Source organism: Maniola hyperantus, chromosome 16 (genome assembly GCF_902806685.2).
Source record: "Maniola hyperantus chromosome 16, iAphHyp1.2, whole genome shotgun sequence".
Taxonomy (NCBI): Eukaryota; Metazoa; Arthropoda; class Insecta; order Lepidoptera; family Nymphalidae; genus Maniola; species Maniola hyperantus.
Window position 1 is genome coordinate 7,065,607 of NC_048551.1, and position 134,040 is coordinate 7,199,646.

Consider the following 134,040-nt stretch of genomic DNA (forward strand, 5'->3'; position numbering starts at 1 on the left):
TGGTTAAATATGTACCACCCACTTGGTAAGTATATTCTTCCTTAATTACACAAATGGTGTACCTACCTAAAGTATTTAGACTATTGGAACGGAAGTCGGGGACAAGAAAATGGAATAAAATTAATGTGGAAATAATATGGTAAGTGTTGAACATTAGTAGGTATACTTAGTACGCGACAGGTTGAAATGGTAATCGGGGAGGGAACGCCCCGCAGACCCGCACAGCCCCCGCACTAAACCGGTGCGGGCGAGCGCGGGTGACGTGCGGGTGTGCGGGGCGTTCCCCCGCCTCATACCCTGATTGTCATCTTAACCTGTCGCGGATTATATGTGTGTAGTTGGCAAACATCCTTTCAAAACTCTGATTGATATGAGGAATGAAACAGCAGCACCTCAAGCACTATCTGTGAACTGGCAACGTGTCCTATCGCAAATTTTTGACGATTTCACTGTACGCTATTTCGTACTCCACAGTGTTACAGTCCGAGACAGGTATCTAGTTTAGAACAAAAATATGAAAAGCACGTAAATAATACGCTAAGTAGTGAACGTGAAGTTCAGACAGACAGTTCATGACAGAGGGAACTTGTAATTCAAAACGTCGAGTCGAACTGTTCTATCTAAAATGATGATGCAATCATATGAAAGAGCGCCATAGCCGCTAATCGAAATGGCTCTTAGGTAGGTAGGTACTTCACTGCTACAAGATAAACTTTTTCACCCTTGAGCAATTAAAACATTACTCCATAAGTCCATAGTTACCTAGTAGCCTACAAAGCCGTGCGGGAATATTTTTATTCACACTAGGTGCGCCGTGCGGCATTGTTGAAGACCATAGTCTTCGAACAGTGCGTGTTGCCAGTGTCGGTCGCTAACTATGGGCCTCATAAGAAAGCTCAGAGTCACTCAGCGGGCGATGGAGAGAGCTATGCTTGGACTTTCTCTACTTGATCAAATCAGAATTATGAGGAGATCCGTAGGAGAACTAGAGTAACCGACATAGCTCAACGGGTTGCGAAGCTGAAGTGGCAATGGGCAGGGCACATAGTTCGTAAAACCGATAAGTGTTGGAGTCCCAAGGTGCTGGAATGGCGTCCTCGCACCGGAAGACAGTGTTGGAAAACCCCCACTAGATAGACGGACTACACCAGACGAGTCGCAGGGAGCCGCTGGATTCAGGCGGCGCAAGACCGTGGCGTGTGGAAGTCCCTACAAGAGACCTATGTCCAGCAGTGGACGTCTATCGCTTGATGATGATGATGATGATGAGTGCGGCAATATAATCGTTGCCACATCAAACAGTTGTGCAATGTGAGGTTCTATACACCATCTACGCCTCTACGCTGCAGTAGACTCTACTGTCTACATTATTCATCCCAAGCTGATGTCGGTACGTACGCGTACGTAGGTAAAGGTATACATTTTCGCGAGTTATGTATGAGTCACCACATTGCCATTGTGACAGAAATCCGACCTCAGTTCTCAGCTCAAACTTACTCATTATCTCACTACACGGAAAAATTAAATCTTCTCGGGTGAAAAAGTTTAAATTTTAATGGTAGTTATCTAGTTGGATGTTATTCACCAGCACTCACTCGATAAATTATGACTCATAGTCAGATCGCAGCTGCAATAATCATACGTAATATACATATTACATATACATATATATTTTATAGTTAATCGATTTATCATACCATAAATAAGTATCTATAGTATATTTATTATTTATCGCATGTGGATATGATGGTTCACGGCCGATGAAGTATCTCATTCGTTACAAATCTATGTACAGAATTATTTTAATTATAGTTAGGTAAGTAAATAATATTATTATAAACTTTTCACTATATATAATATAGTTATGAATTTCCTTATTTTTCATACAGTGTTTACTAAATAATTAGGTAAGTATTAATGATTAGGTGATACTATGAAAAGTTGTTGACTGATAAGTGATAGCAGGCGAAAAATTGTTATATAGCACATCGCCTGATTACGGGCTCGTAATCATACCAGTAGATATATTATGAGCATCATTAATAGAAAAGATCGGATTCATTTAAAATTACAACTTTGACTAAATATTATGGGTTTACAAAAGCAAAAAACCGAAAACCATGGGTAATAAAAAAACCTTTCCTAGGATGTAGCTAAACAAGATAAAAGTTCCTTTTTTCCACGCACATGCAAACTGTGGAATCAACTCTCTTCGGCGGTGTTCCCATTAGATTACAACATGGGGTTATTCAAGGCGCGGACCAACAAATTCCTGAAAGGCCGGCAACGCATTGGCGGTTCCTCTGATGCTGCAAATGTTCATGAGCGGCGGAAATCACTTAACATCAGGTGACCCGTATATGTCACCCGTAATAATAACGAATCGATTGACACCTCATTTATCAAAGAGCTCAGTAGATTTAGGCACTACGGTAGAACCTATATAAATACAAACATACATACATACCTATACATACGTACATACATACATTTTTTATTTTTTTTAAATTTATTATCAAATAAAAATACATACAAATAAAAGCTTAAACTAAAAACACCGAAAAAACCACAGAGGTTTGTCCTCGGTGCCTATCTGCAACGAAGATACCTATTAACTCATTACTTAAAAGAAATAATCTACAGTAGGTATATAACGCGAAGAATCACGATAGAATCACATAAATAGGTATTATAATTATATAGACTGCTAAAATTATAATCATTCCTTTTATCTTTGCCATGTTCGGGTAAAAAACTAAAACAAAATATCTACTTGTAGGTACCTCCAGCAAATCTCCAAACCAACAGTATTTTGATATGTACCTACCTAGGTCCCAAAAATATTATGTTGCACCTATATAGGTAGGTATGTACCCTTTGCACCTTCGTCTAGATTCTAGACAATAGCCAGTATTCAGTAAGTACCGTTGGCCTCACGCTTTGGGAGTTTAGGATCAAAGTGCACTAGTGCAAAGGGAAGTAATTTTGCGCATGTCATTATAGAGACTATACATATTATATTTGCAAATTTATAGTCCTAGATAGGTACATATTAGAGCCAGAAGACTTTCTGGACTCTAGATTAGAATATCTTATTGCCGTCAACAATACCGTCAAAATATTTTTACAAAACCTCATCATGATCATCATCATCAACCGATAGACGTCCACTACTGGACATAGGTCCCTTGTAGGGATTTCCACACGCCACGGTCTTGCGCCGCCTGAATCCAGCGGCTCCCTGCGACCAAGACCTATAAATACTAAAATAATATAAGTATTAGGATCAAAAATAATCAGGTTAGGTATAATCATAATTTGTATGATCAACCCATCGCGCGCCGGCCCACTACTGAGCACAGGTCTTCTCACTGAATGAGAAGGATTTAGGCCATTGTCCACCACATTGGATCAGTGCGGTTTAGCAGACCTCATGCACCTTTGAGAACATTACGAAGAACTCTCAGGTATGCAGGTTTCCTCACGATGTTTGCTTGAAATGCACATAGCTCCAGAAAAGTTAGAGGTGCGTCCCCGGGATCCTATGCGAACCCCTGACCTCACGAATAGGAGGTGGACGTCTTGACCATCAGGTTATCACGGCTTTGTGACTAGACTCGTCCTATGTTGTTACCGTGACCAAAATCGTCAGAATATTATCAATACCCACATAATCAATACCCATCAATACCGATATTATCAATACCCATCAGTACCCACATTATCAATACCCATCAATACCGATATTATCAATACCCATCAATACCAATATTATAAATGCGAAAGTGTGTTTGTTTGTTGGTTTGTCAATTGGCCTTCAATTCAATCACGTCGCAACGGAGCAACAGATCGACGCGATTTTTTGCATATTTAAAGAACTGGTGGCACAGGCTACTTTTTTCAGGATTTTTTAAAATCTAATCCACGCGTACGAAGTCGCCGGCATCGGCTAGTTACCTATAACTTGTAAATAACATTAGTATTAGGATCGAAAATAATCTTAATGTGTCATAGAAAATTGCTATCACAACAGCTTATTAGGTATAGGTTCAAAGACACTCAGACCGATAACCCAAAAAGACAATATTTTAGTTTAAGTGCGATATTAAGATAGTGAAATATTCGCGTACAGTAGGTAGGCACCTACTTAAAAAGTTAATATCTACTTTAAGACATTATATTTATCATTATTTAAATTTACCTACGTAGGCACGTAGTTATATAATTCTCTTTAGGTAGGTACATTTTAGAGTTCCGTACCTCAATAGGAAAAAGAAATTCTTTTGTACAGGCTGTAGGAAGAGGTGTGCTACACACTACTTTCTAAACCAGCGATTTGAGCTGTACTACTTCATTCTTGCTCCGTTGATAATATGTCAGTTAGTTTTTTAATTTATATTATGAACCTAGAGTAGGTACGCCATACGCGACAGATTGAAATGGCAATCGGGGAGGGAACGCCCCGCACACCCGCACTGCCCCTGCGCTAACCAGGTGCGGGCGAGCGCGGGTGACGTGCGGGTGGGCGTCCCCCCGCTTCATACCTCGATTGCCATCTCAACCTGTCTGTCGCGGACAAACCTACTAGCTTTTTAGCTTTTTCCCGCGACATCTTCCGTGTGGATTTAGGTTTTTTCATAGTGGGGGTTTATGTTACAAATAGGTACAAACCAACATGTGAAATCTCAAGTTTCTATACCTACTCAGTTGAGCTGTACTTACATTGACATGTCAGTTATATTATAGACTAGATGATTCCCGCGGCTCTGCCCGCGTGGATTTAGGTTTTCCAAAAATCTCGTGGGAACTCTTACATTTTCCAGATTAAAAATAGCCTATCCGCTCTCGAGATGCAATCTATTTTTTTAAAAATCGTCAAAACTGGTTGAACGAATGGGTTGTGAAAAGCTAGCAGACAGACAGACAGAAACACTTTGGCATTTATGATATTAAAATATTTAATATAAAAGTATATTTTAATATTATAATGAAATATATAATAATATATTAAAATATATAATGGTATGGAAGTATGGATTGTTATTACGAGTAAGTTTCATATTCAGCAGACTGCAGCGGAATCCGATATCGGCTTATGTGGGTTAAACTTGATAACGAACCAGACTCGCTAATAAAATTAAATTCATTTACGCACGTCCAAACTATAATGTTACATTAAGCTTACCGCACAATGGCCTGGATTCCTGGTACGCTGAAGTCGGTTATATTTAATTTTTGTATTGCCTGATGCCTCATGCCTGTCAGGTATTAAGTATTCTGTTGTACTTTCAAGCTGTCAGCGTTGTCAGCGTCAAAGTGTTATATACTTATAGAGAGAGAGAGAGCCAGCGCGTGCCAGACCTTCCTTATTGTATAAAAACTGAAAGTTCCTCTGCGTATTGTCCCCAACACTGGGAGGAACGCTTGTTTGGATCATGGTGGCTTTGGAAGATGACAGATCATAAAGGTGTAATAAATCAGAAATGAGGAGCTCCGTAGGAAAACCGGAGTAACTGACGTAGCTCAGCGGGTTGCGAAGCAGAAGTGGCAATGGACAGAGCACATTAGCTCGAAAAACAGATAAGCGTTGGGGTCCCAAGGTGCGCTAGAATGACGATTGACGACCTCGCACCGGAAAGCGCAGCATTTGAAGACTCTCTCAAGGTGGACAGACGACATCAATTGAGTCGCAGGGAGCCAGGCAAGCAGCGCCAAACCGTGGCCTTTGGAAGTCCCTACAAGAGACCTATCCAGCAGTGGATGTCTATCGGCTGATAATGATGATGACAAATAATATCTATCCCGGCTGTACTCACGTGTCTAGTCGACGTTAGCTTAGATTTATAATGGAACCGCACATACAACCGCCGATTTATAACGGAACTAAACGCTAAATTGATAATGATTCAAAATCAAAGCTATTACCTACATCAACTTTGGTTCAGCAGTCGACTGCTTAGTTTTGGAAAGGTAACAATCGAGAAACAGTTATTGCTATGCCATCTATGCACTATGATGCGGTTTGCGCTTACCTTTACAATGCATCAGACTCTTTGATAAGCAATAAGAAATGCTATCTCGAAGATGCAGCAGTGAAATTTGTAGTAAATACTAAATATACTTGCTAATTTATGCATTATTTTCATTTTAGTAAGTAGGTACAATTTTAGAATCAAGACCGTTCTTGAAACAAGTGAAGGTCGTTCAAAGTCAATAATAGGTATTTCGCGATTAACCTCAAATAACCTTTGCTTTTTCGAATAGTAATTGGGAGTGATTCATTTTCGAATTACGCGGAAAATAAGTCACGGTTTGTCTTGTGAATAATTGCCTTTATTTATGATGTTATTTTTTCGAATTAATAAAAAGAAGAAACTTGACTACAGGCACTACAGTCTAGGACGTAGGTACTCCAGTAAGTTGTTTGATGGCCTCCCTAGTGCAGTGGTGAGCGTTGAGGTCTTATAAATGGGAGGCCCGTGGTTTGATTCCCGGCAGGGGGAATTTGGGAATTCATAATTTCTAAATTGTCTCTGGTCTGGTCTAAGGCTGTTGCTATAGTTACCGCCCTACTGGCAAAGTCGTGCCGCCAAGCGATTTAGCGTTCCGGTACGATGCCGTGTAGAAACAGGGTGTAATAAAAACCGCCACATCCCTACCAAGTTAGCCTGCTACCAATTCTGCATCAACTTCACTTACCATCAGGATCGTAGTCAAGGGCTAAATAGTAATGGAATAAATAAATAAAAATAGTTAATCTACGTAGGTATACACTAATTAGGGAGGCAATTTTGCCAAATATCACATAGATATCTAATAATATGCCAAACTCAACCGTATCAAAGATAATATATTCTTTGACCGTATAGAACGCGACAAGTCGAGATGGCAATCGGGGTGGGGATGCCCCGCACACCCGCACAGCCCTAGTGCTAACCCGGTGCGAGATAGAGCAAGAGACATGCGTGTGTGCGGGGCGTCTCCCCGTCTCATACCCCGATTGTCATCTCGACTTGTCGCGTACGAGATATTGTTCATCCATTTTATACCTACATGTTTTTTATTTTTCTTTCAAAACCAAACTAGATTTTCGCTAGACTTTTCTCTACAATTCTGCATTTGTAAATGTCAAGATAACAAAACAGTTAATCAGGAATATCATTAAACTAGCTTATGCTCGCGACTTCGTCCGCGTGGACTACATAAATTTCAAAGCCCTATTTCACCCCCTTAGGGGTTGAATTTTCAATAATCCTTTCTTAGCGGATGCCTACGTCATGATAGCTATCTGCATGCCAAATTTCAGCCCGATCCGCCCAGTAGTTCGGGCTGTGCGTTGATAGATCAGTCAGTCAGTCAGTCAGTCAGTCAGTCAGTCAGTCAGTCAGTCAGTCAGTCAGTCAGTCACCTTTTCTTTTTATATATTTAGATTAATTGGCAATATTCGTTTTTAATTTCGATGACTATAAAAATAAATGATTTAGGTGCCTTTATTAAGGTCAATCAACTTTCAAGTTATTTCTTGTGCAGAGCAATACCTATCCAAGAAGTTGAGTCAGTGTATGATTAAACTTTGCAATGTGACAAGTGTTGCCAACAGTATGTGCTTAACTTATTATTATTTATTACTAGAACTACCGATAAGTCGAGAGAGGTTTTATTTTCTAAAATAAGTATGTAAAGATAAAAATAAGTAACTTAGTAAAAAGTAACTCTATTATATCTCTAAACAAAAAATATAGGTACTTAGATAAAATATTAAGTAGGTATGATAATAAAAATTAATGGCCGTTGGAAAAACGGACTTTTAAATATGTTCGCAATCAATTAATATAAGTAAATGCCAACTTTTTACGTGGTCAAAGCAATAAAGTGCAATTCAAGCTTTGCTGATTTTAATGACATAATCAGTAAAGTATAGCAACACCGAATAGGTACCTTGCCGGTGCTCAGCGAACGAGAACTGAACTGGATCCATTAACTTTTATTTGGTTTTGCTTTTTTTATTCCACGTAAGTCGATGTGCCATCGCTGATCTTGGAAACTATACGATTTTATGGCACGCGTGGTTTGCAATCAAAGATGATTCGGAATCGGGCCCTGTATTTAATAAAACTTTATGATAAACTAGCTTATGCTCACGATTTCGTCTGCGTGGACTACAACAATTTTAAACCCCTATTTTTGGGATTGAATGTTCAAAAATCCTTTCTTAGCGGATGCCTATACGTCATAATAGCTATCTGCACGCCCGATCCGTCCAGTAGTTTGAGCTGTGCGTTGATAGATCAGTCAGTCACCTTTTCCTTTTATACATTTAGACAATATACTTACTTACATGTACCTTATTTATTTATATCTATTTATTATACCAGATGATACCCGCGACTTCGTGGTGGTAAATTGTTTTAACAAATTACCTATTCAAAAACACTTGTAAAAGTTTATTTGAATAACCAATCTTTCCATTATATTCCATTCGTCCCCGTGGATTTAGGTTTTTAAAATCCCTATGGAACTCATTGATTTTCCAAGATAAAAGGTACCTATACCAAAGATACCTTTTTCCGTCTCCGTCTATAGAAAAGTAATCCTACTAATACCTATTATAAATGTGAAAGTGTGGATGTTTGAATGTTTGTTACTCAATCACGCAAAAACGGCTGAACGGATTTGGATGAAATTTGGAATGGAGATAGATTATACCCTGGAGAGTGACAAAGGCAACTTTTTGTCCCGGAAAATCAAAGAGTGCCGGGATTTTTAAAAACCTAATTTCACGCGGACGAAGTCGCGGGCATCAGCTAGTAAAAATATAAATGTGGAACGCAACGTGCGTAGACACATTGTCCCCGTGTCATATCAGGGAGACAGCATCAAGACTGCTGCGGCTCCCGCGCAGTAGAAATGGCTGAAAACGGCAAGCGGCGCCAGTATGTCTCTCTTAATCGAGAGTTACATTTTTGTTCCGTTTGCCGTGACCGTGTTACCTGACGTGACCTGACATTCACCTCGATGAATAGCCTCATCTGGTGACAGAAGAGCTGGGTCATTGTTTGTGCAACGGATCAGCCTGGCTGTCCAGTGCGGAAATGCAGCCAGTATTCTTGGCACCATTCCAAGCGGGCATGATTTGTATAGTAATCAGGTAAGGCTAGCTTTAAGTTTTATTTTAATACTTATTTTCAATTTTAAAAAAACAATAAAATAATCTCAAAAATAATAGAAAATAATATTGATGATAATGAATGAACATTTATCAAAATCATTTTAGATTTATGTATTTTTATTAGGTACGCAATCTTTATTCCATAAATAACAGTAGGTACTTTATGATAGTTAATTACCAATTATCATATAACACGAGTATTATGTATATTTATAAAAATGTCTTAGTAATAGCTGAGATTATTTTATTCTAGAATGAGCAACACGCAAAATTAAATAAATAAGGATAAAGTCTGTTTACGTATGCTAATAATAGACTGATTAAAATAAGTTAGTAACTAACTAACTACTTACTATTAGGTTTAACATAATACAATGTTCGGTTTTAGTCTGTCCTTGATATTTCTACATTTGTCTTTGACTTCGTACGCGTGGATTTAGATTGTTAAAAACCCCGTGGGAACTCCTTCATTTTCCGGGATAAAAAGTAGCTTATGTCACTCTTCAGGTGCTAACTATGCCCATGCAAAAAATTACGTCAATCTGTTGCTCTGTTACGACGTGATTGAAGGACAAACCAACAAACCAATAAACCAACAAACAAAATATACACTTTCACATTTATAATATGGGTACTGGGTAGTGATGCGATGAAATACGTGACGGTTGTGTGTCGTGTAGCTTTGTTAAAACAGCGAGCGCAGAGGATCAGCCCAATACTCCAGTTAAGCCACGTTGACCCAAGTCAGTAACTTGGTAAGGGTGGTTGGACAGTCGTGGACGGAATCAGCGACTTCATCGGTCATCCGCGGTACATATTATGTCATTTATAGCCTATGTTAATTGTTACTTCTGGCACAGAATATATAATAGCTTCTGGATAAAGTAGCTTTCTAATGGTGAAAGACCTATTTAAATCGTTTTAGTAGTTTCAGACTTTATCGAACAAACAAAAAAAAAATCTTCCCTCCTTTTAATATTAGTATAGATTTACAACATCTTTTGTGGTGAACCTACGTTTTTGGTACAACCAAACTCTGGCGGCCAAATCGACGATTTAATAATATGGCCAGTAGGACTGCCATATTATGGAATAGCCAGACGCTTCACAATGAAACAAATTCCTGAAAGGCCGGCAACGCATTGGCGGTTCCTCTGGTGCTGCAAATGTTCATGGGCGGCGGTAATCACTTAACAACAGGTGACCCGCCTGCTCTTTTGCTCGCTATTTTTATTTTAAAAATGTGGCTAATTCTAAAATTTAGTGGAGACATAGCTAGAATATTTAATGACTATAAGTAATAAGTAATAAGTAGGTATAGTATGTATGTACAAACTTCTTAGTTAATTGTAGAATGTAGAGTTAGGAAAGATTAACATCTTTTAAGATTTTGATCTAGACTGTGCACAATATGGTTTCCTGCTCAGTTCAGGAAATCATTATTCAATTATTTTATGCAACCGTTACATACGGCGGGTTTTACGTAAATAAAATCACTTCCACTTCTCGCTATGTTGTTACTTGTTAATGCCAGCGATAGTAAATAAGCGATAGGGCTGTGACTTTATGTAAAGTAATGAACATATTCATTACTTTATGTAAAACCGTACTTTATATTTAAAACAGGGTACTTAATAGCTAAAACAGGGTTTAGAAATTTCCTTGAAGTGTAGGTAAAACACTATAAAATTATTAAAATAGGGTATAGAAACTAGAGATTTTGTATGATTTTGCAAATAGTAGGTATTTCTCCATGTAATGTATGAACTATTACACTGTCGTCTTGCTCCTATACGCCACACACTATAGAGTGATCATGGGTCAGAGTAAGTAACCCCTTCCAGAGTTCCAGCCACTTGGCATGTGACTGGGAAGTGAGACAGACGTGCGTGCCGATATTACAGGTGTAAAGGCGTTAAAAAACAGATACTCATACTTACTTAGGTTCCCACTAAGAAAAGTATTTTTAAGAAATTCCATCCAAGTAAGAGCGATTGGTTTTACTAGGTACCTACCTAGAATCATAGACCTTTTCTAGAATCTACCTAATAGAAAACACGTTCACGTTGGTGTCAGAGCATCATAAAGGTCTCAGCTCCCTTTGTGTGTGGGTACTGTCGATTCTATGACGGTAAGAAGAGTTCTTTCAAATTCAAAAACACTTACTTTATGTACCTAGGCCAACTTATTGTGGCTCTCATGACATGTCACGAAGACATTTTATTTACACATTTTATTTATTTTGTACAGTCTTGAATGGAAATCACTCACGGTCGTTTAAACGCTAAGATTTTTATTTATTTTTATGCATAATAGTATTTGATTTGTCGGCAAAATGTCGAAAAAATACGACTGTAATATGGAACCCTCAGTGCGCGAGTCTGACTCTCATTTAGCCGGTTTTTTTCGAACTACATAATTATGTGCCCTGTCCATTGCTACAAAACATACAGTACGTGGTTGCTAAATATAGCCTCACAAAACCTCACAGTCACTCAGCAGGTGATGTAAAGAGCTATGCATGGAGTTTCTCTACGTGGTCAAATCAGAAATGATGAACAGTTTGCAAAGATGAAGTGACAATAAGCAGGGCATACAGTGGAGATAGTAAGTTCATTGAAAAACTAAACAAATAAAATTATTATATAAAAGGTAAATTACGGGATGCCTATTGTTAAGTTTAGAGTTAGAATAGAGTAAAGTTTCCATAATAAGGCTTCCCTTGATACATTGCAATTGAGGTGACAGTTTAATTACATACAACAGTGAATTACAACGAGCATCAAGTTGAATATTTTTTTGAAATCTTTTCTACATTTAGGTAATATCTTGAGCCTCGATATTATAATCAAACGAACTTACCTATAAATTAAGTTATATCCAAATTATGCGAGCAAGCTTCATTCGACGCGATTTGGAGTTTAGTTATATCATCTTAATATTATGTCGAACAAATTGACTTATTTATGAGACTTTCATATAGACAGAACTTAGAAGTTTTACTGAGTTTTCAAAATGATCATTGCAATAATTTTTGATAAGCGGCGATAAATAAATAAAAAAAATTTATTCTGTTACAAGTTAGCCCTTGACTGCGATCTCACCTGATGGTAAGTGATTAAGCAGTCTAAGATGGAAGCAGGCTAACTCAGAAGAGGGTATGGCGGTTTCATTAAACCCCTGATCGGTTTCTACGCGGCATCGTATCGGAACGCTAAATCGATTGGCAGCACGGCTTTGGTGGTAAATAGCCTTCCACCAGACAGACATTAGGTATTGTATACGTAATACGTTTAAACACAGAATATGATGTAAGTAAAGGAAATCTAAAATTGACTGCGAATTTGTGTTAAAGAAACAACACAATCCAATATAGCCTCAATAGCTCAACCGGTATATGAGTGGACTGAAAACCGAAAGGTCGACGGTTCAAATCCCGCCCGTTGCACTATTGTCGCACCTACTCCTAGCACAAGCTTGACGCTTAATTGGAGAGGAAAGGGGAATATTAGTCATTTAATATGGCTAATATTCTTATTAAAAAAAAAAAATTGAAGTAAATTCTTGTTGCTAATACAACAACGCAGGGCGATGTTTGGTAAATTACGTTCGTGTGTGTTTTCAATGAGTGTTTTTGTTACGTAAAGCCTACGATACGCTGCGTATCTTTACGAGCCTTTGTCTCGATTGCTGCCAAGCGTATTGGTCGAGTACAATCGCATATAAAATAACAACACCTGGATAATTGAAAAGAGCCGTGATAGCCTAGTGGTTAACGTCCGCCTCCTATTCAGGAGGTCGGGGGCCATCCAGGGCACATCAAACCTCTAGGCTTTTACTTTTCGGAGCTATGTGCGTTTTAAGCAAGTAAATATCACTTGATTTAACAGTGAATGAAAAAACGTAAGGTAAACCTGCTCGCCTGAGACTACTCCACAATGTTCACAAAGATATGTGAAGTCTGCCAATACGCATTTGGCCAGCATGGTAGACTATGGCCAAACCCTTTTCATTCTGAGAAGAGACCCGTGCTCAGTAGTGAGCCGGTGATGATGATGATGATAGTTGAAACTGACAGCCACTATGAGGCTTCTGAGTCTCGATGGTTATAAATTATGTTTCAATATGGTCCATGTTGCTTGAAGCAGTTCTGGTTTGCATTTGTTCTCCAACAGCGCCCTCCTGTCAATGTCATTCAAGTGCCAAGAGAGCCTTGTCGCACTGTAGTCTCCTATTTATTTTGGTAAGTTTTGTTTTCGTTCACGACAGTACATGCGTTGGCAGTAAAAATTATATCGCCGTCAGCCGGTAGCGGGTCACTCGCCGGAGCGATACGCTCAATACATGTATTGCTTATATGAATTTTATACTGTGTCAACTATTATGATGTTTATGGAATTTTTGCAAATCACTGTGAGGAGAGAAATACTTGAGGAGATAATACATATACATAAATATATTAATAGTTGATCGCTGACAATGCGCACTGCCGGATAACTCTCTTTTCAGTTTGTCGCAATGACAAGAGATATTAAAGAAAAACTCGCTCAGCGACGTTCTCTTGGCAGTCAAAATACTCGCGCAGTTTGGATCGACCGTCGCGTCGCACTCGCACACTCGCTCATAGGCCAGCGACAAAACTATCTCAACTACACACTCGCTTCTCATCGCTCATCAACTCGTTTCTACATAGTATGTAGCTCAACTCGTTCCTTGCTAATCGTCGGCGGTCGGACAACTGCCTTACTTGTTTAACTATATATTTAAAAAGGAAAAAGTGATTGACTAACTGATTTATCAACGCACAGCTCAAACTACTGGACGGATCGGGCTGAGATTTGGCATGCAAATAGCTATTATGACGTAGACATCCGCTAAGAATGGATTTTTGAAAATTCAACCCCTAAGGGAGTAAATTAGAGGTTTGAAATTGGTGTAGTCCACGCGAACGAAGTCGCGGGAATAAGCTAATGGTATATTAAGTGCCTTATATCTACTGAACTTTTTGTGGCGTAGAATTCAACTAGTGTTCTACAAAAAAACAAACTTCGTAAATCGTAAAAAGTTATCATTTCCATATGCCCTTCAACTAATCCCATAAATAAATACGGAACAACCGGTTTTTGCTTCGAAGCGTATGCAAATTGTGGGATTTCCTTTTTTACATGTACCCTTGAAAACGTGACTTTCTAATTATTGCGAAGTATCAACAATGTAAAAGGCTCGCCTGGATTGGAGGTCGCACTTTTTAGCGCCCAATAAATCCTGAGCCCTAGTGTAATTACTATTCCAGTTAAGGTTTCTTCATCCGTGCTTTTCCATACAAACGTATTACGTCGGTTATTCTATTATTGTTTTTTTTTATGTTTATTTGAATCATGGTAGCGTTGGGAGATACAAGTAAATAAAGGTGTAAAAAATCTTATGTCAAAGTATAAAGTCTATTTTTTATATTTTCTTCAGAATAGTATTACAAATCACGTCATCCATTGCAAGACACTTAAGTATCATGGCAACTCCCTGCCAGACACCCTTAGATTTTAAAAGTTTAAGTACTTAGTACTCAGTCTATAAGCCAGTTATCGATTTAACTTCATCATTTACGCTCAAGCATAAGCAATAGCATACTTAACAAAATTATATTTATTTTGACTTTTGAAATATCTCTCATTGAGAGTATTCTTAAAAGTTAACTCAGTCTGAAGGGCCAAAAATCAAAATTATCAGTAAGTAGATATAGCTAAGCTTGTTTTTAGTGTCTAAGCTATTACCAAGTCAAGGTCAAAGATTTGACATAGGTAACCTATTGTCGCGAGACCCGCATAATGTACGGATCTGTACGGATGCACTGCATGTACCCCTTTGTTTCTTTTGTACTGACCCCTTTTATAATCCTTCCCCTAGATATCTTCGTATACTTTATACTCGTATTCCAAGAATCTGATCGACTATAACTACTCTGTAAAGATACTCTGTACATCTACTGATGTGAATATACCTAGCATAGTTCTTAGTATGCTAGATTTATTCACATTAGATGTACCTAACACCAGTGGCGTGCAGGTGATAAAGGCATAAATGCACTGCTTACCCCAGTTGTAATAGCTCAATGCATATTTTTCATTATGACCTGCCAGTAAACAGGTTCCTACCTAACTAATGCCTACCCTGGCTTCAAACACTGTGCACGCCACTGCCTAACACATATTGTTACGCCAACAAGTATATACCTTCCTAGTAGTTTCGGTTTTTTAAAATCCCGAGGATAGATAGTCTTCGATTCTCCGAAAAGTAGTCGAAATTCTTCTCCGGGTAGCAAGCTATCTTTATGTACTGCTAAAGAATTCACGACTTCTTCGCTGTGGATTCAGGTTTGTTAAAAATCCCGTGGCTACTTTTTGACTTAGCGGTGATGTTAACTTTTTACGAAACATCAAATACAATTAAACGGAGGCCGTAAAAAGTCAGCAAATAGACAGACAAACGCATTTTCGTATTGATAATAATATGTATTGGGGTATCACTTCCCATAATATAAATGTGAAAGTGTGATTGTTTGTTGGTTTGTCCTTCAATCACGACGCAACAGATCAATGGATCGACGTGATTTTTGCATGGTAGTTAAAGACCTGGAGAGTGACATAGGCTATTTTTATTCCGGAAAATCAAAGAGTTCCCGCAGGATTTTTAAATATCTAAATACAAGCAGAACGTAGTCGCGGGCATCAGCTAGTTTCTACATAAATAGTTCATCTATCACAGCTACACTAGTTTAGGAACTCTGGGTTGGATCTTACAAGTTATCTAATCGTTGTTAGCTGTACAAATATTAGATAATGACTGTTAAGTGTTATCACACCCAGCAGCAATTATTGTTATCACTGTACTAACACTGCGCCTCGTATTTGCTTTCTTGGCTTGATATGTGACAGATACGAGGATTGACATACCGACTAAAAGGGTATGGTTTTTAAGAGTTCATGTATCTACTTACTTTAAAAGTATGTTTTTGAGATCTGTGTTAATATCGTCTTCCCCTCAATCGATGCATTGGGCAATGCCAGATTTGGGTCTACTACCTTGACCAGCGGAGTGATTTGTGAAGAGTGTCCTACGCTGAATGACAGCCATGATAGAATAGATAGAAGAATAGATAGTCAAACCCAAAAAGTATCTAAGAGCTGGTGCTGATTTATTTGGTTTCTAAACCGTGAACAATTTGTTTAGGTTCTGCCAAGGCCGCCTTATCTCCGTGTCGGATTACTAGAGTGGCCGACGCAGCTCCAGGAATTGAAATCCGACGCCTAATAAAATGTATTAGTAAGCGGTTTGGTACAAACAACATTTACCAGGCTTGCGCAATATGATATGCATGTTTTTCGTTTAGGAAGGGTACCTACGTGTGGGGACCTACTTACTTTATATACCTAGTTGACTAGCTGAATGGACGCGACTTCCTTTGCTTTCTGTGGACTAGTGTTTTTCTGAGTTAGCTGCTAAGAGCCGGCAAGAAATATTGTAAATCGACCTTTAGAACTTTAGACAACGCTCTACAAAACCGCTATCTCTTTCTAAAAGTCGATGTACAATATTTTACTGTACAGTACTGTAGATACCCACGAGAGCTCACGAAATCACCTTGCACTCTATGCCGTACTACAGTCGTATTTTTCGACATTTTGAAAGAAACGACCGTTATTTTGGAGTACCATTTGACATTTATTTTTAATCCATTGAAGGTTTTCTACAAAACATATTTTAATATCACTCAGTAGTAAAGCAGCAATGCAGAACCAACCAATGTCAAATGAGTTCGGTGGCTATCATTCAGTGTTGAACACTGATTTAGCGAATCACCACACAGATCGCAACGCAGTTTGTTATTAGGCATTTCGGGTGGTGTATAATCCGCGACAGGTCGAGATAGCAATGCTCCCATTGCACCAATGCACCCATGCTCGCCCGCACCAGGTTACCGCGGAGGCTGTGCGGGTGTGCGGGGTCCCTACCCGATTGCTATTTCAATCTGTTGCGTACTATAGATCCTTATTAGGGCTAGGAATCTTTTAGTTTAGTAAATAGTAAAATACATACTTTCTAACTCACCTCGGCTTCGCACGTAGCTACATACAAGATGAAAAGGCTCATTTTTCATGGTTAGGAAAAAATTCCCTGAATTTTTTCTCGTATTTCGGCTCCACGGGAATTTGCACGGATATTACCAACTATTCAGATATAGTCGCCAACGCACTCCTTTCTCAACATATTTACGTAAGTGTCGAGTAAAAAATTCCATACTAAGCAAGTTGCGAAATAAGTATCCGGGTTCATGTTGCACGTAGGTAGTAAAAATGCAAAGTATTAAAAACTAGCCAATTCCCGCGACTTCGTCCGCGTGCACTACACAAATTTCAAACCCCTATTTTACTACCTTAAGAGTTGCATATTCAAAAATCCTTTCATAGCGAATGTCTATGTGTAGAGCAGAGCGAGACCAATAATTAATCTATGGTCCATGTCATAATAGCTTTGTGCGTTGTTAGATCAGTCAGTCAGCTTTTCCTTTTATATATTTAGACAAACTGCAAGCAACAAATGAGGGTCAGAGTGCACGACCTCTTTAGCTCCTATACCTTTCTTGCACTGCACTGTAGATATTTGGTCAAACAACTTATAATCTCTAGGTGGTTTACCTAATTAGTTTTTCGGTTCGGTTTATACCTTTCTAGTATTATTTCAGTGGTCCCAATTCTGTTGTACACGAATGATACGCTAAAATAATATATTCCTATCCCTTTCATAATGCTCCTTGCGGAAAAGGATGCCACAACGCTCTATCCTCGGAAAGAAGTCAGCATTAGCTACGTTAGTATTTTTGAGGTATTATTATAATATATTCTGTGGCATAGCGCTCTCTCTGTAACGTAATCCCATACAAATGATAGAGCCAAATATCTCAGTGGGCGGAAACCATTTTGAGACACTATCCAATCACAAACATGTTTTCCATAAACAATTTCAAAATTCAATTCGAAAATGTTTACAAAAAACATTCGAAATTTAATTTGAAAACATAGTTTCGTTTGTGATTGTTTGGTGCCTCAAAATGGTTAACGCACACTGAGATTTTTGGCTCTGTCATTTGTGTGATTACGTATCAGAGAGAGCTATACTAACTTCTACCCGTGGATTTAGGTATCTCAATTTAGTTTAGTTTAGAGAGTTGTGTACATCAGAATTAGGCTTTCTTTTTTAGATCAGCTGCATCTGTTTCAAATATTTGATTCCAATTTAATTCAAAATTAGGCTGAATGCAACTTAAATAACACAAGGTGGAGGAAAAAGGTAGGTTTGGGAAGCGAGGTCAAAAAACAAAAATAAAAAGAAATATTTAACATATTTTGGGTATAATTCAATAAAAAATGCTGATGGAAATAAGGAAAACTTACAAGAAAATGTCATAAACAAGCCTTAATTTTTTGTCCGTAAGAAAAAAAGAGAAGTCAATTTTTTTGGAAGATTAACTTACAAATGAAATTAAATAAAAAATTAAATACTTAATTACAACTGACATAGGTACTATAGTATTTAAACTAATGCTTGTTATATTAAATGACTCATGATAATATATTACTAACATTAAGTTACAAGTAATCGTTGTACTTGAAAACGAACATTTCGATCGTTTTAAATACAAAAGAAATTAAATAAATCAGCTTTAATGGTTTATAATTCGTAATGAACTGATAATAAATAATATTCGCGAACTTTATGAAAAAAACGCTTAAAACTAAACTTAACATTAGGTACAAAATTATTATCTGCGTAAACCATGCAACTTTCTTTGAGGTGGAGAAAACTGAAACTAAATAGAAAATACTTCAACAAAACAAAATACATAATACCACCATCTCGGTTTGGTCTGCTTATAAGTTAAGAAAGAAAAACCACTATGGTTTCGAATGTTTTATTAATTGTACAAAAGTCTTAGCTCTGACATGTAAAAAAATACTTTACTCGAGGTCAGGAGAACTACTTCTTCCTGGTAAGTCTCAAAAGCGTATCTGGCTGGTTCTATCAGAATTTCTCCTAATCAAATATTGGTCCCTTAAAACATTAAACTTTGTTATATAAATATTACAAAATATCACACTTTAAATTCAAAACTATTCTACGTCGAAGCAAATCACTTAGCTCTGTCAAAGTACAAAAAGTAATAACTGCGACAATTCGAATATTATATTATTAAAGAGACAATAAATAAAAATAATCAATATCTCGATTATTTGTCAAAGTACTAAAGTAGTAACTGCGCCAATTTGAATATTATATTCAAAAGAAACAATAAATAAAAATCATTCTATCTCGATCAACTAAAAATTAAATATTATAATCGATTTATTTGTTAAAATGTAAAAGGCACTCATTTGGAGGGCCCGCGCGGACGCGGCGTGGAAGCGCGGGGGGGAGGGCCGGCCGACGGGCCCCTGTCGATATGCTTCATATACTATTGTCGTCACTATATCTCTATACATACAGGTATATCGGTGTACGGAGTCTCGGGAGAACGACGGGCTTATTCGGATACCTGTCATTTTTTGCGTGCGTTGCGTTCGAGCGCGATCTCGTCAACCGCTGGAGCGAGAGAGAGCCGAGAGCGGTCGCGAGGACGAAAAAAACAATCACCAAAACTTCAAAACAGGTTTAAGAGCTCGCCGCGCTCGTTCGACGCAAAAAGGAAAAATCCTCGCAGACGTGCCGCTGGAGGCGGCGCGCCGCAGGATCTTTCCGATGCTTCTTAAATGAGCTTCGGATTGTTGATACTAGCGGTGATGTCGGCCTCAGATTGTCGGGATTGCACTGACAGTAGGACTAAGATTTGTTTAAGCTGATAGTTGATTAAAACAATGTAGTTCATAAGCCCGTCTGTCTCCTAAGCTCCATCGGCGTCGCTTCGGCTGATTCCTCGTGTAGGCATCGTCGAGAGGAATCAGTCGAGCCGAGGTCTGTAACGAGCACCGTCCCGTCGACGCGTGCCTCGTCCGTATGCGGTGTGGCATCGCAACTACAAAATAATAATTAAAGTTAAAGAGACTCGAAATAAATAATAAATTATTATCTTATATCCTTAAAAATAGATCACGAGCGCCTTCTCGCGGTACGGTACCGAGCGCGGATAGGCAGTATGAAATAAATAAAATGTTACTATAAGCTAACTTTACAGAGGCCACCGCTCGGCGGAGGATCGCATCGGGAAGACTTCCGCGAGCTACATAATAAATATCTAATAATATAAGGTGTCATTTACAAGTGCGTGCCGATAACTAAAAAGATGTATAACTACTATATATTCACACCGCAAACTTTCGAGACGCCAGTGTACACTTGTTTAACTTTACAATATTACAAGGCGTAGTAAGAGCATCGGTAAACTGGAGATCATTCGTTGAGCGGGTGTGGGCGCGAGGCGCGTCGAGCGGGACGCCGCTCGGGCGCGGCTGGAAGACGTCGAAGAGGCACGAAGGTGACGGACGATCCTTATACGCTACGCTCGGTTCTTTGACTTAGGACTAGGCGATCACTCGCGCTTAGGCGATCACGAGATCGCCGAACGCAGAAGAGAGGCGATTGAAGACGGGCAGCCGCTCCTCCTCTAGCTCGGGCGAGTGCGTGCGGCGGAACGCGAAGGAGGTTGCATGTGCGGGCGGCGACATCGCTGGCGGGGAATGCGGTGCTAGAGGGGATTGTGGAGTCAACGGCGAATGCGGCGACCTGGGCGAGCGGGAGCCGTCGCTCATGTAGGACGCGAGAGAGCCACCCGACGATAGAGATGCCAGAGATCCGCCCGGCGAGGATGGCTCGCGACGTCTTGCTTCTTCGGCGTTGTGAACGAAGTGGCAGCGTGGGCCGTACGGGCAGAACCCCACGGAGTGGAAAGTGCGGCAGAGCTCTGTCTTGTATTTTGGATGGCGCTGAAGGTTTCGGAGCTCGCGCACGCCATGAGCGAACTGACATTTGTCGCCGTATTTGCAAACACCGGCTTCTTCGAACGGTCGACAGAGTTCGGTCTTGTACCGGCTGGTGGCTGGTGGTGGAGGCGCGGGATCACTGGTGGTACGTTCGAGGCGCCGATGGCCAAGACTCGATAGTAGACCGGCGAGGGCTCGCTGTGCTGGCACGGACGCTGCTCGCGCTAGGACGGGATGCTGATCCCAACCGACGCTGGCAGAAACGTTGGTGGCGCCGACTGCACCGAGCGCGCTACTCAGTGTACCGTTCATCGTCTGCACTGGGCGAGTTTGGTTCTGAAATAGAAAGAAAAGAAAACTAAATTATGTGTTATTTAACAATTTTAAACTTATAAGTTAATTAAAAACGTTAGGTTTCCTTTTATTTTAAAATGTGAAAGTTTAACTTTTATTTCGACCTTTTTCTTTTACAATATTACCCACATATTACCCCACCCTGGTAAAAAAAGAAAGCAATCCCCTGGAACGGTCGGATACCTGCTCTAGCAACAAAAAAAAGGTTCCTATACATTGATTTGGTTTCTCGTCTACCTGCTTAGGCAGCTCTTGGTAATAAATAATAATGGTTTCAACGTTAAATGGTTAATATTTCCAATTAACTGAACCTAAACTGGCACTGTTAGAGCCCCAGGGTGGATCGAATTTTAATGGCTCTAACCAGATAGTGAGGTCGTCTATCGTGAATTATTTATATTTTCTAGTCCGTCGTCCGTATGCGTATGAGGTATCCCAATAATTCTTGTGTCGTTTAAAAATGCTAATGCTTTGGGGAACTTTTGTTTCTTGACGCGTCCGAGTTGAGTGCGAGACATCATCACCATAACAATAGTGGTGTTCACGCAAGAGGTAGTTGACACGAGCGCCGCGCGGCGGCTGCACAATCGCAGTGATTGTACACTATTGTTCGCCAGGCTTCGCGCGTCGCGGCGCAATGAAGAATAATTGTCGCCGAGCCAGCTTTGCGGCCGAGGGGCAACGGTCGACCTGTCGTGTTAAGTAACAGTACTCCCGTAGTGATCGATTCATGATCTATTAGTTACTTGACAACTTATTGAACGTCCTATATTGTTATTCAAATACATACTGGTTTTAACTTTTAAGATAGACAACGTTAAAGGGCATTCCAGATTTTGACAAAAATCCCTGTAATTTTTGGTCAATGCTTAGTTGTGTAAAATATGAAACGACGGTGAGAGTTTATGATAGCTTGATAATGTGCGATTGCTGACTGCGACTGACGACGTCTGAAAGGAATATATGACTTATCGATGAGCATTAAAATGTTTAACTTGATGTACACTAATGTTTCGAGATTTGCATAAAAAAGATTTATCTGGTTGATAGTCAGGTTGGATCAGTGCAAAAAATCTTTTGTTTCAAAACATGTAGAAGATAGTTGATGAGTGCAGAACAACACGAAGGTCGGCGTAGAACGCGACGCGGAACATGGTCACTATACATTATGTATGATAGATCGCATCTCGTATGCGGCGGCCTCAATCGATGTGAATGACATATCATTGTATATTCTATGCGCCTATGCCTCGACCAAAGATCGTAAACACGTAACACTTGTGTTTTAGATTTAGAATACCACGACAAATTACTATACCTCAATATTTGTGTTAGGCCGCTCATGTTTTTCTTGGCATTGTTTTTTTACACATTATTCCTTTGGGATTCTATTAAATCTAGTACAAAAACTTCTCCAAGTATTTCTAAACGGAGTGAAATATATACCTATGTGCTAACTGCTACGTCAATGATTCGTGGATGGTCATGATGATGTGGAAACGAGTTTAATCTGGACTGTTTTCCACATTAAACTCTCGATCGTCATGACCATCCATAACTTTAAAACAGATGTAATTATGAGACATGTTGAACAAGACAGAACATGCCGATTTGTAAGGAACGGAAACCAAAATACAATAATAATAATTTTGTATTGTATGAGTTCAAATTACATTGCCATTTATAAGTACAATTCCTCTTCATCGTTGCTTTCAATAACTTAAACAAATGAAAATTATCTTTAAATAACTAAAAAATTATAGACCTTACTAGGTAGGTCCACAAGTAAGCTGGAAGTTTTATCCGTCTACCTGCCACCCATAAGTTCTATAATATACCTAGTCGCAAGAGTAAGTTTTGCGGTTAGAAGCCAACGGTAGGCAAACAATTACGCACAAATGCTTTTAGCTGAGTATAAATGGCTATTGTTCAGCTGCATGGCAAGAAACCAGACACTTGGTTTGTTTTTTATTTTTCCAGTTTTCTGCAATATAAAAATGGCACTAGAATTATTGTTTTAACTTAAGGCAATCTTTGGATTTTCATATCGGTTTTTTCTTAATTTGCAAGTCAAAGTCAAAGTCAAATCATTTATTCAAAGTAGGTACTATTGTACTCTTTTTGATAGTCGTTGTTGGATTTGTAGTACGATATAGTAGAAAGAATTAATTTAATTTAATTATAAAGGCACACAAAACAGATAATTAATTACGTAAACTTAAAACTAAAGCTACACATTAGTTTAGTTAATTTACATAAGAAGTGTTAAAACTTATTTAGTAACAGAGTTCAAGTTATTTTTATATAGTCTACGTAAGTAGCAGCAAGCTTAAAAACTTTTAATTTTAAAATTAGAGAGTTATTAGAGCGGAACATTGGTTAAGCGCTTTCCATCGGACATTGCGCCGCAACCGAACTCCAGGGAAATTTGTAATCACTGTCGATTTCGAGCGGCCGCGGTCATTGCGTTCGAAACTAAGGGCAATCAGACTTGCGCGGCCACATTACACTGCACTTTGTTATAATAACATGTACCTATTAACTGGAATGTCAGCCACCAGTCATGACGAACCTACGGCCTCCACAGTCCACACGCATGCAGTACTACAAAGCGTTAAGAAAACTGCAATCGACATGAGAACAAATCTATCATCATCCAATTTATAGATTAGGTGAATTATCTTCTAGGCCAACGTGATGCATCTTAGGCCACATCATCACTTCCCATCAGGTGTGATTGGGGTCCAAATGTGTCTCTATAGTGAAGAAAGGTACCTAATAAAATATTTACTTATTAATAGAGAAAACCTACTAGCAAAATTTCAAATTACTAAACCAAGTGATTTGACCTGTGCGTTGATATTATGCCAAGTTATAAAACCTACAGAATTTAAGTTAAGTGTTCATCCTTAAGAAAAATATCTGCGCATATGCATCAATACTAAAACGGCTATAGGCGTATAAGTAGGGTCAGATGTCCAACAATGAAACAGTGGTACACAATAAAACACTGTGAAATCTCTAAAATGCGGCGTTGCCAGATTGTGCAATATATTGCGTTAGGGCACTCTCATGGACCCCCCGCCCTACCCCAGTTTGCATCGGTGTCGCGTGGGAGCAGACGTATTTGCCAGAGTATTTTTAATATTTTCGACAAAAAGTAAGTATTTTCTGCATTCTTTGTAGATTTTTCATTAAATAGTGATTGGAAATTTCATATTTTTCATGATTACCTAACAATAAAGATATTTCATAGATTGACGTGCAATAGATCATATGTTAAAGTGTTACAATTTAGTGAGAAAAAAATTGAGTTTAGTAAAAAAAACCTTGGTAGTCCACAGTGAAACAGTTGCACAATGGACACAATGAAACACTGTTTCAATGTGTACTATCTCGTTTCATTGTGTACCATAACACGTTATAACAATAGGTACAAACATCTTTATTGTAGGTTTATTTCTGTAGGTATGTAAATTTGGTTACAATAAAGAATATTTTACTTTTATTTTACTTAGGTAACATTAATCGATCTTTATTTATTTTTCGTTTAAGATGGCGCGTACTAAAGCCCAAGAAGGTGATAACGTGCTCGTTTTACTGGACGCCAAAAAACTGAAGGTCTACTATGTTAATGATAGACTGATAATGTAGACTGATTAAAGTGAAATTAAGAATAAAACCTTTTGGATTGAACTCAATCGTTTTTTGTCATTTACCCACATTAATCCAAAATGACACAAAATAAGATGAGGCAGACACTATGAATAATTATGTTTCATTGTTGAATTAGTGGTGTTTCATTGCGTACACTACTGTGGACACAATGAAACATTTCCCATTTTTTATTTTTTTATTTATTGCTGATTGATTGCACATTAATTAAAAAAACTATAAATGGCATCTGATAACCAATAAAATTGCCTATACATCTGTAAAAAATTGGACTTCTATCTGTAAAAGCAAAAGGTGTATGAGTCTTTGAATTTTTAGTGTTCCATTGTTGGACACATGACCCTATACATTAAGTATACGTTACTTAAGATTGGAAGTATTCTTCCAATGTTAAGATTGGAATTAGGTTGGCAAGGCCTAACTTTGGATTGAAAATGGATAGCGAAGAGTTAATGCAATGCAAAAATGAAAAAAAGATTCACATGTGTCGCGTAGACTATAGAGCATCGCAATCGCGCGTTTGAGTAAATATTTCGACAGCTTCTCTTGCAAATGCTGTATGGTGTTTTCGGAGAACCGTCCAACAGATCTGGCCTTTTTGGGTGAGAGCTCAGTTTATTAGCGCTCGAATGTGTCAACGCGGTGAACACGCGGCAGCAACCAGTTTGTTTAGTTCGTTAATTTTAACGGAAGATTGAAACAAACACAACGCGCGACGTCAAGAGCGTCATCACAACTGATGATTTGTCGATTCAAAAGCCGTAAGAGTCGTTATATTGCTTGGACTGCAAGACGTCTGATGAACGCATGTTAGAACTATTTGTAATAAAAGAATTAGGAAATTTGAAGAACAGTTTATGCCCCGACTTCGTCCGCGTTCACTACACATTAAACATATTTCAAACCTCTATTTTACCCCCTTACGGCGGTTACGCAATCATCCGATCCGAGTCCGTGAAAATACGTTCCTTTTTGTTTTGTATGGGAGTTTATGAGTATGACATATGTCGTAGATAATAATCGCTGGTATTCTCACGGATGACGTATACTCGGATGACGGAAGTGTAGTGCGTCGTCGAGACCTACTAATAAAAATTAATGCTCACGCGTCATGTTTGTTTCTGGCTTTACTTTCAACGAAAGGTTGCACAAAGCCTAAATGCCAAGTTTTCATCACACATTGCAAGCTTTTTCTACATCAAATTACAGCTATTGATTACCCAATACTATATTGCATGGTTGTATTTCTAGCATTAGACGTGTCTATTATGACTAGCTTATGCCTGCGTTTGTTTGCCTTTGTTCCGCGTGGATTTAGGTTTTTATAATACCTACCCATCATCATCATCTGAGGATGATGATGATGATCTATCGCCGGTTCACTACTGACCACCGGTTTCCTTTCAGAATGAGTCTCCTTTCATAATACCTATATTCGTTTATATTTTGCGGGACAAAAAACATCATAAGTAATAATAGTAAAATTATTTCCATCTCCAGGATAAAGATTTAGCAGTCGAGAATATATTTGCACTTGTTATATTAGTAGTATATTAATATCGCAATAGGATAGGAGGTAAGCAATAAGCATTTAAAAGAAAATAGTATAAGTGTCAAAACCGTTTATAACATCATTTATATCGATGTATTGGTTATAACGACCGAAATAAAAGTCCCACCTATTTGTAGCGTAAAGACTTAATACCGGATATTACAACTAGTGGATTTTGCGACCTAATAATTGTGGTCCCTTCAATGTTGTTATAACAGATTTCGACTGTAATGGCTCAATCAGAGATTTGTATGAACAAGCGGAGCAGAGGCCAACGACTCAAGCTGTGGCCGGATATTTACTGAGAGCTGGTTTTCGTTACTGGTTTTAAAGTATTCTTTTTAGCGCCTGAATTATGTAAGCTTTTGTACTGGACTGGAGATTAGATCGCTATGTTGAAACAGCCCGGCAGCTTGGTGGAATCGAATCTTGCATAAAGATGCTTTGTGTTGTTAATATGCGTCAGCCGACTCAGCTAAGCACGACGTAATCTCACATTCAAACTTATTTGGTTGTCTTGTTTACAATTATGTTTTAAGCGTAATGTGTCTATAAAGTAAACAATAATCATCATCATCATCAACTGACAAACGTCCACGGCTGGACATAGGTCTCTTTTAGGGGCTCCCCGGTCTTGAACCGCTTAAATCCAGCGGCTCCTTGCGACTCGTTTGATGTGGTCTGTCCACTTCCAACGCTGCACTTTCAAGGGCGAGGTCGTGATTCTAGCACCTTGGAACCCCAACTTCTACCGGTTTTTCGAACTATGTGGCCTGCTCATTACCACTTCAGTTTCGCAACCCGTCAAGTTAAAGCAAACAATATTTACGCATAAATTACGAAAAAGGGCATACTGTGATAATGCTAACAAAAATGAAATGAACAATTGCGGATGGTTTTTCTTTACACAGATAATTGGCGTCGAACTACGAAGGTGACGAAGATGTTATTGTTTCCAACGTTAGGAAAATCAAAACTATTTTCGACAGGTTATCGAACTCAGAAAACACTCCGATGACAGCGAGCGTATTTACGCTCGCAATCAGTAAAATTTACACCTCCACGATGTAGTCAGATGGAACACGTACGAGGTTCTGCTAAATATATTTCCTTCAGATAACATACGGGGTCAACGCCTCCGCCCAACAAAGAATGCGAAATGAGGTCTCTGGTTTTCAGTCAGTTTTCAAACGGAATAAGGAAGCCTCAACAAAGACGTTTGAATGGTCTAAATTTTTTAACCTCAATTGCTTGATATTTCAATATTTAAACGTATATCGGCTAAAGATTAACAAAATTGATAGAATTTAGAATTATTTTTCAGGTAGATAAGTATTTGTAGACGTTCCCGAAAGGAGACCACCTGGAAGATAGAGAAGAAAGCAGATGGTGGAAATAAAGGACCTGGGGTTCGATTCCGGGCACGCACTTTTAATTTTTGGTGAAGGAAAACATCGGGAGGAAACCTGCATGCTTCTGTTCCTCCACAGTGTCCATAAATGTATGTGAAACCTGCCTTACCGCATTGGCCAGCTCGGTAAACTATGGTCAAACCCTTCTCATTCTGAGAGGAGATCCGTGTTCAGTAGTGAGCCAGCGATGCGTTGATGATGACTTAAAAGCTTTGTCGGACAATTTCTCTTAAGTCGAGTTTAATTTGTTTTATTATGGCTAACGTCTTTTATTCATTATTTCCTGTAACACAATACGGGGAGCACGGACCGGGCATTACGAAGACTCTCGCGACAATTGATCCTGCGACAGAGTCAAACAAGAGAGTCGTAGCTTAATTGAAAGTTAATTGGGTCTAATCAAATGCGTTCTATATTTAAATGAACTTTTAACGACTTAAAACACTTGGTCATCGTCGCTGTATCAAATGGAGATATTTTCATTAAGATACACAAGATAATATTTAGATTAACGGTTAAATGTGATTTGTGGTTTGACGATTACATACTCGTATATCGTTATCATCTTTTGATGATGTAACTATTTTAAAATAAGTAAGTAGGTAATGTAAAACCTGTTTGATTTTGTACGTGCGGCGCCAATAGGTAAATGTCAGATACATAATATCTATAACTATTTATTTTGAAGTTGGCTAACTATGGAAATTAAACTATTTTTAAGTGTTGTTTAATTTATGCACATAATTTATGTACGTACCTATATGCCAAAAATGTAATGACAAAATATTGCCAATAGCCCATGGCTTAAAAGCTGTCTGTCCAAATTATTTCTGTCTGGATTGATCTAGTTAGGCCGATGACCGATTTGCGCCGTTTGACAACATTTAATGTTTTTTACAAGCGATATCGAAATATCTCTAATAATAAATTAATGAATAGATTTATATTGCATATATATTGCCCTGCTCATAATTGCTACGCTACGCCACTAGACGAGCTATGTAGTTTAATAGCGATTCTTCTACGGATTCCTGATTTGATCATGTTGAGATTCTCCAAACTTGCTTCTCCTCTATCGCAAGATGAGTAACTTTTGAGTTTTTAGTGAGCATATTAAAAAAAACCAATTAAATATCTTAGCTTTAACGGTGAAGGAAAACATAGTAAGGAAATCTGCATGCCTCAGAGTTCTCCATGTTCTCAAAGGTGTGAAGTCTGCCAGCGTGGCAGATTATGGCCTTAACCATTTTCACTGTGGCTGAAAGGAGATACGGCTGTGACCCGGTAGTGGGCCAGTAATGGGTTGAGCATGATGATAATATTTATAAGCTTTGTATGCAAGGAGACAAGGATATGTGGAAGCCTTACGCAACGCAACGTACAACTGTCTGTTCTGTCAACTCAAAAAATGCAGGAAATTAATTATCATGTTATAGTAGTTTGTTCTCGAATCCGGTAGGCACTGGCTATCGAAATTGGTCCATTTCTCTAAGGACCGAAGGAGAGGGTCTTGTCGATTGCTTCCATCAGGTTTATTGGATGATTGCGCGTATATAACCAACTGAGATGCAGCGGCCCCCTCGCGAGACGTCTCCAACCCACCAATATTAGGCTGGGAGCTGGTGGTAATTACTTGGCAACTGATTATATCGTCAAGACAAGCCTTATTTAGTTAATGAACAACCTCAAAACGCTTCTGTCGAGTTTGAGCAAATTGCATAATTAATTTAGGTTATTGTCTCGAGCAACCTTAGAAACTATCCGATAATTAACTAGATATTCGTACTTTATTCTGAAGCTCTAGCTTCAGAATAAAGCACGTAGAAGCATGCTGGACTAGATCTTCAGTATTGCAACAAAAAAATGTGCAATATTTGAGAACATTACTAAAATTGTATTTTATATATTCTTTATGCAATATTTTTCACTAATTATGTATTTCAAACTACATATTATATTTTCTCAACTCGTGTCTCATTTATTCTTATGCTTACGAATCACAAGATACCTATAATTCATGAAATATACTTATTATCTTAACTAGCTTATGCTCGCGACTTCGTCCGCGTGGACTACACAAATTTCAAACCCCTATTACACCCCCTTAGGGGTTGAAATTTCAAAAATCCTTTCTTAGCGGATGCCTAGGTCATAAGCTACCTGCATGCCAAATTTCAGCCCGATCCGTCCAGTAGTTTGAGCTGTGCGTTGATAGATCAGTCAGTCAGTCAGTCAGTCACCTTTTTCTATATATTTAAGACTAGCTTATGCTCGCGACTTCGTCCGCGTGGACTACAAAATTTCAAAACCCTATTTCACCCCATTAGGAGTTGAATTTTCAAAAATCCTTTCTTAGCGGATGCCTACGCCATAATAGCTATCTGCATGCCAAATTTCAGCCAGATCCGTCCAGTAGTTTGAGCTGTGCGTTGATAGATCAGTCAGTCAGTCAGTCAGTCAGTCAGTCAGTCAGTCACCTTTCCCTTTTATATATATAGATAATTGACGGTGAAGGGGGTGGTTTCGACATCAGTGAAGAAATCATACAATACATGACCTATATCGTCACCACCTCCCTGCCTATAGTGACAATATCATCATTAACCTTTCAAACTGTCGCCCCTTTGTCTCGGACAATGTTTATTTTGATTTGCATAAAAGGGAGGTTGTCGCGAGCTACGATTGACACGGCCAACTCATGCGCATTGTTTTCCGATTGTAACCTCACTGGTTACGAAGCTATTACACTACGACAACGTATATCTAATTAATATATAAAACGAAAAGGTGACTGACTGACTGACTGATCTATCAACGCACAGCTAAACTACTGGCCGGATCGGGCTGAAATTTGGCATGCAGATAGCTAATATGACGTAGACAACCGCGAAGAAAGGATTTTTGAAAATTCAACCCTTAAGGGGGTTAAATAGGGGATCGAAATTTGTGTAGTCCGCGCGGACGAAGTGGCAGACATACTTAAGCTCGTTCAAAATATATTAGTTTATTAAATACAGATAAGTCTACGTGCAGCCAAATTGAGTTTAAACATCGAAATTTCAGTTTTACTTTTTTTCTATACCGTTTATATTATTTATTTGATATTTTAAATTAATATAATCGCTTCAAAGCGTTAAAGCCGCCAAATTGTACTACTATTTTTGTTGTGTAATGTTTTACTTTGTGTTTCTTTTTATGATTCTGTACAATGAAGCATATTTCAATACAATTTCAATTTTGGCGGGAAAAATATAGCTGTCTAAATGTAGCCAATATTTACACGACTGCACAAAAAAAGGGGTGCATTGTTTTCAGCAATCGTATATGTCAGTTTCTTATTTCACCATAACCTCTAAATGCTTGAACAGATTTGGATGTTATCGTAAGAATCCTTACATCATCCCGAGTGGCCCTATCTATAAATTTTTTGAAAAAAAAAAACAATATGGTAGTAGCCCTGTCATATTGAATTTTACTATAGGACAGATAAAGAATGAATGTTAATGACAGTGAAAAAGCTTTATCAACATCCGACCAGCCTTTTTGTTATTGACGTAACTACTTACATAATATAGGTATTTGCTGTGAGGATTTGCAATTCATTTTTTGATGTATAATCTTGCGAGCAAAAAATCACGCTCAGAAACTAATCCGGTATATAAAAGTATTATATTCTCTTGTCTCTATACTTAAAAAATTTCGAATCAGATGTGTGTGTCCTGAAGAAGAAAATGATAGAAATTTAAGGCAAATCGCCACTTTTCTTCATGGACATTCTTCATTTAAACAAAGTTAAAAAACGCGTTTTTTTTTAAATATGTACATTTATTAGCTCTAGTTACTAGATGCCAGCAACTGAGTCCGCGTGGATTTAGGCTCTAAATTCCGTGGGAACTCTTTGATTTTCTGGAATAAAAAGTAGCCCATGCCCAGAAAACGTACCAAAACGTAGCATAACATTTGTAGTTAGTCAAAATTATTTTTAAGCGGGCATCAGCTTGAAATTATTAGATACTAGCTGATACCCGCGACTTCATCCGCTTGGAATTACGTTTTTCTTTAAATCCCGTGGGAACTCCTTGATTTTCCGGGCTAAAAAGTAGCCTAGTCACTCTCTAGGTCTTTATCTATACCCACGCAAAAAATCACGTCAATCCGTTGCACCGTTGCGACGTGATTGAAGGACAAACCAACAAACAAACACACTTTCGCATTTATAATAAGGGTACTGAAGTACTTACTGTATGACAATTATACAATTGTATGGAACACTACTCCCGCAGAGACTAGAAATCCGATAGACGCATAACTGGAACGAACATTTGTTAATTGCGTCGACTGGGGACTGGGGAGTCACTAAATTAGAATGAACCGTTAATATGACCGAAAGTGGAACATCGCCGGTTGTAATATTTTTACACGCAATTATTTAACTCAACTGTTTGTTTTAATTATACGTAACTAGCTTATGCTCGCGCGACTTCGTCCACATTGACTATACAAATTTCAAACCCCTATTTCACCCCATTAGGGGTTGAATTTTCAAAAATCCTTTCTGCTAAGATGCCTACGTCATAATAGCTATCTGCATGCCAAATTTCAGCCCGATTCGTTAAGTAGTTTGAGCTGTGCGTTGATAGATCAGTCATTCAGTCAGTCAGTCACCTTTTAGTTTTATATATTTAGATAACTAAGGCGGCAAGTTTTATTATTTGGCAATTTACATTTGAATAGTATTTACTATTCACACTTTTATCTATCTTTGAAGGAATCATCATCATTACCATGACCAACCCATCGTCGGGCACTACAGAGCACGGGTCTCCTCTCAGAGTGAGAAAGGTTTTGGCCATAGTCTACCACGCTGGCCATGTGCGGATTGGCAGTCTTCACTAACTTTGAGAACATTATGGAAAACTCTAAGGCATGCAGGTTTCCTCATGATGTTGCAGGTTACCTCCGATTATTGGTTAGGACGTCCGCACACAGCTTGCTTTGAACCCTTTCATATAATACCCCACTCGATATAGTAATCTTAATTTAAAAGTTGAAAATACTATTATTTGTTCATGAACACATTTTAATTTTTTGTTGTGATGGTGACCACAAATTCACGGTTTTCGGATTTTCCCCCTTATGCCTGCTATAATACCTACCTACCTGCCTAATTTCATGATCCTAGGTCAACGGGAAGTACCCTGTAGGTTTCCTGACAGACACGACAGACAGACAACGAAGTGATCCTATAAAGGTTCCTTTTGAGGTTCAGGACCCTAAAAATTATCCCATGTTAATGAAAAACTGTGAAATTATTAGAACTTCGTAAATCTCGAAAGCTAGATAGCTAGAGAAAGATGAGAGTTCTCCATAATGTTCTCAAAGGTGTGTGAAGTCTACCAATCCGCACATGACCAGCGTGGTAGACTATGGCCAAACCCTTTCTCACTCTGAGAGGAGACCCGTGCTCTGTAGTGAGCCGGCGATGGGTTAATCATGATGATGATGATGATGATGAAATATCGAAAGGCTTGCAACCCTATTAGCGACGCAACGCTGCCCGCAGGCATTATACACAAAGGAATCATACAGCGAGCACTGGGCGTCTGTTAGATGAGTAAGACCGGACGCGCGACAAGCGAGGCGCATGCAGATAGGCCTTACTCCACGATTGCCATGCGAGACCCACCGCCTATGGTAAAAATTCCATCGCTCACCTCTATTTGAATATCTATCAGCCGATTGTTTCTTGTTATTATACGAAACAATGGAAACATATTGTATTTAAGAGTCCCAGGCAAAACGCTGAGCAAACAGGAAATCACGTAGGACGATGTTTCGAGAATTGTTAAACGGTTGTCATTTAACGACTTCATATACTTATTGTTGCATTAATGATGACCCCCGACTAATGCACATATTAGGTTCGTTGACATTACACTGATAGCAGCATGCATGTTTTATGGTTATTGCTATAACAGTCTCTGATGTATGTACAGTTTTAAGTTCTTCTTAATCCATACCTACGTTAACGTCATCTGAGTATTGGAACCTTTTTTTAATATTAGCCATGTTAAATGACTAATATTCCCCTTTCCTCTCCAACTAAGCGTCAAGCTTATGCTAGGAGTAGGTACGACAATAGTGCAACGGGCGGGGTTTGAACCGTCGACCTTTCGGTTTTCAGTCCACTCCTTTACCCGTTGAGCTATTGAGGCTGGGAGGGCACTATCATTAATATTCATAATTTCGTAGGATTTCAAGAAAATCTGGGTTCATGTCAATATAGTTTTGATACTGTCAAACTTTGGGATTGAAGGTGCTTTAATGGCGAGCTCACACCGGAAAGCGCATCGTTGGAAGACCTCCCACGAGGTGGACAGACGACATCAAACGAGTCGTAGGGAATGCTGCTTCAGGCGGCATAAGACCGTGGCATGGGGTCTGTGGAAATCCCTACAAGAGATGTATTGCTTAGCAGTGGACGTCTATTAGTTGACGATGATGATAAGGACTGTCAATAGCATCAATATGGCCTTGATATGGAAATAGATCGTGATACGCGTGGATCGCGTTATAAAAGAGTTAAGACACCAGAAATTAATTAAAGCCTTGCAGCATTTTTATGAAATTGTTTACTTCAGTCGTCAAAAACCGTAGCTTAGCTAAGTAGCGTTCACTCGACATAATATACAAGCGGATAGTCGCAGACGCAGAGGCAGGCGTCAGGCAGTTTATTGCGCATGCCATAAAGCCCGCGACGAGGTAGAGCGGCCGTAAACCGAGTGTCAACAAAAGGCCACGTACAAGTCGAGCGTGTTTACCCCTCGGCCGCTCAAAGCAGAGGAAGCACGTCCCCCGGCCGGGCCGCTTTTAGCACCTCCTTATTTATAGATGCAACAACACCACGCCGTCCGATGTTGATTTGCAGAACCAAACAAGTAAACAATGTTACTCACGATCTCTGTAACGGTCGGTAGTCGTAAGTAAGAATAAGTTCTACCAATAAATCCAGCTACATACATTTACAGATTGAATTTGTGGCTTTACACCTGGACGACAATTCTGATGAAAAAATGAATGTTAGTTAATACAGGTTTCCCAATGCCGCAAGTTCTTTACTCAACTCGTGATTGTACGTCATTACGGACACATTACGGACACTCATTAGTGACCTAAACTAGACCCTCACGTCAGTCAAGTAATCTAGTTGCAGCAATTCCTTTGTCCATACAATTTTTATTGTTGCGTCACTACTGGGTTACGCTTTCCCCGCAAGTCGTGCGATGTGACTCACACAGACATATAATATACAAAGAAAACCGACTATGACTAATACACATTTAGCTTTATTGTGTTCTCGGTCAGTAAATGAGATATCGTTATCGTAAGTTAGAAAGTTGACAGAAGTTTTAAAATGCATAGTTATTAACATTGCTATGAAGTGATGAGCAACTCAAGCTGTGATAGCTTAGTGGTCAGGACAATGGGTGCACAACGAGTCACAAATGTGTATTAGGACGTCCACCTCCTAATCGGAGGTCGGGTGTTCGATCCCGGGCACGCACTTCTAACATTTCGGCATTTGCTTTAACGGTGAAGGAAAACAGCGTGAGGAAACCTGAGCGTTCTCCGTAATGTTCTCAAAGTATGTGCAGTCTGCCAATCCGCACTTGGCCAGCGTGGTAGACTATGGCCAAAACCCTTCTCACTCTGAGAGGAGACCCGTGCTCTGTAGTGATCCGGCGATGGGTTGATCATGTTGACTAAGCAAAAACTTGCAATGACATACTAATTTTTACAATATTTATTTGAGATACCTACTGATATTGTGATATCACTATCACAATGACTGTTATGAAATAGGTAAGTTCATTAAAATTACTTATTTGACTACTTGTACCTACCTACTGCCTAAAACGCAAGTGAATATTGTTCAATTTCAAAAGCTGAAGTAAATATTCAAACGATTTATCGTGTTGATTAGATTATAAAAGCACTTGCTAAATGCCTACACAACAAACTAATTAAACATATCAATTTTTTACGTATCACGTCGCTTTATTACTTATTATTATATTATTTTAATCTTAGTTTTTACATATAGTGCAATGACTCTCAAATGTATATGTAGTGCTACTATAATAAAAATTGTTATACTTCGTTTTAATATTTTATGTTTGATGTGCGTTTTTATTACAGATTACTACATTAACCTTCTTGTGCTAACTTTATATTACATATAATAAAATTATCTCTTAAGTTTCCTTTATTCGTAGCAAAAACCAATAATATTTGAATAAGCCAAATTGAACATTCTTCTGTAACCTTGTACAAATTAAATATTTTGCACCTGTTGATATTATTGCTATTTACTATTTCTTTATAATTATTCAAAATGTTTACATATTTTTACATAACCTTGAATATTTGTACCGTCATATTGATTAAAATTTTATAAATGGCTAAGTATTCAGTTTTTAGGGTTCCATACCTCAAAAGAAAAAAAGCAACCCTCATAGGATCACTTTGTTGTCTGTCTGTCAGTCCGTCTGTCGTGTCTGTCAAAGTAACCTATAGGGTACTTCCTGTTGAATTACAATTATGAAATTTGGCATGTAGGTAGGTCTTATAGCACAAGTTAAGGAAAAAAATCCGAAAACTGAATGAGTGGTTACATGGGAAATAAAAAATTAAAATGTGTTTACGAAAAAAACTATTCATTAACTTGCAGTGTTCTACATAAAAGTGTTAGGTATATATCTCGTACGATGGTATGGAACAAGTATGGAACCCTATGGAATTTTTTTTCTATAATATTGTAATATTCTGTAGCTTCCACAACTGTATAACTGACGCATGTACCTAAAATTGTTTGTTTCTCTTTCTTTGTTTTGTTTTATTTGTTCAAAGTAAATAACTGTATGTCGCACTTCCCTAAATGTGTTTAGCTGCAAATAAGGTTTTTCGTTTGATTTCGATTTGACCTTTGTTGCTGTTGCTATTTATACTTTAAATGACGAATTATTTACATACCTACGTTAGTAAAAAGTTCACATTGAAAGTTGAGTTTTTTCGGTCATCGTTTTTCTTGATTGATATGATTTCATAAAAATGATTACTTGACGGTGATGATTAATGATGATGATACTATTGTCTTACTAGGTAGGTAGCTAGAGTTCATTTCTCTTGTATTAACCAGATTTGAGGCTTACCTGAAACAAACAATATTAAATTCAGTACAAATTAAGTAGGTAGTAGTTATTACAAATCTAAACTATGCGGATGGCAAAATTACAATATTAAGTCCAACCAAGTTCCTACAGTAGATTTACGAAATGGTAAACAGTGTAATTTAGTAATAGGTAGGAACTTCAAGTAACCGTGAGTTTCCACTGACGAAAAGCATAAAACATACCGAAAATTCTGTTTTCTGTTAATTATCGAACTGCAATGCAATAATATATACTACAATGCAAACGCATTGTCATATAATTTGTTGAAGAGAAACTTGTTCGACATTGTATTTTCATATCCTTTGACCTTGAATATATCTACATTCGTCCCTTTGACATACTAATCTTGAAATCTGACAAAAAGTTCGTAAAGAACACGTAAAGTAGTAAGAAGAATTCGTAAGAAAATCGTAAAATACCTGTCAAACATTCACATGTTTAATTTAATGTTTTTTGGCTCACTCACTCACACATACTCACAGTAAGAAATGTTGAACAGCAGAACAGACACAATGGTATTGATTCTGATCGCAACTAAATTTTAGTATAAATATTCGAATCTTTTTCCTATGTAATAAGAAAGGTACAGACACACTTAATTTAGTATAGAACTGTCAAACCTCGTGACTGTAGGTGCCTGTCTTGGGCATGCTGCGAGTTGCACTTTAGTCTTTAGTTTTTGGCATTAGTATAAAATATGCAGATACTCTTAATTTAGTTTAGAGAAAAACATCAGAATCGACGCCAATATATTCAGACATAACTAGGATTCAAAGATTAATATCTTGTTTAACAAGCAACAATCCGATGCCAGTTACTGATACGAGTACCTATCTACGGCAGAGCTGCGTACACGTAACTATTTGCTCCTAGCTGCCTCAATAAAATTAATAACCGGCATAGCGTAGGCTCCCGATGGTCGGTCGACCGGTCTCCGACGAAAGCGACAGCACTTCCTACAAGAAAGTAAAACCGTACTCAGCTAGCTGGAAAACGCAGAGACGACGACCATAATTACTTTGCCTCGACTAAATCCAGGGGTATCAATCAATTAATTTAAACACTACCAATAGTTATTATGACACTATTACATAACAATAATTATATTATTTATGTTTAATTATTTATCGCTATTTAGATCAGCTATTCTTGAAAATTCGAATATTTGGTGCTTAATGCGGGAAACATCTTTGATTTTATATCCCTCTAATCACAATAGGGATAACATGTGCTTTAATCGTAGGTACTTATCTATAGCTGTTGGTTACACTAAATGACAACATTCAATTGCACTGTTCTAATTTAAGTAAGTAGGTACTATGACAAGTAATTTTTAGATTCCCAATTTATGACAATACCAGCCAAGTCGGGCTTCATTGGTGGGCTTAATTTGTTATGTAAAATATACGTAAGTATAATTAAGATGATTATGTTTTAATTCACAGTACCTAACCACTTTGAAATCTGCAAAAGCTTAGAATTTATATATCTAGAAATTATTAGGTATTTATACGTAGATAAAAATATTTTATATTGAACTAGCTTATGCTCGCGACTTCGTCCGCGTGGACTACACAATTTCAAACCCCCATTTCATCCCCTTAGGGGTTGAATTTTCAAAAATCCTTTCTTAGCGGATCCCTACGTCATAATAGCTATCTGCATGCCCAATTTCAGCCCGATCTGTCTAGTAGTTTGAGCTGTGGGTTGATAGATCAGTCTATCAGTCAGTCAGTCAGTCAATCAGTCAGTCAGTCAGTCAGTCAGTCAGTCACCTTTTCCTTTTATATATTTAGACTAGTAAAGTTAGTTTTAGTGGTAAATAAAGTGGTGTTTTTGTGGCAAAATTAATTGTTTTTGTACAAAAAACATTACATTGTTTTGCTACTTTATTCTTTCCTAGGGTTTTAGATATAAAATGACAAGCGCTTAGCTACCTACTCTACTTACTTTTAGCCTACCTACTTTTTTTTAAATATTAAACGATATAAATCACTAAGTAAGTACTTTGTTATTAACTTATTACACATACAGCCGTACTCAGAGTCGCTTAATCGTTACTTAGGGCATATCTTATCCATACTAATTCATGCCTTAAGTAACGATTAAGCGACTCTGAATGCGGCCGTTAGTATCATGAAAATGCAGTTGAGCCCCTGGTCTACCCTGTTTATGTTGAAAATCATCATGCACATAGTTCATTTAATAAAGAGCGCTAGATTTTTTTATTAAACCAAACAACATATTATCACACAATTTAATCGAAGATTATCTAAATGATAAAAGAGCATGGATTTGACCTGCAGCTCGTTCCAGCATTGCGCGTGACTGCAAATACTTTTTAATACATGGCATAATATTGTATATCAAACCTTAAAAAAGAGCAACCGCCGAATTTCTTGCTGGTTATTCTCGGTAGAAAAGGCATTCCGAACCAGTGGTAGATGCATTAGACGATTCAAAAGTACTTCTAAAAGTTAAATTGAATTTAAAATGTCTTTGTTTTACTTATATTTATTATTTAAACACGCTTCAATTTGTGAGTCATTGTGACATAATTCGGTTGATACTATCGTAAAACTAGCAATTTGCGACATTTCGATTCGAAACGACTATCGTAAGTATACCTAGTTAGTGGCCATTTATCAACCAGTGCACGTTGACCAATACTCCGGTTATGTAATCTATGTAATTCGATCGCTACCGGTTACCAAGTTGCATACAACTTGACGTCATACAGGAATGATAAAGCTATATTATTATGTTATAGTTTTATTAAGTAATAACATAAATAAGTCGGTAGGCATATTTGTGTTTTATAAAGTGAAAAGTCATCCCGCCGCTCTATGATATATATATAGAAAAAGGTACTATAGTAAATGCTGAAGGATCTAAGAATCTGTCGTACCGCTGTATGTTATGCCGGAAAAACTCCTACCATTTTTTGATAAGTAGATAAGGGTCACATCCTCAGAAATGAGAAATACGAGGAGCTGGAGAATTAGCTGTAATAATTAACTAATACATACTTACTACTATAAATTATATACTATTATAAATTATAGTTACTTATAATTTATAGGTACTTGTAGGTATAAATAAAACCAAGGTATGATTGTTATATTTCATGTTACTTAATAACTAGCTACGTATATTTAAACTATAAAGTATTTATTATTTATGTATTTAACATTCAAATCGGTTATATTTCACTCACCTTATATTAAAATCAAGTCATTTCCATTCACTTTAATAAGAAATTTATTTCCTGTTCCAAATCATTAAACCAACTGCCTATAATATTGAAAAAGCTTTGTATGGATAAGTATCGTACCTACTGAATAAATTCTTCATATTATCACAATAACAAATAAGAGTAAGCAAACAGCTAGCAATTAAAGGCATTGCATGATCGAGATAAACACTGAGCACAACGCCATTAAAAACTGGTTTCATATAAATAATTTATAAGCATTTGTTCCATGTATAGCACGGGCAAAATAAGGTTTTTTTCTTGCTTTCCTTCCTACAACATAGTATCAACTACTCGTATGCTTCAAAAATCTTGATCCTAAGTAGGTATTAAACGGATATCTACTTAAGAGTTTAGCTAAACTTCGAGGGTGATTCGTGTCTGCAGAGCCCAGTTAGCTAGTTGTAACTTGTAATTCAAAGGTATTGTATTGTGGACGACCCGCGATTTTTTTCAACCTAACAATCTAACTCTAAACTTCTTATTTGCAATACGTCAGACAGGCTATAATTCCTTTGCCCCATTAACTATCCATAGTTATGTTATGAATTGACATATAATTAGGCTTAATTCAGTAGGTATCTACGACGTGAAAGACTCGTGTACCACATACATATTGCGCCATACAGCACTCGCAGTATATTAGTGATTGTCAACCGAGTTTCGCGATTGTCGTGAACGATCAACGAAGCAATCGGGGCCACTTGTGCTAATGAAACACTTCAATTGAATTGGGAACGTTAATTCAGCCATATCGCCGCTCGCCACTGTTTACACTGTCACCATATACGCTAACTATAGAGCTACTTTTTAAATAACTCAGTGAAAAGGGAGTGCAAAGTAAAAATACCCTAACTCGGATTAATCATTGATAGCGTTATTAGTCACAATTTAAAGCCATTTAAGTAAGTCAAATCTCCACATAAAAATTTATATTATAATCCGAAAGTGTGCTTATTTATTGCCGTAACGAAGCAACCCATCGATGTAATATTTTGCATCGATACCTATAGTTAAATACTAGATCTACTTTTATCCAGAAAAATCAAACAGTTCCTAACTAAGTGTAGGATTTTTTAAAACCTGGAATCACGCGGACGAAAACGTGGGGATCAGCCACTACATAATACATTGAATTTTTCAATACTCTAGCTAGTGAGGAGAGGAACTAATTTTGACGTAAATTGGGTTTCAGTAACACAAAAGACGTATCGTATCATAGCGCTAAAAATATAGTAACAAGTCGCATATGGAAATTTACTATAAACTACAGCAAACTGGTATCGAGTCGCAACGTATACCTAAGGCTTTGAATTTTTAAACGCAGTTTTCCGCCGCTATCGCGCAGCTGACTTTTAGGCTGCCTTCCCAGTTTCCACCAGAGATGCTCTACGACGTCTACGTTGCTAAGCTACGGATGTGTTTTAAATCTAACAATGGCATCACTTGATTTGTAAATTAAACCTGACTATTCATAAGCACTTTTAAAAAGTTTACATGAATAAAAAAACATTCTATTCTATTCTATTCTATTCTATTTTCATCAAGCTCTGGTAGAACGGGGTTCAACGAAGCTAAGTTTTGTACATACTAGTTGAAGTGAGTGAAACTAGCTAAGGAATACTGGAAATAGACACATAGTTTCGTTGCTTAGCTTAAATCTCGCTGACCGCTTAGCTACATCGCATATCTCTGATGGAAAGGCAGCCTTAGATTTGTGTTCAATTGGGTCATCGTGCATCATTCATAAACTTATACTGTGGATAATTATATAGGTAAGCTAGCTTATTCCCGCGACTACACACATTTCAAACCCTTTTTTACCCCCTTAGGGCTTGAATTTTCAAAAATCCTTTCTTAGCGGATGCCTACGTCATAATAACTATTTGCATGCCAAATTTCAGTTCAATCCGTCCAGCAATTTGAGCTGTGCGTTGATAGATCAGTCAGTCAGTCAGTCACCTTTTCTTTTTATATATTTAGATATTATAACTCAGCTTGTTTATTTCCATTTGACGTCAAAAGAAACTTGATTAACCTGGCGCAGTAAAAAGTTATTTAAATATTAACTTGTTCCTATATAAAAACATGATGTGGTGTATTTTCGGAATACTTGCAAACCTCTATCAGAAATAACACCAAGTAAAGGGACATTTTTTCTTACTTAATTCTTTATTAACCTAACCGGTCATCGAACCCGGGTTGTTTTACCGAACGACTATCGCTTCGCCTGAGGTCATCGGTATACAATTCATTAACCATTTCAACCATGTCGACATATTAATAACAATACTAGTGAAACATCAGTAAACAGTAATCAATATGACATTGTAAATTGAAAATAATGGGGCAACTCAATGAAGTTATTCCAGCGGCCATTATTACTCGAATGCTCTAACAGCAACGCAATCTGTTATCCTCGACCATCATAAATATCTATTCAAACAAGTCTCAATAAGATTAACTTTATAGTTTAACACGGTTTGAACCGAATACAAAGACTGTTTTGTGCTTAAAATATAACAAGTTAGGGTTGCCAATCCGATGCCTAAAAAATTTGAGCAACCGGTTAGAAACGGTACTTCAGTCTCCAATATATAGCTAATTTAGTATATTATTTGTTGAATTAAATGTACCTATTTACTAGACGTGTAAATATTATGTCGAATTGGCAATTTGTAAGCAAATCAATCAAAAAAAATTGTACTTATGCTTAGCGAAGGTCTGATTTATATTAATTGAAGACTTGTGTAAACTCATTCTAAATAATCGCGGAATTACGGCTCGGTTGGCAGCCCTAATCGCAATGTCTACGTAATTTAAATATGAATCTAATTACGAACAAGTTTGCCCCGTAAACTAAAGTGGTTTATTAAAATGACGTCTTACTATTTAAACACAAGCAAGATTAATAATAGACTAGCTAACACTCTTGATTATTCTTTAATTAATATTAATTTGGAATTCTTGTCCGACTTCAAATAAAAACTTAAGATTATTCCTACCGAATTAAAAAATTATGCAAAATTAGTACCAAGTGGCATGTAGGAAAACTTCCAAACTAGCATTTCAAACAGATCTGTATTATGGCCTTGACGTTACATTATTATGTAGAGAGGGTCATTCTAATACTAATCGTTTTTATAAATAACCGGTTTGGTGGCTTTGCCTTCTGTTTCTTTACATAGCATAGTTATCATAATATAATCATAATAATATCTCATATATATTATTATGATTACATGACGTCGATCGGATTGTACCTATAGTCCGCGACGGGTTGAGATAGCAATCATCAATCGGTGTATGAGGCGGGGGAACGCCCTGCACACCCGCACGTCACCCACCCCGGGTTAGAAGGGGGCTGTGCGGGTGTGCGGAGCGTTCCCTCCCCGATTACCATTTCGACCTGTCGCGTACTATACTTAAAGTAGTATCGCTTCTGCCTAACGTAGGTAAGTGTGATATTTAAACACTAGAAAGATATGATGTTCAAAAGATATAATATAAACTTGATAAAGAGATTAAAACAACACACTATCTGCCTCCTGAAACACAGTTTACACTACCTCAGGAGGCAGGGCCTTAAACTAAAGCTTGTTAAACTACATGTTTGTAAAGATATTAAAGATTTTATTATTATTATTATTATTTAATATGTTACTGCCTATTTATATTTTTCATAATAGATTCCACAAAACATCTACATTAAGCTAACGATACGTAGATGTTTTTAAAATAATCCGCAGGATAAGTGCCACAGTAATTTTTACAGAAAATTTGCAAGTTATTCAAAGAATTAAATTTAAAAATCGAAAATTTTTACAGTTTTTGGGCTGCAGTTTTAAAATGCTTGAAGATTTTTCTTGTTTTATAAGTGTTTATTATTAACAAGGATATGCACTAGTAAGGAAAAAAAAATCTGATGAAATACATTGTTTCTTTTTTTACAAATTTTTAAAGAGGCTCACACCCCTTTACCTAGAACAAAATAAAAAAATTAATAACTTGAAAACGATACACTTTTGCATAAGCACTTTAGGGGTGGTTTGATAGATTGATAGGGATCGTGTCCTATTTTCCTGTAACCCTGTATATGCTTGTTTATAGCTATAGTGTTATTACCACTTACACATTAACCGTGTCTCTACATTCGTGGCGATGGTTTAGCAACTTGGAAACGAGGTCGGATAGGTAAAGTAGTAGGTACATAATTGGTATGTTATAGAGACATTAGGTTCTGCGGATCTGCGGTACGATTGCCGCGGCGTGACACACGCGACGACTCCTGCGCACGATGGCGCAACACACCACATATATATTTAATACATAATATATATACAACTTTATAGTCCGCGACTGGTTGAGATGGCAATCGGGGTATGAGGCGGGGGACGCCCCGCACACCCGCACGTCACCCGCGATCGCCGGGTTAGCGCGGAGGCTGTGCGGGGCGTTACCTCCCCGATTGCCATCTCGACCTGTCGCTTGCTATGACCTATATGGTGGCTATGTAACTCGCGGAGCATAATTTTGAAATCCTAAAAACTTAGGATTTTAAAATTCAAAATGTAAAAACTATGATATCGTACAAAAATGTCTCAACAATAATTATTCAAATACCCACTTGAAATGTAGCATTAAATTCACATTATCATCAGTATGAAATGTATACTGTTTGTGGCACGGCACATACCTAAAAACATTTTTTTGCAAAATTACATGATTAATAAACCACATTGTAGGCACATATTGTGAAAACTGTAAAAGAAGCATAGAAGCATGGACTTCTAGCTCTTGAATTAGAATAATCCCATCAGATTTGATTGTAAACCGGCCAAGTGCGAGTCAGACTCGCGCACCGAGGGTTCCGTAGTCGGGTATATTTTCGTCATTTTGCACGAAAATCTAAATCAAAAACTATGATGCATAAAAATAAATTAAAATCAGTTTTAGAATGTATGTCTGGTTGTATCGAACGACGAATAAACTCATGTTAATGAAAGGGCTTTTCGATGCCGACGACGACCTACTTAGGAGGCTCAGTGGCTCGGCTGAACCGAACTCACCTTAATTGCAGTCAAATTTATTTATAATCGCGGTTATTTAAAGATGTTTGAGAATAAATGGAGCCCGGAAATGGACGGCGAAGGTCGAAGAGCGACACGACGGCCTTGCCAGTGGCTGTGCTACTTTCTCCGCTGCAGATCGAGCCTACAGCGTTACGTAGTAGGTAGTGATAGTGACTCCTCGAAACAATGCTCGGTTCTACAAGTTATTATACGTCGACGCACTCTATGGAACAGTTCACGTAATCACCGAAATGAAGGCGTTTCTACTCACGAGGGTAATTTACATTGGCTACAACAGGACCGTCCAGTGTCCCCGCTCTGGCGCATTGTTTACATAAGAGCCTTGGTTGCGGACTATGATCACGGAGCATTCATACTCTTTGTAACTGCTCATTGTTATATCGTTTCGTAAAGTGATTTCAAAATCCATACTATAAAACTTAAAAGTGTCTGTCTGCCCGTGTACGTTGCCCTTATGCGGCTTAACGGCTGAATTAATCTGTCTGTGTCTATTGTTGTAAAAGGCATGTTTTATATCCTGAAGACGGACATAGGATAGCCTTATCCCGGAAAAACACAGGATTCTTACTTAAACATAAGTGAAGAATCATGTTTGAGTTATCTTGTTGCTTACGAACACAATAAAAACGATTGAGATGAAATATTACGTATATCAATCTCGTTACATCACTTAATAACTAATTCTGATGCTATGCAGATGTCTTAGCCTTCGCTGTACATTCATATTTAGGCAGTTATAATGATAAATTCTGCATTACGACAAATTGCCACTCGTTTAGATCGACGTTGATTCAAATGCAATTAAAACACGTGATCCGGCTTTTTACGAATTATTTATACAGTTGTATAATGTTAAAGTTTGTTGCCGACCATGCCATGTACAGTCTACACTCTTAAATTCTGTCCGTAAATATTTCACGAATGCAGACGTCGTTGCTACGAGTTTTCTGCCGGCGAAATAAAGAGCGTCAACGGTATCTGATTAACTAAAGGCATAGATCGGCATAAACACGCGCCTTGACTTATGAACTGAATAAATTATAATGTTTACTTGATTGCTTTCAAAGTAATCCGACCGGCCGCGGCAGTGGCGATATTCTAAACGCGGCCACGTAGACTGTTCCTTGCGTAACCGAATGTAGTTATCTGAGCTTAACACATCCATAGCAAGTTAACTTCGAAGTGTCAGACGCGAGTAAAATGCGTATTTAAATATTGGTTCGGATTTGAAACTGATTTTGACGAGTAAATGCTAGAATGTCATAACGAGGGAAATCGAAGGTTGTGTCGTAGCGGGGAGTGATTTGCAGCTCAGTTGCATCAACCAACACGCGGAGTTGGCTGTGCAACGGTTTCGCAACCGCTGAAATACTGGATTAGCAACATTGACCACGCAGCTGACACGCCCACACGTTTGTGGATTATATTAACAGGAAAATATTGTATAAGCAAAACCTAAATACTTGTTACAGCTATGCATAAATATCAAATACAGTGCATTGAGTACAAATTACATATAAATATAAATAGAAACAACCATAAACAACAATACTAGAACAGCCAGCTAATTTACACAAAGCAATATGTAAAACAATACATTAAAAAACACCTCAGTAAGATATATCGTGCTCTATATGCGCATTACCTACATATAAGAAGCCTCCCCTGGATGTCGATATAACAGATTTTTTCAGTATTTTGAAAAACATATACTATATTAACTAAGGATTCTTGATTCATTTTATAATTATTCTCGTACCGTAAGACCTATTGCACTTCTTATAACGCCTTACTCACAACGTTTAATGGGAAGCTTGAAGAAATCTCTGTACATAGAGATAAGCATTTCCAACGTAACTTAATTTATTATTACTTTGTAACTACAATTTTGGTACATGAAATGTAAAAATAAAATTAAAATAAATGACATTGGGGCCGATTCTCTTGTACACAATCTCTAAACTAAACTAAAATGACACGTCTAAATCTATTGCTATCCCTGTCATAATGTTGCTTGCGGAAAAGGATAGCACTATATTTAGACCTGTTAATTTAGTTTAGTTTAGAGATTGTGTACAAGAGAATCAGCCCCATTATTTATTTTAAGTTAAACGTAACATAACAATATTTTGAAATACTACGTTAATGCAAGTAGTAATTAAATATCGATAACAGTATGACGTTATATTTTGATCATAAAACGAGCGTTACTTTCAGCTATCGTCGAGGCATCTGACCCCTAACAAAAGTAAAAGTCATAGTTATCTCAACGACCAAGAAAGTGGTATAAATCTTGATACAAGAGCCGAAGGAAACACATCAAATAAAACTGTCAGAGGTAATAAGCACCAGGATGTGTAATATATACAGAATACATTATTTAAGTCACATAACAAGGAAGCCCAGACTTCGTGAGCAGATAAAGGCAGTTAATGAGCGAGTGAAAAACATACGGGGTATTAAATTGCTGATTGTTTGTACCTACCTGATAATAGTCGTGAATTTAAAATGCGGTGTACGTAACTACGCACAAATTTAATGATTTGTAATTAGGTCTATCTTTATCCAATATAAGTTAGAAAAAAGAAAAAATAGCGACCAGACAGCTAAAAAGGAAAACAGCCAGAAAAATGTACCCTAATTAATACCATTGCATTAACTATTTCGAACCAAAAAGTCCCTGTCCGTGAATATGAAACATGGTTTGAGTTTAAATAGAGTAAGTAGATCAACTGAGAGATCAGAAGACTAGCTTATAAGCAGAGATCAGAGAATACTCCTCCGAATGATTATTTCATCCTCTCTCTCAAAATAAATTACCAACTCTATGCTGACTCTGTGACCCAACATGGCTTCTGATTATAATGATGTGAGATCAGGATATCTCATTCGATATTATCATATATCATCATTTCGAAACAAGATTTATAAACCAGATTAAGGATACATGAATAACGAATGAAGCCTTAATTCAGTTGAATTCAATATCGTTAACAGGGTCAAGTGTTAAGACGAACGACTTTTGGAAATGATCGTGATCACGTAATGCCTTGCACAGCTTGACCTATTCGTGAAGTTATGTAAATCAAATAACTTGAGTTCCTATTTCAACGTTTTTTTTCCAATATGGCCATAAATACCTACATGTTTTACAGTTTTACAATACTAGATAGCCAAGGTAAGGCCACCTTTTATGGTTGACGGGTTATTTATATAAATGTTTTTTGTGCGTTAAGTTGAAGAATCCGCGTTGGAAAATGTTAATAGTGACGTAGATGTCTTTGTGCGATCGTCAAGCGAGTCGCGTAGGTGAGCGCGCGAGTGGGCGACCTTCAAGAGGCGAATGGGCTCATCAGCAAATACTCCACGCATTTTATGAAAGCTTTAATTATCATTATTTTTGTCATAACCCCACGCCTAATAGCTCTATTACAAACAATCAAAGTAATAAGTGTTTCTTGCAACAGCTTCATAAGAATTTCATTAGGATTGTCTTCAATACTATAAAAGTAGTTACAAAATTTTCGGTGAAAAGAAGATAAGTTAGTCTTATGTTCCGAAGATAATCATTGTTATCGGAAATTTAATCCGAGTACACGTTTTTAATGATCTTTTCCTTAATCATATTACTCAAAAATAGATAGATAACTTTATAAGTCGTTCCTCATTGATAAGTGTTTTTATACATAAATATGAATCGGAATCGACTCAATTGAACACTTTACTACAGATTACAATCAGTATTTTATTTTTGTTTTCATATTTCTTTCACCTTGACATTAACATTTTTAATTAAAATGCTAACGAACCATACTACCATAGAGATTGAAGATTTTTTTAATTAACTGATTCCATATTTTATATTAAATACAAGCAACCAAGCAAGTCCTACTTAGCGAAGGCTCAAGATACGTAAGGAACGTTTTCTGCATAAATATTTATTTATGCTAAAAATTCTCTAGCTTCAGGTACCAGCTATTAGAATTTTCACCATAGGTGTACCTATAGTCCGCGACAGCTCGAGATGGCAATCGGGGTTTGAGGCGGGGGGACGCCCCGCACGTCACCCGCGCTTGCCCGCACTTGGTTAGCACGGGGGATGTGTGTGTGTGTGCGGGGCGTTCCCTCCCCGATTGCCATCTCGACTTGTCGCGTACTATACCTAGTTTTTTATTTCTTGGGAATAGGACACTAGAATCTTATGGTACGATTACACCTACCGAGTAGTGAAGCGAGACAGTAAAATGTCACTCGGCCGAGACAGTGCTGTGGCTGAGAAATTGTGGCGAAATTGCACTCGTTAAAGTGTTTATACCAACCGAGTACTCGGCCGAGGACACAGACTCGGCACTGTACTCGTTAGGTGTAATCGTACCAATAGCTTGTTCTTCCTAGTGTTGCTTGAAATGAATGTCCGCTGAAAGTGACTTAAAAAATGTAAAATACATGCGGAAGTGACCATAATATTATAGACTGTGCCGATGCACAAGTGAAGAACACATTGTGCGAACCCGCCTCTCCACTGGTATACATCCCGCCATCTTCCTTTGCTAATTGCTCGTTATTATGTCTCCAAAGCAACAGATGTGCAACATCCGTTGCTTCATCTTGTTTTTTTTACATCGCAAATTGAAATGCTTTGTATTGGCGCTGACTGGTCTCTTTGAATACGCTGTAAATATTCATGTCACAATTGAGAAGAAAGAAATTGCTTGTGGTATTCTTTCTAAGTTGTGGGTGTTAAATCATAATCATGAGTTTGTTAACAGACGCAAAGTTTCGCTTGGAGCTGCTTGGAGCTCGATAATTTTAGTGGCTGTTTTGTCAGTGATAAAAAAAAAGCATTGCCGTTGTCAAACACATTACAAAATATATGCACGTATAATAGTTTATGCCATTTTAAAAACACTTGGTATTTCAAACAATAGTTCTAGTTATTGCTTTTAATTATATTGTTCTTGTTTTAACGAATTAACTTACTTAGTTTAATCAAAACGATAACCATTATAAGCCGATGTGTAATAGAATAAAAGCCAGCTAATATCGTCACCCAACTTTTGCTAAAACATTTTATTGAGTCATAGGAGTAAGATACAATGATCATTTTATTTACCTACTAACTACTTAATATTGCATCTATGTAAGTATTTCTATTTACAATAACCATTGAAAGAGCCAAGTGAAATTTTTTATCACACAGACAAATGACAAGAGAACAAAACATGCGTAATAAACGAAAAAAGCGATAAAACGAGCATTGAAATGTAAGATTATGACCGGTTTCACTTTCGTTGGGTGAACGGAGTAACTATAGCATACGGGTCAAACAGATATAGTCCGCAACAGGCTCGAGACAGGCTGTGCCGGTGTGAGACAGGCTGTGCGGGACGTTCCCTCCCCGATTGCCATCTCAACTTGTCGCGTACTTACACAACTGCAGTGGTAGATCATCAATGATGCATCTATTACAGTGTCCGCTATTATTCCATACAAACACTCGATATTTTATGAAGTGTGCACGAAATAACAATAGCCGATTTCGGCGATACAATGGGCTATATTTTGTCGAAGGTAATAGTTTGCGTGCGTGTAATGATAAAATACATTGTTTGTTTACTACATAAATATACTACATACATCACGGATACATAATATAGATTATACTGACATATTAATAAAATAATTCAGTATAATCTAGTAAAATATGAAATATCTGTGATAGCCTAGTGATTAAGATATCAGTCTCCTAATCGGGGGTTCGATCCCGGGAACGCACTTCTAACTTTCCTGTGTTAACTATATGTATATGTGCATTTTAAGCAATTAAATATCATTTGCTTTAACGGTGAAGGAAAACATCGTGAGGAAACCTGCATGTCTGAGAGTTCTCCGTAATGTCGTATCTGCCAATCTGCACTAGGCCAGCGCAGCCTGGCGGACTATGTCATAGAACGTTCTTATTCTGAGAGGAGACAGAGAGGAGACATGCTCAGTAGTGAGCCGGCGATGGGTTGGTCATAATTTATTAGTATTTATTAAGTAATTCTACGTTAATCCTTGGTGTCCTGTTTAAACGATCGACAGAGTTCGTAGAAAAATGGGAGCGGATGTGAGTTTTAAGCGACTATATTTTTAGCACTCGTCATCATTTATTAAAAACTGTACAAGTAAGTGTTAATGAAATGACTTAAATGTTTAGTCAGACACAAAGATACACTAATTACCAAACCAGTTACGTTGTATAAAGATACTGTTCCAAAGTAAACAAGTAAGTAAAGTAAGGAAGTCCAAAAAATAAAAAATGAATAAATAAGAACTGGAATCATACTGAAAAGTACGATTAGTTTCCTACTCTATAAAACATTATTATCTTCAATACAAGTAGGTATCTTTACCATCCAAGCATTACTTCTTTTCAGAACGCTTCTGAGCGTTATTCATATTATATATTTAAATATTTAACTTAATAGATCGCTTAAATGTCGCAATTTTTTCACAGTAACTACTACGATTACTAACTTATTAGTTTCAAAACAAGAGGGACATTTATCCATTGAGCCGTGAAGCGTTAAGAGTGTTTTACAATCTCCTGTTAATTATTACATTGATGAAGTCGAGGGCATCTACTAGTCTCTACAATAGTATAAAAACAAAATCGCTTCCCACCGTATGTCCCTCTGTACGCTTAGATCTTGGATTTTAATGCGGTTTTCATTTATAGATAGTGATTCAACAGGAAGGTTTATATTTATACGTACTATATTTTAATTTGTTGAAATATGACGATAATTATTAAAGAAATAAAGCCGACTGAGAGCTTTCATCAAAAATGCTGTTTTATTCTTTTGAAATATTCATTCCAAAAAATCATTCTACAATGACAACACATTAGTTTGCGACAGGTCGTGATGGCAATAGAGGTATGAGGCGGGGGGACGCCCGCACGTTACCCGCACTATCCCGTACCGGTTTAGCGCTGGGGTTATGCGGGTGTGCGGAGCCTTACCACACAGATTGCCATCTCGAACTGTCGCGTACTATAACTACATTGCACCCATGCGAAGCTGGGACAGGTTGCTAGTTGTAAATAAGGCCATGACGAAACATAGGTTGAACAAACTGCTACATAACGTGCGCTCGAGGAAACTATCAACTAGGGGTCGGCGGGGTCGCGCGATAACTTCTGAACTGCTGTACTAGTTTTGGATAGCTTATCAATTTGCGTCACGGAGCAATCATTTTTCATATGTATATATATATTAACAACATGGCCTTCATTTTAGCCAAAATATTATTTTAGGTACCTAAGTAATTATAATTAAGTAGTGTCTGATAAAGTATTTTTATAACCCGGATTATTTACTTTTCTAGTGCAATTTATCAGAAGTACTTACCTACCTACTTATTCATAAATTACAAACCACGATCATAATTTAAATATAGGTACATGGATCTTCATACGTATTACCCATGTAGTCCACCAAGAATATAATTCGTAGTGTCGTTTGCTCCAGCAAAATGATATTCAATATCTATAGGCCGCGACAGGTCGATATAGCAATCGGGGTATGAGGTGGGGGGACGCCCCGCACACCCGCACATCATCCACGCTCGCACGTACCAGGTGAGCGCGGGATATCTACTCGTGTGCGCGGGGCGTTCCCTCCCCGATTGCAATTTCAACCTGCCGCGTACTATACGAGTATATGTTGTTAGGTAGTGTAAGAGAAATATAATTATCTAATAGGGTGCTTTATTATGTACTCGGCCGTTTATCTATTTATTCAATTGAGCACTAATTGTCTCGATATCTTATTATTATCTTGACTTTTCCCTTTCTTCAACAAAAAAATATCATTAAGTCCGTTAAATTTTTCCACAGCTATCGTGGTTAGGCAACCAAGCATAGCTTTTCACAAGCCATAGACCACCCCACTTGTCACGGTGATGGCTCCTCAGCTCACCGCGAAGGGTACACATAACCTACTCGTATAACATTTCGAAATGCCACCATTGCCTTAGCGTTTACTTACAATCTATAAACCGCCTCGTCATGACACTTGTGTTCGCTTCGACCGTTTGAACGCAGATAAAAAATATACAGAGAAAAAAATATAACAGCGTACATTTTACGTAGGCACCTAGTTTATAATAATATCACACTGTACAGTATCAGGAGGTCGTCAAAAGAGGTTTATCTTTTATTTTACTTACTGGAGAAAGGTTTTCAATTACATTCAATAAAGGGATTGCGAAGTAATAATTCACGCATGTTACATACATTTCACGGGTCCTTGAATGCGTAGGTCGGGTCCACTCGTGCGCATCGATGCACGATGTGCTGGACCGCGATTTCAGAATGAATTTATTACGTTTTTGTATGTAAGCTCGCTTGTTTTGTGGAAATAAAATGTAAAACAGTCGTTAAAATTTCATAACTACGTATATTCCTTACCTAAAAGAATAATTTTAAATGAAGGTAAAATTAAATTGTACTCTACCCTCGAGTACCCTCCTGGGTTTATAAATTATTCAGATATTTTAACACTGATACTATTACGTGTTACTGATATATGTAGGATGTTTAGTTTTCGTGGGAATTTTAATAAAGCTAACATTAATTTACCTATACCTAATAGTTTCTAGGTTAATAGGTATACTCTAGGTATCTGCTACAAATTAGCAAAGATGATCAAACATTTAATTCAGGCACAATTAAATCGAATTTATTTTAAATTGCAAAAGTTTGTGATGTACCTTATTGTTAATTAAATTTGAACCGGAGTCCTACGAAATGCTGTATGCCTATAATGCCTATAATAATTGATGGTTGTAATAGTACTGGAATTGTTTGTGACCTGTTTTTAATGATTGTGAATGTTGTTTCAATTTATCGTTGGCATGTCTAATAAAATAAAATAAAATAAATGCATTTTAAAAAGGTGGATAGATTAGAACTAAACACTAATCACGATTACTTTTGTACGTTGATTGATAGCAACTCAGCCATTCAACAAAATAATGAACGTTACATTATGTCTGCATTACGTCCATCATGTGTATTGCGTGTAATCTTATGGACTAAGAGCCAGCGCGTGCCAGACCTTCGTTATTTTATAAAAGCTGAAAGTTTTTTGCGTATTGTCCCCAACGCTGAGGAATATTTCTTTGGATCATAGTGGCTTTGGATGATAACGGGTAATAAAGGTGTAAAAAATCTTACGTCAAAGTATAGTCTATTTTTTATATTATCTTCAGAATAGTATTAGAAATCACAAATCAAATGATTTCTAATACTATTCCGTAGAAAATATAAAAAAGACTTTATACTTTGACGTAAGATGAATTTTTTTCACCTTTATTACCTGTTATCTCCCAAAGCCATCATGATCCAAAGAAACATCCAAACAAACGTTCCTCCCTGTGCTGGTGACAATATGCAGAGAAAAATTCAGCTTTTATAAAATAAAGAAGGTCTGGCACGCGCTGGCTCTCTCTCTATAAGATAACTTCTGTAATAAGATGCGAATAATAATAGCTAATGGTCATTATTTGCTCTAATAAAAACTAGGATAGAGGTACATACCTACCAACTACTTGTAGAGTAAGACCAATATCAGTTAAACCGTTCCGGTTTAATAGTGTTGTATCAAGTGCGCATTGCAAAATAGCTTGACATAGTTACTTTCAATAACTACATACCTAATTGTAGATATTATAGGTATTTAGATAACTATGATAATTAAAAAAGAATATGCTTTAATTATGTACACTTGTACCTACTGCTGTAGAAATATTTGTTTTGTCTACTTAATTAGGTACTTAATAAAACTTACTAACCAGTAACTATTGACGAAGAATAAAGTAAGTCGTTACATACAAATATATTTTTCTTTTTATCTTAATTCCAAATAAAGCTGATATTTCATCGGCTCTAAAGCTCATTTTTTCAATCGACAAAATATAGTTGAAGCAGTTTTGCAATATAAAATCTCTATTCCTCAGTTAAAGTTTATTTAGGTAAGCAAATAATTATTAAACTAACAATCATTAGATACAAATACGCTTAGAACTCCATAGCAGACCAGTTAGAGATGAAATAACAATTAAATTATTCTCAAAGCAGATATAAGTAATTCGCAAAATATCACACACAAAACGATGCAGACAGAGCAGTCAAGGTAAGCAGCCTAAAATATTTCAAACTAGCTGTTACCCGCGACTTCGTCCGCGTCCCGCACCTGTCTTTTCCCGTGCATTTTCCAAAAAAAATAATTGTCCTGACAATAATGAACACAAAAAAAAGAATTATCCAGTTTAGTGCAATCGCTCGGAAGTTAAGCGTGTACATATATTTCGGCGATTAATTTTATTTCTATAGAAGAAGTATACGACTAGCAATAGCCAATTAAAAACCTTAAGAGATACAACACCCTAAGTCATTAAGATAAAAAAACTTGTTAGTTATTACCACGTACCTACGTAACAAAGCATAGGGAAGCGATATCGCGGTTTTGCGGAGAAGGAAGTGCGCGTAAGACCTTGCTAAGTTCAACGCCACTGATGACGGAGAGAATCTGTATTTGGTTAGGAATCATATTATTCATCATCATCATGATCAACCCAGCACGGGCTCACATAGCACGGGTCTCCTCTCATATTGAGATGGGGTTTGGCCTAGACCACGCTGGCCAAGTGCGGATTGACAGTCTTCACTCTTCATAGACCTTTGAGAACATTATAGAGAACTCTCAGGCATGCAGGTTTCCTTACGATGTTTTCCTTCACCGTTAAAGCAAGGGATATTTAATTACTTAAAACGTACATAGCTCCGAAAAGCTAGAGGTGCGTGCCCGGAATCGAACCCTCGACCTCCGATTAGCAGACGGGCGTCCTAACCACTAGGCTTCTTAGCTTGTAATATTATTGTAAATAATAAAACACTTAAGTAACATAGGAAGCAGTGTGCGAACTACAATAATATTTTAATTGAGTGTCTAGGAAGACACGTCCTAGCTCCACGTATCAGGAAGTGTGCCGAGACTAGCCTTGCTCAGTTCAACGGCTTTGACGACAGACCCACGCCGCGCACTGTCTTCCTACACGACTTCTGTTTACACTTCTATTGTTGGGAGAAAACCGACCTCCGAGTCTGAGCAACAACCATGACGTAACTCCAACAATCGAAGATCGTAGACCTAGACAATATAAATACATAATACATTCATTAATCTTTTAGATAAGTTAACACGCGTCGTACATAATCGCAATATAAATAGTGGATATTTCCAAAAGCACTTGAAGCTAGACGTATTTAATTGTACTTCATATTATTATGCAATGGCTGAAGTTACAACGCTTACCATAAGGACCTCTATTTTCAATCCAATTACAATGGACATGAACCGGTTCCGTACGTTAATTCCAGTGACCTAATGAATCTCAATGAGCTGAATCCTAGTATTTGCAGTTTTTGATTATTTTCAATTACTAGTCAACAGTTAAGTACTAAAATACAATAAGTTATATTGACGTGCCAAATTGCACTATGATGGTTACATAAGAATTGTGTTTTAGGGATTTTGTGAAAACGAAAAGTTGCTCTAATTGCTTGAAGTACTTAATCAAGCGTGGTGGGCTTTGTCTCTTAAACCCCATCTCATTCTGGGAGAAGAACTTTGCGCAATAATCAACCGGCGATGGGTCGAGATGATGATAATTAAAAGAATGTCAAATGACAAACATAACATAATTACATAGACATTGTATGTATGAACAAGGTGTTGATAAAATCAAACATGTATAGGAAGTGAACGTGCGGATAAAGTATGTGCCGAAATCGGCACGTGTGGTGTGTTGTGTGACAGTGGTTATGTAACTCGACACTGACCTACCGGCCGGCGCGGCGGCGTGCCACTTTCGTTTCATTATTGACATACTAATACTATCACGTACTAAACGGAGTCAAGTAAAAACGAAATTTATCCCAAAATTGTCCATAAAAGTATAGTAAGTAGCACTAGCATAAAGAACATTGTAAGTACGAAGGTGTTGTTGATGATAAATGATAATTAATATTAATTAAGTGCGGACTACTAAATAGGAAGTGTAGATAAAGCGAGTGCCGAAATTGGCACGTTCGTTGTGTTGTTGTGTGACGGCGGTTATGCAACTCGACACTGACCTGCCGGCCAGCGTGCCACTTTCCTTTCATTATTGACACACTGTCTAGTTCTAGACGGAGTCATCTATATAGTAAAAACAAAATTTATCCCAAAACTGTTTACAAAAGTGTAGCAACACTAGCATTGATTACATAGATAGTATGAAGGTGTTGTTAATGTTAAATGATAATCAAGTGCGGACTCCTATATAGGAAGTACAGATAAAGCGAGTGCCGAAATTGGCACGTTCGTTGTGTTGTTGTGTGTCGGCGGTTATGCAACTCGACACTGACCTACCGGCCGGCGCGGGCGTGCCACTTTCCTTTGACACACTATCTATAAACGGAGAGACTATCACTCAGGTAAGCTACGTGATCGTAGATCAAAACATCTGATAGAAATGTTCATAATATTAAGAACTAGATGCACGCGACATCGTCAGCGTGGATTCCGATTTTTTTTAATTCCATGGGAACTTTTTCGGTATAAAAAGTAGCCCATGTCCTTCCCCGGGATGTAAGCTAACTCTGTACCAAATTTAATCAAAATCAATTAAACTGTTGGCCGTGAAAAGCTAGCAGACAGACAGAGAGACACGCATTTATATTATTAGTATGGATAGTATGGATAATCTTCTTGATATAACCTGTACTAAAAAGCTAAAACAGGATAACTAGTTAGATGATATTATATACATTTTTTTATTATTTATTATTTTGTAAGTACTAAGTCACTATGTAGTAACTTTGTTGATCTGTAGGATATCTGTAGTGGAGGTAGTGTAGGTAAAAAGAAAAACCAGCTGAGAAAATCCATTAAGGTGTTCATGAAACAAAATAACACTCAATAATAATACTTAAATCTGATTTTATAACTTGTGATTAGGTAGGTATAATGACACTTATAATCACAATAAAGATTCGTTTGTTTGCACGTTCTGAAATACAGAAAATAACAAACAGAACTGCACGCAATCACGCATCTGGCTTGATAGTCAGTTAGTTGCAAAATATTACATGGCAATTAATTTATAGGACGTGACGTAGATTGACAATGAGGATTGTTGCGACCTATAAGTGTCGTGTACTGTTAAGTGGCCATTGTAACAAACAACGTGATAGGTACACGTAAATGCAACTGCGCCTAATTAGTCGATAGTTAACTATTTAAACAAAGAGACTTGCTTGAAATGGTAGGAACATTGTGTGCAGTCGCAGTTAGAAGCTGACTGCATGACTTGGCTGTCTTAGTGCACATCAAAGGCCACTTCAGCATAGTGAGGACTAGCAGCGACCTATAAGAGCCCCCAATTAAGTTTTGAATATGAAAAACGAGAGGTCATTTGCCAAAACTGCAGACGTACATACATAGATGCCAGTACAGTTATATATCATTAATTCACGACATTTTACTCCACCGCAAATCTTAAAAACCTATCAAATTCTATCTTGAGAAAAAAATCCCTCATAATCAATTAATAATCTCTGCAAATAAAGATTTAAAAAAACCGGCCAAGTGCGAGTCAGGCTCGCGCAATGAGGGTTCCGTACTACAGTCGTATTTTTTCGTCATTTTGCACGATAATTCAAAAACTATGATGCTTAAAAATAAATAAAAATCTGTTTTAGAATGTACAGGACCACTTGATATAGTCACTCACTTCGAAAGTTGAAAATACTTATTATTAGTTCATGACCACAATTTAATTTTTTTGTGTGTAATCTAACCCTAAGTTCACGGTTTTTAGATTTTTCCCCAAATGTCAGTTATAAGATCTACCTACCTGCCAAATTTCATGATTTAATAAGATAAAAATTCAAAATAAAACGTCCTCAATTATTTTCCAAAAGATTTCTGTAATATATTTCGCATAATTTTCGATTCCAGTATGATTTCAGTCATAAGTCTCGTCTGTCAATGTACGAGTGGCCTTCACAAAAAGAACGTTGCAACAACAATCTGTTGTTTAAACTATTAATCGCTTCAAAGTAAATAAAATTTATAATTACAGCGACATTAAGATAAATAGACATTAAACAATAAACAAAGCAGGCTGATAACTGGCGAGAGCGACTCTACTTAATCCTATTTTGACACGCGCTTGGGGAAACTTGACAATATCATAGTCTTTTGACATATAAATAATAGCCGTCATAATGAATAAGGCCAGTGGAACCCGGATCCATAAATAAATAATAATTATACGTTAGTTATAATACAATGTGCCAGGTCGCATGACACATCCGACGATCGCGAGGTCGTTCTTACAAGTTACAGGTGCCCAATTGCGCACTGTGCCTCGAAATTGGGGTAACTCCCCATTTACATAAACACACATTATACAAGGGGGTACCGTAATGAGTAACCTGTTCGAATTAATTATTCATTATTCACATAAATACCTAGACACATGTAGAACGTGTCGCAGTAGGCAACGCAAGTGTTCGGGTTATTATTATACAAGCTCAGTTCGCCTATTGAAAGAGGCAGGTACATAGTTGAATTTGTTCTAACAATGGAATTGCAGCCTAAGCATACAATAGTTTTTTCCTGCTCAAAGCAGGTAGAGATAGTGAGTAACTAGATAAATGGCAATTTGCTGATATTGTAATGAAAACCGTAACAACCTTTTTTACGGTTCCGTACGTCAAAAGGAAAAAAGGAACCCTTAGGATCACTTTGTTGTCTGTCTGTCGTGTCTGTCAAGAAAACCTATAGGGTACTTTCCGTTGACCTAGAATCATGAAATTTGGTAGATAGGACGTACGTTTGATGTAGTACGGAAATCGGTGCGCGAGTCTGACTTGGGCACTTGGGCGGTTTTTTTGGTTACGAGGGGAAAACAACTGATTGTAATACCTAAAGAAAAATCAAACAAAATGACCATATCTAAAAATAATAATACTTCTGGATCAAAAGTTTTATGATACAATTCATAGTTTTTTATGTGTTGTAATTCTAATGCCTGAAATAAAATTTATTCATTTATATTTAGTACTAGCTGATGCCCGCGACTTCGTCCGCGTGGATTTACGTTTTTCAAAACCCCGCGGGAACTCTGATTTTCCGGGATAAAAAGTAGCCTATGTGTTAATCCAGGGTATAATCTATCTTCATTTCCAATTTCAGCCAAGTCCGTCCAGTAGTTTTTGCGTGAAGGAGTAACAAACATACACACACACACACACACACACACACACACACACACACACACACATACAAACTTTCGCCTTTATAATATTAGTGTGATTTATTAAGTATTTGACCATATTACCTATAGATGTAGTTAGAGCAATTAACTCTCTTGCAAGATTTACGGAACTGTGAGGTAACAGGGCAGGCAGTTCGCTCCGGAAGGCGGCGTCGTATGGTAACAAAGTACGAGGTAACAAGCGAGGGAGTTCGAAAGTTCGCTTCCTGCCAGCACGAGCGCATAAGATATCAAAGCACGCGCAGATTAAATCGATGTAATGGCTTCACGTTGCAACACCACACCACTCATGTTGACTGCAATCGTGCGGATCGCGCAATATGTGACGTTGCGCGTGCCTTGCTTCAACGGATAACTAAATCTAAACACAGTTAGTAACCAAACAGCTATTAATCAATGGCCTAGTAACTAGGACTTTAGAATCTCTTTTATATCACAGTAGTGCTCCAAAAGGCGCAAATAATTCGATGTCTCTCTATCTTCTCAAATGAATTTTCATTTCATCAAATTTAATCTTTGCGACCGTAAAATGAGAAAGATTGTTTACTGTTTACTTTAGGTAGGTACAGTTGACCGATTTTTAATAATACAGTAATTTTAAAAAGATTGATAAGTGCGAGTGGGACTCGCTCCGTAAGGGTTCTGCCACAACAATTTTACATAACGTTTGTTCCTTTTAAAGTTTGGTTTAGGATGGAGGATGAGGAGGAATTTGAAGAAAAGTTTATACGACATAGTTAATTATTTATGATCTGTCAGAACTCTTAACGTACTTAACTGCTCGTACAACTAACTTGCAAATTATTAGGCAGTCAAGTTTATTATTAATCAGTTAATACTTAATTCATATTAGGTTCCGTTTGAAATACTTTTAGCTGTTCCTAAGAACAGGCCCAGGTGGATCAGATCTAATAGAGAAACACAACACACTGATCATATGTATTACGAAGCTAATTAACTACAAGGGTTCTGGAGTTTCAATTTCAGGCAAAGAACCCAATAAAAATCAATAAACGATTATGAAACGGCGCCGGCGCTGAATCTGACGCTCCTCTCCGCTCGGCCGTGTCGTTACGAAACAAGAAAAGAAAGTTAAGACTGTTTCAGCTGAGAGAATGTCGCTCTAGTCGACAGCTTGCCACCGCATTGCTGCGATTGTAATACATCCCGCCCCCGTCCTACTAACCAACAGCTTGGCATGTGATGTAACTGCTTTAATTTACTTGCACTTTTGCATGCTCCACTAAGGCTGGCTCCACATTAGATCATTTTGGCCATCACGATTCCCGATATGCTCTATCATATCGGTGGTCAGGAGTTTGCACCACAGCTATTATACAAAACCTTTCCTCCAACGTCAATGGTTAGGATTCAAGATACGAGTATATTATACGGCATTACATCGGTGCTGGCACCGAAGAATATCAGGATATTCCGCGTTCTAAACTATTTAGTGCGTGCCATCTAGTCGGCTGCCTACAGTCTGCATCCCAAGCATCTTACAGACTTACACTTGTATATTATAACTAGTAAGTACCAACAACAAGTAGTAAGTAGGTTTGACCTAGATCACAAAAACTGTGGTGGATTAGTTTTATGACATCATTTAAAAACAACCAACTTTCAAATAACAAGCATTCCTTTGTTTAAATAAATGCCTCCTAGGAAATTACGAAGTGCGATTGCTATATTTAATAGATAAGGGTAAAATTTCATCGCAACAACCATTTAATAAACATATTAACTAGACCAGTCACGAAATAGTGACCCTCTTTGGCAGCCAACTTGCATATCAAATGATGTTTTGGTATTGCATAAGAACTGTGGGCCGAAATGTTCTTTTACGAGTAACTTCGAGCAATAATTATGTAAAGCCAAAGCTTCGTACACACCTGCGCTGACTGTTGCGTTAACTATTTAAATAGCTCGCGGAAAAACTGGTATTTCCTAACGCGTAATTTAGTAACTGACCGACTAATAAAATCTGTAAAAGTTGGATTCAACTAACTAGTTTTTGACTGTATTTTGTTTTAATAATAAAATGAGTCACGTACTGTCAAATGCAAAAAATACTGTTCGTTAAGTAATTTATTACTTGTTAAACGCGAAAGATGGACTAATTCAATATCAAGTAGCTCGTTCTTATTGCAGAACCGGAGATCACCTCAATAGTTTCGTTGTCTTTCGTAACTCAAATAAAATTTAAGTAAAGTAAATGAGAGAGAAAATCTAAAAAATCTCATTTACACGAATTATTAAATAAATAAAAAGATTGGAATCGTACGTGATACGTGAACGTAAATAAGGTTTGAATGAAGTGACTACTGTAACTATCACCTTTCAGTACGTACATCATGTAAGTACATAGTTAAGGTGGCTAATTCTGTTGTACATTATCTCTTAACTAAACTAAATTGACAGGTCAAATCTAGTGATATCCTTTGTCGCATTGTGAAAGCAATGCATTAGATCTGCAATTATAATTTAGTTTACAGATTGTGTAAACACAATTTATTAAGCACATTATTTCAGTAACTGAAAGAGTTTGAAATACTTAATACTTTCCTGAAACAAAAATATTTACTATCGCTCTATAATTGGTAGAGCAAAAATGATTAGATATCTTGCTATAAAGATTAGATTAGATATTAGAAAATTGTAACTCGACTGTCTTCTAGCCCACGGGAGGTGTGTTCATAGCTTTGTGGCAGCAGGTAGAGAGGCGGCCCCGGCGCTCGCGGTTATGGTAAAAGTGTTACACGACTCGGTCTCGAGTCTCGGCCTGCGCTCAATTCTCCGTGACGCAACAGCTGAGCGAATGTGTGCCAAAACTGCAGTCAGAACCTCCGACATCGATGCTGAGCAGGTAAATGTCCGCATTTACCCATTGTTTATGTAATACTACTGCCCAGTGGTGTGCACAGTTTCTGTACAATACGCGGCCAAAAGTGATGAAAATCGATCTTTAGAAGGAGAAAGCATATTTGTGTAGCACTGTCGCGGTCGTTGAGACCAACAAAACATCATGTGGGTATGACTGACAGAGACAACGCTCTACAAACCTGAAATGTCATTCTAAAGGCCGATGTTCATCACTTTCGGTCGCGTACTGTACATGGTTTGCATTTTCAGTACCAATCACTGTTATTATACTATGCGTTTCAAAATAGAGCCTCAATAGCTCAACCGGTATAGGAGTGGACTGAAAACCGAAAGGTCGACGGTTCAAACCCCGCCCGTTGCACTATTGTCGTACCTACTCCTAGCACAAGCCTGACGCTTAATTGGAGAGGAAAGGGGAATATTAGTCATTTAACATGTCTAATATTCTTTAAAAAAAAAAAAAAAAAAAGAAGACTGTTGTCCATCGGCAATATCACTCAGTAAGTCGACCAGCAATCTATTTTATAGTAATAAATAAAATTAAAATGTTTTTTGTTTGTCATTAAATCATACCGCTATGGAGCAATGGATCGACGTGACTTTTTAAAGACCTGGAGAGTGACATATGCTACTTTTTTTCCCGAAAAGTCAAAGAATTCCCACAAATTTTTTTTAAACCTAAATCCACGCGGATGCAGTCGCGGGCGTCAGCTGTTCGCTAATAAAATGCTACCTGATATATCAGAGCTTCAGAAGTCGATAAGATACAATAGGTAGGTACCTACACTTTGTTTATACTTTATATGCACGACAGTCCATATAGGAACTCCCATGTTTGCATTATCAGTAGGTACAGACTCTGTTTGGTTACTCGGACACAAATAAATAAACTTACTATTTGGTAGGTAAAATTTAAATAAGCAAATAAATTGATAATTATATCATATTGTACTTAACTAAGTATTTAGTTATTTACTTGCTAAGATAATATGTTCCTATTTATAACTGTAATACTAAGTAAGTAATTTCTAATTATTTTCCTCGAACGAACTAGACCGTTTCGATAATAAACTGATATTCATACAACTGTTTAAAAGCAAATAATAATAATATTATTATGTTAGTAAGTATGTACATGGTACAGCCCTTGTATAACCCGGTTTAATCCATGGGTGTACCTATGTATCAAAAGGGCTCTTGCCATGATATTCCTGTGCTCTTTGAGCCGGCAAGCAGTAGCGTGCAGGTCATAGAGGCATAAATGCACTGCTTACCCCAGTTGTAAGCTCAATGCATATTTTTCATTATGACCTGCCAGTAAACAGGTTCCTACCTACCTAATGCCTACCCTGGCTTCAAACCCTGTGCACGTCACTGCCGGCAAGGATAAGTCGGGACTCGGGATGACTTAAAATTAATTTGACGCAGGTTCCCTAGTAACTACTGTGGGACCCAAAATAAAAAATTCTTACGTGATACGTCTTGTATAATGTATCCATAATAATATATAGCAGATTCATTTATATTTTGTAAATAAGTACATAGTTACCTAATATTTCAATTAAATCGATTACTAAATAAGTACTTTACATAAATATTTAAAAGTACTTTAAGTAAATATATTGTACAATAAGTATGGCAATGCAAGAATGGCGAATGGCGATGTTATGTTAGAAATGGGAAAACTTTTCAAGCAATTTTGATATTTAGTACAAGAGAAATAGGTCTCGAGTTGCATTGTCTTCGGAAGCTGTAAGAAGTGTCCGTGTGAGTGATTGTACGACGGACGGGCATCTGCTCGGCAATGAACCCTAGCATTTGTTCTGTTGAAACTATTAGCGACGCGTCGCGAAACAACAAGCCTTAATAATAACGAACATCTAATGAATTATGCAGATAGTCGCTTTGATTAATAAAAAAATGCAATGCCATCAACCTAATGTTACCTACTCAATCTAGTGCTTTACCTACAAGAGAATCAATTTATTAATTAAAATCAAAGCATTTATTAAAAACTAGCTGATGCCCGCGACTTCGTCTACGTGGATTTACATTTTTCAAAATCCCGCGGGAACTCTTTGAATTTTCGGGATAAAAAGTAGCCTATGTGTTAATCCAGGGTATAATGTATCTATCGCCATTCCAAATTTCATCCAAATCAGTTCAGCCATTTTTGCGTGATTGAGTAACAACCATCCAAACATCCACACTTTCACATTTATAATATTAGTAGGATAGGCACCATTGTCGCTTATTGATCTTGAGTTTATTAATAATATTCAAAGTACAGGTCGCCACTAGCCAACTAATTAAACTATTGAATAAAATTTCGCAAGTAAGGTTTGTTATGTAAATTATATAAAGTGGTAGGACTCTACAGTCTACTTACTTAACTATTAAGTAAGTTGATATTTGCATTTATGCATAGTTATAACTTTAAATAAAATTGCAAACCTTTTGTGAAAATTAGCATTTAGCGCTTATGAAAGAGCAATGTTTTATTGAATGAAACTGATCTCTAAGGTTAGAAGATTCCATTCTCCATTAGAAGGTTAATTAAAAAGGTAAACAAACATGAAACAACTGCCGATTGTGTGATTAAACTTTGATTAATCATAATAAATTAGGTACGAGTATTTTTTTTTAAATTATAGCTATCATTGTGACTTGTGAGAGATATTTAAAAGAAATATTTTGAGTAAGTACATATTTACTTAATTACTTAATATACTACCTACTTAGTTAATAAGTAGGTACAGTACGCGGCCAAAAGTGATGAACATCGATCTTTAGAAGGAGATAGCAGATTTGTTGACACTGTCTCTGTCGTTGAGACCGCGTACTGTAAGTTCATACTTATAAAAATTTGATTAAGTAAGTACCTATGTAAGTACAAATAACATAAAGAATATATTTAGCAAGTAAATATCTACATAGTTGTAGGCTAACTACTTAATAATAATTTTTTAATGAAGAAGGTACGGTACACACTACATGTAACTATTGATCTAAAGTAAATATATACCTAATTGAATACGATTTCAAATAACGCAAATAATATGCGTGCCTAAAGCGAATGAGTTCAAGCTAAGAATCAAGGCCTATAACCTGCAGAAACAATTTAAGGTCAGCTGTATTTACGTACAAATTACTCACATTGAATTCAGCAAGAGTTCAAAATGTTAAAATTTAAAGGATGTTGATATTGAGAACTGAATACCGGAAAAACATTGTTCGCTGTCCTTAGGTAATTCTCTAAGCCGAAAAGGGGTTATAACCTGACTAGTTTAAATTGGTACCTACTAACGTTATCCACGTGAGTCCACGCCACGGTCTTCTTTCCAACGTCACCCAATGCCGTGGTCCGAGCCTCACATGTGGCGCCTTAGGAAGACGTTGCCCCTCCGATCTTTTCAGTTATTTTTTTGAGTCCTAGGGCTCAACCCTAGGTTGAACCACTCTGTGACGCTGTAGCGGCCAGTAATCCAAATCTTTAAAAAAATACCCAAGCTCATGGGATAGACATAACTAACTACAGGGCAGGATTGTGAGCTTTTTGTTTGGCTTGTATTGTCTGGCATGCGCCTGTCGGACTACCCACGCAGTCATTTCTCATGTTAATAGGCTGGAAGTAAGCATATAGCGTTTCAAACTTTCAAGACCCTAAGACCTCTTTTTTCAATAACTATATATATGGTTAACAATTCACAGGCTAAGGGGTCCAGTGTGTTTTGCAGTGCCCTAAAGGTTCTTTTTATAAGACACAGGCTTATCTTTGGAAACGAACTAATTAATACCACAATGCTACACAAATGCGGGTAAAGGAAGAATCATAATAAATTATTATGGCGTCATCCTATATAGGTACTACGAACACGAGTCGTCAAGTAGTTAAGTAGTTTGCCGCCTACTTTATAATGTGAGAATCAACAGATTTATGTATAGGCATACATAAATTTGGGACCATACTAGTCACTAATTAGATGTTCAGTGTCTCTAACATCAGTGTCGAATAATAATGCCATCTTCACATTGGGCAACGCAGTCAAGGCAAGCCAGATATGAATAAAAACTAAACAATATTCAAATAATTAGGAAAGCGCGACGCCTTGAGTCGTGTTGACCATACATTAGGTATAGTTTGGGTCGTGTCCTCACATCACAGGCGAGGCCATTAGGTTTGGAGGGAATAAAGGGTTGACTCACATCCGCGCTCGGTTGTTGGAGAAAGGGACTGCACTTAAAAATAGAATATTGCCGTTGTAAGTTCTTGCTCGCTGTGGCCTGTGACTCAGCCAGTGTAGTTAGGATTGACATCTACAAGTGTCAAGCAAGCATGGCACGTTGCTTTGTGCCGTGCCATGCCTCACTTGTAAAATGTAAGAGACAATAAAACTACCCGTTTATTACTGAAAAGTTGTCAAAGATATACCTACATAAAAGGTACATAAGACACGTCAAGTTGTCTTCGGATAGTGCATTGTCATTATCGGCGTTACAGCCTTTTGTAGCCCGGCCTACTCCAGAAAATTACTCTATTGATCTCTAACCACTTTAGTTATGATAGATAGATTTCAATCCACGCTTTCTAAAATACTGAATAACATGGTCTTCAGCTCAGCTGCTCTGGCTTGCGTGGCCTGCTTAGTTGATCAGTTACAATATAAAACACGCTGCGCGTATAAAGGCGTTGATCAAATAATCAAGCAACGTCGACCCGCTCGTAATCAGCCAGCGTATTTCCACTACAGTGGCTTCATTTCGTAACATGAAAGAGGTTAACGCAATGCTGTATGTGATAACCTAAGTAACTTACGATATAGTTATATGGTTGGAAACCTTCAACAAAGATTATAGTTAGTTATGTGTTTTACAAGGCTTTATGCTTCCTGTTACTAACTCGTTCAAACTCATTATATCTGAGACATTTCTCGTGTTTACATAAGTTAATAATAATTACTACGAAATAGGTACGTCACTAATTTGAAAGGGTAAGTTTTTAACTTGGTGAAACGTTCTGCTGACTGCTGTAACTAGAGGAACGAAATGCTTGGCAAAATGGCGCCTCAGTCCCACGCAGAATCTCATTTCACTAACACAGCATACGAGGAAATAATCCGAGTAGTTATTCTATACATAAGCAACGTTAGCTGCCACCTCCCACGATCGGCACATTGTTTGCGCTGCACTCGAAGGTTTCTGCAACGCCTAGATGTTGGGAAACGTAGGCAACTGAGGCCAGAACCGGCTATTTGAGAAACCTTTCAAGATACGATTGCGAAAAGTGTGGAAAGCTCGTGTTTGCCTGCACGCAGATTTTGTCGAGTAACGCATATAATGTAAACACTCGAATGCGTACGTTTAACTACTCGCATAGTATTCAGAAGTCAAGAATAACAAATTGAATGAAACCCCGTCATCTGCAATCAAAATAGTCTCTACTCAAATATGTCTTTTATACCCACTTTTATCTTTATTCAATAAGGCTTCACTTGTTCTTAGCCCTAGTCTATTGGTAAAGAATATTTGAGGCATTCGAGAAGATAATTCTATCGCCAAGTTCGGAAAAAACTTAGCAAGTCGGTAAGTAATTAGGAAAAAACGAAAACAATTTCCAATCATCAGGCAAAGTAGTATGGATAACTACGATGATACATTTCATTTTCATACGCTCTTATTAAAGACTCTTCCATTCTTGCCTCCATCTTTATCGTGAAAAGGGGCTTGTATACCGGTGCTTGTAGCAATTTTTTTGCAACAACGCCAAACAATTCAAATCCTTATCAGGACACGTGGAGAGCTAATCGCGTCGCGTGACCACCACAACCGACACCGCCTATGCAATTAGCTTGCGAATAAAATTCTAATTGTAGCTATATTTATAATTAACCCAGTCATAATCAACTCATTGCCGGCTCACTAGTAAGAACTAAGAACCTGATGGAGTGGCCTCACTGCGCGAATGTTTTCAGTTTGAGCGAGTTTGGCGAATGTTTGCCAATGGAGCCACCCCATCACAGAATTAGAAGCGGTTGGCCATAGTCCACCAAAGCTGGCCAACTTCGGATTGGCAGACTTCATACACCTTTGAGAGCATTACGGAGAACTCTCAGGCATACAGGTTTCCTCGCGATGTTTTCTTTTATCGTTAAAGCGAATATTTAATTGCTTCAAGTCCACATAGCTTCGAAAAGTTTAAGGCGCGGCGGGGTCGAACCTCCGCGCCGACTTTCCAAGTAGGAAGCGGACTAAACCACTAAGCTATCACGACACGGATTATTTACTCACTAACAATCAAACCGGAAGTAAGTACATATTAACTTCCTTTTCCTAATTATATTGAAGAAGTAAGTAACATTATTGAATAATCGCTCAGAACGTAGCTTTGTAAATAACTGACTGCAATAAATGCCTTATCAACAATAAACAGTACAAAAATATGAAATTATCTCGGCAAAAATGATAAGCGTCAGACTTCCTCTAAATGCTCACATAAAATGATGATAGGTTTGTTTTATTTAAGCAGTACCCAGTGTTAATGTTAATGTATAAGGCGAAGGACAAATTATACTTAAATTATGGACACAGACTTGGCCTACACCTGCTCCATTAAACTACATGTCCAAGTAATAACAGTTTAAAAATACATATTACAAAGTTATCACAGCGAAAATGTTGGTGGGGTCCGACTTCCTTTTAAATATTGCTTGTGGTATTAATTAGAGGTCAAATATATTAAATTGTTATTAAATTTTCTGCTATACATTTACATCTGCTCAGTTCAAGAAACATGGTCAAATCAAACTTACAATCCATACTAATATTATCAATGCGAAAGTGTATCTGTCTGTCTGCTAGCTTTTTACGGCCCGCCCGTTTAACCGATTTTGACAAAATTAGGCACAGATATAGCTTGCATCCCGGGGAAGGATATAGGTTACTTTACGAAGGGTGCCAACTAACTCTTATGACCCTATTACTAAGCCTCCGCTGTCCGTCCGTCTGTCTATCACTGTATCTCGTTAATCGTAATAGGTAGAAAGTTGAAATTTACAGAAAATGTGTATTTCTATTGCCGCTATAACAGCAAATAATAAAAATTTCAAAATGGCCGCCATTAAAATATAAAAAAGAAATAAGTGTTATTTCTTGTACGAAATACGGAACCTTTGGTTTGCGAGTCCGACTCGCACTTGACCGATTTTTGTAAATTCCCACGGGATAGGGAATAAGAGGTTTTATATTTTCGCCGAGCGGTCGCTGGTGGATTATAATTGCATATATCATAGCTGCTACAGAGTAGGTATAAGTCCACAAACGCGTTTCGCGTGCTAGCATCGCGCAATCGCACGCTCCGACGCGCCTTATGATTACATGCCTTACTGACCAACTAACAACAAAAGAAATAACTAATTCTATTATACGAAACTGACATTGTTTTTAGACGCGTTGATTTTAACCAATTGAATTAAATAACGCGATAGTATCATTACTTACTGACAGTTCAACCATTTATTTGAGTAGTTAAAAAAACCAGCCAAGTGCGAGTCAGGCTCGCGCAACGAGGGTTCCGTACCACAGTCGTATTTTGTCGACATTTTGCACGATAATTTAAAAACTATGATGCAAAAAAACCAATAAAAATCTGTTTTAGAATGTACAGGTGAAGACATTTCATATGATACCCCACTTGATACAGTTATCTTACTTCGAAAATTGAAAATACTAATTATTAGTCATAGACCACAATTTAATTTTTTTTTGTGAGATGTAACCACAAATTCACGGTTTTCAGATTTTTCCCCGAATCTCAGCTATAAGACCTACCTACTTGCCAAATTTCATGATTCTAGGTCAACGGGAAGTACCCTGTAGGTTTCTTGACAGACCGACAGACAACAAAGTGATCCTATAAGGGTTCCGTCCTTTTGAGGTACGGAACCCTAAAAACCGGCCAAGGGTGAGTCAGCTCTGATCTACGTCATAAAAGCTATTAGCTATCTGCATGCCAAATTTCAGCACGATCCGTCCAGTAGTTTGAGCTGTGCGTTGATAGATCAGTCAGTCAGTCAGTTAACTTTTCGTTTTTATATTTAGATAAAGGTCTGATTATGATATGATTGGCTGAATGTCCTTAGTCTTCACCTTACTTTAATGTCTACCTAATTTATAACTATAATAACTATTAGAACGTAAACAATTATTTATCATTTCCTGTCACAGCTAATTACATATTCTATTTACTTACATGCCAGATTTAACCTTATCTTTTGAGGGGCACTTTTTGTTCGACTAACGAAAGTAAACAAAGAGGAAATCTCCATAAAAACTTAAAAACATCCCACTTGCCAACGACTTTCCAGTCGTTCCCCTCTAAATTTTGGAAGTTGCCAACAATGGTTGATCGAACAAAGGGGAATTGTAGGACAAAAGCCTTTTTATCTTGTGCCAAAACGTAAAAAAATGGTTATAGTGAGCGGTTATATTTGTAAATAGGCAGCAGGTAGAAGGTTGTAGGTGTATTATGCAGCCCAACGGTTAAAAAGATCTTTTTTGTGCTATTCAAGATAAAAATAAAAGAAATACGATGCACCTTTCAAAATTCCCACTGAGATTTTGAAGGCCATCATACTTAACTCGTAAAGTCATGAAAACGCTGCAAATTACTGCGAAAATTAAAATACGTGAAAAGCACATAAGTAAAATAATATTAGAATAATATATAAGTATTACTTATGTAGTTAATAATATGAGCAAGGTAGGTAGAGGGTATATGCACTAATGGCTGACACATTGGAAATATGTATTTTAGTATGTAGGTGCCTATTATCATATTTTCAGTATTTTATACTTAACTAGCTTATTCGGCGACTTCTTCTGCGTGGGCTACACAAATTTCAAACCCACTATTTTAGCCTCTTAAGGGTTGTATTTTCAAAAATCCTTTCATAGCGAATGTCTACGTTATAAAAGCTATCTGCATGCCAAATTTCAGCCCGATCCGTCCAGAAGTTTGAGCTGTGCGTTGATAAATAAGTCAGTCACCTTTTCCTTTTATATATTTAGATAAAGATAACTTTTATGATAGTGGTCTCTAAACCTTGAGTAAAATACTGAATATTTTGTTATTATTTAAAACTACTTAAGTAGGTACATACTTAATTAGAAATAATTTTAATTAATAAAGTAAGCAAACTTATTAAGATATTTCAGTAAGTAGATAGTATCTAATTACTGGGTCATAGTTCCTATCTATTCTATCCAAACAGTTAATTTACCACGCTAATAACCATCTATGTACTTTAATAACTAACTACCTGCTGTACGGTTGACGTGAAGCATACGTCAACCGTACCTACATTTATTTAAAAGACTGTACTTTATTGTTACAAAAAAATTGCATAAGAGTTAAAAGTCAAAGAATCTCAGTTTTAAAAACTTGTTTATGAATATTCAAAACGTGCGCTTATATTTTATACATAAGCCGCTCCGCATCTCTACCCCTTATGCGTTATGTGCTCCACGGAATAACAGGGCAGCCCTAAGCAACAAGTGGCTTATATGCAATATAAAGAAACCACAAAAACCGTGAGCAGGTAGCGTATAAAAGAGCAAACGATTTATAACCATGTGAATTAGCTAATAGAACCGGTTTTACTTCGCCATTACAAATAGGGTCTTAAACACGGTTGTCAAGCGATAGTCGTCTTAATTACAAAGACTGAGGAGTCATTTCTACGTATAAAGTGAATATTATAATGGGAGCCACACCAGTCACACCACTTAACCGCGTCTGCCTCTTACCCCTGCTGAGATTTGAAAAGGATTTGTCAAGCAATAACAACGTGAGTGAGATAGGTTAAAACAAAAATAGGAAGATTAATATAGGCTAAGGACAAAAATGACATTTTTTAAGTTTAACTTACTTAACTGGGACGAAAATTAATAATACGTTCTAGGTACGTACCTATCTAAGTAGGTATCTATCTCTGGATCTTTCGAAGAAAAAATAGAAGGGACGGGTAGGATAGGAGATAATGTGTTTGACCCTATTAGCCTAATCTCAGAATTTAAAACGATTTTTGAGTGTTATCGGTTTCGTAAATATAAGGAATAAATATGGACCTAAAGTTCTAAGCAATTGAAATATCAGGTAGGGGTGTGCAATGTGCATATTATCTTAATTGGTGCCGAGTTGCCCAATTGAAAATTACTAAGTTATCTATTTTAGTAAGTACCTAATTATTAAAGGATTTTCTTTAAGTCTAATCGTAAAAAAGCTAAATCAAAATCCTAACTATACTATTTCTTCTAATATTTAAGTAAATCTTGAACAGTCTTAAACATTTATTTTGTATTTGCTGATTGTAGGTAGAACAAAATTAATTATTCTTAATAAATTCATATGATTAACTAAGGTAGTAGTTAGATTAGTGTGTACTTAATTACTTAAGTAGGTAACTAAAAATAATAAATATTAAAATAATATTAAGTAAATATTGGATGGTGATGTTTCATTACATTTTATAATAAATATTAAAATAATATTAAGTAAATATTGGATGGTGATGTTTCATTACATTTTAACTAGTTAGGCAATCTTTACGATGTTTCATCAACAAATTAGGCAAGCTCAAACATCTTGGCCAATAGTTACATCGAAGGCTTAGCTAGTTAAAAAAGTTAATAAACAAATTAAAACAAGACTTGCTAATCTCCTAACTATTTCTTAATGTGTTGGCGTTCGACTTTTACTTTTGAGAGGAAATTGGCTCACAAAAAATCAAATCAGATTCTTAATTTAACTGCCGTACGTTTAGAGTATGTTTAGAGTTTAGACCAGTCATGCCTAAGTAGCAACGGCCTACAGCAATAGGTAACTTAACTGCGACAAATTAATGCACTCAATGTAGACTTCTACAGATTTTCCGTGTACCTACTACAATTATTATGGAGCCTACTAAGTAACTATGTATTCAGTTAGGTATCATAAAACGTTAATAGACAGAACAAGGAAATAGTGAACGGATCTAGTTAGGTACCTAGTACCTATGTAAGTTCTGTAAACATTTTTCTCTACCTAACGTTATTCTATTCTATGTATTATACCTACCTACATTAGATGCATAAGTGCAACGGAGGCACTTGATTACGGACACGATCTTCAGTCATAAAGCATACGACCAAGAAGAGAAGAGAAGTTAGGATATAAGAATATGCTCTAGTAACTTAATCCATACTAAGTAGGTGTTTTTATTTGAATTAAAAAATTTTTACAAAAAAAATAAAAACCGACTTCGTTACACAAACACTAAAAATTGAAAAATAATTTAATTTATTACCGAATATATTATGTATACAAGAGTTAATATAGTTCCATTATAATACTTTTTGGTGCCGGTGCCAATTAGCTTTAGCTGCGCGAATCGTCTAGACTTCGTATTTTTATGGGACTCCACAATGGCACCTCATTGGCACCGACCCCAAAAAATATTATTATGGAACTATATTAACTCTTGTATACATAATATATTCGGTTATAAATTAAATTATTTTTCAATTTTTAGTGTTTGTGTAACGAAGTCGGTTTTTATTTTTTTTGTAAAAATTTTTTATTTCACAATTTTTAGTGGCTCCATGGAATTATGCTATGACTGGTTAAAAATCTACTGTTTACTAAGCTATTACACTGATCGCGAGCAATTTACTCTTATCCGTTGAGGAGTTCCAGTATCTATCTTCGAAGATATTCATCAGATCTTCACCAAATTGAAATGGGACCAACTTTGAAGTATACCCTTTCAAACAAAAAAAGAATTTTCAAAATCGGTCCAGGCGTTTTCGCGTAATCGGGGAACATACATAAAAAAAAAAAAAAAAAAAAAAAAAAAAAAAAAAAAAGATTCCGACGAATTGAGAACCTCCTCCTTTTTTTGAAGTCGGTTAAAAAAGAAAAAAATGTTAGGTACTGCAGTACACTATACATACCTTGGTAAGGTAAGGTATGATAAGGACAAAACGTGTACGACACGCGGTGTTACTTTTTAGGTTATGTTATTAGATAACAATGTTATTGTTTAATGCTTGCTTGGAAAGTGAAATCGGCTTATTAAGTAATTATTTTACAGACTTCAAAGTTATTAATTGATAGTAAATTGGTTTACTATGGAAATGTTTTAAAAAACGAAATGATAAGGAATGTTACCTATTTCGGTCAATTGTTGCACTTAAGTAAAAAGGTGGATGTCAGCACCTAGGTACCTAGTCTACGTATTATAACTATTACACTTCGTTAAGCCCTACTGTCTCTTTCAAATATCCAAAACCCTATGTAAAACGCAGTTGATGGGTAAGAAAGGGTTATGGTAAGGACTAAGCCTGTTGAAATACATTCAGATTTCAGGGCTGCATCATCATTTAAGTATTTGGTGTGATTGCAGTCAAGCGCAAAGTTGTTAAAAGTTTCATTTATATAATAGTTGTAGTGTCACCAACAGTAATTCATAATTAAAAATGTATTGTGTAGACAGGTTAAATTGGTATTTGGATCTTCTTTAAATACTTATTCATATAAAGCAATTCAAAATCAATTTGAATAACACAATACACATAATACCTACCAAATCCCTTACATGTCGAAAAATATTTAAGGTAGGTAGGTATGTTTGATATACGTTGACGGATGACAGAAGTGAGTGGAAGAAGAAAACACCGACCCCAAAAAATATTATTATGGAACTATATTAACTCTTGTATACATAATATATTCGGTAATAAATTAAATTATTTTTCAATTTTTAGTGTTTGTGTAACGAAGTCGGTTTTTATTTTTTTTGTAAAAATTTTTTATTTCACAATTTATAGTGGCCCCATGGAATTATGCTATGACTGGTTAAAAGTCTACTGTTTACTAAGCTATTACACTGATCGCGAGCAATTTACTCTTATCCGTTGAGGAGTTCCAGTATCTATCTTCGAAGATGTTCATCAGATCTTCACCAAATTGAAATGGGACCAACTTTGAAGTATACCCTTTCAAACAAAAAAATAATTTTCAAAATCGGTCTAGGCGTTTTCGAGTTATCGGGGAACATACATAAATAAAAAATCCGACGAATTAAGAACCTCCTACTTTTTTTGAAGTCGGTTAAAAATAAAATTCGAGACTCCAGTCGGTATACATCGATGGTCTGTACAATATTTTTAAAGATTTAGGTAGGTACAATTAGGTATTTGATTCGAGCACTAACTATTAAAGTGGTTTGTGGATTCGAGATATTATCGGAACAAGTGGGAAAAATGTTTCGACTTCGTAGGTAGGCACAGGTCGTGAGTAGTTATAGGCTCAGAATACAGATTCTGAGGTTATAGGTATAGACTGTTTAATTTATTAAAACATCATAATTGGCAAAAGTACATAAGTGTACTGTGTAAATTGTAAGTACTTATTCCACGCATTATATGAAGTAGGGGAAGTAGGTATTATAATTTTGAATTCATAGATATGAAACTTGGAAAAAATAAACTTTGCTTACCTTCAAGAACAGATCACCAAAATCATACAGCGCAGACTGATGCATTATAGCAGTAGACATTATGTAAAACCAACTCGACACTAATTACGATCCAGGTTTTCAGTGCTTGTTTTACAATTTAAAAAGTGCAACTTGACAGATCCACTAGAGCACGAATTTTGAGGTTAAACTCACTGTAATTTAGCAAGTTGAGAAAAGTTCACGATATTTTAACGAGAATTTTTAGAAAACTTATGTAAACAGGTCCGAGTTTGTAAAATATTTAGTGAAATGATGCGTATTTGTTTTTACGGTCGGTGACCACAGATTGAGACCGAACTAGTTGGCTAAGGGCAATGTTTTTTTGCTATGCCCTCCACGACTGAGCCAGTTTTATAATTTTTGAACACAATTTCGCAAGCGTTGCGAAAATGTACAAAACAGTCCTTTGTTTCGAAATGTCACTTTTTACGCGTCTATACGGAAATTCACAAATACTGGTCAAAACTCTGCGCGAACTGCATCGAAGTAAACTTTAGACAATAAAAACTTTTTTATTTGTCCAACTTTATACTCCAAAACGTTTACAATGCTGGCTGCATAAGTCGCAAGTTAAAAAAATAATCGCAGTGTCAACGTCCGCGCAAAACGCACCACACGTTCATTCCGTATCACGCTTGCTCGCGCACTGAGCCCGCAATTCGGTTCGCCCGTGACTTGTGAGCCGGCAGCGGGCGGGTGGATTTTGTTTTCAAATCAAACAGCACGATCACGTTTTGAAACGAGATTCGTTTTCCGATCGGGTGCGCTCGGGGATATTCGGCGGTTTGTTTTGTTGTTGATTGCCCGCCACAATAAAAATGATATAACCACGTAAAACCTCTGTATCATGGTCCTCTCTTGACTGCTTCACTGTTAATTTTTGTTATTTATAAACGTTTATGTAGGTAAGGAATATTTAAGTAGGTAGGACCTATTATAATAAAAACTAGTTACTGTCAGACATGCGTTGCAATTTGCAGCGCTATTCGCGTGCAATACAAGATAGCCCTTGACTACGATCTCACCTGGTGGTGGTAGTGATGATGCAGTCTCAGATGGAAGCGAGCTAACCTGAAAAGGGATGGCCGTTTTTATTAAAGGTTCGTACGCACCTGAGCGGCGCGGCGCGGCGCTTCAGTCCGACTGCAGAACGCGTCACCTCAGGCCGCTCGACGGTGCCTACCGCACTACAACTTCAGTACGCGGCACCTCGCGTCACTTGCGCGTCACTTTTATACCCGTTCGCGTACGAGCGCGAAGCGCCGTGCCGCGCCGCTGGGTATGTCGCACTAGCGTCACTGCACTGCGCGTCGCTTCGCTGCGCTTCAAAATATTCTCTCCCGCCGTGCCGCGCGGCAACGCGCGGTGAAGCGCTGTGCAGCGCCGCTCTAGTGCGATATGCGCCATACAAAGGGCCGAAACACATAAGCGCGTTGCGGCGCCGCGCCGCTGAAATCGGCAGTGCGCTATAGCGGTGCGGCGCCGCAACGCACGACGTGAATTCCAGCGTTATGACGTCATACTTGTTGACAAGGATGCAGTTTGTTTCTAACACTCTTGCAAACAACACGTGTCAACCGAGAAGCAGTTTTAAAATTAAAATGTCTGACGTTGACGTCGATCTGTTTATATCTTCGGTTCAGGAACACCGTTGTTTGTGGGATACTAGTGACGAAACCTATAAAGACAAATTTATAAAACAAGAAGCATGGAAAAGCATTTGTGAGATCGTTTATGTTGATTACAAGGAAAAAAACTCAACCGAAAAATCAAAACTGGGTAAGTAGTAACATATAGTCTTAGGCAATGATATTTTAAACTAAAGATAAGTTACGTTCATAGTAATTTACGTTTTAAATCTGTTCCTGTGTTTAAATCATTACCTCCCAGCAATCCAAAACTGCACACATTTGCAAGTTTTACTGATTAGCAAACCAAAAGATATGAAATAAAACGCAATTGAAAGAGATAGCTATAATTTTAATGGTTGCACTTCAAACGTTTCTTGTGCATAGAGTAACATTTATAGTCGTAGAGTGGACACTTGATTCAAAACTATTCAAAAGTACATAGATAAGAAATAAAACATCTTACAAAAGTAAATCACATTTATTGAAAATTTTAACAGTGAAATAATTAATAATGAAAGAAAAGAAATAAAATACACATTTTTAACCGACTTCAAAAAAGGAAGAGGTTACTCAGTTCGACCGTATATATGCTTTTTTTATGTTTGTTCACAACATGTTAAATAGTTTGAATCAAATGTATTAAGGTATTATTTGTATTTTGAACTGAGTAGGTATACGAACATTCATATTTTGTTTAATTGCCAACTTAGGGCGCCAACATCACTGGAAAAGTAATTACAAAAATCATTCCGTATTAGATGTGGGCTTAAATTATTTTCATTTGCTGTGGGCAAATGCAACATTTGCAGATCAGAATCATCAAAGATAATGTCATCGGTCGCTTGTACTCCATCTCGATTCAAAACAAAGTTGTGCATTACACAACATGCCTTGATAATGTCTGTCGCAAATTCGTATTGCACATTCATAGATCGATGAAATATGCGCCATTTATTGGCTAGGATGCCAAAAGCGCACTCGACATATCTTCGGGCACGACTCAGTCGATAATTGTAAACTCTTTGTTGTACCGACAAATGTTTTCCTGAGTAAGGGCGCATGACGTTATTCGAAATTGAGAATGCTTCATCTCCTACAAAAACAAATGGAGTTTCATTTTGAGAACCTGGTAAAGGCTTTGGTACAGGAATAGGTAATTTGCGTGTCATAATCAAATCATAAAGTTTAGAGTTCTGGAAAACGGTGGAGTCACTTTCCTTGCCATACGCTCCTATATCGACAAAAATGAATCTATATCTAGAATCTACAAGAGCTAATAAAACTATTGAATTATAGCCCTTATAATTGTAAAACAGTGATCCACTGTGCGCAGGACATGTAATACGGACATGTTTACCATCAAGAGCTCCTATGCAGTTAGGAAAATTTGCTTTCTTGTCAAACTCAATAGCGACATCTTCTAGAACCTGTTTTGTTATAGGAGGTATATTTTGACTTGATAGATGTTTCCATATGGCGCGACAAACTGTCCTTACAATTTTTGCTATTGTACTTGCTCCTCGGAAGTAATTCGTATGCATGGTTTTAAAGTCACTGCCGGTTGCTAGAAATCTAAAATGAAATAATAATTAGTAGGCAAATAATAAAATAATACAAATGTAGGTATAATCAAACTCAAACCGCGCAGGTAATAGTGTTGCTAAAGGAATAGATTTTCAAAGATAGACAGGTAGTTTTTCAAAGAAGTACTCAATAAATATTTTACATTATGGTTGTTCTAGGCAAAGTCAATCAGTTTTTAACTTGCCTAAGTCAAGAAAAAGCAGAAAATTATTCTTTTTCGGCGGCCAGCCATTTATATGAAATTGGATGGACCGAAAGTACTTATGAAAGTTATATCAAATTTTATATGTAGTATAAATGGAATCTAGGGAATTTTAGTCTTTATTACTATTTTTCACTTGTGAAGTTTTTTGTTGCAGGTAATGATTTAGTCAAGAAGTGGAAGGCCATAAAAGATAATTTTGCTAAATATCAAAAAAAACTAAAAGATGCCAATCGATCAGGAGCTGGAGCTGCAAAAATTAAAGAATATCACTTGAATAAACAATTACAGTTTTTGAAAAAGGTTTCACAAAATGCAACTGATTCCAGTTTATGCGTAGCGGAAGGAGATATTGAGAATGAAATAACGGCATTGCCTCGTTATAAAAGTCAACCACGAAAACGAAAGGCAGATGATAAGGATGATATTGAAGAAGATTTATTGGCAATATTAAAAACACCGGAGAATAGACATTTGCATTTTTTCAAGGGGATTTTACCATCTCTACAATCGTTAAATGAGAATCAAACATTGATATTTCAAAGTCGGGTGCTTCAAATATTAACCGACATTCTTCAACCTTCAATTCATCAAAATACACATCACGGCTATAATCAAGAATATCAGCATCAGGGTTACAATCAAGGATATTCAACTATGAGATACGATAATACGGTTCAGAGTGGCTACCACACTTCTACTCCTGGAAGTTCGATTACTGAACAGAGGACTACCTCATCATCAAACCAACAACGTCCAATAAATTCACCATTTTTACTGGACGAAACGTCAGCTACTTCCTATGTTTCACAAGATGAGGAGTTTGATTTTTCTTAAATTGATCATTACATTTTTTAAGGCCTATTAAAGTATTCTTAAAGTAAGAAAATTGTATAATGCAAAAAGCTTAATTTGATTCTGTCTTGTTTCATTTGAACCTGGCTTTGTACCACTAGGTACCCCCAAACCATGAACACTAGTGATGCAAAATTTTTATCGACACCCCGCTAGTACCACAGGTGTATAAAGCCAGGGGTACAAATAAAACTAAACATTTGATTCCGAGTGCCATAAACATCAATAAAAAAAATAAGAAACCTATTTGTTTTACCTTAAAGTTAAGCCCAGCATTTCCAAAGCAGTAACTGGTTTTCTTCCTTTATTTTTTTTCTTCTGTATATATTTTGATAACTCGCTTAATAGCTCTTCAAATGATGATATACTCATTCTAAAGTAGGCAACAAATTTTTTTTCGTCTATCTTTAATGCTTCGTATTTTTTAGAAAAGAACTCGCCATTTGGATTCATACCCTTACTTAATGGATGTATCCAGTATCTTCTTTGCCGTATTTTTAAGATAGAATAATGTCTTCTTAATAACAAATAAGCAATAAGTTTATTACGATCCATCGCAGAGAGACGTCTATCCACACTCAAAAATCACGAGAAAATGGTTGCCCTACCATAATGCCCTGTTTCGCGACGCCGCAACGCGGCAACGCAACTGCCGATTTTGGCGTTGCGGCGCCGCAAAAATAAGCAGTTTGCGTTATGTGTTTCGGCCCTTAAACCTGCACTCCTTTGGTTTCTACACGGCATCGTACCGGTACGCTAAATCGCTTGGCGGCACGGCTATGCCGGTATCCTCCCACCAGACCAGATATAATATTTTTTACCCAATTGTAAAATTTAATGTATACTTGGTCAACTTCGAGAGTAGACCCGGTTCACTAATGATTGACAAAAAACGTATAACAAATTATCAGTTCACCTAAATTTTTGAAAAACTAATCAAATCACAAACGTCGTATACCGCAAACATATCATTTTACAAAAGATCATTTGACAAATATTCTATTCACAAATGTTTTACTTTGCAAATTTGCTGAATGTTAAAATATCATTTAAAAATTTATTATTTCACCAAGTAATTTGTTTTTCAAATTCGCGATTTTACAAAATAATAGATGATAAATTTATTATTTAATAAAATAACTAATTAACAAAAAGACACAAAAAGTCTGTTTTGCATACATATGCAACGCATTACGCAGCAATAATATCATGGAGCTCCTTTTTTCTGGGTGGTAAAAAAAAGAAACAACCCACGAAGGGGATGGCGGGGTCTTACAGACCCCGCCATCCCCTTCTAACCTAACCATTCCGAGTCGCTCTTGATGGTGGAAGCGGGGGGGAGGAAAGAGACCCCCCATTACAGTAAGCGGTCTCTTCCGTCGGCCCGGTCGACATATAAATGATTTGGTGAATTCTTAAAGTATTTATCAAACAGTTCATTTTATCAAACAATTCATTTTATCAAAAAACAAAGTGCGATAATATGTTGTTTTACTAATTAACACGATTAAGAAATCAATTGTTTGTCAAATGATATTTTATGAAATAACAATTTGTCTGGTAATTTGTTTTATCAAGTGAATTATTTGTATATAAGTTTTATAACGATCATAAAATGATTGATAATTTTGCCAGAATTTGTTTGGGTAATGAAACTTTGTCATTTGTTTTTTGTCAATTGATTGGTCACCAGTAGACCCTTCGACAGCAATCTGCTTCGGAGTGGACCAGCAGGGGTATCTCAGTGATATTGTTGGCCATGGCTAATGACCTGGCAGTATTCCGGTCGATGGGGATGCGTAAACGCATTTCCGAGCGTTAAAAAAAAGGGGGTTTCTCAGTGGCTAGATAATTTAGTTGAAAGTTTCTAATAATTAAATGTCAAACCATAGATTAAATTATTCGTCTCGCTCGGCTGGTCAAACTTAAATTTTCTATTCGTTAACGTCAGTAACTGAACATGATGGTCTTGTCTAGGTTCACCTGGATACGGATACATCGTCGTGAAGGTTATTGAGCATCTGTTAAGCTCTCTCTACACCAAGCTTGCGATGATGGTGAAATCATCAGCGGAGGGGGAAATGTGCTCTTCAATTGTGTTGCCTTGTCCATTCTAATCAAGAGTCTTATATTTTACTGAGCTATTTGATGAGAAAAAACATTTTTGGCCTGATTTAAAATATTTTTTACTAATAAGCGTTAACTAAATTTTAATAACATAACATAAGTTGATGAAGCTATTTTCTATGTTATAAATAATATATAGGTAGAAGTATTTTATACATTTTGGTGAGGAAGTGCTAAAAAATAAACGACCAGAACGGTGAACAAACGCAAAAACTTGTAATTTTTGAGCTGGTTCGACCAATCGAGGTATCCACCTCCCGCCCTTGTTCTAAAGCTACGATTTTATTCATAAACTGAGCGGTGCTCTTATAAGAAGGTACATGTAGCCTACAAGTAGGAAGTTGTGGATAGTATTTAATAAGCTACTTGACCCTATTTATTCTTCATTTTCTCTTTTTAAATTACCCTATTTACTCTTGATCCAGCCTAACTCACTAAATTACAAATTAGGCGATAAACTAGAACGTGTAGTAGATAACTTGTGACTTCTGGTACGTATAAATACTATTTAAATATTATTAAATAGTATTATTATTAAAATACTATTTAACGCCTTTGCAGTCTTTTCCAAATTGAATATCACAAAGAAGTACCGAATTTCACTGTCATCGACTATACAGCCTGATCACTACAACGGACGCCTGCCGTCCGTTGTAGTGATCCTCAAAGACGCCTCGTAGCTTTATTAATCACCAATACATCTAGTACCTGTCTTACAAATTCAACAAATGACAATAATAAAGTGTACAATATTGTTGTACTCTCTAGTAGTCTTTGGCTTCAAACCTGTGGTTCATATTATATATATCCTACTGGTACTTTTAAAAATAAGAATCGCTTACACAGATTACCTGTGTATAAAATTTTACTACGATTTATACCTAGTGGTACCTCTCACAGCAAAAATAGCGTTTTCGTTAATCGCTACACACTCCGCCTATCACAGTGACCGCAAAGAGTGCCCGCTGCGTCCCTCGAGCAACTTTTTATTATGGCATTCGTTGGTTGCAAACCCGTTTGACGGTTTTAGTGTTATGCGCTATGTTGCACCAAGCTTACGGGAACTGGAGTCAGTCTTGGCTCAAGTTCCTATTAACTGAACCCAAGAGTTCTTAATCATAAGTTATTGCAGGTTTAAGAACAGAGATTAGTTCATGCTGAATCAAGTTGTATCAGGCTGGAAATTATCTATAGAGCGTTCTTTGACATTGCTCAGACTTAAAACACACATCAATCTGCCTCATTTTAACACTAAGTAGGTACAAGGTACCTAGAGTTTGAGCAAAGTCAAACTACCTACGCTCTATAAATCTCAGCCTCTTCTCTCTTTCTCCTCCTCCTCAGCCTTTCTCTCAGTCTTTAGTGGATGGACTGCAATCGTAACTATAATCGTATCAGCACTGCATAAATTCGAGTTTTAACTGTTGTTGGAAGTTCTAAAGAAGCCCTTGCCTTCCTGCTTAGTCAGAAGAGGCACCATAGAAGCTTGTCGAAAGAGACGTCTACAACTGTAGTTAGATGATTTCCAAACTCCAGATTTTAATCCACATCATATTATAGGCATATCGTTGAGCCATTGTGGCTAGACTCTAGAGCCATTTGTTTCTTTCATTTTAATTTCAATAGTATTTCGACTTCGACAAGGATCAAAACATCTCTTCTTTCTCTTTTCATTTTTTTAATCAAGGAAGACCACGGTTCGTGCCTCATCGCTTACTATATTAATTCCAGCGAATCATGTTTTCCTCAAAAAATTCCTGGATTATCACGACTACGAATGCACCGTGTATGAGCTCATTCCTTGATTTTGTCTTTTGTGAAGCTAAATGTCTACCTGAGTGTCTTTACTCTTTATAGTGAGTATTTTCCGTGATCGACTAAGAAAAACCACTAATCTTCTTAAAATATATAAAACGAAAAGGTGACTGACTGACTGACTGATCTATTAACGCACAGCTCAAACTACTGATCGGGCTGAAATTTGGTATGCAGATAGCTATTATGACGTAGACATCCGCTAAGAAAGGATTTTTGAAAAGGATTTTTCAACCCCTAAGGGGGTAAAATAAAGGTTCAAAATTTGTGTAGTCTACGCGGACGAAGTCGCGGGCATAAGCTAGTTACCTATAAGAGATAATTAGGTAGGTAGTAGGTACTTACTAAATAGGTACTTATTAGTTAACTGAACTCAAACTCTGAACTTTATATAAATAGGTATTACCAAAAATACCATGAAACATTGAATAATGTTATTATTATCATTATTTTTTTGCTAGTTTTTTTATCAATTGTATTGATAATTTCTAAGATAGGTAGCTAAGCTAAATATATCTATGGAGTATGTATACAGTTTTTATATGGATGACTTCAGAAGAAAATTGCAATTCATGTTATCACCTATTTAATATTAATTTGCGTCATATAATAATTAACATAATAAATAAATGGTTCACACTGCACACATGTAGCTTATAATAAAGTAAAACAACTTGACAAAGTTACATTTTACTTCATGAAAATAATTATGGTATGTAATAATACCTTAGTTCGCGACAGGTCGAGATGGCAGTCGGGCATGAGGCGGGGAGACGCCCCGCCCCACACACTTGCACGTCACCCGTGGGTGAGCGCGGGGGCTGTGCGGGTGTGCGGGGCGTGGACGGCAGTAAAAATTCGTTTGTGATTATTATGAACACATAAGGTATTTACTACGAATGCTTGAACAGCCCTGGTGAAAAGGCAGCCTTAACTCTCGTCCGTGAATAAAATGCTTCCGTTTCTTCAAAAAATAACTAGGTAGGTACGTACCTACTGATTCAAATTTTCAGAAATAAGTCCAATTCTGTAGTCAAAGTAGATTTACGAAGGTAGGTAGGTCTAGGTAGGTACCTAACATTAGTAGGTACGTAGGTAAGAATTCAATGATAGGTACCTACCTAATAGAAAAAATATAAGTAGGTAGTATTTCTCATTATAAGCTAATTTTGCGGCGTCTCCAATGTCCTCTCATGGGAAATATTTCGAAATGTGAGTCGAAATATACACTGCGGCACGTTTAGAGATCCCCAGGAGAAAAAAGAAAAAGCACGAATAGGTATTTTTTTCATTCGATGACTAGGTATACGATTACGAAGTGTTGTTGTGTTGTTTTTACCTACAGTGTTGTAACAACAGATACGAAAGGCATTTTATTTTTCGGTAAAAAATATTGGGATAGTCGGATGTATCGATAACATAATATAGCCCGATGATATGAAAGTTTGCTCGCCAAATAATATTTTTCCTGCCCTTGAGATTACTACTAATACTCGTACTTATTCAAATATTAGCTTAGATACTAAATGCATATGTACTTACATTTTGACCCTGTAAGAAAAACTGTAATCTGTCGTATTATTTCGTTTAAAATGAGCGTGCCAAGTTTGATTTAATAAAGTTATAAATTTTAGGCTTTTGGCTTCATATTTATGTAATACTAGATAATGCCCGCGACTTCGTACGCGTGGGGTTAGGTTTTTAAAAATCCTATAGGAACTCTTAAATTTTCCGGGATAAAAAGTAGCCTATGTCCTTCCCCAGGATGCAAGCTATCTCTGTACCAAATTTCGTAAAAATCGGTTGAATGGTTGAGCCGTGAAAAGCTATCAGACAGACAGACAGACAGACAGATACACTTTCGCATTTATAATATTAGTATAGATATGGATTATCTCATTTCGTCAGGCGGTGCTAACTACTATCTTTGAAAGTGGTTTTTCATGAAAAATTCAGAAAAAATTCCGTGGGTTGTTGGTTTGATTCGAAGTCATTTCAACCGATTGACGTCAACTGCTGGTCATAGCTAGTCTATCGTAGGCTACGATTCGTAGCTAGCTGAATTTCTTGTAGCCACACTCTCCGGGTCAGTAGGACCTATACCTACACCTTGTAGGTGTTGAGTCAAGCTCAGAAAATATTACGTTTATTTTAATGTAGGGAACCATTTGTTCAATAACAAGTTTACGCATCGGTCTCGGCTGTCTGTACTTAGTGTCAAATGTCATGTCACGTAGTGCTTACTCCTAAACTTATGGCGCTTGGTAATATAAATACTACGCATTGTATGCGAAATACTGATAAAAATGAAACCTATAACCAATTCCTTGTAATTAGGTCATAATAATATGTATCTATTATTATATTACAATTTACAGCTATAGGTAATCTAGTATATCTACCTACTTGTACCTTGCCGTAAAGTATTTTCAGCGAGTTACCTATAAATCCAAATTTTTCTCAAGTGGTCCGTTGTATTGTTAGTTTCTAAGTAGTATGAGCAAAATTATAGAGCTGTGATAGCCTAGTGTTAAGGACATCCACCCCCTAATCGGAGGTCGGGGATTCGATCCCGGGCACGCACCTCCAACTTTTCGAAAACATCGTTAGGAAACCTGCATGCCTGCGAGTTCTCCATAAAGTGCTCAAACTTTGGTTTCTTGACTTTTATCCTTTTCAATCATGTCTCCGTTAGCTTTACTTTTCGTTATCTTATCAAAAAGGTATTATTAAACGCAAGGAAATAGTTTACGTAAGAGGTTAGCAGAACCTACAGTAGTTCAAATTTTAGACGGCTCAACAGTTTAGCCGATTTTGATGAAATTTGGTACAGCGTTAGCTTACATCCGGAGCATTACAGACGGACATAGACTTTTCATCTCGGAAAATCAAAGAGTTCCCATGGGATTCTTAAATGGCTATCCGCTTAACCAATTTATATAAAATTGGTACAGACTACAGAGGTAGCTTACGTCTCCGAAATTGATATAGGCATTTTGTATTCCAGTAAATCAAAGTTCCCACGGGGTTTTTAAAAACATCCACGATTCCACGCGGACGAAGTTGTGGGCATCTTCTAGTGGGCTATAAATTAAATCACTTTCAATCAATTGAAAAAGTCGAAACATTTTGCATCTGTATTCTGTAACAATAGCTGAAATCGTCGAGTCAAAATAGAACTCTTGATTAATTCGCCTACGCTAGACTTAACTCTACACCCAATACCAATATAGGAGCTCTATCTAGTGTAATTTGAATAACTCTAGCTTTAATTAAGGTCTTGTCTATATTCTGAGAAGTAACTGTGTATGAGACAGTAGGTACAAGACCTTGAATAATTCAAGCTATTTCAGTCGAAAGCCAAAACATTGACTTCGGTTACCGCGAGTCAATTAATATGCCTTTCAATTTGTGTACTGACATTTAAATACCTATTCCTAACGGAGTAGGTACGTTTGTTATTACACTAACTTCCGAATCCAATCAGGAAATTATATAATTAATTCTAAAAATGCCTTGGTTTGATGGCTGAATATTGACTTAATAGGTATTTAAGTTCATGTGGCTGAAACACTCTGTAGGTAGGAAGGAAAATGTCAAAGTACAATATTAAAATCATTATAGTTAGCTATATTTACTATTCAGTAACTAAATACTACCCCTACTAATATTACCTTTGTCCTTCAATCACGCTGCAACGGAGAAGTGACTACCTACTAGACTGCGTTTTATCCCGAAATCGCAGGTTTTTGAATCCTAAGTGGCGTGTATCATCTAATGTTCTACGAGTATAAAGAGTCGCTTATGGATAATACCTAGATAACAATATAAATTTAGACACTAGGTACACACTAGAGCCGAGCCGAGAAAGCGTGGTATAGTCAGAAGGTTTGTAGGACCGACCGTCACATGGTCACGACGATCCGTCGGCTTTTTCGTAAGCCTCAGGTTATCTAAAGATAGCCTTTCAAACTATAAAAAGTATACATAATACTTAGAATAACAATACCTACCTCCTGTTAAAGCTATAAAATTCGTATATGCATTCGTAAATAATAACAAAAGCGTTAACAATAGGTACCTAATTGTTTAGCTAAGAAGTTTTAAAACTGTCCAGGTAAAAGCAAGCCTGACCCATCCCCTATTTTATTATAGGTAGGTACATAGGTACACGTGCAAAAATCAAAAACTTTCAACAATAGTACCTACCTACTCTTTCCAAAATAGTTTCTTTGTTTATGTAAGTACTGTATACTAAACTATAATGGCCTAATAATAATCTAGTAAAGATTATACTCATTCGTTATTTTTTTTTAAACTTTTTGAAAAATAATGATAACAGGATTTTTAAAACTTCGTCAAGAAAATTTAAGGTTCCACGAAAGCGAATTTTTGTGAATATCTTACCAACCTATTTAATTTATTATAGGACTTCACCTTTGTGAAAGATTTAGAATTTAGAAGTATTACATGAATACCCCACCCCATCTGTGCGAAGCCAGGGCGACTCAGCTCCATAATATATTGTGTAATGTGAAAGTTAGGTTAGTTACTATAGTACCTACGTAGATTTTCGTCGATTTAAAGATCATGATTTATGAGTACGGTCTCCATTTCGCTTCAATACCTACCTATCTCTAAAAAATCGGCCAAGTGCAAGTCGGACTCGCGCACCAAGGGTTCCGTACCATTATCTCTAAAAACGGCAAAAAATCACGTTTGTTGTATGGGAGTCCCCTTAAATGTTTATTCCGTTTTTTAGTATCTGTTGTTATAGCGGCAACAGTGACATCATCTGTGAAAATCTCAACTGTCTAACTATCACGGTTCATGAGATACAGCCTGGTGAGAGCCGTACGGACAGACTGACGGGCGGACAGCGTAGTCTTAGTAGTAGGGTCCCATTTTACCCTTTCGGTACAGAACCCTAAAATTAAACTATGATGTTAAGTGCTTAGACTATGATGTATCGGTCCATTCATTTTACGATCCTGCGTCCTACCACAAGCTTTACTGCTTTAAGGATCAGCAACACGTTACGTGATAAAAGCACGTCCACCTGTATATTAGCTATTGTAGTGTATACTTATATATGAACATAAACACAGAATACATAATAATACTATGACATGACTCAGTAAAAAATTAGTTCGCAATGTTTGAAATTAAGGAGTGAATCTCAAAAAGTGTTCAACAATTTTTATTCCACAGTCAAGTTATTACCAATAGATTGGTACATTGTCTTTCGGAGACCAATCAGTCAATCCTACATAGGCTCCCCGTGCAAAGTCACAGTCAGTCAACTACCTAGTTAAACATAAAATAGAGCCGAAGAATCATTATAAACTACCAGGTCTAGATGTTGACTACTCTAATCGGATTTCTTTGATTTTCCGTGATAAAAAAAAAGATTCCGACGAATTGAGAACCTCCTCCTTTTTTGAAGTCGGTTAAAAAGTAGCCCATGTGTTAATTCGGGGTACAAGCTATCTCCATTCCCAGCCTAACATGAAGGAGTAACAAACATACAAATTTCTACATTTATAATAGGTATTAGTGAGATATTTTTTATGAAATATAGGGACCTTCGCTGCCATCAGGTGTGATTTTTAACCGACTTCTCAATTCTCGGTTCTCAATTCGTCGGAATCTTTTTTTTTTTTTTTTTTATGTATGTTCCCCGATTACTCGAAAACGCCTCGACCGATTTTGAAAATTCTTTTTTTGTTTAAAAGGGTATACTTCAAAGTTGGTCCCATTTCAATTTGATGAAGATCTGATGAACATCTTCGAAGATAGATACTGGAACTCCTCAACGGATAAGAGTAAATTGCTCGCGATCAGTGTAATAGCTTAGTAAACAGTAGACTTTTAACCAGTCATAGCATAATTCCATGGGGCCACTAAAAATTGTGAAATAATTTATTTTTACAAAAAAAATAAAAACCGACTTCGTTACACAAACACTAAAAATTGAAAAATAATTTAATTTATTACCGAATATATTATGTATACAAGAGTTAATATAGTTCCATAATAATATTTTTTGGGGTCGGTGCCAATGAGGTGCCATTGTGGAGTCCCATAAAAATATGAAGTCTAGACGATTCGCGCAGCTAAAGCTAATTGGCACCGGCCCCAAAAAGTATTATTATGGAACTATATTAACTCTTGTATACATAATATATTCGGTAATAAATTAAATTATTTTTCAATTTTTAGTGTTTGTGTAACGAAGTCGGTTTTTATTTTTTTTGTAAAAAATTTTTTCATAAAGCGCAAGTGGCAAGGCTTGGGAAATAAGTAGCTATCTAATCGCTCTCTCCCGGTCGTTCTTGCATTGCTGAAGATTGTGATCCTAGAAGATCCTACCCTTGAACAAATTACTCGTTTCCATCTGCTTCTGTTGACCATTTTTACGTGTTTGATTTCCTCAGCTGGTACGACCACCTCTCGCTCTTTTCTATCATTGATGTCCGTAACAATAAGCTTCTAGAATCTAGACTGTAATTCCTACGCCGCATAATGTGGCTGAAATAGGAGAGCAGCTGTTTATTCATTATTTATATGGAGGAAACTCTAGCAGTAATTCTGAGTTGCGAAAGAATAGACACGTTTGTGCGCTTGGTAGTGCACGGAATTCGCAGCATTCGCTTCCAGCACCACATTTCAAACTCCATTCTTTAGGTATAGCTACTAAGAATACGCTAGAATTATTTATATTTGAAGTACCTAACCCTGTATATTATGTTATGGTCAGGGAGTGTGATGTCACACAGACATAAAACATACTTACAGAAGGACAACAAAGGACGTGACATTGCAATTCACGTTTGAGCATGTATAGTATACGACCTACGTTAATGTGCAGTAAAATTTTATATCCAATTTTAGAGATAACATGTCTACATTTTGTTACGCAGCTCGGGACTTTGTACGTGTATCTAATTTTATATGTCTGTACTTGTATTACATTGAAAGTTTAGGTACTATATTTTATAATTACTACTAGACTAGACCCTGGGATCATGGAGGCTTAAACTTCGTTGACGCCAGAGCAACATAGTCCGACATTGTAGCATGCCTCAGGGCCGCATGTGAGGTACGATAATGTACCGAGGAAATGTAGCAACGATCGTTTACTCTCGACACTGTCGTATCGTATCGTATCGTAATAATTGTACCTACTTACTTCAATTCTTCAGAACGATGTTTCGATGTGATGAAAAATATCTACGTCATATGTCTTAAGCTATCATACAAATAGTTCTATGACAACTTCGGAACGCATTTTCTCGGACTCGGATCGGACGAGTGCGTAATGTGTGTTTTTTAAACTTTTTAAATAAAAATATTACAGTAAAACTTAAAGCTAGCCTTATCTAATAACTGTTTAAAAATCATGCCAGACCTGTCACCAGATGAGGCTATTAATCGCGACGAAATGTCGCGTAACAGTGTGTTAATTAATGACGCTATTGAAATATTCGGCTGAAGCCGAAGCCATAGCCAAAGCTTTCATAACCCTGACAAATTCAGTTCAAGATTGGCTAAATAAAATACGTAGTATCTTTTTAGAATACGGTTTTGTGTATTAATTTGTCGAATAACACTTCGCTCTCGCACATTCGTAGCAATTCATTCAATTTCAGTTCTTGATAGAAACCATCGGCCAAAACTTCGGCCCATTTTGGCGAAAGGTGATTTATGGCCAAAAGTAGCTGAAGCCGAACATAAAGCTATGTTGAGATGGATAATTCCAAATAGGTAGTCATATTAATTTTTAAAAAGATTGTATGAGTAAATGGAAGATATTATATTTAATTTACTTTTGTATTACTCCTAAACCGCCGTAACGGCTTCTTAAAAGACAGTTAGTCGAGGTTAATGTCCTGAATATAAAGTGTCATTCTTTCAGACCGTTAAATCTTTCAGTTCATTAAGGATGCGTAAAAATTTCATCGGGACTTTAACTTACTTGCTAAACTCGTTTATTAGCTGATTTAACTGTGTAATTCATCTCTGTTAGTGTAAAAAAGAAAATTAAGCATTTCATTTTTACTTCGTTATATTCATTAACTTTTTGATTGTATCTCTGCGCTGAAACGCTTACTTAGTTGATCTTGACCAATTTCTATTTGGTAATTTGCTTGAGACTCTGTAAAATTAGTAGTTTATGAGAGCTGCCGGTATATAAAGGTAGGTACAAGTATATTTTAAATGCCTTTATGAAGTTTCTATTGTATCATTTAATTTGTCAACTGTGTACATGCGGTTGGTCTTCTAGAACACCGTATCCATCTTTATTTAAACAGTTGCGAAGGGATTTAAATTGTCTTTAAGTAATCTGAGTGTGAACTTGTTTGGTTAGACATACCTACGCCATTCTAAAGAAGATACGTTCGCTTCATACTACCTACCTACTTACACTTACTAAGGATTTTATTTCGTACCAGCATAATCAGACAGTTGGTACGGACTGGTATTTCTATTGAAGGAACTCAGTGTGTGCATTAAACGAGGCCTACCAACAAATTGCTAATCAATTAGATTAAGTATTTATTAATTGCTTATTTTGAATAGTTCATAATATCAAGTTGGTAACCGGCTGACGACTCCTTATAAACAATACATTTCCAACAAAAGAAAGCCAGCTAACCGGACTACATTCATATTATCTACATTCCGAATAAACAAAACAGCTATACCTACTCAGCATATTTGGCAACATATCTACAGCTATTAAAATTATTAGCCAGCCATGTTCGGCGTAATGCGGGCGCGGACGTTTCTTATCGCAAACATTTTGTAGTCGTAGCATGATAATGTTGCCACACGTAGTGTGTTTATGCTTCATTTTAAATATTATTCAGAATATACTCATACATTTAACTTACATTCTTTAAAGTTTCTATTTAGAACATATTAACTATTTTAGGATAAGCCGCATGTTTTCTGCTACGAAGTGTTTGCGGTTATTAGCTACCACTATTATTTATTATATTATTCATCTATAAATTGTAAATCTTAATCAAAGAGAGATTTATATGACTAGTTACAGTTTAAAAATAGTATGATCAAATAGTCCTCAAAAAATCCGAAATTCCTATGAAACTCATTATGAAGTTTGGATGAATTAAAATTTCATCCATACTAATATTATAAATGCGAAAGTGTGTCTGTCTGTTTGTTTGCTAGCTTTTCACGGCTCAACCGTTCAACCGATTTCGACGAAATTTGGTACAGAGGTAGCTTACAACCCGGGGAAGGACATAGGCTACTTTTTATCCCGGAAAATTTAGGAGTTCCCACAGGATTTTTAAAAACCTAAATCCACGCGTACGAAGTCGCGGGCATCAGCTGGTAAATTAATAAAATATCGATTTCTTTCCTTATTATAGAAGTTTGGCAGGCTGTTCTGCTATTAAGGTATACTTGTATTATGATATATACTTATTGTGATATAAATTGTGGTAATGCAATACAGTTTGAAGTGGGAGATACAAGTAATTATGAAAATCGACAATATTAATTCTTTACCTCTATTTTGCTGGGAATTCTGCTTCGAAATGATGTGTTTACTGTAGATACAAAGGTCCTTACTAAAAATTTATTAATCGCGGCTTATACCTACGTGGCTTATACCACCTTATACTCGTTGAATTACCTACCATTCCTTATGTAATCCGAATGAGTATAGGCTGTGTTAAGCTGTGTTTATAGTTTTTTAGTTTTTTAAAAGACTGGAATTATAAAACTGAATTAATACAATAGGTAGAGAACCTACTCCACTTATCAAATTATCATATTATTGGTAGCTAATAATCACTGCATACGTAAGGTATCGTATACAAAAAACGTAGTGTGTATTGTGTAGTAATACCTTTAGTCGTGTTACGCGATAAACGATTTTTACTGCTCCAAATACTTATGCAATGAAGCTTACAGTTTACGCTGTCGTGAAGCCATATACCGTAGTGAAAACATGGCAATTGTGTATTAACTTCCTCTACCATTCATAAAGTCTACAATTTGCACCATTGGGTTTTCAATTTAGTGAAATAAGTAGATCTATATTTGACCTTTTCGGAGTAACGAGTATGTGCGTTTTAAGAAACTCTTCTTCTTCCTTACCTTATCCCACGCTACGTAATAACTAAATATCACTTGTATTAACGGTGAAGGAAAACTTGCACGCCTGAGAAGTTCTCCATAAATATTCTCAAAGCTATGTGAAGTTGGAGTAAATAGGTACCCACCTAACCTAGTAAATTTCGATGAAAACTTCTTATTTTAAATTCGCTGCATAATCATTGATATTATTATTTATTGTAGACTAGCTCATGCCCGCGACTTCGTCCGCGTGGATTTAGGTTTTTGAGATTCCCGTGGGAACTCTTTAATTTTCCGGGATAAAAAGTAGCCTATCTATCACACTCTCTTGATCTTTGAATATACCCATGCAAAAAATTACGTCGATCCATTGCTCCGTTGCAACGTGATTGAAGGACAAACCAACAAACAAACACACTTTCGCATTTATAATAGGGGTAGTGATATGATAGTATGAAATATGATAGAATATTAGGTAACTCTTCGGACGAAAGTCACAGAGTTCACATCTAGTAGGTAGATATAAATACAGAAGTGCCGCAAAGATACATAGCTTAGTTAGATTTACGTTTTATAATTCACCATGTCATAGATAAAAAGTTTATTGCATCGATGTATAGATTATTGCGTAGACAAATTAACCATCTTGGTCGTTTATTGCACGTCTTTAATACGTCTCGGAAAAGCATGTAATTTTAAAATTCTATTCATATATCTCTCCATACCTGACCATTTTCCTTATAGCCCGGATACAGGCCGAACGTGTGCAATAACCGCCTTTACTGGATTATTTCGTTCAAACTAGTAGCTACTAGAATACTAGATTCAACCGAGATGTCGTGGAAAAACCAATTATACCTACTAGGAATAGAAACAAACTTGCAGGTCGAGCGAGGGTAATAAAATATGTTAAGCATACTGAAGAGCCGTCATAGCCAAGTGGTTCAGAGTTCAGACATCCACCTATTCTGGAGGTTAAGGGTTTGATCTCGGGCACCTCTAACAATTCGGAGTTAGGTGAAGGAAAACATCGTGAGGAAACCTGCATGCCTGTTTCTCCAAACATGTTCTCAAAGGAGTGCAAAGTTTGCCAATCTGCACTTGGCTAGTGTGGTGGGTTATGGCCAAATCCTTCTCATTGAGAAAGGAGACCCGAGCCGATGATGGGTTGATCACGATCATGCTGAAGACTCAAGACCATGATAGTCCTCGTTTTGACCGATAAACGTCCGCTGTGCTTGCGCTTGACCCAAGTCCATTAAAAAAAGCTAATTTATGAATTATAATAAGTACAATCAAGTTGATCAATAATCGTTTTGTTAATGAATACCTTACCAGTTTCGCTTCATGCACCACTGGTTTCAAGTGCTCAGGAAAATTGTACAAGTACCATAAATAACTTGCTAAAGGGCAGACGCTCAGAAGCACTTTTAATTCCGCATCGGTCCTTCCCTTTATGGTGTATTCACATTTTAAAAGGGCAGACCTCGAATTGACTGCCGGGTTCTAGCGAGGCACGTTAATGTATCGTGGTAACACGAGAGAACAAAAAGGCCACGTTCGATACAAAACAACTTTTAACAAATATGAGGAACTAGCATATTCCCTGCACGGCTTCGCTGGATACTCATATCAATCAAATACTAACGTTATTGTGACAACTCTATGGCAAGTTTGTACACTCCGCGACAGGTCGAGATGGTAATCGGGGTATGAGGTGGAGGGGGATGCCCCGCATGCCCGCACGTCACCCCGCGCTCGTACGCACCTGGTTAGCGGGTGTGCGGGCGTTCCTTCCCCGATTGCCCTCTCGACCTGTCGTGTGCTATACCTATAAATGAAAACTAGTCAAGTGCGAATTGTACACGCACACGAAAGGGTACCGTACTATTGTATACAATTTGATTTAAATGGCGGCAATTTTGAAATTTGCCATCTTTGATTATTTCTTGTTATAGCAGCAATAGAAATACACACTGAAAATTTCAACTATCTGTTACGGTTCATGAGATACAGCCCGCTGACAGACAGACGGAGGACAACGGAAGCTTAGTAATAGGCTCCCGTTGGCACCCTTCCGGTGAAAAACCTTGGAAATTCGTTTCTTCATTTATAGAGTCGCAAGACGTTTTGAAAATTTAATTCATTTTTTACTAAAACCGTGAACTGCTCCAAAACCTATTCTTAGATTTTACCCTTTAACATTTGACTTTTTGAAATACAAGCTACTAATATTTTTCTAAGGATAGGGGAAGCACATAAGGAAATGAAGAAACTTCATAATAAAATTATTACCGTAAGGCGTAAAATGGCTTTCAAATGACTTCGTTTTTAGCTTATATTTCCTATGCATCAGCATTCTTATACAAGTACCTATACATCATCATCGTCATTGTCAGTCGATAGACGTCGACTGCTGGACATAATATAGGTCTTTTGTGGGGATTTCTTCATACCACGGCCTTGCGCCTCCTGAAACCAGCGGTTCCCTGCGACTCGTTTGATGTCATCTGTCTAAAGAGTCTGATTTAAAGAATCAAAGTTTAGACTAGCATACGAGTAGGGATGTTAGCAACAGTTTGCAAGCACGTCCACAAATGTCATCAGTAGTTCCTTAACTGATCTTTCTGCTCGTTGAGCGAGGACATTTCCACATGCTGCAGTGTTGCCAGCAACATGTTGATTCAACTATGTTTATAAACAAAAGTTTACCATGAATACGGGGCTTAATCTAAATATATATAATGAAAAGGTGACTGACTGACTGATCTATCAACGCACAGCTCAAACTACTGGACGGATCGGGCTGAAATTTGGCATGCAGATGGCTATTATGACGTAGGCATCCGCGAAGAAAGGATTTTTGAAAATTTAACCCCTAAAGGGGTGAAATACGGGTTTGAAATTTGTGAAGTTCACGCGTACGAAGTCGCGGGCATAAGCTAGTCCAACAACAAAAGTATGATTGAAATCTACAGACTTTCGGATTTAGCTCCGTAGAGTAATTGATATGTTTGAAGCATTTTGTAGTGCATTGCGTTCCTACTTCACCTCACCTTGGATTACAAAATAATGAACCAAAAGCGTGAGTTGAGTAAAGCAAAAACCACACAAAGCTTACGTGTCGGATCACAATTAACCAACACGCATAGACTCATAATCGTTTCGTCATAGTTTAACTAAATCAACACTCGTAATGTATTATTGAATTGCGTCTTAAAACAGTTAAATGTGTGACACGCTATACGCCGATAGCTAGTTTTTTTCGTTTTTAGGGTTCCGTACCCCAAAAGAAAAAAGGAGCTCTTATATCATCACTTTGTTGTCACATCATCACAAGAAACCTATAGGGTACTTCCCGTTGACCTAGAATCATGAAATTTGGCAGGTAGGTAGGTCTTATAGCACATGTAAGGGGAAAAATTCGAAAACCGTGGATTTATGGTTACATCACAAAAAATAATTAAATTAAAATGTGTTCATGAACAAGTATTTTCAACTTTCAAAGTAAGATTAATATATTACACCAAGTGGGGGATTAAGTATATGAAATGGCCTTTAGTTATACATTCTAAATCAGATTTTATATTTATTTTTATCCATAACAGTTTTTGATTTATCGTACAAAATGTCGGAAAAATACGACTGTAGGTATACGGAACCCTCGGTGCGCGAGTTTGACTCGCACTTGGCCGGTTTTTTTTCCGCCAGCTGGGTGGTCGTACCTACGTTATCTTTATCTTTAAAATGACCTCATGTCCTTTAAGAAATATTGCACAAAGTCGTTATTGATTGTAAGAATACTTTATTTATTTGTTAGGATATCTCCGATCTACACAGTGTCAGTAGTAATATCAATACCTAAAATAAAACACTGCTAATTAATGTACTTACCTACCTACAGATTTTCGATTCGGACCTGTAGACACTTATTTATGAGTAGATATCCTTAACTCGCGTGCTGTAAATTCGTCTTCCGTGAATTCATGATAAATGTATTTCTCTTCATCCAGAATTTTTGATTTTTTGTCGATCATTTCTGAAAATTGAACGACTTACTTACGTTATCTTTATCTTTAAAATGACTAAGTATATTATTATATTGGATACCTACCTAGTTTATCGCACGTATTGAAGTGACCTATTACAAAATAAACCTAAAAGCGCAAGCCCAAGATCTGTTTTGTACAATACTAGATGATGCCCACGTTTTTAAAAATCCCATGGGAACTCTTTGATTTTCGGGGATAAAAATAAATAGCCTATGGCCTTCCCCGCGACGTAAGCTAACTATGTATCAAATTTTATCAAAATCGGTTTAACTGTTGGGCCGTGAAAAGCTAGCAGACAGGCACACACTTTCGCATTTATAATATTATCACCATATCATATGGAATATGGATGCAATCTGTGTGTGTTCTGATTGGACTACTTGTTTTGCGCACTATATCCCTACAACTATAACATCCTGTGATATTTATGTCCAAATAAACAGCGAAGTCCTTTGCAAAATGTATTTTACGATTTTTCAAAATCTATTTCTTTGAATTCGGTTTTATTGCGTGCGTTATTCAGAGGTTACATCTGAGCAGGTACTATCGTAAGTTAACGAATTGCATCCTCATTTCACCGATTACCTATACGAATTTCGATAATAGTACTTAGCCTTCCTAAATTTCAACATAACATTTAACCGCATGTACAAACTTTTAAATTCAAATAGTGTTTGATAGTGCTTAAATTAAATAACCATTCGTCAATGTCAGAGTTATCGGAGACCACAAGGAAATGACTTTGTTGTACAAATACTTATTTTACGATTTACTTCCGTTTTAGAAGTGTGTGATTAGTGAACATTTACTTTACTAATGTCTATGAAATAGAAATATATTGCACTAAGTAATATTCTGATATTACTTCCTTTACTGTACTGGTTACAGAGGTATTACAGATCAAGACGTACTTACTATTCCATAAAAAAAAGTTCAATTTTGGAAGTTTTCAAGCCGTGTGAATTGTGATGTCACGGGTATATGTACTTACTAGCTGATCCCCGCGGCTTCGCCCGCGTAGATTTAGGTTTTTAAAGATCCCGTATAGCCTATGTCACTCAGGAATAATGTAGCTTTCTACTGGTGAAAGAATTTTTAAAATCGGTTCAGTAGTTCTAAAGATTACCCCCTACAAACAAACTTAACGACATTACCTCTTTATATAATACTAGCTGATCCCCGCGGCTTCGCCCGCGTAGATTTAGGTTTTTAAAGATCCCGTATAGCCTATGTCACTCAGGAATAATGTAGCTTTCTACTGGTGAAAGAATTTTTAAAATCGGTTCAGTAGTTCTAAAGATTACCCCTACAAACAAACTTAACGACATTACCTCTTTATATAATACTAGCTGATCCCCGCGGCTTCGCCCGCGTAGATTTAGGTTTTTAAAGATCCCGTATAGCCTATGTCACTCAGGAATAATGTAGCTTTCTACTGGTGAAAGAATTTTTAAAATCGGTTCAGTAGTTCTAAAGATTACCCCCTACAAACAAACTTAACGACATTACCTCTTTATATAATACAACGGGCCGTGCAGCAGAAATCGTAATATTTTAATTTCGCCATAACTTCAAAACCAAACGTCCAATTTTAATCATTCAAAGACCAAATATTATCTCCATAAACTGTTCTTAGTGATGAAATCATTTATTTTGATAAGGATTAATAGCATGAGTAAAATAAACGCGTTTAAATGTAGTCCAAAAAAAATTCAAGATTTTTAAATAAAAAAATGGTTGCTGTGCCTCACTCGACATAGATGGGTATAGTGTGTCGCGGACTTTTTTGTAGATATTTATAAGATCTACAATTAATTAGAACATTTTATGGTTCTATCTTTTATAGTTTAGGCAGCGTACGCAAAATAAGTAACTTTTCTGGTTGATTTTTTACACCTTGTGTCCGAAAAACCCAAATATCTTACGGAACCCTATTTTTTTCCAAAATAAAATATAGCCTATGTTACTCGTGGATAATGTAGCTTTCGAATGGTGAAAGAATTTTTAAAATCGGTCCAGTAGTTTTTGAGCCTATTCAGTACAAACAAACAAACATACAAACAAAGTTTTCCTCTTTATAATATTAGTGTACTTATACGTATGTTATAGTAGGTTACCCAAGGTTTTTATTAGGTATTGAAACACTGAAACCTCCCTGCAACGGATTAAACACTTACATACTAAATACATAATGAGTGACATACATAAATTGCAACTAAAAAAATTATACCATAAAAATACGGCTTGCATTAAGGAAAATATTGGTTTCAACGACATTTTTAGCGGTTTTCCTATGTAAACAACTGATAAGTTTACGATTAGGATTGCCAATATTTTTCGGCAAAACGAAACATAAATGTCCAAAGACTAATTATTTCATAATTTATTATTAAAAAGAATATAAAATAAAAGATACATTCTTAAATCCATCCCCTTCGTTATGAATGTTTGAAATGTTTTTTGATTTTGTCTTAGCCTCACAATATAGGAAGAAGTAAATTAGGTACCTACATAATACATTTATTTTCTAACGAAAAACGCAACTCACTTTTTATTTTATTATTTGTTTATTATGTGGGTACATAATTTTGCAAACGGGTAACAACCCTAGCCATAGTGCCTACTACTGCCTACTCATTAACCTATTTGTATAATCGGCTTTATTCAATAATGAATATTTATTTCTGGAATATTATCCTGGAGCGGAAATATACTAATAACTATTGTAATTGGTAACACTGATAGAGCCCTTTAATCAATCAACATCCGTTCAGGAACTGCGTCTAATAAACTTAGCTGTTTGTACAATTTTTTCTGATAACAAGTTTACGATTAACTAGAACTTCACCTATAACCTTAACTAATTAAAAATGATGCAGTACTAGACTAATGTTTAAGACGTTGGCCTCCTATTCGTGGGGTCTGGACTCTGGGGTTCAATCCCGGGCAAGCACCTCTACCTTTTCAGAGTTATGTAGGCACGTTTTAACCATTTAAATAACACTTCCTTTAACGATGAAGAAAAACATCGTGAGGAAACCAGCACGCCTGAGACTTCTCCATAATGTTCTCAATCAAAGGTGTGTGAAGTCCGCCAATCTACACTTGGACAGCGTGGTGGATTATGGTCAAACCTTTCTAATTCTGAATGGAGATCCGTGTTCAGTAGTGAGCTGGCATGTTGGTGATGATCAACTCAAAATAAGTCTTCGTTATGATAATGCTCTACGCTCCACGGTGTACCGAAGAAGCAGACTGTATTATACCTACTACATTATTGAGTATTGACTGTATTATGACTGTATTATTGTAATGCCGCCGCCGCCTTACAAGACGTGTCTTACTATTTTCGCTCTTCTGACACAAACTTGATCCTTAGTAATTAAAGGGACAACATAATTACTAAGCTGTTTCCACTAAGAATGTGTGACGATGCGAAGCGAGGGATCATGTGCCCGTACTGAAAATGCGAAACACACCTGGAAACCTAGTTCCTTGCTCATCACGCCGTAGGTGATAAGGCAGCCTAAAATAAAATTATATTTAGACTACAAGCTTTCCTGTCTTTAAAAAAGAAATAGCGAGCAAACGAGCAGGCGGGTAACGTGATGTTAAGCATCCGCCGCCCATGAACATTTGCAGCAGCAGAGGAACCGCCGATGCGTTGCCGACCTTTCAGGAATTTGTTGGCCCGGCCCTTGAATAACCCCATGTTGTAATCTAGTGGGATCTAGTAGTCACTGCCGATGGGTGTTGATTCCACAGTTTGCATGTGCGTGGAAAGAAGGATCTGGCACAACTACAGCTATTATTTGTACAGCTGCCTGTACAAATAATAATAATTATTATTTTCAACATCATGACAAATTGAAAGATCGCTCATACTTTGAATTCTTTTATTGTAACTAGATTTAGGTTGTAGCGAGAATAAATTAAAAATCTGAAATAAGTCTCGAAATAGAAGAAATGCTAAGAAGGGAAATTTCCACTACAACTATTCAGGTTATATGCATACCTATTACCTAGGTGTACACAAGTGTACAATACCATTGATTCAATATATATCTACTGAATCAGCCTGGCTATTCAGCACGGAAATGCAACCATAGTATTCTTGGCACTAATCCAAGCGGGCATGATTTGTATAGTGATTAGATAAGTGTCGAGCTTTAAGTTTTATTGTAATATTTTCAATTAAAAAAAATTGTCTTACATAATTTAAAAAAAACCTATACTTGGGTCTCCAATATGTTGATTTTTCATGGGTCACGTGCTGGAGTTGGGTCCTATCGAAAAAACCTCACAAAATATATCAAGAAGTAAAAAGAAAAACGTGTAACCTGTTAAGGCTTAATTACCCGTTCTATAAAAAGATATACCTACCTACCTTTTAGAATAAAAATCTTGTTACCGTAAGAGATAAACTGCTGTACGTTATACTGTATGGAGTACTAATTATACAGAATTTTCCACTTGAAGGCAGCTGTCCATACTCATAATATGCATACCTACCCCACGACTATTAGTTCGTTGAGACGCTGAGGCGGAGAGACGGTCGATCGGCTAATAGTTCCAATAACGTTGATATTATTATCATCTATAGATATGCCAACTTCGAACTTGTTCGGAGGAGCCTTTTAGTTCGACCATAGGCTGATCATTCGACTGATGCGTTTAGGGAAGTGGCAAGCCACGAAATGCTTATCTTTTTGGGTCAGGACACTATTAAAAGTCGTCATGCACTTATGTCGCACATTGAAAACAAACACGTCCAAAAATCAAATTAACTGGGAAAAAGTTGCGTGAAAAACACGTCCTTTGTAAAGATCCTTGTCTCAATAACTTCTATACTTTTCGCTTGATGATAATTTATTAGTGTCACTAATCTTTAAATTACCATATTAAAAATTGAGATTTAGAATCAGGTCAATTTTGTCTTCAATGTATGTGTGAATGAAGACATAAAAAAGTGTATCAAACGACATTTTTTGGGTCTCTGATGGAAAATGGTCCTGCCTTGTCTCTGTAACTGCATGGTTGTCTCATATACGTTTAGTATGAGCAGACTTGTTGGCAGATCTATAGATGGTTGATCATATGAGGAAACTAGGGACCGGTTTCCTCACAAACGACGTCGTGTCGCCAAACGAACGTACTCATGCCATTTATTATAATACCACCTTCTACGGCCTACAATGTGGTTGTGACGTAAGCTTGCTACAACTAAATAATCGATCGGGAAGTTGATTTTTGTGGGCGCCATTCGACTTGTAGTCATTAATTTAGAGTTTGAATTTATGTGCGTGAAAGGTGACATCAGTTTGCGTCAGCGACCTCTAAATACTACGCACTATACAGATCATTTAGAATTTCGAATAACATATTTTGAGGGCGAGGTAATAACGCCAGTGTATTAGGCACAATGCCCATAAATGACCATTTGGATGGCGTATATTTTTTGTAAATAAATTTTTTCTTTTTATCGATAGAGAAACTTTGCGACATTGTTATATTGGAGGTTCCTACCAAGTAAAAATATTTGAACTCGAGGACCCAACTCCTCAGCCCTGATGCTGTAAGGAATTGCATTCCTAAATCGTGGTGATCCCACGGGATTTTAAACAAACATGCATTTAAATGTTTTTACAAAATTGGTACCTATACTAAGATATCTTGCATTTCGGGGATGGGCTACTACGGATACGCTACTTTTTTCCTGGAAAATCAAAAGTTTCCACAGGATTTTTAAAATCCTAAATCCTCCTAGGCAAAGCCGCGGGTATCAGATAGTAAAATATAAAACAAAATTAGGCAAGAACCAGTCGAGAATGTAAACATGTCATACTTTTTACTACATGTAAATATTTAACCTTTAACAAACATCAGAAATTAATAAATCAACTACTCGCAATCAATTTGTTTACCTACTCGTACCATAAAGTCAAGTTTATACGCCTACGCTTAGACACCTTGTTCAAGTATTACTATGCAATTCTTGTGAACCTCAAAGTAATGTAATTGGGAATGCAATTACATGGCCAGAATAATGGCCAGCGCACACTTACAACACCCCAGCCCCAGCCTGTCTCACGCAACAATATTACGAGTGGAGTCAAATCAAATACGAGTATAAGTAAAGGTACCTATTTATGCGCACAAACATTCTAGGCCTTTGTTGCACTCATCCGTATTCGGTTCGTATCCGTGACTCTTCGAAGTGGCCGTTATACCTACAAGTACGTACATTCAATTCGTATTTTTTTCACGGATGATTTATGCTAGACTAGACCGTGCCGCGTCCGATTAGGAAATAGTATGAGGTCACATCAGACAGTGGCGTGTCAGAGTCAATCGAGCCTAATCTGTGTTAAGTTTCATCATACAAAATTGCAATCCGTGGATAGTCCTTATACCAGACGTACCTCGGACGTGGCATGGCTCGGGCCCGGCACGGTATAGCATAAAAATATCATCCCAAGGCTAAGATCTATAGAGCTCAGTTTGATTTTGCCACTGCATAGATATTGCAATTGAAACGAGTTAGATTTATGCCAGCGTTAATCTCGTTGTAAGTTCTAACAGCAGAGTCACTAATATCAGCTAGTCACTACCAAAACCTACCCGAAGCAGGGATTATTAATACTTATAATTACTCATCTCTGTCCGAAGTGATGTGTTTTCGTTTGTACCTACATGCTTATATTATGTAGGGATAAAAAATTTGGAAACCAGCGACTACCAAAATACAATAATATCGAATTTTCCTATACGGAAGTAAAATTGCTTACTTACCCGGTACCCCAAACGAATATTATACATAGTAGGTACATAGGTACCTAGACCTACATTTTTCCGGATTTTGTACTTCCAGTTCGTCGGCATCGTAGTTAAAAATACTAGGATGAAATTTGGACTCAAAAAGTCAACACCCTTGACATGGAGTGGATTGGGGACTGGGGAGTTGCAAATGTGTTTCTGCCATTATACAATCAACATACAGTCTCTATACAATATAGAAGGTACGCCGAAGGTCTAATAGCGGGGCAAGGCACAAGGCATCGAATTATAACAGCACGCACTAATTTGAATAATGAACAAAGTGCCAGTGCCTTCACAAGCTCAACCAGTTGAGATAATATCCACAATTCAGTCAACCAATACGAAACAGGCCATAACCTGTAGAATGTACTTTGATACTGTTAATTTTATCAAGACTTGTATTTTAATATCTTAAAAACAAAAATTTGTTATACCTATAAGAAATAAATTAAATGGATCATTTGTTCTATGAACCTTAAAAAACTTATTGTGACTTTATTTAGTACCCACACCACTAAGTGCATGGTGCAGGTCACGAACTGTTTACTACCAGCTCGGGACGTTTGGCTCGTAAATAAATTTGCCGTAAAACCTTATGCAGAATTAATGTACACATGCTAGTAGAACATTCCACCGCCCAGGGAAAACGAAACTCTTTATTTCAAACTCAATAAAATATTTGAATAACCAGACTTGTATGAGTTTAATATCATACAAATTAATATTTCATACAAAATATGATAATCACTTATCTCATAGTGTGACTAGAGTAACACAACACAAATAAGGATGGTAGAAGATAATATTTATTACAATACTTATGTATTATCTACTCGATCGTAAGACAATAAAATCGTCCCTATAGAGTTACAATTTACAAGTTTTTTTAATTTTTTTATTTAAGTACCCAAAAACTACTCGCTATTTGGAATATAGACATTTAAATAATTCCTTGCACGCTCCTTTAAAATAAAACCAAACAGAATATATTTAAGCAGAAGACGTTGCAACTTTGTAAACATAAGTTAGTTCTAACTTCCAGGCCCCAACAGAAATTTAACTTTAAAACAAACAAAACAAACTATCCATCATCACCGAAATTTATTTTTTGTCAACTCGCACGAAATTCGAAGTTACATAATTTAGAAACAAAAGGGTCCCTCAAAAAAGTGTGCCCGCAGAATGGGTCTAAAATAAAACGTCTAGAGTTACTTTATGAACCAGGAGGTGGTGGCAGTTTATCATTAGTTGTGCGGTGGCAACTACAGCTGCAGTTGTCGTGAGCTGTTTTTACTATAGCATAGCCGGTCCCTAGCCCGAAAAAAAGAGGAGGGTTCATCGTTGAGCTAACTACCCCATATGGCTAAAAAACCAACTGCTAATTGTGCAAACTGCTCTAAAGAGGTTATATTAAAAAGGATACCCGGCTGAGTTTGTTGTGGGCTCTTCTCAGACCTTGCGCGTTATGAGCTTTCGTTGTTTTAGTTTTAAGTTTATGTAATTAATTACCATTAGGTACATCATTATCTTACAAATTCAACAATTGACAATCAAAAGTGTGCAATGGTACCCACTTTGAATAAATTATTTGACTTTGAATTTAACTGGTTATAAATTCAATTTCCGATCCGATTTCCGATAAATATTTAAATCCTACGAGTTAAGACACACCCTACAATATTATACCTATTATTTTTTAAACATGAGTCTCAAACAGTAATAAAGAATTTTGCCGAAAGAATGCCACTCGGGACGATGCAGATAGATGTAAGGATTCTAAAGGATACCCCTTTACATCTAAATCTGTTCAGGCATTTAGAAGTTCTGGCGCACGAAATAAAGAAACTCACTGACACACTCAAATACGTCATAATTATATTATGTACATTGTACATATACCTTTATTGGGCCGTCGTCGTCGCGGTAAATATATTGCTTGCTTGTTGCTGTACTGGTGCGATTTCTATCTAGATGCGCTCCGTAGATGCTCATGAGTAAATATCCCTGTAAACACCTATGCCATTAATATTCACCAGCTCTTGCTACATGAGGCTATTCAGCCCGTCTCATAAATCGCACGCGGGAAACAATAAGCTCGGCCAAATGTGTTTTTAATTTTTTTTCGGCGAAATAGTCGGCGACTGGGCTATTGCATAATCAGTAGGAGGCCGGAACATTCTATTCAATCTTTGGATCGTGGATGGAACTTTAGCAATTATTATTATCTTGAGAAATGTTTTTTCAAGCTGGAAATACAATGTTTCTTGTTTAAATATAAGTAAATATGCAACTAGGTATATAGGTTGCATGTACACACCTTTCAACAATGAGTCAAAAATGAATGAAATAAACCAAACACCAAAAGAGAAATGCAAAAGTAGAATAAAATGAACATTAAAAAAATAAAAACATGTACAATTATTGGCGTTGCAGAAGATTTAACGACTAGTGAGAAAGGGTTTAGCGTGAAGGGTTTAGGTCGAGCAAATTTAACTTTAATTATATTCGAGAAATAACCTCCTACCTACCTACCTATTTATATACCTACGTCTTCCAAAAAAGGAAAAGGTTCTCAATTCACTGCGTTTTTATAATTGAAAAGCCTAACTTTATTTTCGTGTACTATAGGTATATAATTTTATTACACTAAACCATACCTATTATTGTATTCTGAGACTAAACTTAGTTTTCTGTTGTATTATTTTTACAAGTAACCCACCTAGGCTCACTTATAAAGCTTTTTTGTTCCAGTAGAACTTAAAATTTAATAAAAAAGATGCGCGCAGAGCATTCTTTTGTTTATTTTACAAGCCGAACAGCTGATAATAAGTAAACGGAATTTATATTTCTAAGAAAACATTTTATAGACTTCCAGTTATCACTGTTTTTACTATCGTACAGATAAAGAGTGTTATGAGGTAAATAAAGAGCTTATCAGCGACACTATTCATGAATAATATAATAAGTGTAATTATGCTTATCACCAAAATGTAGGTTGGCTACTCTGATAGCATATCCACTACGTCTTATTATAAGCTTAACACGGATGTATATATTGGCTGATATTTTTTTTAATTAATATTAGATACTACACGGAGATTTTGGTATTACTTATTCCTAATACTTATCAGTCATAAAATCGAAAAGCTTTCAACCTACTTACTGCTGTTAGGTACATAATATAACTAGTAGGGTGCGTGGGTGCGCGGACCACTGGTTTTTCAAAATGTGGACTTTATTCGCCATGCATTTTCTATGGAAAAATAAATTCCGCCATCTTGATTTTTTTTCTGTTTATCGAGTAAACCTTCGGATCCTGATCATCTTTTGTGAAGAAACTACTCTTCCATCTTTTATACTCTCCGAGATAGACACCGACGAAGTTTGTATGGCGGCCATCTTTTTTTCGCCATTTTGATTTTTTTTTCAGCTCATTGGCAATTGGATGACGTTTCGAGTGACATTTGCTCGAGCACCACCCACCTATCTTCAATACCTTAGCGTGCTCTTCAGCCGTCTCCGAAATCCTCAATCATCAGCTCTCTCCGTATTTTTCCTCCGAATGAATTTTTGTCTTCTATACGAAACCATCAGTCAAAAATTTTTTTTTCATACAAAAATGTTTAGGAGAGGTGATCAATGAGTGAGTCAGTCAGTCAATCAGTGAATCAGCACGAACAGGTATATATATATTAATACTTATAAATGAAATCATTAACTACATAAGTGTAGATATAGAGTGCTAATTCTTCATCGAAGACGGCAAGATATGAATTTTGATGAAACGTTCACGTCTGTTTCTTTTGATATAAAGCTCGTCGTGTCTGGAATTTTAATTTGCAAACTTTAGATCAAAATCAAAGATGTACCTAATCACAGGGACATGGCGCTGATTCTGTTGTTTTTCGCTAAACTAAATTTAGAGTATCTGCATCCTCTTTTTTTAATATTGCTAAAAAGGGACGGAACGTGAATTTTACATTTAAAGACTCTAAATTTTAGTGCACGCTACAAATTTAAACGATACGCTCGCGACTGGCAGCTAAAGTCACGAGGTTTGACGGCTCTAAATCAAACTTAAAACTGTCAAACTATGTCTGTTCTTTTCATATTATTTTAGTAAGAAGAGGATGCGAATACTCTAAAATTTAGTTGTGCTCAGAATCAATACCAAATCATACCATAGTCCATACCCAATACATATCTTGATACAGGGATTCCAAGAAAATTCGAAAACAAAATGCTTTGGTTATGACGACCTTCTTGGCGCAGTGGTTAGCGCTGTTGCCTTATAAGTGAGAGGCCTAATTTAGAAATTTATATTTTTAAAACTGTCTCTGGTCTAGTCTGTAGATAAGTAACTCTGGCTAGTTACCTCCTTAGCTCCCTACCGGAAAAGACGTAGGTACCCTCAAGCGATTTAGCGTTCCGGTACAATATCGTGTAAAACCAATTAGGGTAATTTATGACCGCGTGATTTTTCCCTCAAAATTCGGAGATGTATGAATAAATGAATGAAATATACTTTATTGTACACCATCATAAAAATTAAAGACAACAGTGAAACATTAAACAACAAAAATAGAAGAATATTATAGGAATAGTATGAAACAGCACGCACTTGCCGTTGCGAAAAAAAAGGCGCGAATGGTTATATCATTTCATAGGATTCTGCAAAAAAAAATGGGCGGTGGCAGTGCGGGCTTCCCTTAAATCAATTTATGGGGTCAGAATACATAATACTTAGAACCTACAGGCTACAGGTAGGTAACTCCATGTGTCTTTTAAGTTAGCCCACTTCCACGTTTAAAGACTGCATCATCAATTATTTCACAGTCAAACTAAGTCAAAGGCATTTCAACAAGGTATAACGAAAGACCGTGAGCAGTTTCCAAAGACTGATGTTACGAAACGGCGGCGGGCTAAAATTATCTATTTGAAAGTGAGAGTGAAATGCAATGTAATAACACTATAAAGGTTGTCGCACACTAAACCCGCGCGCGTCGTAGAGAAACAATAAGTAATTCAACTGCGATTTATTTCGCAGCTTTGACCCTTTCAGAAAAGAGCTCATAATATGAAAAATTGTTTATAGTATGCATTGCAATTGCTACAAATCATTAATGGTCTAAGATCCGTTATTTTTCGTTGCCATGTCGTTACCGTGTCGTTGTCGTATCGTAGTTTTGTCGTTGCCGTATCGTTGTCTCGTCGTTACCGTGTCGTTGTCTTGTCGTTGCCGTGTTGTCACCTTGTCGTTGTCGTTTCGTTGCCGTGTCGTTGCCGTGTCGTTGCCGTGTCGTCGCCTTGTCGTTGTCTTGTCGTTGCCGTGACGTTGCCGTATTGTCATCTTGTCGTTGCCATCGATCAAAGAAATGTAAATATATTTTATAATGTCTAACATCATCGGCACGTGATTTAGCTAAGTAGGCAACCTATTTGAGATGTATCAATCTAATTCTAATCATTATTATCTAGCATAATAATATATTCTCTATCACCATTAAATAACAGCTGAGGAGGGTAGATATTCCTAATACCATATTGTACTATAAATTTTATCTAAAAATTATTCTTTTTCTACCTCTGCTTTTTTTACGTTGTATCTTTGTCGGATTAAAAAACAAAACAAACCAAGCAAAAAATTAATAAAGTTAGTGGGAGAGTCATAGCTAATATAACTAACATGAGTTACAAGTCACAGTACGTAGATGATGATGTGTACAATACCGGGGATTACAGTAGAGCAGGAAGAAGTCGGAAGGTTTATAGGATCAAAAATCCTTTTCAACATCAGGAAGAAGAGAGATCATTACAAGACGCTAATACTTTACAAGATAGCGGCACAGCAGCTAGTAACCAATATTCAGTACAACTTACAACTTACAAGGTATAGTACGCGCCAGGTCAAGATGGCAATCGGGGTGGGGACACCTCGCACACCCGCATTGCGCTAACCCGGTGCGGGATAGCTCATAGCACAGCGGCCGTGCGGGTGTGCGGGGCTCCCCCTACCTCATATTCCGATTGCCATTTCGACCTGTCGCGTACTATAGATATCTTGTCGATGTGGAATATATTATTTCAGGTTGCAAAAGTTCACTCTACAAAGTGCGAGTTGGAGTCGTGTTCCTATGGTCATCATCATTAGTTGCAACTTACAATGTGTCGGGCTTCATACAGTTCCTTGAACTCAAATCGCACTACAGATGCTAGTAGAGCAGTTGTCGACGCGGGTACTGTTTGTTTCAGCCTTAATATTATTGCGAACTAAACCGAAGCGAGGTCTCGTCGATAGTGTCTTATCACTTGACCCCACTGTGTCCAGCGATAACGCGGCCTCATGGGCTTAAATAACTGCCAGCCGGACCGATTTTTTTATTATATAGCTTTTATATTTGTTTTGCAAACTAACATTTGGGTTGAAAGATAATGTCACATATACCTATCTATCTACGATGATGTTTTGTAGTGGACTTTGTCTTGTAGGTGAAAAATAGGGGCAGATTTTTTGAGGTAGGTATATCCTACGCCCCACAGCGCGTAGCGTATATTTTTAAATAAGATATTCGATTTTTTTTGACATTATGGGCAACATCCGACTCTACGCCAACGCGTCTAGCTTAAAAAATAGTACAGATTTGTAATTAGTGGAGAAAAAAGCATTTTGAGCAGAAATGTAATCACACTTTGTTTTCCAGCTCATCAGGTTCTCTTTTATATTCAAAAGCTAAAACTCGTTTCAAAAAATTCTTATTCGGAATGGCCATTCTAGTGATCTAGTGCGTAGTAAGTAGACAGAATGATAGAGATCGTTGTTTCTCATCTTTTTTTGGGTGGTACAGTTAATTAATTCCTAATGTAAACAAGTTAATGTTTTATTATCTACTAAAATTCGATCTTGTTTTTCTCAGTACAAATCAACATTCCAATCCGACAGTGATTTGATAGTTTTTAGGGTTCCGTACCTCAAAAGGAAAAATGGAACCCTTATAGGATCACTTTGTTGTCTGTTCGTCTGTCAAGAAACCTATAGAGTACTTCCCGTTGACCTAGAATCATAGGCAGATAGGTAGATCTTATAGCAGACATGAGGGGAAAAATCTGAAAACCGTGAATTTGTGGTTACTTTACAAGAAAAAAATTAAAATGTGTTCATGAACAAATATTGCTATTATCAACTTGCAAAGTAAGATTACTATACCAAGTGGGGTATTATATAAAAGGGCTATACCTGGGCATTCTAAAACAGATTTTTATTTATTTTTATGCATCATAGTTTTTGAATCATCGTGCAAAATGTCGAAAAAATACGACTGTAGTACGGAACCCTCAGTTCGCGAGTCTGACTCGCACTTGGCCGGTTTTTTAATTTAGTTAGTTACGTACCTATGTAATTAAAGAGCATTTTTGCTACTTGCATAAGTGCCTTGACCTGTTAATTGTCAATCTAACTTGTCCAATTAAACTGTTCTAAGTATATCAATAGGTACAATGCTTCCTTTCAACACACACTTTCTTAATGATATTATAATATTATGATAAAAAGAAAATAAACTAAATTGTTCATTAAATTGAAGTTGTAATTTCCTAACATTCAATGTTATAAAAATAATGTAATTTTGAGTTAGACTATGATTTAGTTAACATGTGAAATGTAAAATTAAAGCTCAGAACAAAATTTTCAAACTCGACAAATGTTGAGTTAAATAAACCCCACTCGTTGATCTATTGTCGTACCTACCCCTAGGACAAGCTTTACGCTTAGTTGGAGGGGAAAGGGGAATATTAGTCATAATCAGCATGGCTATTTTTTTTAAATAGGTTTGAACTTATTTACCTCGGTTTATAATGAGTTCACGAGATAATGCCTTTGTTAATTTGTTAGTTTAATCGAAAACCGGCCAAGTGCGAGTCAGACTCGCACATCGAGGGTTCCGTACTCGGTATTTTTTTCGACATTTTGCATGATGATTCAAAAACTATTATGCATAAATATAAATAAAAATCTATTTTAACATAATACCCCACTTGGTATAGTTATCTTACTTTGAAAATATTTATCATTTGTTCATTAACACATTTTAATTTTTTTATGTGATGTAACCACAAATTCATGGTTTTCAGATTTATTCCTTCACTTGTGCTATAAGACCGAACTACCTGCCAAATTTCAGAATCTAGGTCAACGGGAAGTACCTCATGGATTTTCGTAACAGACACGACAGCCAGACGGACAGACGGACAGACGGACAGACGGACCGACGGACAGACGGACAGATGGACAGACGGACAGGCAGACGGACATACAACGAAGTGATCCTATAAGGGTTCCTTTTTTCCTTTTGAGGTACGGAACCCTAAAAACTGTGCCAGTACTAATATTAGATTGGTAGCGTAATAGAAATAAATACTAATGTTGCTGATTAGACTAAATTGCAATTGATTAAAAAGCAGTGAATAGTCGGCTGACTAGTCAGGAGATCTGGGATTTGATCCCGGGTACATATAAAAAATAAAAAATAAAAATAAAATATTTCGGAGTTGTGTGCGCTTTAAGCAAGAAAACAATATCATGGCTCTAAAATTTACTATTAATGTAGGTAGGTAGGTATATAACGGTCGTTCTAGTGGTTGCTGACCTTTCCTAATTAGCGGCAGTATTAAGAGAAGTAGAAGATCAAACATAACGCCTGTAGTAACAATTTAGATAAATTAAGACGCCCCATATCACAGGAGAAACTGACTTACTGACAGATAAAAATAAAAATAAAAGGACTTCATTCATCATACCTTGTACAGACACAGTTTTACGATCTATCGCCTAAATAACAAATATACTCCCAATCGCGATCGAGGGCAATTTTTTACGGACATTTCAACGTGCTTACGGCTCTAACTCTTGGATCTATCAACCTTAGATCTAGTGCCTCTTTATAACAAAGACCTCCACTAAGAAAAGATTGTTAGAAATTCTACTGAGCTAAGGGTCAGCTAGTAAGTAAGTACCTAGTTCTTAACAGTATTGTTGATTCATGCATTACGTTCGTGGTACTAAAGATGTAATGAGAGCATACAACGTTCGAGGGACGGCAATCGACATATCTACAGTGTGTCGTTCCCGAAATAAAGGATCAATCATTCTCAATTGCCATTTGTTAAAATAGGCTATTCATAATATTGATTGAACGCAAGACGAAGACCGCCCGGGACATTGCTCCCAAATTGGTTCAGTAACTAAGTATTTGTAGGTCAATTTATTATTTTACTTGATATGGGAATGCACTAATTTATTTATTCACTGACTGACTCCTGTGAGGGGGAAATCCTATGGGAACTTTTTGATTTTCCGGATAAAAAGTAGCCTTAAGTCACTCAGGTCTCTAACTAGAGGTATCTCCCATACAAAATCTCACGTCCATCTGTTGCTACGTTGCGATGTGATTGAAGAACAAACCATCAACCAAACACACTTTCACGTTAATTATAATATAGGTACCTAGTGATGCCCGTGACTTCGTCAGCGTGGAATTAGGTTTCTCAAAATCTTGTGGGAACTTTTTGATGTTCTGGGATAAAAAGTATGGCATTTTCCAGGTATTTAGCTATACCCATGCCAAAAATCATGTCAATCCGTCATGGCTCCGTTACGGCGTGGTTGAAGGACAAACCGACAAACAAACACTTTCGCATTTAATGTATGGGTAGTGATTTCCACATTGATATCTTCATTTAACAATCATTGCAACTGAAATATCGCAATGTTCGGACAACATTGATAAAGTAACGAATTAAAAAAAAATCTGAGATGACCCAACGAAAAATCAAAGTTCAAAGACGGGACCTTTTTGAGTCCATCTAAAAACTGGCAGAAATCATGAAAATACCCTCTATAAAATGGGCTCGTTTGGTCCCTCTTTGTTAAAGATCTAGGCTATCAATCCAATTTGTTCTATTCTAACGCTTGTTCACTGTCAAGACTAATGGAAATTAGAAAGTGACGATAAGATTGAATCTTCCAGATTGTAGTATTGTAGACGAGTATAGAACTTGTCTCATTCAGCATTCATGGACTCAAATAGTCATAATACGGTATTTTACACTAAGCGAGAAAAAAATCAAAAGAATTCTTAAAAAGATAGTATTAGCAATAACCAATAGTATTACCAATCACGATTCATAGTAGTGACCAGAGTCTCAATTTCAAGGTCGCGAGTATGCTACTACGAACACGTGACGTTGGATGGCGCCAAGCTGGGCCAGGGGTCAATTGACGGCTAATTATGAACTCTAGTTGTTAGCCGTACTTACAGCGTACTGTGTCAGTGGCCTGACATATTTTTAGTTGCCTATTTATAACTGCATTGTGCTTAATCGTGGAGTAATTGCGTAGTCTATTAGCTACGGAACCGCATAGTCTTTTAGTTCTCCAGTTTAAACTCTAAATACAGCCTCTTCATAGATTTGCAAAAAGGGCCTTTGTATTTGTAAGCTATCTACATTTCTTGTATTACTTATCTTATGTGCAATAAATGCATCCTCTTTGTTGTAAAAGAAACCACGAAATAACTTAGAGATTGTATATTTAACTTAGATTATATGCCACGTTTTTGACAAGTAGGTACATATACTACTTATTATGTGTTTAAAAGTAAAGTCTTTTTTAGAAATAGCTAAGCACTACCCATACTACCATAACATAATATAAATGCAAAAGTGTGTTTGTTAGTTGGTTTGTCCTTCAATCACGTCACAGTGGAGCAACTGATTGACATGATTTTTTGCATGGGTAATACTATACAACTAATGGGTATAGATAAAGACATGGAGAGTAAAATAGGCTAGCCGCTAGGTACTTTGTTATCCCGGAAAATCAAAGAGTTCCCACGGGATTTTTAAGAACCTAAATCCACGCGAATGAAGTCACGGGCACAGCTAGTTACATATAATGATAAGGATTTTTTAGATTTAAGTTTATTAATAGTTTATTTGTAATTAAAAATTGATTAAAAGTTGAAATAAATATATGATATAAACAAAAAATTAAAAAAAATGATAAGGATTTGGTTATTAAAAAAGTTTCAGTAGGTATTCAACAACTCAACTCACTAGATTTGTTGAGTTGTTGGCTATTTTAAAATAGGCAAACGTGCAGAAATAGCCGTGGTCTCATGATGATCAACCCATCGCGGGCTCACTACAGATTCGGGTCTCCTCTCAGAGTGAGAGAGTGAGAATGGTTTTAGCCATAGTCTACCACGCTGGCCATGTGCGGATTGGTAGACTTCACACACCTTTGAGAACATTATGGAGAACTCTCAGGCTTGCAGGTTTTCCTCTCGATGTTTTCCTTCACCGTTAAAGCAAGTAATTAAAACGCACAACTCCGAAAAGTTATAGGTGCGTGCCCGGGATCGAACCCCCGACCAGCTCCGATTAGAAGGCGTACGTCCTAACCACTAGGCTATCACAGCTACTTATCTGCCGTGGTATACTTGTTCATAAATACGCCACAAGAGGTAAAGAAAAAACAATGACCGCATTACGTTCCGTAATGTTGAGTAACGATACTATTAAGTTCATTGTAAAAAAAAAATAACGAGACGAATTACAACGCGCTTTTTGTTACGAGTACGGAAGTGCAAAATTGCTGAGACCAGCGGCGTATAAATATAACTCATTAGGTTGTTACTGCCTACTAAGCAAATGGACGTTAGAAAGAAGAGAATTATGTACCCACCACAGAACTAAATAAAGTACAACCCAAATAAGCGCACACTATTATTATTCATACCAGGTTGTACTAAAATGCTTAAACAGCTTCGCGTTGTAATCATAGTGAAGCGAGCGATCATCGATAAAAAATTATTTCATTCTCTCATATTCCTCTAATACTTTCTCGTAATTTTAATAAAAACTTTAATATAGGGTTATATTTGTGAATATTTTTTGTTATAAAATAAGTACCTACTTTAATATATTGTTTTGAAGGTTTTGAATTATGACAAAATACAGACTATATCCTTAGCTAGTGTATCGAAGTATTATACTACATAATATTAATCTGTAATCGACCACAACTGTCCTTAAGTTAAATGTAACACACAATTTCAAAACTATTTAAATGAATTGATAATAATATTTGGACTAAGGTTGAAAATGTAACGATTAAATCACGCGATATGGCACTGTCAAATTATTTCGTTACTTGTCGATATTGATTTACTTTATCTAATTCACATCTCTATCTCTCAACTTCATATTCTAGTGTTGTGCAAACGATATTTTATAAAAGCTCCAATAACTTATCGGCAAAGGCTAGGTAACCGTTCGAATGGGCAAAGATATTAAACCTCATCCTGTGGGCTATGTCGGACCTAAATCAAGATTTGGAGGATTAGGGATTAGGGGTAGGAAAAGATAAATGAAGGTATAGTGCGCGACAGGTTGTGATGGCAATCGGGGTATGAGGTGAGGGACGCCCCGCATACCTGCAGGTCATCCGCGTTCGCCCGCACTGGTTTAGCGCGGGGTCTGTGCGGGTGTTCGGGGCGTTCCCTTCCCGATTCCCATCTCAACTACCTAAGTACGAGCATTTATAATTGCTTAAGTTATCTGCCTATGGTGGATCTAGGCTATTACAAACAATAAGTATGTGCAAGAGGTACGAGACCTGAAAGAGACGCATTTTACGATAACGCATGTGACGTCGACAACAGCCAGTCGCATCGGACGCATCGAGGAATTTCTGATGACGATGAGCAGAGGGCGGCGTAACCTTTGCTTATATGTATACACTTTACGTTACATCGTATCGGATGCTGCTGACTGTCACTTGTGATTTTGGTCTCTGGCTAGTTTGTGGCCACTGGCCATGGGCCGGCGTATGCCACTTTATTCCGTAACAATAGCTAGGAATATATTGTAAGTTGTGAGATACAAAGACCTCGCTCCCGCTAGTTGTCATGGTGCAGTACCCAGCTAGAAGGTAGGTAATACCTATACCTAATTTGTAATAATAGTTGGTTACTACTTACTGAGAGAAGACCCGTGTTCTATAGTGAGCCGGGGATATATTGAGCCTGATGATGATGATGATGAATAGTTAGGACTTGGGTGGATACAAAGCAGGCGGAGGTAGCAGGCCTGTGTACCTATAAGTACGTAATTCACCGTAACAAGCGAACCACGTCCCATTCTGTACTTAGTTACAGTAAAAGTGGTCGCGAAACTGGTTGTAGCAACTCCAACAATACCCTGAGTGACATTCATTCATTTTCAGTATTTCCAGCTAAGTATACAACTGGTATGGTGTTATGCAGTTGTCCAACAGACTTTTTACCTCGATTTAAAAAAAGAACGAAACTTGATTTTGTAAGAAATTCATCCAGTTGTATAGTACTTACCAGGGATGATATTGATAGCTTTTGCTAGCTTCACTAAAACTTTATAGTTTTAAACCTTTATTAAAATTAATTTGTGACTAAAGTTAGCACTTTAACATCATCATCATCATCAATTTGATCAACCCATCGCCGGCTCACTACAGATCACGGGTCTCCTCTCAGAGTAAGAAGGGGTTTTGGCCATAGGCCAAGTGCGGATTGACAGACTTCACACACCTTTGATTGAGAACATTATGAGAACTCTAAGGCATGCAGGTTTTTTTTTTATTAGGATGATATAACAGGAAATGCCGTAAAGCAGAACATTGCATGACAAATTAGGCTATTTTGAGGATATTTAATAAAAAAACCTACTTATTAAATTAAAGTTACGCGATTTATTTTGCAACCCCAGCAAGTAGGTAGCTCGATAGTTAGTCTAGTTTATTTCAATAATTTGCTTCGGTATACAATAAATTCAGTAACAGCCTAATAGATATCATTAATTTATGGTAATAAATAAAGCTTATCGTAGTAAAATTATTCTGTATAAATGTTACCAACACCGATAACAATGACGTAGGTACCTACCTATAAGATTGATTTTGCTTTTAGTGTTTTTTTTTAACTATAATTTGTTTATTAAATATTAAAATTTAAATTAGGGATTCTATTAAATAAACTTAAATCTAAAATAAAAGTAGGTACTTAAAAATATTAAATTAAAACATACAAACTTAAATAAACCTTACCAACTTAAAATAAAACGTCGTCAAAAAGACCGCCCCTGCGTTGCCCCTGAGCCAAAGGTGCCCATTAAGCTGGCACCTTTGGCTCAGGGGCAACGCTGGCGGATTGGCGGACTTGACTATACAACACAGTATACATACCTTTGATCATATTATACGCACACGAATGTAGGTATGACGTACCGACCATGTTTCTATCGCGTCTCACTGACGACAGAGCAAAAATGCATTTCCATTGTGATTGTGTCACTTTCCGCAGTAGCAGTTAACCTAATTACGCGTTACGTGATATATTTGCCGAAATTCAACATAATACGACATTGATAATGACATTTCTTGCTAAAAGTAAGTAATATGAGTATGCAAAACCCCCTGAGTAAAACTGATCGCACACCACCGCAACGGACGCAAGAGTCGCCTGAGTCGCAAGAGCTGCCCGAACATGCGAAATACGCTGTCTTAATTCCCATCAGACGAACCGACCTCTGCTTCATCACCATTATCAATCGATATTCGATAGACGTCCACTGGTGGATATAGATCCCTTGTAGGGAGAGTATACGCCACGGTCTTGCACCCGCCTGAGTTCAGCGGCTTACAGCGACTTTCGGTGCGAGGTCGCCATTCCAGCACCTTGGGACCCTAACGTCTACCGATTTTTCGAACTATGTGCCCTGCCCATTGCCACCTCAGCTTTGCAGCCCACAGCTATGTTGGTTACTCTGGTTCTCCTAATGATTTCATAATTTCTTTCTAATAGAGAAACTCCAATAGCTCACTGGGCTCTCCATCGGCCGCTGAGTGCGCTTTCTCATGAGGCCCATAGTTAGCGACTAACTATGGACCTCTGCTTATTTTGTTCATATTTCTACTACGTGTCCGATGCGACCGACTTTTGCCGCTGTCGTCATTCTCATTTTCAACTCAGGTCATAGTAGCAGTCAGTAGCAGTAGCACTTTTACCTTTTGTAAATAGTCTCGTAGTACACAACGAAAAAGAGCAACCGCCGAGTTTCTTGCTGGTTGTTTTTGGTAGGAAAGGCACTCCAGCTAGTGGTAGATGGCAGAGGCATATTATGACGATTCAAAAGTACTCGTGGGTTTATTTGAATAAAAATATTTCTGTACTATTCGATTCCGTACCTATGCGAACACCTTCAGTCTGGTGGAAATGTCCGCGTTCTGCCTTTAGCGCCTTTCACTAAGCGAACGGCGGAAGAGAAGTTATGTCACCGCCAGTGGGCCATCGGCTGACCGTAATGGCCGACATACTTACCACGACCCACCAAAACAAGAATTACGTCAACGACAATATGACATGTTGCACAACTTTTATTTGGACATATCGATGGCGCTACAGTGGCGCTAAGCGACACGATATTGGGGCACGTTAATTGTTTAAACTTTAAACAAATTTAAAATAAATAAATAAATAAATAATCTTTTATTTCAGACCAGTCTTAGTCCATATTTAAATTTACAACTATATATTTACTAGAGTTAGTGTGTTAGTAACAATATTTCCTTATAGTTATGTTAGTAATGTTAGTGCTTAGAGCTAACGTGGCAGCTCTAGGCGCCCGGTGGCCACAGCCACCCAATGCGTCTGATTTTCATTATTAGTAAGTATTCTGTCTCTCGACGGTCTACGTCGTATTCCTCTTTGCTGGGATTCGTGAATCCTTCCCTTAATCATAATGTGATTGATTATGATGGGGGACTTCTTGGAATTAGTGTAATGGGCTCCTAGGTAAAACTCTACTAAAAGAAGTTTACTCTTAGGCCTACTTACACAAGGACAATTAAACTGATTTAGTTTTCAATCCTGTTTCTTTAGCTAAACTAAATCTTAGCTTTTTGGTACCCTCATTATACTCTTGCCAAAAAGTAGCTATCAATATAAATAACTTCTTTTTTTCAATCGTTCACTCTTGACAGAGTGGTCGTGGCTGTGAATTCTTTACTGCTGCTCGTACGATCTCCCTCCAGCGACTATGTTGACTATGCTGAAGTGTCAGTGGGCAGACCAAGTCTGTTGCAGAACCGATGGCCGCTGGGACAGACGTGTTTTGGAGTTGAGACCACGTACCAGCAAAAACACTGGATGATGAAGGCAGAGGATCGTGTATGGCGGCGCGCTCTTGAGAAGGTCTATGCCCAGCTGTGGACGCAAACATCCTTATTTCACCGTCGGTACTTCACTTTTCGAAATAATTAATTAAGTAGGTATAATATTATTATTATGAACATAAATTGATTTTTCCATTCTAGCGATAATGTAACCTAGTTATCGGATGACCCCTAACTTTGAGGACTATGGTACTGCCAAGTGCCAGTGTGATAAACTCGGTTATCGGTAGAAAAAAATGTAAGTATCAGACTTATAAATAAAAAATATGTGTAATATCAGGCTCCTTAGATGTAGGACAAGCTCCATTTTTAGGGTTTCGTACCTCAAAAGGATAAAAGGAACCCTTATAGGATCACTTTGTTGTATGACTGTCTGTCAGTGTGTCCCTCGTGTCTGTCAAGAAAACCTACAGGGTAGGTACTTCTCGTTAACCTGGAATCATGAAATTTTGTAGGTGAGTAGGTCTTATAGCACAAGCAAAGGAATAAATTCGAAAACCGTGGATTTGTGGTTACATACAACACATAATTACATAGTTTTTTTAAGGATAACTATACCAAGTGAGGTATTATATGAAAGGGCTTTCATTCTAAAACAGATTTTTATTTATTTTTATCCATAAAAGTTTTTGATTTATCGTGCAAAATGTCAAAAAAATACGACTGTAGTAAGGAACCCAGTCAAGGTGCGCGAGCCTGACTCGCACTTGGCCGGTTTTTAAATACCATGATATGTAGGTGTTCGGGGCTCATGTGTTGCCTAAAATATAAACATTATATACCTACACAGGCACATTTATTCTATAGAATAGGAAAGCCTACCCATAAGGCGAGTCAGCAAGTGTATCCTACTATAAAATAATAATATGAAACTTCCTCGTAAAATTGATAAACCTGAAACTACACTGAAATTCACTTGTAAGTTAGCAGCGAATACGCAGGCAAACACTGATTATAGGTAGGTATAGGTACCCTCACAACAAATTACCAACATTATCTGCTAGGTAACTACAGATTTTGTAAGCATATAGACTTGTATTAATTATAGAAAATACAAGAATAATATGTACCTACCTATGTAGATATTGCAAATTTGAATTCTCATATCGGTTTCAAAGCGAAGTGAATGGTCGGTTATGCTCGAGAAACATATAACAATGGTTTTAAGTTGTACGCAGTTGCAGATTTTTTTGTAAATACCTAAATAAAACTTTTGTTTACTTCCTACTATAATATTGTGTAAGTTATTACGAGGCGCAAAATTACGACTCGCCACCAAGATACGCAATTTGATAAAGATGAATTTCCTGTTTCCTCTTTCATTGATTTATTTATTGACGCGCTTTAATTATAGCTTTGTATAGACGTTCAGAAGTGTAATCGAAAACGGCATTAGTGGGATTCCAAACTGTGTCGCAGGGCTCTTTAGTAGGCACTGCATCATCATCATCAACCGATAGACGTCCACTGCTGGACATAGGTCTCTTGTAGGGATTTCCACACGCCACGGTCTTGCGCCGCCTGAATCCAGAGGCTCCCTGCGACTGATGTCGTCCGTCCACCGAGTGGGGAATCTTCCAACGCTGCATCTTCCGGTGCGAGGTCGCCATTCCGTCGGGGTTGGCAGCGGAATCTCTGTCGGAGATTCTTCGCACCCCCTGCCCCGCCGTTACCATATAACAGCTGCCAGAGCCAGGAATAGCGGGGCCGCCGGGAACTATGGGCCTTGGCCTTGTGTTGTCTCCAAAATCAGGTTTCTGGGTGGAGGTGCGCTCCCTTACCCCCCTGTAGGGGGGTAGGCACTGCGGTACCACTCAATTACCACATCATTTTGACGACCTCCCGGGCGCAGTGGTACGCACTGTGGTCTTATTAGTGGAAGGTCCCGGGTTTAATTTATATAAAGGGGTACACCTATGGGTTTAATCCATCTTGCATGGAAGCGTCATCATTACTTACCACCAGATGAGATTGCAGTCAGAGATTAAATTTAATATTTTAATAACTTAATTTAAACCATTTCAACCATTAACGACTTCGTAAAATTGCAAGTTACGAGCGATATTTTTTTTAATCCAGTACAGAATAAAACTTACTGTTCTATAAGTGTTCTATAATAAATATAGGCAATAGATATTTAGTAGGTACTACATACTTACACTTAGTCTATTCTTCTAAAGAATTATAAAAGTCTATTATGCTAAAATTACAGCTTTTTTCATTGGTGTACACATGGTGTACAGTGTACACTGTACATCTCGTTTATATTATTGACGTGGAACATGTCTTCTTTCTAGGCCATTCTTGTATCGAGACATGGATGTACAATCGGGCATATACATAATATATTATTATTATGAAGCGAAAGTTTGTCGAAATTGAACAATGCTTTGAAAGGTTGGATCGGATGAGTGTGCTAAAATTAATAACCGGTCCCGGGGTTACCTATTGTGATGTAATATAATATGACATTAATCTAGTCATAAAAATAGATTAGCTAATGTATGTAAACGTTTATCAGATATTTATAAACTGTTTTCGTAAAATGAGAAACATCCCTGTTTTACTCGTTAGGCTCTGGAAACGTAGTGCTGGAGAAGAATTATTATCCTCTCCGTTTAAACTAGCATCCTTAGGGTGTTTGTGCATTCGTTTCGTATCCGTGATTCTTCGAAGTGGCCGTCATACAAATACGGACTCATTCAATTCGTAACTATTTTTACGGAATCCGTGATTTCACGGATGAGTGCATAAACGCAAACGCCCTTACTTGCTTCGTTCACATGGCCGGGAGTCACCGAGGAGAAATAGGAGTAAATATGTGTCCACAAAGTAAAAATGGAAGACACTAGAGAATACAGCAGTAGTTCAGAAGATGGATACATCAATTAACTAAAGGTTACCATTAAATTAATATCGTTACAAAAGCGCACAAGAAAGAACTATGTCTTTGCTTACTAATTACAAGTAGGTACGTACCTACCTACTTGAATGGAAATAAATGGTGCTGATTCTGACCACAACAAAATTTTAGAGCATTCGCACCCTATTCTTACTCATTTGTTTGACAGACACAGTTTGACAGGTTTAAATTTAAAATAGATCTGTCAAACCTTGTGACTTTAGCTGCCTAGTCGCGAGTCTATTGTTTAAATTTGTAGCGTGCACTAAAATTTAGAGTCTTTAAATCTAAAATTCATGTTCTGTTCTTTTTTAGCAATATTAAAAAGAAAAAGATGCGGATACTTCAAATTTAGTTTAGAGAAAGACAACAGAATCGATGTCAATGGGGCTGATTCTCTTGTTCACAATCTGCAGACTAAACAAAATTAACAGGTCTAAATCTAGTGCTATCCTTTTCCGAAAGTAACATTATGCAAGGGATTGACACGTCTAAACGTGTCATTTTAGTTTAGTTCAGAGATTGTGTACAACAGAATTAGCCACAATGTCTTCTATGCTATGATCATAATGTTCAGTTTGCACACGTGTTTAATGTGTACGTATTCTACTTTTCTGTATTCAATTTGTGACGCATTTTCAGAGGTTCGATGCGTGGAAAATTTAGTCTAAATAACTGTAGACACCATTATTTTCAGATGAGCAATAATGTGTTCAATAAGGTAATTTACAAAACTGTATTGTAATGTTGCCCCTTAAATAGGTACCTAAGTTTAAATAAAAGTATAACGAATGGTAACCACGTCTATTATAAAATAGAATATACTTACAGATATTCTAGTTAGTCCTCTCGAAGACAAAATTCAAGTTTTATTTATTTTACAAACTTTTACAGATACGAACTTTTCTTATTCAAATTCTAAAGGTACCTATCTAACCGTTGATTAGCTCAATCAAGAGGGTTTGTAGTTTTATTAATACCTATTTTATACTTTAAACGAAGTGTCTACTAGCAATAAAACTGGCAGAAGACAACTCTATATGAACACTCGCAGCAAGTATTTTTTTAAAGTTTTAGTGAACAAACTCTCGCAGAAGTTTTAATACCTATACAAAACTTGTAAAAAGAGATCTCGAGATACAGCTTGGCCCTATTAAATATGTGGATAAGAGCTTCTTCTTAAATGAAATTGCCAGTCACCAAAGTAATAGTCCTTTAACCAAAAAGTCAAAATAGCTTTGCTCACTGAGGCGTAACGGTTCAAATCGCTGCACAGGAGTTCGCCGAGTCACTGCATCCCTATCCCATCTCAGATCAATCGAGATGTGATGTCACGCAGAAGATAAAATTTGGTATTGAATTAACCTAAAAGGGGTAAACTAAGTGCTGGATAACGTAAAAGGGTTAAATAAACGACTGACTTAAGTCCGTGGAAAAAAATGTGAGCTTTTTTGTTATTTTTGCCCTTTAAGAAAAATATCGATTAAAAATTTCATCATTCACTAATATTTCATCACTACAGACATAGTACTGATTGGATTATGTAGAGTTGTTAATTGTAGGTTTGAATCCCTGTAGGTACCTATAGTCCGCAACATGTTGAGATGACAATCGTGGTATGCACACCCGCATGTTACTCACGCTCGCCCGCACTGGGTTAGTGCGGGGGCTGTGCGGGTATGCGGGGCATTTCCTCCCCGATTGCCATCTCGACCAGTTGCGTACTATACTTACCTACGTGCAGTTCTAAGAGTTTTAAAAGCATTTTAACTCCATCAACAAATTCGTTCGTCTTTCTTCTTTTGATTTAATCAAAATTAAGTTACATTAAATTAAACAAAAATAAATACTTAGGTATCTACTTAAAAAATATTTTAACAACTTAATTTAGGTGGATAAATTGCTTTCACATCTTCTTCATCATTTTAAAATTGCACAAATATTTGCAAATATTTTATTTAAATTACGAACAATTACTCTCAGTAATTACGCCGGTAATACATTAATGTAAACTGGAACGATTATAGCGGCGCGGCGTTCGTTTACTTCGTTAGCGCCGACCACTTCTTACGAAACGAGAAATAGGATTATTCAATAATACTGTGATTTTATTGTTGTAAATACAATACACATAGATTCTGCGATTAGTTATTATTGCATTAAACTAGTTTTTATTACTTCATACGGAAAAAGAAATACTTAATACTCGTACTTTGTAGAGACAATGGAACGTGCTTACCGACTTGACGTCACATAGTAGGTACCTACCTATTTTTAGGGTTCCGTGGTAAACAAGGAACCCTTATAGTTTCGCCATGTCTGTCCGTCTGTCCGTCCGTCCTCGGTTAATTAATGGCATGGGTATAAAAAGGAGCCCATATTCTTCCCTGGGACACTAGGAAATTCCCTTTCTGAGGTTTCTGGCCTTTCGTCAAATGGATTAAACAGATGGGCCATGTAAAGCAGGCAGACAGACACACAAAATATTATTAGTATAATGACAGGATAACGGCCAACAGTGGAGAGGCACAAGAACAAGAAGTATGTAATAGCTTTAACTTCGATATCAGATGCATGTATAATTACCTATTGTATAATTATAAACTTTCAATCAATGAATCAAGGTCTCTCAGATACTGATCATACAAAAGGGGTATGGGTTCAATAAAAACTGCCATACTCCCAGGTTTAGCCAGCTTCCATCTTAGATTGCATCATCACTTACCTCCAGGTGAGATTGCTGCAAAGGGCTAACTTGTATCTGAATAAATAAATAAAAATTAAATAGTTATATCTACTAATTACTGTGCCTACTTTACAATCAGTTTAAAATACTACATCATTCATAACCTTGTATTTAAAATAATGTAGTGACAACTGAACCGAAACTTCTTGTATAAAAAGGCAACTAAAAAAAACGAAAATTAGGTGGAGCCCAGAGAGTTCAACGCGCTTGAGGTAAGCTTACAATAAAGAGGCAAACGGAAAACAGTCCGAATTTTTTAAAACCCGTTCCCGTCGACTCTACAGTTCATAACGATTGCAAATTAATTTTTAAATTACACTTAAAATGCAAAAACACTAAACAGACTCTCTTACCCAAAACCAAATTAAGTTAATCTCGGACGTTCCGGGTTCGATTTCCGGCAAATCAATTTTGGAATTCAAATTTTTAAATGGTCTCTGATCTTGTCTGAGGTGAGGATTTGGTCGTGACTAAATAGTTAGGCAAAGACATATTACCTACCTACTAAAGTACTATTTCGACTCTTGGTTTAACAATTTAATATTTTAAGAATATTGTTATTAATAGGTAGTTAGTAGTAGCCGGGACCGACAGAATCTAAATTCTCCTGCAAAATTGGTCACTCATATATTATATAAATGAGTAAAATTATGTACCCACATAATAAACAAATCTTCTTCTAAATATATAAAAGGAAAAGGTGACTGACTGACTGACTGACTGAATGACTGACTGATCTATCAACGCACAGCTCAAACTACTGGACGGATCGGGCTGAAATTTGGCATGCAGATAGCTATTATGACGTAGGCATCCGCTAAGAAAGGATTTTTGAAAATTCAACTCCTAAGGGGGTGAAATAGGGTTTTGAAATTTTGTAGTCCACGCGGACGAAGTCGCGAGCATAAGCTAGTTTATATATATGTAGGTAAGTACCGACTTGGATCAACGTTGCTGTAACAACCTCCACTAAAGAAAAGATTTTCAAAAAGTCCATCCGAAAAACATGAGAGAAACTTTAGATAAAGCAACCTCAGTGAGTAGGTACAATATCTAGTTTGTGTTATACCTGGAACTTCCTAGTTCGCTTGAAAATCAGCATCAGTGAGAGTGGTAAGCCGCCGCCGGCCGCGCGGTCCGCCATTACATCACCCGCACACACACATATACACTTTCACTGTTAGATAATGGTGCTGCTCGTACAACGCCATTGCCTTACTTACACACTTACACACAATAGGAAGTTGTAAGATGCAGACCTTAGGCTTCATGTTGTAAAATATACGACTGAAATCATTAAGAGTTAGGTTTTATGAATATGTTATTTGATAATATTATTATGTACTTATGTAGGTACCTATAAGTAAATATTACGTAATAATTTGAATTGTGGGAATACCCATACCTACTTACATAAAAATTTAACATCACATTTTAATAGTTTTATTATGATAGGTAAGCAAGTACCTACCCGATTTGTTTTTAATGGAAGAATTAAATGACTTATAGTTAAAAATAATAACATACTTAAGTAAATACCAGATAATTTATATTTTAAGCGATAAATTCCTAACAATACCTAAGTGGAATGACTACCATCAATATAAATGACAAGATATGCCCAAGCGAACAAAATTTTTCACGGCTTTGGAACCAAATAAATCAGCGCCACCTCAGTACCCGTAGTAGGTATATCGACTCTCGAATTCTAGTAACGTTTGGTGAGACGTAAAATCTTATACTACGGATACAGATACTAATGAACGACCCGTTTGAAATCCAGACGTCACTGAGGTTGCATTGGTGCTAAATAAATATTTTAGGACCAATGAGTCGGTGCCAATGTAAATGTCGGTTCAATGGCCCTGTCCTTACGAAGTAATCTAAATATATAAAAGGAAAAGGTGACTGACTGACTGACTGACTGACTGACTGACTGACTGACTGACTGATCTATCAACGCACAGCTCAAACTACTGGACGGATCGGGCTGAAATTTGGCATACAGATAGCTATTATGACGTAGGCATCCGCTAAGAAAGGATTTTTGAAAATTCAACTCCTAAGGGGGTGAAATAGGGGTTTGAAATTTGTGTAGTCCACGCGGACGAAGTCGCGAGCATAAGCTAGTATATACATATAAGTCAATGATGACTACCTATTGACGTTAGTACTATTATATTATTCTGTGCTATTGATTTGAATGTATAGTCCGTACAAAATGACTCCTCACGCGCCATGAGTCAACCTGTCATGTCAAAAGTACGGCTCACCTTTACAATAAGGACTAAAATCGTACTTTTAAAAAGAAATTTGAAGAAAAACACAAAGTTAAAATGGTTATAAATATAAATGGTTAAAATTTTACGCGTTATACCTACCTACTTATATTTTTAAAGTATGTAAGTATAGGGACAGTTTACGACAATTAGGGAACTTCTAACAAAACGTAGAGGCTTCGACGTCACTGGCATATGTTTGTACTTCCACGAATCGTACTTCGTACATTTGACGCAGGTAGGTACCTAGTAGGTAGCCCTAATGTATTCCTATTTTTCTATGATAATATTACGTCAAAATTGCCTAACATTTGTCATATTATCGTCGATTCAGGATCAAAACGAGAGTTCCCTCTCTCCAGTTCATTCTGGCATAGGTATTACGAAGTGAAATGTACTGTGACAGATCCGCGTATCTAGACTGTAGATAGATAAATTAAACTCCTTATTGCACACACGTAAGCAGAGACACAACAAGAGATAGGTAAACAAACTGAAAAGAGGGGCGCAAAGGCGGTCTTATTGCTAAAGCAATCTCTAACAGACAATGTGGCTAATTCCTTTGTACACAATGTGGCTAATTCCGTTGCACGCAATCTCTAAACTGAACTAAAATGACACGTCTAAATCTATTGCTATCCCTTTCAAAATGTTGCTTGCGGAAAAGGATAGCACTAGATTTAGACCTGTTAATTTAATTTAGTTTAGAGATTGTGTACAAGAGAGTCGTCCCCATTCTCTAAACTAAACTAAAATGGCACATCTAAATCTATTGCTATCCCTTTCATAATGTTGCATGCGGAAAAGAATAGCATTAGTTTTAGACCTGTTAATTTAGTTTAGTTTAGAGATTGTGTACAAGAGAATCGGCCCCAATCTTGAATTAAAATAAGACAACTAATTTTATTTAGGTGCTTATTTAAAATTATATTTTAAACGATTAAAGTTTCCAACAAAGCAGTGTCTTCTATGGAAATGGTATTAAATTACAATTTTAATCAAAAGTTTTTGTTTAAGACGTGCTTACATTTGAGTGACCACAAAAAAGATAGTCATCTCCCTGTCTACTTGATTTAAAAAACGCTACCATGTGCTCGGCGATGCGTTACGAGATTTATGTAGATTTAGGTAGTTAGGTACCTACTTACTTATAAAAGTTACTCGAATTCTCCACCCAGAAATAACGTAACGAACTTACAAAAAATGCTTCGCGTGCGGTCATTCTCTTAATTTTTTAATTATTATATTATCCTAATACATATGAGAAACGCGAAAATATGTTCGTCTGCCTCTACTAGCTTTTCACGGCCCATTCTTTCAACCGATTTTGAAAGAATAGGTATATAGAGAGTTAGCTTTTTTCTTGGAAAATCCAAAAGTTGTCAAGTAAAGCCTAAATTAAATTCACGTGGATGAAGTCGCGTACGTACTACGTACCGGAGCGGCGTACCCGCATCACCAACGCAATAGTTATTTATCACTCGAGACTCCAGAATGGCAACAGAACTGCATTATTCAATAGACTAAATATATTTTACGTATGCATTTTAATTATGTAACGGTTGGTTAATATAGTACCCTAATAATGATAAGTATCCAAAAGATGTGGGTGGGCATAACTCTACACGTGAATTTATAATAGACCGTTCCTACTTGCTAAAAACTGTAGAATATATTTTTGTACAAAACACAAGGAAGTGAGCTAAATTCCTGCGAGAACATAGTGAAAAGGCATCAGTTTTATACAAAAGAAATAAAACGTGAGGTCCAATTTATCAATAAAATATCAGGAAATGTTATCCGCAATGGCACAACGTTGTGTTAACATTAGTTTTACACAAACGCGCTGTCAAGTTTTTTATACGATGAGCAATAAATACTTAAGTAGTTCAGCTACATTGCAAAATGACTATAGACAACATACGATAGAGCAGACGAACTATGTTAGCTTTATTTATGCGTTGGCAACAAATGAATATTAAGTTCGGCATATCCGCCTCTAGCGACCTTGGCTTTGTACGTTCTATAGGTACTAAGTTAATTCTTTCCTTATCATGAGCATCGAAACCGAACATAATATACTTATGCATCAGTAACAATAAATGGGCTTAGTTATTATTAGGGCGTAGGAGAGGAGGGAAGTGAAGCAGAGTCCATAAAAAAAGAGATGAAAACTCTAGACTAAAGGAGTGGAAGATTTAGACTGCGAGACACCTTCAAGTTAGCCCGCTACTGTCCTAGGTTCCATCATCACATAGCACCCAGTTAGATCGCATTCAAAGGCTAACTTGTAGTGGAATAAAAATAAAATCACTCTTAGCAATCTGTTAATCGTAGATAGGAGACATAAAGTCAATGGCTGACAATTATTATTTAACTAGATAATGCCCGCGACTTCGTCCGCGTGGATTTAGGTTTTTCAAAGTCCCCTCTGGTTTTCCGGGATAAAAAGTAGCATATGTCCTTCCCCGGTATGCAAGCTATCTTTGTACCAAATTTCGTCAAAAACGGTTGAACGGATGGGCCGTGAAAGGCTAGCAGACAGACAGACAGACAGACACATTCGCATTTATAATATTAAGTATGGATGGAAAAGAAAAACAAGTGGTGTAATATGGTTGATGATAATATCTAGTATGGACAAGAATTTGATTGAAAAGTTCAAACAGGTTCTACGTGTGTGATTTTGTTGGCCGATTTTAGTCTCTGAATCTTAATTAATATTACTGCATGTAGGATATTAAGAATTATTTCCGGTGGTCGATTCCGATATACATATTGGGTGTTCTGTGGCAATATCGTTTTGGTGCCCATTTAAAATTTAGCACACACTTTTTTTTTACGATCCCAAAGACTGGTCACGATCCGCGGCAAAAAGTTATCTGCAACCTTGATCTTTCCTGGCGAAAAAATTACGTCTGTATTGTGAACAATTCGTAACATTACTATAGCGAGACTGTGCTATGGAAAAAATATGTAATTATAGGTGTCGATAATTATGATTTAGATGTGGTTGGTTTTTGTTTGTAAACAATAAATCATGCCGGTATCTGGACTCATAATATGAGATTTTCGGCAAATGTGAACATCGTTAACGAGTAAATAATGGATGTTTCGAAAGGTATAT

General features: G+C 37.0%; 2 protein-coding genes and 1 long non-coding RNA gene across 3 annotated transcripts; 1 reads left to right on the forward strand and 2 right to left on the reverse strand.

Annotated features, from left to right (window-relative positions):
• Positions 1-18,555: 18,555 nt before the first annotated feature.
• Tis11 (Tis11 zinc finger protein) lies at positions 18,556-78,210 on the reverse strand. Its single transcript, XM_034977230.2, has 2 exons — positions 77,504-78,210; positions 18,556-21,474 (listed from the first exon to the last, which is right to left on the reverse strand). The coding sequence occupies exons 1-2, from the start codon at positions 77,561-77,563 to the stop codon at positions 20,758-20,760; spliced, it is 777 nt and encodes a 258-aa protein (XP_034833121.1). The 5' UTR covers positions 77,564-78,210; the 3' UTR covers positions 18,556-20,757.
• Positions 78,211-78,953: 743 nt separating this feature from the next.
• Positions 78,954-81,857, forward strand: LOC117989438 (uncharacterized). The gene is made up of 2 exons (XR_011237698.1): positions 78,954-79,303; positions 81,099-81,857. It is a non-coding gene; the product is annotated as an uncharacterized lncRNA (long non-coding RNA).
• On the reverse strand, positions 79,615-82,505 carry LOC117989437 (uncharacterized). Its single transcript, XM_034976791.2, has 2 exons — positions 82,053-82,505; positions 79,615-80,727 (listed from the first exon to the last, which is right to left on the reverse strand). The coding sequence occupies exons 1-2, from the start codon at positions 82,349-82,351 to the stop codon at positions 79,839-79,841; spliced, it is 1,188 nt and encodes a 395-aa protein (XP_034832682.1). The 5' UTR covers positions 82,352-82,505; the 3' UTR covers positions 79,615-79,838.
• Between the last annotated feature and the right edge of the window lie 51,535 nt (positions 82,506-134,040).

Bases quoted from the DNA above. Each gene is read 5' to 3' on its own strand.
- Tis11 (XM_034977230.2), bottom strand. From the start codon at position 77,563: ATGTCTACTGCTATAATGCATCAGTCTGCGCTGTATGATTTTGGTGAT. The intron at 21,475-77,503 runs GTAAGCAAAGTT...TTTCTATTTCAG, and splicing joins TTGGTGATCTGTTCTTGAAG to AACCAAACTCGCCCAGTGCA.
- LOC117989437 (XM_034976791.2), bottom strand. From the start codon at position 82,351: ATGGATCGTAATAAACTTATTGCTTATTTGTTATTAAGAAGACATTAT. The intron at 80,728-82,052 runs GTAAAACAAATA...ATTTCATTTTAG, and splicing joins ATGCTGGGCTTAACTTTAAG to ATTTCTAGCAACCGGCAGTG.